At 41.3% G+C, this 116419-nt stretch overlaps 3 protein-coding genes across 5 annotated transcripts; all 3 read right to left on the bottom strand.

Annotated features, from left to right (window-relative positions):
* Positions 1-15206: 15206 nt before the first annotated feature.
* ccdc142 (coiled-coil domain containing 142) lies at positions 15207-63657 on the bottom strand. 3 transcript variants are annotated; one of them, XM_007897946.2, is made up of 13 exons: positions 63632-63657; positions 59492-59659; positions 56455-56519; positions 56058-56199; positions 53624-55333; positions 50146-50232; positions 49532-49696; positions 40849-41024; positions 24221-24370; positions 22875-22989; positions 21370-21550; positions 19543-19754; positions 15207-15783 (listed from the first exon to the last, which is right to left on the bottom strand). In XM_007897946.2, the coding sequence occupies exons 2-13, from the start codon at positions 59601-59603 to the stop codon at positions 15518-15520; spliced, it is 3381 nt and encodes a 1126-aa protein (XP_007896137.1). In that variant the 5' UTR covers positions 59604-59659; positions 63632-63657; the 3' UTR covers positions 15207-15517. The 3 variants fall into 3 exon arrangements, with proteins under 3 accessions (XP_007896137.1, XP_042199210.1, XP_007896138.1); XM_042343276.1 differs by lacking the exon at positions 63632-63657 and adding an exon at positions 62968-62980; XM_007897947.2 differs by lacking the exon at positions 63632-63657 and adding an exon at positions 62236-62445.
* A 3340-nt stretch (positions 63658-66997) lies between these two features.
* LOC103181464 (stem-loop binding protein) lies at positions 66998-76634 on the bottom strand. The gene is made up of 8 exons (XM_007897944.2): positions 76319-76634; positions 75114-75266; positions 73459-73569; positions 73187-73249; positions 72052-72186; positions 71341-71487; positions 68926-69043; positions 66998-67698 (listed from the first exon to the last, which is right to left on the bottom strand). Exons 1-8 carry the CDS (start codon positions 76369-76371, stop codon positions 67579-67581), a joined length of 900 nt encoding a protein of 299 aa, XP_007896135.2. The 5' UTR covers positions 76372-76634; the 3' UTR covers positions 66998-67578.
* Positions 76635-104858: 28224 nt separating this feature from the next.
* tmem129 (transmembrane protein 129, E3 ubiquitin protein ligase) lies at positions 104859-115204 on the bottom strand. The gene is made up of 4 exons (XM_007897943.2): positions 114865-115204; positions 112394-112865; positions 109604-109763; positions 104859-108856 (listed from the first exon to the last, which is right to left on the bottom strand). The coding sequence occupies exons 1-4, from the start codon at positions 115067-115069 to the stop codon at positions 108608-108610; spliced, it is 1086 nt and encodes a 361-aa protein (XP_007896134.1). The 5' UTR covers positions 115070-115204; the 3' UTR covers positions 104859-108607.
* Between the last annotated feature and the right edge of the window lie 1215 nt (positions 115205-116419).

Genomic DNA, 116419 nt, shown 5'->3' with positions numbered 1-116419 from the left:
TTGTAGGTGTGAAGGGATTTTTGAACACTGTTCTCCACCGAGTGCTTTTAATCTTTACTCGCAACATTTCTCGTGCTAATCACAGGGTGTTTGTTTCTGGACCAGGGTAAAAGGTCTAACAGCAGATTATAGGTATTTTAAGGTCTTTAGAGACTCAGCTAATTGAGAATGCCTACGGTCTCACAGGACTGACTATGGTTGATCCCCTTGCATTGTGGAGGCCCTAGTTTTTTTGGTCGGCTTAGCATCCAATATACACAGAATATAACAATAATCCTTGTATTTGATATATCGCTTTATCACGTTGTCGAGACATCCCAAAGCGTTTCACAGGGTATACTATCAAGTGGATTGACTGTGTATTTTGTGGGCAAAATGCAGAAACGCATCACAAGTGTCTCCAAGCTACTGAGAGTTCAATATATGTACAGTTTCTATTTACTTCAGGCGCTATTCAGGCGCTGACACCATCAGCATCCAAGGCTGCACTCTCCACCTCTCAAAGCCAGTCAGGAACCTCGGCGTTTTGTTCGACCCTGAGCTGTCCTTTCTCCCTCACATCCGCACCACAACTGGCACCGCCTTCCATCACCTCCGGAATATCGCCAGATTACGGCACTACCTCACCCCTCACGCTGCTGAAACCCTGGTTCACGCCTTTGTCACCTCAAGGCTGGACTATGGGAACTCTCTCCTCGCCGGCCTTCCCGGCACCTCCCTCCACAAGCTGCAGGTCATTCAGAACTCTGCAGCTCGTGTACTGTCCCGCACCAGGCTTCGGGACCACATCACTCCTACCCTCGCTCGCCTCCACTGGCTCCCCATCCCCCAGAGGATTGATTTCAAGATCCTCATCCTCACCTACAAGGCCATTCACGGCCTTGCTCCCTCCTACCTCTCCAACCTACTATCCCCCTACCTACCTGCCCGTAACCTCCGTTCCTCTGGCTCCGGTCTGCTCCACGTCCCCCGCCCCAACCGCCCTACTATCGGTGGTCGGGCCTTCAGCCTCTCAGCCCCGAGGCTCTGGAACTCCATCCCCCAGTGCCTTCGCCTTGCTTCCTCCCTTTCCTCCTTCAAGGCCGGTCTCAAAACCTTTCTCTTTGACCGTGCCTTCAGCTCCCCTCTCGACTCTCTTCCTCCTCCTCGCTCCCTCCCTTCCCTCCCCTCACCCTGACCATTTCCCCCCTCCTCTCTCCCTCCCTTCCCTCCCCTCACCCTGACCATTTCCCCCCTGCTCGGGTCATGACCCAACTGTGCAGCGCCTTGGGACGTCCTCCTGACGTGAAAGGCGCTCTATAAATGGAATCTTGTTGTTGTTGTTGTTGTTGTTGTTACTTTGAATCGAGTGTGCAATTTCTCCCAGGAGGGATAATAATAATAATAATATTTATCATAATATTTATATTTTTAAAGTATTTAAAGTATTAAAAGATAATAATCTTTACATGTTAGTCGATTGGTGGATCAGAGCCGCCAATAATGTATACAGTATATTCATCATAATGTATGCAATATATTCTGTGAAGCGTTTTGAGACATCTCAAAGACGTGATAAGGCTCTGTAACAAATGCAAGGATTATTATAAGTTATTATATTTGCCTTTCATGTTGGGAGGACGTTTCAAAACTTGTTTTTGTAGGTGAAGGACCAAAACCAGTTCGAAGATTGCTATCTTTGTTCCCACTAGAGGCCTGCCCTGGAGCCCACATAGTGCAGTGCTGCTTTACATAATACAATCTTGAATGCGATCAGGGACAAAAGTGCCAGTGCTGAATATGTTCAGTGTGGCTTCACACCTGTGATCAATCTTTAGTGATGGGTGTCAGCTTGGCTCAGTCGATAGCCCTCTTGCTTCTGAGTCAGAAGGCTGTTGGTTCAAGGCCTGTATCAGGACTTTAAATTTACATATTCTAGGCTGATGCTCCGATGCAGTGCTGTAATTTTGCAGAAGCCGTTCTTTGGATGAGACGTTAAGCCAAGATCTTGTCTGCCTGTTCAGGTGGATGTTAAAGATCCCATGGCACTATTCAAAAAGAGGAAGGAGTTTCTCCCAATGTCCTGGACAACAATCCCCAGGATAAAATCGGTCATTCACTTGAAGGCTGTTTGTGGGACATTGGTGCAAATCGGTTGCTGTATTCGCCTACAAAAATACACAGTTATTACACTTTACAGTATATTCTGTGAAGCACTTTGGGACATCCTCCTGATTTGAAAGATGCTGTAAAAAGTGCAAGGATTTTTATAAGGATTATTATAAGAGTCAGAAAATTGTGATGTTTCTTGATTCTTAACTTCTATACCTGACAAACATTGGGATCTAAGGTGTGATAATATTTGCCTCAAAGATTGGGAATCAATAAAAGCCACCATTAAAACAAGACCGAGAGGGAAAGCCATCTCCCCATGCTTGGACACTTTGGATCTTCGTCCCCTGGAAATTTAAACATCCCCCCACACCCCCATTTCTCATTGTCTCTCTAGCCACATCCATACATTCGGACTACAGAGAACAGCAACAACAACTTACAATTACACAGCACCTTTCACTTCAGGAGGATACCGCATAGCTGACTTAGCACCCGAGACGGTGCAAGATAGTGGGGTGGGGGTTGAGAAAAGGTGACTGGGAGCTCGGTGGGTAAGATAGAACTGCTGGGTAAACACAAGTCTGTGGACTAAGGAAACTTGCTTAAGATTTCGCCCTGTCCGGGAATCAAACCCGGGTCCTCTTGCTTGCCAGGCGAGTGCACTAACCACTACACTGTGGGACTCCACGATTATAATAACAATTTAAAGACAATCAAAGGCTTATCTGAATTTGAAACATTTGTCCCTGGCTCTTGATTTCAGGCCTCAGCATTCCTGTCCTGCAGGACTAGCTGTTTGGCCTGGGAGGGTCAGATTCTGCTGTCTGGTGGACCTCTGACCTTTAAAAACAATTGCATTTGAGCCACTGCAGATGATACATGGCAAGCCTTGCCCGCAAACACCCCAGGTGGCAATTCACTCACTACGTGCAGCTGGCTTGTAAACTGTGAGTGTTTGCTCAATCCCCATCCTCCAGCAGTGTGAAGGGATGTGGAGAGTCCCATAACTCGGCCTGTCCCTGGGCCAAGAAGTGGAAATGTCATGAAGATTGATGATGCTTTAATGATGTTTTGCTTTCTGTTACCAGCGGTGAAATTAACTTTGACTCATACCCAAAGATCGAATGGTTAACCTGCCGTTAAGCGGATTAATTTGCACGGTTAAATCCGACCTGACTGTGGGAAGTTATTGAGAGCAGTAAATCAGCAAAATAGACGTGCAGGTATTTCGGCCAGGAATTCGCATTAATATACCAACTTCTCTATTAACAGCTTCACATAGAACAAACCTTCCCCCACGTCTTTAACAAGAATTTTGTTCAAAGCTTAGAATCCCAATAATAACGCCTTTTGTGTGGAGCCCCATAGCCTAGTGGTTAGCATGCTCACCTCCTTGTTGGCCAGGATACTGGGAGAACCTCTCTTCTCTTTCTGAACAGTGGTGTGGGATCTTTAACGTCCACCTGAACAGGCACACAGGGGGGACCTTGATCTAACGTCTCATCTGAAGGGCAGCATTTTGAATTGGAGGGTTGAATAAAAGGGGATGGATGGATATTTGGGAAAGTCGAGATATTAAGAGATGTGGGGACAGAATGAAGAAAATCAAACCAGCTCCTATGATATAATGAAATAACAGAGTAGACTTCAATGGGGCCAATTTATAATGGATGAACTGTGAGTTAGGGCTTGGCACCTGAGCTGGGGTGGGGGGCTGGGTGGTGGGAGTTGAAGGAGATGGGGTGGGATGGAGGGCAGATGATGGAAGGTGCCTTGAAAGAGGAAAATCTTGAGACAGACCTTAGTGAGGGAGGGGAAACTTGGAGGGACTGAGATAAAGTACTAGAAAGTGGGGCAGATATGCTGAAAGCCCGACTACCACTGATGGGGCCGCTAGGCCTGGGGACATGGAGAAGCTGGTGCCCACTGAATGCAGAGTGCAGCCAGGTTGGTAGAGTTTGAGAGGGTCACAGAAGTAGCGTGGGAAAAGATCATGGAGGGTTTTGAAGGTGAGAATCATCACCAGGCTCAAGAGTCTCCAACCCAAACTATTGAGAGTTCCACTTAAGTATGGTTTCTATTTACCAGATGTAGAGTATGCACTCCCTTCTCCCGGATGGCCGTTCCTTGTTTATCCTAATACCAGAGATTTAGGCAAGAGAGGTTTGGAGACCCAAGAGTTTGCATTGGGGTTCTGCTAGGGTTTAAACAGCTAAAACCACATGGCTTGGCATTGTGTTTACGATCGTTGTATTTGATATAATAATAATAATCCTTGCATTTGATATAGCGCCTTATCACATCGTTGAGGCATCTCAAAGTGCTTAACAGAATATATTGTAAAGTGGATTGAGACATCCTCCCATCGTGAAAGGTGCTGTATACGTCTTGTATTACAAACCCCATCAACCCTATCCATCAGAGCTTTGGCTTGCGGGGTTAACGGGACTGTGTGGGAAGAATCACAACTCCCACAAGCTCAGAGCATCAGTAATTCAACAACAACTTGCATGTATATAGAGCGCTTAATGTCGGACGGCATCTCAGAAATGTATTGGTTTGTGAAATGCATTGGTCAGAGTAAATAAACAGAGGCTACCACAGAGTGATAAGAGGTGGAGCTGGCCAGGAGCCCTGCTGTTTGGAGGAGTAGAGCACTGTTATTAGCTGTTCTACCTCTCTCTGACAAGGCTTGAAATCCAGATATTTGTCCAAAATCATTAAAAGAAAGCACATGACGACAATAGCTTGCAATTAAGTAAAATCAAAATTACATTTGTATAGCGCCCTTCACATGGGGTAGCGTCTTACGTGTTGTTTTATGCCAAGCCAGGAAGAAAGTGGAAGTGACCTTAGGCACGGTCAAAGAGGAAAGTCTTCAGGTGGGATCCTCAAGATAACACTGATCATCCAATTCACATTGTTGCACATCAAGGCTTCCATAAATTGGCTGCCACATTTATCTGTAGATGCACAATCACCACACTTATAATAATAAACCCTATCTTTGATATTGTGTCTTTCACATCTCAAAGAGCTTCATAGAATTTATTGTAAAGTGTGGGGATTGTATGTTGTGTAGGCAATTAACTGTGACATGCATTGACCTATCCACTCCCACCGCTCCCTGCTCCACATCCCCTGCCTGGCCCGGCCCACCTCACCATCGGCGGTTGGGCCTTCAGCCTCTCTGCCCTCCCTCCCCTCCTGGAACTCCACCCCAGTCCCTTCACATTGCTCCCTCGTTTCCTCCTTCAAGGCACATCTCAAGACTCTCCTCTTCAACTGTGTGTTCGGTCACTATCCTACCCCAACCCTCCCCACCCCTCCTGATCCCAACCACCAGTTCGGGTCCAAATCCCTGCCTGTCCAACATCTTGGGCATCTTCCCGACATGAAAAGCGCTGTACAAATGTAATTTGTTATAGGCACTACATCAAACCATCTGGCATAATTACTATTATTATTATTACCCGCTCCAGTCACACAGCATATCTGGTTTTACGGATTTCCCAGTTAACATCTCTAATTATCTCTCTTCACTTTAACTCCGCTTTCAGTTATCTTTAATCTCCCCACCCGATCCCAGCTCAGCTTCTACCCCCAGCTCAGGTGCCAAGCTATTACTGTTAAGTGCCTTGGGACATCCTCCCAACATGAAATGAATTTATACAGATGTGAATTTGGATTCTATTGTAAGAAAATAATTCTTCCAATCTGTAGTCTTGCTAGAGGCTTGTCATATTTCACATTTGCATTGTGTGCTCGTAGTTCAGGTTAGGAGGACTATAAAAGGAAATGTAATATGGTCCATGTAATATCTGCAGCCCAGTTCTACCAATGGGCCTATGCAGTTTTCACTGCCTTCCAGTGTTAATGCAAGGACCATGTGAAAATCAGTCACACCTTCCAAGACTTAGCTTGGACGGAGTCCTGTAGCTCAGTGGTTAGAGCACTCGCTTTGCAAGTGAGAGACCTGAGTTCAATTCCAGGCAGAGGGCGAAACCTTGGGCAAGTTTCCTTACTCCACACAGAGCCTAATAATAATCCCTCCAAAAAACAAAAACAATAATAAATTGGTCATTTTCAATCTAGACTGTTTGTGGGACATTGCTGTGCGCAATTGGCTGCCGCGTTCGCCCACAAATATACAGTCAATTCACTTTACAGTGTGTTCTGTGAAGCGCTTTGGGACGTCCTCCCGACGTGAAAAGCGCTACATCAAATGCAAGGATTATTATTATTATTACTTAGGGAACATAGGAATTGCTAAACAAAAAAAAACAAGGTCCATTTAGTCCGTCTTCTACCATCCTGGTAGTCGCATGTACAATAATGGAGATGTTGGCAGCAATTAATTCTATATGGATTATTCTACAACAGAGTGGAAAGCTTTGGGTACCTTAGATCTTGCCTAGTTCTTCCAAGCATACGAGACATGTCATGTCTCAAATTATTCGATTCCACAGGCTTTTTTTTCCCAGCCTCCCAAAGGTAATTGAGTGAAAACTGCAGGGTATCAGCCGATTGCTGGCTGCCCATTATTGAACCGTGACCCAACTGCATTCCACACTGACATTCCCATGGATCCAAAGAGGACTGGAGCCCTGGTGTTTGTACTTAGTTATCTGTTCTACGACAGCAATTTATGTTGATATAGCACCTTTCACATACAAGAAAGGCCTGCAACACTGGCGCCTTAGTCAGAAACCTTCCAATACTGTTCACACTCTACGGTGTTCACCATGTGTGTGGCTTGGTGGCCTTCAGCAGCTTTGATAAACTTAATGACAGTACCGTGGGTTTGGGGGAGGAGGAATTTAAGCATCTTGGGACATTCCCCCCAATGTGAAAGGTGCTTTATAAATGAAAATTTGTATTATGTTGTAGCAGTAATAACAATAATAATCCATGCATTTGATATAGCGCTTTTCACGTCTTCGAGACGTCTCAAAGCGCTTCACAGAATATACTGTAAAAGTGAATTCACTGTATATTTGTGGGCGAAACGCAGCAACCAATTGCGCACAGCGGTGTCCCACAAACAGTCGTGGATTGAAATGACCAATTTTTTTTGAGGGATCATTATCAGGCGTGGAGTAAAGAAACTTGCCCAAGGTTTCACCCTGGCGGGAATCGAACCCAGGTCTCTCGCTTGCGAGGTGAGTGCTCTAACCACTGAGCTACAGGACTCCAAAGTAAGTAGGAACTCTGTTATTAGTCGATTGTGGATCGCTTTTCCAGGGGTAATAATCCCTTCTAAAATTATTTTAAAAATAATAATTTGGTTACTCAATCCACCACTGTTTGTGGGACACTGTTGTGTGCAATTGACTGTCATGTTTCACCCATAAATTATACAGTATATTCTATGAAGAGCTTTGACATGTCTCGAAGACTTGATAAGGCACTATATCAAATGCAAGGATGATTATTATCCACGCGTGGAAATTTCCCCATGTATTGAAATGGAATGCGCACTCTTTCCCTGGAGGGACACATCCTGCTTACCTAATTTTGGAGAGTATTAGGCGCAAGTTGGCAAGAGCCAAGGCTTGGGGGCCCCAGAGTGTGCGCTGGAGTCCTGCTGGAAGTTAACCAGCTAAAACCGCATAGCTTGCCATTGAGACCATTGCCTGGCAAGTTTTCCCACTGCTTGTCTAGCTAGGACGAACCTACCCATTAGGGCTTTGGCTTGCAGGGTTATTAAGAGCTGAGTGGGAGGATTCCTTGCCTTCAGTGACTGGTCTGACATTCCAAGTCCTACCGATGAGCCAGGCTAGCTGGACTGTCATCAGCAGTGCCCAAAAATACTGCAAATCCTTCCTGCTAATGTGATAATTAATGCATCAAATGTGTTATGCGACATCATATTTTACACCGTCATTTATCGATATAATGAGACACCCAGAACTGCAGACTGAGCCCAGAAATTGAGGCTAAGAAATTATGTGTAATTAGTGAATGTATCTGCCATTTCTTGATCACATGTTTGGCCTTTAAGACACAAATCCATTGCAGGCTGAGGAAAGTTCTTACGATTCCAGTTCCGGGCTGTCATTCCTGGATATTGGCAGTGCTGAGCAACACCAGCTGCACATTCCCACCCATCTGCAGCCTGACTCCATTTCCCAGTTTGCCCTCAGGGCAGTGACATGCGAAGTCGGCTCCACTGTTGTGTCTGGCTGGTCTGGAGGGAGATGGGACCAGCTGGGTTAGGGGTTTCCTGTAGCAAACTCTCCATAAATATAGAATCACAAGAGTGAGAAATGAAATTGTATCATCTCAAGAGATTCGATAACAATAGAAACATAGGAAACGCTAGATGAAAAAAAAACAAGGTCCATACAGTTTGCATTCAACCATTCTGGCATTCGTACACTTGTGTCATGTCCTGAACCATTCAAATACTGTATCCTAAAATTTACTAAAGGAAATCGAATTTGCATTTGAAAGAATCAACATTTTCTGCTTCCACCGTCACCATAAATAATCCTTGGGTTTGATACAACACCTTGCACATTGGGAGTACATCTCAAAACGCTTCACACTGTAACACTAGAAAGTGTGTATTTTGTAGGCAAACTCAGTAGCCAATTTGTTCCCCCCCACCCCACCACCTCAATCCAAGTTCTCGGGATTATAAATTGGATGAAAAAGGCCTTTCGGCCTTCTTCATCCGATCTTATGATCCCAATCTCACCCCTCCAGAACACCCACCTCACTGTCCCCCCCATCACAGCATTAAGCTGTTGTTTTAATGAGTCCAGTGTCCTGGTCTCAACCACCCTTTCCTGACAACCTGTTGCAGTTGTTAATCATCCTCTGAGTAAAGAAAAACTTGTGACTGTCCTGCAACTGCCCTTTGCAACTCTAAATCTATGTCTTCTTGTCATACCGTCTTGATGCATCCTAAAATATTGATCTAGGTTTATTTGAAATGCAAGTTATTTTTGTACATACTGTAGAAGCCACCTAAGACTGATAGATCGGGACCAGTCATTTGGTCCGGCTTAAACTGCGTGCGAGGTTAACCAAAGTGCCATTACCTCTTCCCGCCCAGTAGAGCAGTGGCAGAGTCTCCTCCCTGAGAAGGGAAGGGGACCATTTAGCGGTGGCTCCGAGGTGATTGAAAGCCCTGCAGTCACTTATGAATGTCTGGGCTGCAGCCATTCACAAGTGGCTCCAGCTGTCAAGCAATTGCAATTTGACTCCTCCCATTCCCTCCCTTGTATCTGCTCCGATCCTGCGCCCCCTCAGTGATTGACAGCCCAACTCCAGCCGCTTGTGAATGGCTGGAGTCTGCTGTCAATCAATCACAATTTGATTCCTCCCATTTCCATCCCAGAGCCACTCGTGATGAGTGAGTGAGACGCAGTGGTGGCAAGTTAACCGGCATATTTAAAATAGGTAGGAATACAAATGAATCAGGGCTAGGTGTTCTAGCCGATTTACCCGGCATCCGGGGTTAACTGGCATCCGCCTTAAGCGCCTTCCACTTATTTGATCCCACTTAAAATGCTATCTACTTCTATGAAGTCCTGAGTTTTTGGGGGGCAGCCGGGTGTCTGACACATGCGGAAACCCATCCCTATGCTTAAGAGTATCCAAACCAAACTGAGTTTCCATGCTTCCCATGGAAATCCCAGAGATAGATTGTTGGTATGGAATAGCTGTCTCTCTCTCTCTCTGGAGAGATGTATCCTGTTTACCTAATTCCGGAAAGTATTAGGTGCAAGTTGGCGAGAGCCAAGGCTTGGGGACCCCAGAGTGTGCGTTGGGGTAACTGCTAGAGTCTAATCAGCTAAAACCTGGTTTATAATCTCTGAGTCATATTCTCTCAAGCTTGAAAAGAGTTTGTTATTATATTATATTACTATCTTATTTTTGATTGAAAAATAAAGAGAGTACCAAGTTGAAAATGACCTGAATCAGTAGGTTCCAGCTACCAAGCTACAGATCCAGACCCAGTTGACCCTTGATAAATACATAACTAATTTGCTGAGGAATGTTTTGCTTGGATCATGTGTGAGCTTGAACAAGGGCTTCTGTATGAGGTGGATAAATGGAAATGATATATTGGAATTTCTCTTTGGATCAGGCATTCAGTGACCCAGAGCACACTATAACAGCACACACTGTGTCTCTCCACTGTAAAAGCACTAATCTCATGGATCGTGTCTCTCCATTGTACAACACTCCTCACCAAGGGACTCACAGTGTCTCTCTGCTATAACAGCACTCTCTCCTCACCAGTGTCTGCCTGGCTGTGTGTCTCCACACTGAATTATAGTGAACCACATCCCTTCACAACTCTATGAATAAACCACTTCTGACAAGTAATAATAATAATCCTTGCATTTGATATAGCATCCAATCACGTCTTCGAGACGTCGCAAAGTGCTTCAAAGAATATACTATAAAGTAAATTGACTGTATAGTTTGTGGGCGAAACACAGCAGCCAATTGCACACAGTCGTGGTTTAAGTGACCAAATTATTATTATTACCCCCGGAAAAGCAATCCCCCAATTGACTAACTACCGGCTTTCTACTTACTGCTAGGTAAACAGCGGCATGTGAAGTAAAGAGACTTGTGTAACGTTTCACCCCACTCGGGAATCGAACCCAGGTCCTCTCGCTTGCAAAGCAAGGGCACTAACCACTGCGCTTCTTTGCTTGGGCAACTTGTGGAGTCTGGATTTTGCTGCCTCAAAATACAAATCTAGTGCTGTAGAGGTGGCACCATCATTGCTGTTCTCTGAACCTTATTACATGGTGGCAGCAATCTTAGGGGTACCTTAGGGATCAATAAATAGATAAAACATCGCTGATAAGAAGCTTAATTTCAAAAAGAATGTTGGGGCAAATCTACTCTAACCCTTTTTAACTTTTTTTTAATACACAGTATATAATGACTGTGTGTATTCAGAGGACACCAAACAAATTAGATATGAATTGAATGTTAACTGAATCAATATTTTTGTCATTAGAGAGTCTAATTGCTTTCTGACTCCCATTCATTTTGAGGAAAAACTAACAATGGAGCAAAGAGTTTTTGAGGGGATTTGCAGGGGTATTTATTTATTATTGATAATTTAAACCGTGACAAGTTTAATCTTCCAGGATTATTAGCCTTGTATTAGTAACACTGAATTACTCTAAAGATGGAATAATTGCAGAGTCGGCAAACATGCTGTCAGTTAAGCAAACATTATGAATCCAGTCACAGAATTGCACAGGTCTGGTCTGATAGTGTCTGATTTAGGTAGTGGTTGAGGTCTATTTTGTGGGCGAACCCGGGTCCTCTTGCTTGTGAGCCAAGCGTGCTACAGGACTCTACAGTCCGTTTCACCCACAAAATACACAGTCAATCCACTTTACAGTATATTCTGTAAAGAGCTTTGAGACGTCTCAACGATATAAGGCCCTGTATCAAATGCAAGGATTATTATTATTATAGCCAGTCTGCTCCTTGTCCCTCTGGGGAGAGAATGTACATTTCCTTCCAGACGTAGGAATTTTCAGGTATAGGTGCCACATGTAGAACTCCATCTGGTTTGGATACACTTACACATGGTGATGGGTTTCCATATGCAGCCGGTGACCAAAATAATAATAATAATAATCCTTGCATTTGATATATAGCGTCTTATCAATTCTTCGAGACGTCTCAAAGCGTATCATAGAATATACTGTTAGGTGAATTAACTATTTTGTGGGCAAAACGGGGCAGCCAACTGTGCACAGCAGTGTCCCAAAGTCGAGGATTGAATGACCAAATTATAATTTTTTTAAGGGATTATTACCCCCGGAAAAGCAATCCACTAATCAACTGGCAACTGGGTTCCAACTACTGCTAGGTAAACAGAAGCGTGTGGAGTAAGGAAACTTACCCAACCGTTCGCCCTGCCCAGGAATCAAACCCAAGTCTCTCACTTGCGAGGCAAGTGCTTTAACCGCTGAGCTACAGGACTCCACAAAATACACTGCCACTTCACTCTAGTGTAGCTTGTGACATATTTGAGATATACAGTATTTCAGATATATTTGAGATGTCCTCCCATGTGGAAGGCACTACAACAAATGTAAGGATTATTTTTATTTATTTACAACTGCTGAGTGGACATTGCCCTTAAAATCCCAGTCAGCCTGGCCAAAGGCAGGTATCCACTTCACAGGATCGTTAGCTGAGGTTGACTCTTAGGAGCTATCGCGGGGAGTGAATACCAAGAGAAGCTGTAGCAGCGAGTCTGCAGAAACTTGCACATTGGCTAGAGAGATGCTGGCGTCATTACCTGAATGCTTAAAATAGCTTCAACCTTCCCAGCGTGGTGACTTCTGTACTGCGATCACGCTCTTACTTAGCCATTTCTGAGCTTTAATGGAGCTCACTGAGAACGAACAGCACTCCCACAGCAGGGATTAATATCCACGGTGGTAACAGCTAGGGACTTAAATGTCCAAATTAGCAAGTCCACTTTCATTGTCCTAAACCTAATTTAACATGCTTAAACGCTTATCTCAAAGTGTTCCAGAGGTAGCTGGTGGTCTAATTGCATCATTTTTTAAAGTTTATAAATCAGTTAATGAAGGTACAAAGTCCAGCAGATTGTCCTGAGATTGCCTGCTCGAGACTAAATAGGTAATAGCAGGTAAGTTTTAAATACAAACCTTTTCCACAGAATACAAAGAAAGGTTATTCATTCATTGCACAAGTTATCTGATAGTTAAATGCAGCAAACTTAATACAACAAAAAATTCCATTTGTTTAGTGCCTTTCATGTCAGGAGGATGTCCCAAAGTGATGGACAGTCAAGGATGTGTGCCCATCAATACAGACCACCTGTGATGGTCATGATATAAGACCACAAGAAATCCCACCTAGTCTGTATGGTTTTTTCCTTTGGTCAGCCAGATGTCTGACACGTGCAGAAACCCATCATCATGCTTAAGAGTATCCAAACTGGACATAGTTCTACATATACATGCCACCCACATGTGGAAATTCACCTTGTGTCTTGGAAATGTAGTGAGCACTACCTGGAGCAACGCACAGCTTAACTAATGATAATTAACGACTCCAACCATAAGCAAAAGTTGGATTAAATAGTTGTCAAGTTGTATAATCATGTAAATTCATCTATTACTCTGAGCAATTCATCATTTGAGATTTCAGTTAGTCACTCAAAATACAACATTGGGAGGACAGCCTACCAAAGGGTCAAGGTCAATTTTCCCAAGTTGAAGTATGAAGCAAATTACTTTAGGTGGCAAGGCTGATCCTTTATGAAGGGAGCTATATTGATATTGAGGATTTTATCATTTCTCCTCAATTTCACCCAATTGCCACAATATTCCTTATCCAGGCGAGAGCAGGGAAGTCTAAGCTATAGATAGCTTCAAGATTACTGTCAATGCTGCTATGTGATTAACAAGTGTGGCACAAGGATCAAGTGATGCAAGTCTTTGTACTCAGCAGCTCAACTGACACCTGGCATCCGTTCAGAATCAGGCAAGTTTTAAATGAAAGCAACACCAACACTCAAACTAATGTCCTTCTCATTATAAATCCTCACTCAGCCACTTTCTGCTGTCACAATTGTCTCCCGAGTCTTTTAAAATACGAACAATTCTGAGCGTTTTACCTGGTAGCTATAAATAAATGAACTTGAGAATTGCAGTAATCAACAATTGGATTATTAAGAACCATCATAAAAGGAAGGTTGCTAATAAGTTTAAAATAAAAATTAATGGCAGTTTGGCTCCTTGTCAATAATTTAGTTTTGCATTAGAGCTACTGTTATGAATTCAGAATACCGATAATAGTATCCCTTTGTTTATTATTATCATATACACATCCATAAACCTATAATCTAGTGAATCTACCCCCACAAAATGTAGTCACTATACTTTACAATATATCCTGTGAAGTGCTTTGAGACGTCCTCCTGACGTGAAAGGTGATATACCAAATTCAAGGATTATTACAATACACACACACACACATAGGTACCTATTGATTACTTCCACTGTCACCCAGTGCATTAGGACATCCTCCTGACATAAGATGCTATATAAATGTAAATGTGTGTTGTATATCCAGGGCTTGGAATCTACCTTTATTGGTCACTGGCGCAGGCTTTCTTCTCAAGTTAACCCAAGTCAAGCCAAGATAAAGGTGGTGCTAGTTGGACAAGAAGTGTGAAGCTTGCCAGATAGTTCTCCCAATGGCATTCTACGGAGTCTTAGGTGGTTGAACTCCAGCAGTACCCAAACACACACTTCATTGGAGGTTTCCAAGCCCTGTCTTTGCCAAACTGCACCTAATATTCTCTGGAATTAGGTAAGCAGGATGTGTCCCTCCGGGGAAGAGTGCACATTCCATTCCAAATATGGAAATTTCCATGTGGAGAAGGAAATGTGGAACTCTGTTTGGTTTGGATACTCTTAAGCATGGCGAAAGGTTTCTGCAGGTGTCAGACACCCGGTTGAGCAAAAAAATCTGTCAATAAAGATTTATCTATTATTGCTTTTGGAAATCTTGCCAGCCTTGAATCATTAGACATGCCTCCACTGCGCATCTTACATCGCATCCAACTGGGAAAGCGCACCAATGAAATTGTGTAATCCTTTAAATTACTTTAAAAACTGATATTCTGTACTTAAAAATTGCAAATTTAAACAAAGAGAACGGTAATGCCACTTTTAATATGATTTGAATACAAACTCCTTCATGGGAAAGAAAACCAGACAAAACATATGTATTATGTTTTGTTTTTCTTGCCTGATCCCCAAAAATACAAAGTCTCTTCTAAACACAATCCAATTGAAAAATTTTAACTTTTTTTTAAAAGACTATGTAAACCACCAGAGATGACTCCTTTGGTAATGAGGTTTCATTCGAGTTCGGTTTACTTTATATGTAAGAAGATGACAGTCAAATTCTTACATAACTCACTTTCAGGTTAAAAAAAAGTGCATATAGAATCTTTGTGAAATGCAATACAACAAAATTAGCACCTTATGCACGTAGAAAAAGGTAAAAGTAAGTAAACTAAGAATGTCTAGTTTGCTTCTGTAAAACAACATAGAGACATTCACCAAAGAAAGTTTTAGGTCTATCATCATTTTTTTAATATTTAACTTTATGTTCATTTTTCACAAGAGTTACAAAACAGCTCAAGATTTTCCCTTGAATCAAGGTCAATTATTGACCATAAAGGAAGCTTAACCCTTTCCCAGTTCAGATAAGTCAAGGCTGAATGCTTCCAAACTAGCACAGTATTTCAAATGAAAGGAAAAAGCATGCATTAAAGTGCTTTGGTGTAATACTTTTCTATGGCTCAGACTTTAAATGGATATTATAATTTAGAAATCAAAATGAAACACTTGGGGAGCACAGTGCTAAGAATATTAACAAATCATTGTTCAGGGCTCTTCTTCATACAAGGCAAACGGAGTGCTTTCCACCGTCTATCACTACCCACTCTCAGTGCAAGCCACTCCTGCTGATTTACAGCCAAATAGGACTCTGGGTGCCCAGTTGCCCTAATTTTGCTGAGAAGGTCAGAGGCTGTGGGAGCTTCAGGCTGTAAGATTGCTCTGGTCCTTCCAGTCTGCAAATCCAGGCTGTCAAGGCTATTCAAGCTCCCATGACTGAAGTCAACTGTCCTGGTGGAAGAGGAGCCTACAGCAAAGAAAAGATACATTAGGAAGGTCACAGAATTGAAAGCCTAACATAGGCGCTTCTATTTAGCCTACACTGGATTAAGAAACAGATTCAAGAGTTTCACCACAAAAGCATTATAGAGTTTATATTAATTATAAATATCCTCAAGTGATGAGGCATTTGAAAACCTTGTTTGAGCACCCTTATTTATTCAGTTATAAAAGCTGCAACAAAGCACAGCAATGAATTTAGTTACTCAGCTATTTTGAAAAAGGATGCAATGAAAATGCAGCTTTCAAAAGCTGAATGAGGTACATCATTATATAAATAACTGGTTCCCAAAGCTTCAAAAACAAAGCAAACTTTAAACATTTACATCTGGTCACCCTCCCCTCCCCAGCTTATTCCATAGAAATAATGCAATATAATTTTTTTTGATGGGGGGGGAATTCAGCATTCTTCATTATGATGAAGAAAGTAGATTTATCACACATTTATTTTCCATGAGGTTTCCAAACAGCAGGAATTATGGAAAAATAAATACGGGATAAATCTGCTCTCCTCATCAGGGAGAAGAATGCTGATGAAATGACTTTTTTTCATAGAATCATAGAATATTACAGCACAGAAGGAGGTCATTTGGCCCATTGTGCCTGTATTGGCGCTTTGGAAGAGCTACCCAATCAATCCCATTCACCCACTCTTGTCCCATATCCTTGCAAATTTTTCCTCTTGAAGTACCCATCCAATTCCCTGGTGAAACTTGTAATAACTCTCTGATTCTTTTGCCAATTAACTTAAATCGGTGTCCTCTGTTTATCCACCCACCTGCCAGTTTAAACAGTTTCTCCCTATCTACTCTATCAAAACTCCTCATAATTTTGAACACTTCTATTAAATCTCCCCTTAACCTTCTCTGCTCTACGGAGAACAATCCCAGCTTCTCTAGTCTCTCCACATAATTAAAGTCCCTCATCCCTGGTACCATTCTGGTAAATCTCCTCTGCACTACCTCCAAGGGCTTGATATCCTTCTTAAAGTGTTGTGCCAAGATTTGAAAACAATACTCTAGCTGAGGCCTAACCAGTGACTTATAAAGGTTTAGCAGAACTTCCTTGCTTTTGTATTTTATGCCTCTATTTATAAAGGCCAAGGATCCCAAATGTTTTTTTAATGGCTCTATCAACCTGTCCTACCATCTTCAAAGACTTCTGTATGTGAACCCCCAGACCTCTCTGCTCCTGTACCCCCTTTAAAGCTATTGTATTGTATATTGCCTCTATATTGTGTTGTATATTGCCTCTCCTCATTCTTCCTCCCAAAATGCATCACCTCACACTTCTCTGCATTAAACTTCATCTGCCATGTGTCTGCCCATTTCACCAGTCTATGTCCTCTTGCAGTCTGTTACCATCCTCTTCACTGTTTACTTCGGTTCCAAGTTTTGTGTCATCTGCAAACTTTAAAATGTTGCTCTCTATACCCAAGTCCAAGTCATTCACATGTATCAAAAAGAACAGTGGACCTAATAACGACTCCTGGAGACACCACTGTACACTTCCCTCCAGTTTGAAAAATAATAATTTACCACTATCCTCTGCTTTCTGTCTCCCAGCCAATTTCTTATCCAAGCTACTACTATAGTAATAATATCTCAAGAGTGTATAAAGTACTAATCCTTTATGGGCTCTTATTTGCTAAGTAGGTTTTGTATTTTCAGAGCGATCTACACTCAGAAGGGCTCCTTTTATAAAGGTCAGATGAAATCAATTTCAACATAGAGGATGTGCTCCTATGACATCTGCCAAGGGACGCCATAGAATGCGTCCAGTGTTGAGACAATTATAAGCTGGGTTAGGAAATCAGTGAGATAATTTTGCTCGCTTTAAGGTTAACAAAGGCATTGCTGAGGTTAAAGTGGTGAGAATTTTTTCCTTGCACTTGGTACAACATCTTTCACATCATGAGGATGTTTCAAAGTACGATCACAGGATATACTATACTGTAAAGTGGAGTAACCGTGTTTTGTGGATGAACCCTCACAGCAAATATTACAGCAAAGCAATGGTAAAGTGGTAAGAACAAAATAGAATGTTGTGGTCTTTACAGAAGTGTAACAGATATGTGTCCTTGCTGCTTGTTAATACCTATAATTGATGATTAATGGGCTTGTCTGAGCAGCTACTGAAGAAATGTCCTAGTTATCAGCAACAGTGATCCATGTGAAGTTGGTCGGACAAGTTGAAGGCTACTGTTGGCAATTGGCTGATTGAAAATATTTCTCTCCAAGAATGATGAGATTTGTTTGGGTGAAGCATGTTGTCCAGTTACTTATTGGAGGAATTTAAATAGAAAAAAAGTTGCATTGGTGTTCTTAAACTTTAATATTCTGTACACCAGTGTGAAAATGGCAGAAATCCATGACTATGACAAGCTGTTGTAGTGAGCCAGAAATTGGACGTTCAAGAACTAACTATCGGGGAGCTGGATACCACTTCATCTCTAATAGTGGGAACATTTCTGTACCTTATGAATGAAGATGAAACTATTGTAGACATTGTCCTTATAAGTTGAAATAAGGTTGAATGGGTAGCATTAGGACACTGATTAAAATGATCAGAAATTCTTGTAATTTTTCTGAGTCTTGTTCGACTCTCAACTGTTCTTTAAACCCCACATCCTTGCTCTGACACATTCAGCTTTCCGCCACCTCCAGAACATTGCCCATCTCCCCATCCCTTAGAGGACTGAATTTGGGATCCTTGTCCTCACTTTTAAATTCCTCCACTGTCTTTCCCCATCCTATCTCTGCAACTTTCTTAAACCCTACCAACCCGTCCTTCACCGAGCCTCTTCCCTCATCCCCTTCAAGATCAGTCTCAGGCTCTTCCTCTTTGACAATGCCTTTGGTCATCTTTCACTCTCCATCCTCCTTGGCCCCCATCCTTCCAGAATCCATGCTCTAGCTTGGATACAAACCCGACTGTCCTGGCCTGCGATATCCTTCCAACATGAAAGGAACCATATAAATGCAAGTTGTTGTTGTAAGAAATAATACCCTTGTTTTATTCAAATTTTGCACACTATCAGCCCATCTCAAACTTGGCCTTCCTCTCCAAGGTCCTGGAACATAACAACAACAATAACTTGGATTTATATAACGCCCTCCATGCCGGACAGCATCTCATATTGTTGCCAACCAATTTCACTCACACTTTTCCCTTAATTCCTTACTCGAGCCTCTCCAGTTTGGTTTCCGCCCAGCCCACAGCACCGAGACAGTGCTTGACAAAATCACAAATGACTTCCTGTCTTTGTTTGAACTGAAGTTTGAAATATGTATATTCCCTAAAGCATAGAGAAATGTATACAACATTTATATCTGATTTTAGTTCCTTTATGTACAGCTATATGAATCCTGCTTCGTTACTGCACCTTTCTAATAATTATTATGAATAATTAATCACTATTGTTCTTTCCCCTCCCACGCCATTCAGCTCCCAGACCCAGCTCGGATGTCAAGCTTAGATTGCTGAGTACCTTGGGATGTCCTCCCGACAAGAAAGGTGCTATATATGTATTGTATTGCATTTGCTATCCTGTAGCTTGAGGCAATATGTCACTTTCCAGCAAGAAGAAACTGCACATTTCTTCCTTTAACTATACTTATGAATAATAGTATAAAATAGGTGTTAAGTGTCTGCAGATTGATGAGTAATAGAATCGTAGACAAAATTTTACATAAAAGTATGTAACAGAAAAACACTAAACACATACAGCATCTCCGGAATGGCTCCCAGGTATTTGATGGGGCATAGATCTTCCTGGTAGGTTGCTGCAAGAGGCAGATAATGGCATTGTCCATTTGTTGGAAGACACGGAGAGACAGGAGAGTCTGCCTGACCTCAAAAGACAATCCATGTTTCTCTGAACGGATTAAATCTCTGATCATATCAAAATCCTGCTTCAGCTGCAAGGCACCCTGGACACTAAAAGAATAAAATCCAAATTTAATAATGCAATTTCAACGTGTATTTGAATCAAGTCGATGGGATGAAAGACTCTTTTGTTAGTCTTTTCGATCCAGTTCCTACAGAGTGTGGGCTCACAGCAGAAAATTGCCTTTAATTCAGCACTAACTGACGATAACAGTTAGGAAGACCACTGGGTGACAGATGTGGAAAATCAATGTCTCATTTATGCATTAAGAAGAAAAGGAGTTGAATAGGATCTTCTGAGGTTGGATTGAGGCACATTAGGCGTTCAAAAAAAGTGTTCAAAAAGGTACTGGAACAGCAAAACTACCAGTTTTCAGAAACAAAATGTCTGTACATCACTCCAATGTGCAAGACTTTATTGGAACTGATATCTCTTAAATTGTCAATTTTCCAGAGAAAGCAGTTTAGGTTACAGGAGACATTTGAAGCATTATGCTAAGTGTTCCTTTCAGTCCCATTACTGAACAACAACAATAACAAGATTACATTTGTATAGCGCCTTTCACGTCAGGAGGACGTCCCAAGGTGCTGGATAGTGTACATGAAGTAAAGTAGATGGAGGTTTACTTTGCATCTAATGATCTAGAGTTAACTATGCTAATTTTGAAGCTGTTTTTCTGTAAGTTCTTTTAAGACACAGAAGGATAAGGGACGTTAGTTATGTAGAGAGACTCGATAGGCTGGGATTATTCTCCTTAGAGCAGAGGAGGTTGAGGGGAAATTTAACAGAGCAGTTCAAAATTATGATGGGTTTCGATAAAGTTGATAGGGAGAAACTGTTTCGTCTGGCAGGTGGGGCCAGTAACCAGAGGACACAGATTTACGATAATTGGCAAAAGAATCAGAGGGGAGACGAGGAGAAATTTTTTTTTACCCAGAAAGTAGTTATGGTCTGGAATCCACTGCCTGAAAGGGTGGTGGAAGCAGATTCGATAATAGCTTTCTAAAGGGAATTCGATAGGTACTTAAAAAGGAATCATTTGCAGGGCTATGGGGTAAGAGAGTGGGACTAGTTGGTAGCTCTTTCAAAGAGCCATTACAGACACAATGGGCTGAATGGCCTCCTTTTGTGCTGTAAGATTCGGTGATTCTAAGAACTATAGAGAAGCAACTTCAAAGTTAAGACTGAATTGAACAATTTGGCAAATTCTGGATGCTCTCAAATGCTACATTAACAGTCACAGTGCAATTTCCCTCCACTCATCTTGAAAAACTGTATCAGGTCACCCCATAACCTTCTCAGCACTTGCGAAAAAAGCTCCAAGTTCTCAAATATCTCTTCAAAATTGAAATTCCTCATCCTAGTAAAACCCTACTATTATTATAGGTTGATGCACAAAACTTAGAAAGGAAGCAATAGATACCAATTTCTATGACAAACTGTGAAGACTGAATCATCATCTGAAACACTAATTACAAGTTTATAACACTTCCACTCATTGCTATTTTGATCAGTGTGGAAAACAACATAATTTTCAACTAATTAAAGTAATGCTTTGCAGATATTTGTAATGTTTGCCTTGGGTATATGAAATATAACATGCACACATTAGCGTTTATTTGATAGGGGATCTAAAATGTTTGATAACCTTCTTTAAAAGATTACCTGAATTTGATCTTTTGCTTAAGAATATGATCCATCCAGCCCTCCATAAAAGCAGTCAAGGCCATGGTTAAAGGAATGATTTGAGCATCTTCTGGAAGTGGCTGGATTCCCTCCAGAACCTGGCCAATCACAGCCTGTACAGCAGCAGTTGCATATTCACTGGGGTTGCTTGGGAGCTCAACTGAAGTGAACAAAAAATGATTCAATTTCATTCATCAATTTGAAAAGTGCTCGCTGAATTAAATGAAGCAAATCCTCAAATATCTGTACAAAGATAGTTGGAAGATTCATTCATGTTACAATAATGAAGTCAAACTTCACTCAACCAGTAATTTATTAGGACGTCTTTCGACAACGTGATAAGGCATTATATAAATGCAAGGATTATTATAAGTGAACAAACCAAATAATAAAGCTCGGTTTCAATCTACCTTCAATTCAAAACGAAACCACATACAGGCAACATTATTTAAAAACAGATAATGTTAGTCAAATCTTTATTCTTCGTTCCCCCTGCCCAAATTTCTTCCAAACCCATTGACTGCACATGCATGGGGCCAGCCCTAAAATGGCCGACTTTGGGATTATTAGGTCACTGTTACTTCCTGCTTTGTTGCACATGCTCAGGAAGTGATGTCAGCAGCGACCTGATGTCTTGAAAATCAGACATTTTACCTATCTGTGCTTAAAAAATGGCTAACTTCTTCGTCATCACTGACAATCTCACTTCTTACTTTGTGCATCTATCAGGTATCGTTGAAGGACCACAGAAAGCTTACAGCACAGAAGGTTATTCGACCTATTGTGTCAGTGACATTGGAGTTGACCTGATGACCTGGAAGCCTGGAGTGTTTCTTTTAGTACAAGAACTGGTCTGTGTACAGCGAAAAAGTCGGCCGGATATCATGTGCCTAGTGAAACTCGCTATTGCCACTTGTTATAATGAGGATTAGGATTTTAAGGATTCCCAACCTTCCTGTTGTAACAACAGGAATCCTGTAGCTCAGTTAGAGCACTCGCCTCACTCGCAAGAGACCTGGGTTTGATTCCCGGCAAGGTGAAATTTTGGGCAAGTTTCCTTATTCCACACACCTCTGTTTACCTAGCAGTAAATAGGTTGTTCTTCGATTGGCAAATTGCTTTTCCGGGGGTAATAATTCCTTCAAAAAAATATATAAATAATGATAAAAAATTGGTCACTTCAATCTACAACTGTTTGTGGGACACTGCTGTGCACAATTGGCTGCTGTGTTACGTCCACAAAATATACAGTCAATTCACTTTACAGTATATTCTGTGAAGCGCTGTGAGATGTCTCAAAGATGTGATAAGGCCCTATATCAAATGCAAGGATTATTATTAACAATAACAATTTGTATTTATTTAGAGCGCTTCTCGCAGGGTAGCATCTCAGAACTACAGGACTGTACAAATTGACAGATTTTAAGGAACAATGGACAAATATTATGAATAGAGTATGTTTGAAAGTTCTACAGTCTAATTACCTGATCGGTAATTTATTCTCCAGTGTCTTCCCACAGGCATGGTTTGCTCAAATATTTCAATTGTCATCTTTTTGCAGTCGGCTGAAAATATCTTCAATACTTTCTCTGAGAATGCCTAAAAAATAACATAAATCATATTTCAATCTGCTGTTGCTGCCAGAGAAGTAAATATCAATTTACTGTGTAAAATATATTCAGTGGAAGTTGGTTAAGACGGACACGTCGGGACCTGCCGTTTTGTCTGGTTTAAGCGGTGCCCGATGTGGACTAAAATACCATTACCTCTTCTTTCCCAGTAGAGGAGCGACAGCGCTGCCGCCATCCCATTGCCCTTCCCTTTGGACCGTACGTTGACCAATTAGTGGCTGCTCCGAGCTGACTGACAGCCTGCAGCCACTTATGAATGTTTGGGCTCCACCCAATCAGAAGTGGCTCCAGCTGTCAAACAATCACAATTTCACTCCTCAAATTCCTTCCCCGTTCCTCCGCCCTCTCACTGATTGACAGCCCAACTCCAGCCACTTGTGAATGGCTGTAGTCCGCTGTTAATCACAATTAGACTCCTCCCATCTCCATCCTGGAGCCCCCTCTTGGCTGACTGGAGCCACTCAAGTCACAGAATGCCCGAGTGAGTATGTTCGACGGCAACCAGCACAGCATTTTGTCCGGATTATTGTATGAATTAACCGGTATATTTAAAACAGGAAATACAAATGAATTGGGGCCAGGTGTTTTGTCCAAGATTAACGCAACTTCCACTGTACTTTTTTGTTAATCCATCAATGCATTAAAATAATTTTCCCTGGTCTATTTTTCACACAAATCCCCAAGGATAAGGCCGGCCATACTTTAGTGCTTACAAGGGCAATAATAACTCCCTAAGCATTGTGTAAAGTCCTTGTGAAGATAATTGAACAGGGATGGCCCAAAGAACAAATGGGATGTACCAGACAAAATTAAAGGGTTCTTCCGATATTCAATTTTCCCTATCAATATAAAAGAACTCCAGTCTTTAGAAGGGAGCGAGAAGATCAAATAGTGTAGGATCTAAAAAGCAGTGTATTGGTGTATTCTGTGAAGTAAAAAAGGTACTTTGACTATTTTTAGAGAAAACATCAGACTTACATTAGATACTGCTCTAACACATACCAGCCTTACATCAGTCATTATCTAACACTATACTATTAAGACATTAAAGACCTTCTCAATGTCACACAGGGGATATTTGAGCACACAAATACTAAATATCGATTAATTCAAGTCAATTCATGTACCAAAATCAATTAATTTATGCATTTTACAACTGGAAAGAAGCTTCAGGAAATTAAAAGCCTGCAATTCCTTACATTGATAATAGCTGCACTTTGCCTGAGATCTTTTGCTAGTGCGGTCACTTTTGCCGACATTAAAACCTCCTGGATGCCTTGGCTGCCCATCTCCTCGATGCAAAAGATTTCTGCAAGGTGTGAGATCTTCTCCGCTACCACCCTGAGAAACTAGAGAAGAAAGAAACATGAGGAAATCAATGCAATAAAATGTTATATCAAATATAAGGATCATTATTGATTATAGAATGACTGACTGTTGGTGGGGAGGATCCATTGGGGGACATGAAATGTTTGCTGAGCGGAGGGAGCAGCTGCAGAAGTAGGGTTGTAGATCAGAGATAAGGTGGGGTGAGGCTATCGAGGTGTCTAAAACCGAGAACAAGGATCCAATGCCGTATGGGGAGCTAATGGAGCCAAGCGAGGATGGGGTTGATAGGCTCACAGAGTCCAGGAACACATCACCATGTGTTAAGTGTTTCAAAATGTTTAGTATGGAATATGCACTCTTTCCTCAGGGACACACACTCCGCTCACCTAACTCCGGGAAATATCAGATATAAGTTGACAAATACTGTAGTGTTTAACCAACTAACACCTTACAGCTTATCATTATGAACATTGGCAAGCTTCTCATTGCATGGACTACCCTACCCATTAGGGCTTAGGCTTGCATGGTTAACAGGCATCAAATGGAAAAAATGTGCTTCTTCAGGAGTATAGTCTCTGACTGGTCATTATATAACTGACAAACGTAGGTTTGAGCTCTCGCTAGAATGCTAAGATATGGTAGTAGAGAGATGAGCTTCATAGGTCAATCTTTTCTCATCTTCCTAACAAGAAATGCTGGTGCTTAAACCATGTTTATATCAAACAGAGATGTTGCACTACATCTCAGCAATCTATCAATGCAAAAGATTGACAGGGAATACTAGCAGAAAAGCTTCATGCACTAATTGCCCTGTCTGTGGAACTCTCTCATGGATAATGCTGTCAATGGAATTCTGACCTTTGTACACTGAAGTTCAAATAGAGGATTAATCATCATTTGCTGAACCAGCCTTTGTTGAAGTACGCTCAACCATCCTTCTTGATCCCAGTTCGACCTGTTCAAACTTACCAGGTCTTCCTAGTCTATTAGAAATGACCACTTTAAATGTAATAAGGTGGCATATCATGAATTCCATTTTCATTAGCCCCTATGCACCATCATTTGGTGGCTACTGAGGGACAGACTCACCACACTTGCCTCTTATTTAGATCAACAATGTATACACTGACAGATGTATCAGTGAGTGTTACATTAAATTTATAGCTCAGTGCTGCTTCAGAAAGTGTTCCTGAGCAACTCCATTTATAGTGTGGACAGTCTCACTAACAGGAAAGAGAAAGCAGTGGCCAAAGATATCTGTTACAAACCTGAATGCCACAAGCCCTATTAGTCTACACTAATTCAGTATCTTAAGAGTATGAGAGTAATTACAGTCTTCTTTCTTAGTTCAACAATGTTTTTGGTTGAAGTAACTATTATATAAGAAAATTACTCGGAGTTATCTTTTATAAAAAAAGTTATTCCTACACCATAATTACAGAGATACTGAAGAGGCACTTTACAAGCAGAGTGTCAGGCTGGTGGAAGCCATAATTTCTTAGGCCCTGCTAGTGACACTTTTATCACCACCACCACTGGTTATAACGGTGGGATGGAAATTATGAAGCTGTGTCTGATGCCCCTGACGTTTTGGAATTCATGCTATTTGTATTGAGCAGGAACTGAATAAAGCTAATCTACAGAGTCTATTTGTTAAGGGCTATATCTTAATACTACAGCAGTTCACTGAAAATTAGACAGAGATTGAACTTTCCAGAGAGCAAACTGAATTTTATGCCGAGGCAATTTCAAAATGCTTCACAGAATACACTGCAAAGTGAATTGACTATATTTTGGGGTGAAATGATAAAAAATGAAAAGATAAGATCAAATGAGCCAAAGGCCTTCTTCGTCCCAACCTCTCTTAAGAGTTTTAGGCTCTAGTTAAACCACATCAAACAATACCACCAGTAAATAAAGTTAAAGAGCACTATGAGCAAACAGAAGAGCATGCACTCTGCTCATTGGCTTCCAAATGATGGTCACATTATAAATAAAATAACTGAAACTGCTATTTTTCATTATTAGGTTGTTGTTCAGCCTTAACGTTGCAACTTCAACAGCATGACAATAGATGATCTCAACCCTGATGTGAAACTGCCAAATTCTATGATATTGTCAATTATCTTGCACAATTGGCAGTGATGCAATGCAACATTTTGTCTCACTGACACCAAGTCACAGAGCAACCAAGGCTTCAACGATGCAAGTGGAAGGTTAAACCAGCAATATTGTGATGTGTAATTTTTCATTACAGGTGACAATGCTGAATTCATAAGGACATGACACAGATCTAAATACTGCTAAATATATGCAAATAAAAATTAACATGATATACCTCAGATGTTTTTTGTCCTCAGTTGTAGTCCTGCAGGATCTATAAAGACACTCTCTTTAATCTTTATCAGCTGTTGCAGAATGTAAATGCCAGGGTGAAAAGTAATTCCATTGTTTCCCATTAGTTGGATTCCTTTTGGTTGTTTGTGAAAAGATCCCCAGAGGCTGATGTATTAATTGGGCTGCTGGATGCTTGTGTGTTGGAAACACATGGAATTGTGAAACTTCGACCAATTGTATTATTAATTGTTTAGGAACAGTAATGGTAATTATTAGGCTGATAAAACTCAATTGCAGAAGAAACAAAGAACTTCAACTTCTGTAAATCAGCAAACCTGTTCAACAATCAAGATATCAGTGTGCTATAGTACAACCCCATTTTGTTATAACACAGACTTGCTTATAGCACAAATGGCAGGAGGACCTAATTTACTACGTAATGTAGGCAGCTGGCTGCCTTGCTTCATGTGCACTGACTGTGTTTATGCTAAACTTCCATGTCATCAGGACGTCACTTTCTGTGTACTGTGCATGCAGGCTCACAAGCAGTGACGTTGGCAGTACCATGATGACTCGAAATTCAGGTTGCTTTTCAGTGTGGAAGCTGACCGGCACGTGGGAAACGGCTAGCTGGCTGCACACATGTGCAATGAAACCAGCCACTGCAGCCCCACCCACCCATTATAACTCAGATTTTATGGACCCTCTCTTCCCAAACACCATTTTATAACAAGCACTGTCAAATTTCACTACTTTAATATTCAGTCTCACTCCACTTTTATTGACATTTTCAGGCTACTTTCTTTGTGTTCCAACATTAACTTTCTCTCCAGCTTTCTATGAAATAAAACTCCTGCAATGAAATATCTAAGAGAAGGTTTTAAAATCTGGAAACAGTCTTGAAATTTCTATAAATTTGCAAATGCTGAACATGTGAGTTGTGTGAACAAACAGCGAACATGACTGCACGAAAACCAGTAAAACTGGTTTATGATGATACACTTATACAGAACTGCAGACAGAATTCACTATGAAAGCAAACCAAGATACAAAATCAGCACTCATTCTCTGGGAGTTCATTAGTCACAGCCATTATAGAATAGGTCTACAAAAGAGAAAAGAAAACCACCAGTAGTGGGTTTAGCAGAGGTTATAGTTTGTACAATTTAAAATTTTGGCTTAATTTCTTGTAATCTTCTTAAATACAGTTTGTTTTCCCACGTTTCTTCTTTCCTCCTCAGTTAGGAGTGTGAGACTGTCTACACACACCTTCACCAATGATATCAAAGTTCCTTCTTCTCAAGTTGCTAAGTGCAATACTTGAATAATAATGGGAGACATCTCTTTGTTCAAAGATATGTTTTGAAATCAACAAGCTTTCCTCCAGAGATAAGGGCAAGTTCATGTACATTGACAGTCTTAACGCTTGAGTACTGTTGCTACCAGTTTGTGCATTGACATACACAAGGATTTTATCTCAGTGGTCCATCTTATAATATACAAATGCATTTCTGGTCATTTTCAAAACACACATTATGTATAGTAGAACAAGTTTCCTCTACAAAAGCAAAACTATTCTAACAATTAATCCTTACGTCAAACCTCAAAATTTTACTGTGAAGCATTACCGCCTTCCACTCACCATGAATTCCCCGATAAGGAATACTACTGCCAGAGGTAAACTGCCCTCTATTCTGCCCAAAACAATGCGATTTATCCCAATCCTATAATAGGTCCTCCATGGCATTACTCCACAAATTATTTCTGAGTGAGATTGACAATTTTAAATCAAAGGCAGTTTTATACTGTGGACCCACATCCACTGGGAACTGTGTAAAACTGTTCAAGCTAATTTCAAGAATGCTTACTCTTAGAGAAGGAACATTGAAAATGCTAAGAAACGATGGTTATACAGATTTTGATGCTGAAAGAATGGATGTAAATTTAAGTGCACATGTTCAGACACAGAGTGACTACTTCTAAGTCATTGGATCTGCTGTCCAACCAATGATATATGATCTAATGGACAGTCCCCGCCCTCTCTCATGAGTACAGTCCAAAAAATAGAATTGGAGCTATGACTCCATTAAGCACAACTGTTGGTATCGCAAACACAACATTACCCGTTCCATACAATCATTTCTGAGATAGTCCGACCTCCCGTAACTCTTCACCTTTGGTCTCACAAGGCTCCTCCCCTCTTGCCTTATCTCTTTTTCCTGTTAGGTTTGTTTTCTTGCTTTTCATTATCAATAGTCTTGCTCCTCAGACCTACTGAAGTCTCTTTTCTGAGCATGAAATATCACAAGTCTAGCCAACATCCCAAACAGCCTTGAGCTGATTCCAAAATCAGTCATTCGCAATCTTTCCTCCATATACTCACTGCATTACCAACTTTATGCAGGTTTCTTGTGTCCTTGCATTATGCAGACATCTTGTGAGATGCAGTAACAGGCTAATAATACTTGCATTTGATATAACGCCTTATCATGTCTTCGAGACGTCTCAAAACACTTCACAGATACTGTAAAGTGAATTGACTATATATTATGTGGGCGAAACACGGCAGCCAATTGCGCACAGCAGTGTCCCACAAGCAGTCGTGGATTGAGTGATCAACTTATTTTTTTAAGGAATTATTACTTCTGGAAAAGCAGTGGGTAGATAATTTGTACACATTAGTTAGGCCCCATTTAAACTATTGGATGCAGTTGCAAGCACTCCATTTTTCATTGCAGCAAATACATCATAGCCACAGAGACGGTTCAACAGAAATCCACTATTATCATCCCAGAGGAAAAAGCCTATACCATATTTTATTATTTAGTTAAATGAAAACATTTGAAAAGATGGGATTGTTTGCTGGAGCAGAGGTTAAAAAGGAAATTTAACAGAGGGTTTCAAAATTACAAATGATTCTAATAGCGTAAAGAGGTTATTTCCACTGGTCAGTGAGTCAGTAAATTAATGGTTATCACGCAAGAAAAAAAGGGAGAGATTAGACAATTGTTTTTAAACGCAGAATGCTGTTAAAATATGGAATGCCTTACTAGAAATATATGTTGAAACAGAGTCCATAACAGCACTTAATAGGGAATTGGATAAATACTAGCAGAAAATATTTATAAGTACAGAGAAAGAGCATAAGAATGGGATTAGAAGAGATTACCCATTGGGCCTCATCATCTCTTTCTGTGCTGTAAAAGTTCTATGATTCCAGGGCTACAGTATTCTGTCCCTCTGTTAATTTGCTGGAATCAGTTTTTCGGGAGTGTCACAAAAGAAGAGCCAGAATATGCAAAAACAGTGCAGTGAGATGTCACCAACAATGTTCTTGTTTGAAAGTCACAGAAAATTCTCACCCTTCTGCTACACAATATGGACGAGTGGAATACTGGTGACAAACTTGGGAAAAAATGCATCAAGTATTAAATCTTTTCTTTAAAAAGCACAAATCAGCACTTTTTGTTTTCATTACAGGGATGAAACAGTCTAATCATTTATACTGCAGCATTCAAGACTATCTCCTTCATAGTTTCACATGGAGATTTCTGCCATATCAATTTAACAGTGTGCCAGAAACAGATGTAATCAAAACAGTGCCTCAAGGCATTTCAAAGTACACTGTGGTGTGCACAATGATGCATGGCTCAACAGAATTCAGTTGAATGCATTCATATTGGACACATTTTTCAATAAAACTTATTTCCTCAATGTTGTAACATACAAACCTAGAGAAACAAAGCCAATGCAATATTATAAAGATTGAGTTGTTCCTTGAATATCGCCAAAGTTAACTACTGGTCGAGAGGTAGCAGCACACGCCGCTAGGTAAGCGGTTTCCTCCTTATCAGAAGCAGAGATCTTGAGCCTAATTAAAGTCTTCATCTCAACGGGGGAGAGGAAACATTTCTGGACTGAGGAGAGTGCAAGTTTCACCCCTCATCAAATCCAGCCCAGAAAACAACTTTTAAACAACAGAAAAGCTATGTTACACCAGCTTTAATTGAAGATATCCTCTTACAATGCAGCATCATGGGTCAATAAAATTAGAACCGCAAGTTATAACGGGTCCGCAAAATATAATGGCCACTGGTCTTGCTCCGCATCGTCCGGTTGCCACTGACATCACTTCCAACTTCCAGAAAGTTGGCCAGCCTGTGCCAAAAACACATGTCTGTAACTGCAGGTCCACAGGACACCCATGTTGCAAGTTTTTTTTAATGGATTCGCTCTGTATCAAACATCACAAATTTTGTCCTAATATGTACTGCTGTCAAAAAGATACTGTAGTCATAAAGAGGGTTCAGAGAAAATTGATGAATCCGGAAATGATTATGTTCTAAGTTATAAAAGAGCATCAAAGACCAAAACTCATTTTAATTAAATGAAATAAATATTGAAATGGGACATGATGAAAGGCACAGATGAAGCAGATGCATCTTAGACAGGGGGATCATACCTCCCCGATTGCAGGAACAGTCCCTGGTGTCCTTGGCCAAATTTGCTCTCTCTTGAGTTCAGCAACAAACTGAGCAAGAACAATTACATTCTAAAACAGATACACTCATAAGAGAACTACAGCCATTAATCCAACAAGCTTCTCCAGTACAGCTGAGTTCAATTTTTTAAATATTATTATTAAATGTGTTCCTGGATTACAAAATATGGTTACCCTACCTTAGACAGCGAGCACAGAATAAGACACAGGTGTAAAATGTTCAACGTCTTCACCAAGACTAGAAATCAGAAGGATTTGTGTTCTCTGCATAGTAGTTAAGATGACTAGCAGACTCCAAACAAAATAAATTGAGGCTGAGTCAGTTAGTTCCTTAAAAAATAACCTGGATAAATATCTGGTTGGGAATGGGATCACGGATTTTAAGTTATAAAAGTTATACCCATTACACATGTCCATGACCAATCGCAGAGTAATTTTTAAGAACAAGAATTATATAAGAATTAGAATGAGTGCAGTTCTGTTATATTGTGCTTTTTTATAGTGCAAATCTGGTTATAACGGTGGCTGGAATATGAACTCCATTCACTCTGCATGTGCACCGCTGGCCTGCTCTCTCCCAAACTGGCTGTCTTTTGAACTAAAATGGCCAACATTGAATTCATTAGGTCACCATCGATGTCACTTCCAACTTTGTTGCACACGTGTAAGTAATACAAAAACAGTGTGCAGCTAGATAAGTAGCAGTCCATTTCTACATACAATATTCAGACCTTGTTGAATAGCTGATATCCATGTTTACACATGGATTTTTTTATTGACTTGTTATTTAATTTAAATTAAAGGGTTCCACAAAGTTAATTGCTCTATGTTCAAAATATTATAACATGAAAGGGCGAAATGTACTGATGCCTTGGACTTATTGCTGAAGATTAAAAAACGCTTGTATGTGATCTGTGGTACTAGGTTAATAAAAGCCCCTAGCATTAATCTCTATCCAGAACTTTAAGTGCTTTAGTGGTTGTTTTAGAATAGTTGCATGATGTTTAATTCTATCCTTATGCCTCTATTCAAAAGCCTTTGGTAGGAAGCTGAATTGAATCCTATCAGGATTGATTTCCTGTCAAACTGACGTATTAATAAGGCCATCAGGGATAGTGGGACAGTGCGAACAACTAGATTAAACTGTCGCTCAATTTACATTTATGAACTCGACTGGCATTCCCTGGTGAAAAATCAATTATTATTGGCATACATGGCATAAATTTTAAAACCTACTTTGATCTGCTTGAAACTGTGCTTTGCTGCCTACTATTAAACAGTCAATAATAATTAGGCATTCAGTGACCTTTTCACCTTTATACTCAGTTTCAGCTTTAATTATTAACTGTGGTTCCTAGGGTGACCTTCAAACCACACAAATGAAATAGATCAGAGATTTCCAATGAGCTGCATAAAATGTTAATTTGTAGAACTGAAAAATATTATCAAAAACCATTCACATTTACCGGTGCAGTTATAGCCTAAATATAGCCATCAACAGCAATGTTTATATCAAATTGCCACTCCATGATATTATTAATAGTACCAGAATTACACTGTAGTGGTCATTTTTTCTGGAAGGTTAACTGTAATGTTTCTTCCAAAATAAGATTACGCATCTCATGCCTATTTCTCCTTGCAGTAATCTGTCCTCAAGTGACTTTCACACAAAGTCTTTCACTAAAGTGTAAATAATATATTTTTTTAAAAGTTAGCATATTTAACAACGGTAGTTTGACAGCCAATTCTTTTAATAATCTGTTGATATAAAGTAGCTATTAATTGAAAGCCTGGATAAATTAGTGTTCACTTACTCCAGTTTCCTAGATCTAAATTAAGCAAAAGCCTCAAAGTTTTGCACATCTATGGTTTTTGAAACTAAATGAATGCTAAAAATAGCCACTCGGAACCTCGGCAAAATACTGAATCTTGCGCATTTCTCTGAGTATTCTGGTGCCATTTTGAAGCACTTTAGAGACATTAGAGACAATAATGAAAGTAGAAAAAAAGCATAAGCAAGCCAATTGAAAGCAAAGAGTCAACGAATAATAAAAAAGAGAAGGAAAGGGCACAGGAACAAAGACCAATGAACACTAAATTATGATATGTTATAACTAATTTTGCAAGTTTTGCTGTATACATACGTTTACTGATTCTCATAATATAGATTCTGTCATATCTGATTAAGATATGAGTTACAATACACCTTTGATATTGGCGTCAGTACATACAAAAAAAACTGAACTTTTCTACTAGAGATACAGTATTTAATTTATTCTAAGGATAAGCAATTTCATGTAGATCATCTTTAAAGCAATTCACAGTCCACTGTTGTCAATCCACAATAGTTTCCATCTTCCTCCTGCTTTGTTTTCCAATTCATTTTCACTCATTGTGGTCCATGCATCCTAACTCCATGCAACAGATGAGAGTGGAAATTCAAAAATCTGGGAAATTGTGCATGAAAATGTATATTATACATTCCACGCATTTAATGCAAATTGCCACCAGATGTTTTATTAAACATTTTAAGTTTAATATTTCATTCTATGTGTATGATAACAATCAAGTGAGTAGTGACAAAATATTGCATAAATGTGTATCCTGACTTGTTGCCATTGTACTGAATAAAGCTCAGTTTCACCATGTAATAAATTTCATCCAGTGCTCGCCATTGTAAACCTAATAAAATGAAAACCATTTGAGCATGCATATTTTATTAGATTGACATAAGCAGCCTTTTGTGTAACAAAAATGTGCTCATACGACTGACAGGGACGTTAAATTTTTTTTTAAATGCAGTCACCTAAAACGCAAGTAATCTGTTAAATATCACGGCCCTACTTAATACTCACCAGCATTTGATGTTGAAAGATTTGTAAGGGTTAATCATCCGGGGAAATATGATTCATAGAAGAAAGTTCAGGAATTCCCCCCTATGTTATTGCTAAATAAAAGTGTATGCATGGTAAACAAATTCATGGCACATTTCAGAGCCTATCTTATGATTCAAAGAATCTTATGATTTAAATACTTTAAATTCAGTCATTCAGTGAAGCAGAAATAGCATCAGTTTGAATGATATGGCCATCCATCGGAATCACAGGAGGTGATCACAATTACATTATCAATCAAGCAAAATTTTGAAAATGTGTTCTAAAACTCTGCTTGACTGTAGGTGCCAGACAGCTTTGGCAAATTCAGATAGATACTGTGCACACTTAACTAGATTATTATTTTGTGCCACCTACATAAACTTGGTTTATCCTGAATGTTGGACAGATGTTTTCTGAACAAATTTCCTCCATCTTTGGTGACAGCTGCATCCAGAGTAGCTAAAGCCAACTTTTTATTCTTCACTGCAAATAGACCTAAATTGAACTCTGGGTAACAACAACATAACCTTGTTGGTGAAACCATTTTCGATATCACTCAAAACTGACTACATCTTTCAAGGTACTGATTGATTGAAAAACTCGAGTTGATAAGCAGCTGATTAGATTTCACATAAAATCTTTAGTTCATCGTATTCTTCAATGAGATTTTTAAAAAATGGTGGCAGAGCTGGATTCAAAATCACTGTAAATCATGACGTAATGATTATATGAAAGATACCTGTGTTTTTAGGCTACATTTCATTCGAAACACATTTAAGAAGCTCCTCATAGATTTATTGAGACATAGCCTTCTGTTTTACTTGATGAAACTGAACACCAACTTCAAACTTGTAAGAACTTTCTTGATTTCTGGAATTGACTGCCCAACATGAATCAAACTCCATATGTGACATAGGTAAACAATAATTTACTGCAATTCATTATTCATGGACAGCCAAACTATCAGTCTACCAGTCATCATATGAGCTTAAGAGCATCATCAACCAAACAAGAATGGAGATGTCAAAGAATGTATATTGCACAAAGCATGCCTTTTGTCCCATCAAGTCTGCAGTCATGGTTTTCACCACATAAAACACCTAATCCAATTCCCCTCTCCTGCACTATTGCCAGACAACAATATTTTTCTGTTGCTATGGAAAAATCTGAAGCTGGAATTTTTAATTTTATATTACCACATTTTGGGAACCATTGGAAAACCAACAACCTACCCACTTGGATTGATTTTCTGGCAAGTTCAGAGTCATGTGAACGAGCTAATTTGAGGGAAAAAAAGCAAGACGATTGTATCAAATCTTTCAGGCAAGCTTGATTTTCAGCTTTAATCCTGTGCTTGCCAACAGACCTTTGCTTTCAGGGAAAGTTCTCACTTGCCTGAGTATGAAACTGAGATGTGTTGTCTTTTTCTTCAACCGTCTTCTAAGTAATGAGTGTTTTTATCCTAGATATTTTGGGTTAGGTTCTTAGACAATTGCACCTTCATTCCAATTATTGCTTCCTTCATCTTTATCAATTCTCAGCCAGAGAAATTGCAAGCTACGTGAATAAGCAATTTGAAGGTTTTTCACCTCACTGATAAAGGTGCAACAACAACTTGTGTTTATATATTACCCTTCACTTTCACCCTGAACAATGGTGTAGTTTTACGCCAGGCTGGAGAGTAAAGGCAGGTGACTGTAGATTTGCAGCTGCAGTCTTCTCACCTTCAAACTGACCATTATCATCTTTTTTTAGATACCGTATTTCTTCAGCTACTGGTTCAAATGGATCCTTAGATAATGACAGACTTTCTTTTGCTTGCTCTGAGAATTTTCACTGGCAGCGGAATCCAGTTTTATTTCACAAATCCCAAACTTAGCCATTATGATAATCAACAATTATTATTATTAAGTCCTAACCAATGTTTTACACTAGTGATATGCGTGTATATTTGCCTAAGATAAAATATAGCTTCAAATGTGTTCTGATAAAAAGTGAAGCTACACAGTATGTGCAAAGAATAATTGGTACATTAAATGTCACATGAGGTAGAATAAGACCAGATGTGACAGTTTGGATTGTTTTGTCTCCTTGAAATATAATGCTGAAATAGTCACAATGATTTATTCAGTAAGGGCTTCCTGTGATCTAAAGAACTGTGATATTGAGCCAAGTTACTAACATGCCTGCTTGATCTGTACATGTAAATTGTTTTGGCTTTCACTGCAACAACATGTCCAACTATTTCTGGAAAATATATGTGGGTGATCATTGGATGAGAAGGCTATGATGAGTGAATAGCTTCAATAGCTTGACAATATTCATTGTCTTGCCTTAACCATGAAAAATAAATAATATCGGCATTTGATATAGAACTGTTATGTTGTGATAGCTTAAAGTGGTTCACATGTGTTACTTGAAAGCATAGTAACTGTTACTACATAGCCAAATGTCGTAGCTAATCCACGCTAACAAAAACAGCCTAAATACAGCAATGAGATGAATAGCCAATTAATCTGTTTTCCAGTAAAAATTAGATGCAGAATTTGGGCAAGGTTCCAAAGAGCAACCAGCAACAACAAACCCATAAGCAAAGATAGAAAAACACACTTTAAGACATCTTAGTCATCTTAATAATAATTAGAATCCTTGCATTTCACCCCCAGAAAGCAATCTGCCAATTGATTAATCTGTCTGAATGAACAAAATTAATAAAAAATATAAATAATTGTTACACTGGCTCTACTGGGTTTTACAATTTTCTACTGGGCTTTTATTTTATCACTGAACTTTAGTGCTTGCTATTTGAATGCCTGTGCTGTTTTTAAATCTTACAACATGTAATCCTTTTTTAAATTTAGCAAAACAGGATTGTGGAAGTGCTGAAATTAAGTCTAGGTCACAATCACCCCTGTTATAATGATCAAAAGAGGAGCTAAAGGATTACAGTATATAAACACCCATGGAATAGCAATTAACTCAGGACTCATTGATCTCTGACACAAATTACTACTGCAAGATCAACAAAACAGTACCCAGGGGATTTTAGGCATGAAACGCATTCCATAAAATAGGATCTCAAGGACTCGAGGATTGAGTCACCCTGGAATATCACTGAAAAGGGGCCATCATGGATTTGCATATGCTAATGACAATACAGTCACACAAGTACAAAGTCATGTTCAGGCTATTAATTTTTATGCTTAAAGGATAATTTTGGCCAACAAAATAACCTGTATTATGCAGCATAATTATATTTTATTCTGATTGGACTCAGTATCAAGTGATGGTGCCAATTGATCTGGAAGAAAATCAGAATGAACCACATTATCCTCTGGAGAAAATAGACTACATCAGCAGCTCCATTTTCAGCCACAATGCACACAAGCAATGCCACAGAGAGAAGCACACATTCACATTTCTTCACGCTACAGCGCACTGCCACATAATGTGATATCCATCTGGATTGTAATCTCTCTTGTCAGATGCCTCAACAAAGGGGAATAACAGAAGTAGTTTATACAAAATCCTCATTTAGTCTACATTTTTGCTATATAAACCAAGTTTGAGCTGTTAATTCCCAACTGATTCAGGACTCATCACTATTATTTGCATGTAATCTCACTTCTTTAAATCCATAGAAATACAATTGTTAATACCCATGTATGGTATTTAAGCATCTTTTAAAATTTATCTTGGATAATCATGGCTTCATAAATGAAAGGCAGATGAAGATTGATAAGCCTGGGTGGGGGGTAGCAAAATGGAGTATTTAATAAATCTGAGTGGCATTTTTTCTCAGATAAGATAGTTTATTCAACTATTTAAGAGTTGAGTGTCACCGCTTCATCCACAATGGTCAGGGAGCAATGCCTATTTCACAATCCAGATCTGCAGGATTAGGTTAAATGTGACTGAAGTCTAAATGTATCCTCTGTGGTACCAGGGTTTCTTCCAAACCCAGATGCCTATTAATTCTTATTAATAAATTGTTTTTGTAATAATATTATTGCATTTCTTTTCCATGATGCATAATAAATACATCCCAGGCATGCTTTGTAAGGTGAATGTGGGCAACATTATTGTTAATATAACATAAAATGTTTGTAGTGTGTACTCCCTTGCAGGGAATTGGGTGAAATTTGATCAGACATTATCTTTCCTCTTGGCTTAAAAAAAATAGTTCTTTCATGTCAGAGAATGTCTCAAAGTGTTACACAGGATATTTTGTGACGATGTATTTTGTAGGAAAATGCTGCAACTAATTTGCAGGTAGTCAGTTTCCACAAACACGTTAAGTCCTGTAGCTCAGTGGTTAGAGCACTCGCTTTGCAAGTGAGAGACCTGAGTTCAATTCCAAGCAGGGCGAAACCTTGGGCAAGTTTCCTTACTCCACACAGAGCCTAATAATAATCCCTCCAAAACCAAAACCAATAATAAATTGGTCATTTTCAGTCTACGACTGTTTGTGGAACATTGCTGTGCGCAATTGGCTGCCGCGTTCGCCCACAAATATACAGTCAATTCACTTTACAGTGTGTTCTGTGAAGCGCTTTGGGACGTCCTCCCGACGTGAAAAGCGCTATATTAAATGCAAGGATTATTATTATTAAGTCAATTATCAATTTTATTGGGGGTGGGGATTATCAGCAAGGACACTGAGGCTCCTTTCTTTTTTCCAATAGTGTCATGAGACCTTTAACGTGCGAAGTCGAGAAGACTATGGAAATTTATAGTAAAGAAGAATGCAGCTCTTTTTCCTTTCAGTCACATTTACCTGCGCTTTCCCCGTACCCTTGTAGCTTATTCATAGTTTAACGTCTCATCCAAAGAATGGCACCTCTGACAACATAGCACACATATACAGCAAAAATACTACACACTGGGCCTGGGTGACACAATAGCTCACAACCGTTAATGACATTTTTGATGGTAACTGTTTTTTCAGGGAAACATCAACTGGAGCCAGTAAAAAGTAATGGGATCGTGAGAAACGGTTTCCTAACAATCCTCACACACTACAGAGTTAATCTTCATTTCCTCCATCAGACTGATCACAACTATGCCCACTGATGTTTAGCAGTTTATTTATGCTCCATCTCCTGCAATAGCAAAGTGCAACAATCTATTATTTCCACCTCCTCTCCTAAAGGGAGAATCGTTTAACGTGATACCACTGGCTATCATGCTGCACATCAAGTGAGAGAGCACATTCTAACCTACTCATTATTACAATAAGCAACCTAATCTGTTTGTGCTGGTAGCTTTTGTTATGCATTGTACTAATACATAACCTAACCTATTTGTGCTAGTAAGTTAGATTATATTTTGCAAGGCTTTTTGTGTGCATGTATAGCCCAGAGGAATTGAAACCAGTGGCAACCCAATGCCCTGGACGTGGCCAATTTGGCTTCACCAAATGCCTTATCGTCTTTCTGCACATGTGCAGTTATTGTGGAAACCAGACCAGTGACCGTGTCCCATTACAGCCCTGGTTAGGATTTTATGGATCTGAACAACTACATTATAACAGGGCTCCACTGTATAATTCAACAGTGTTCACCCTGAGAGCTCACACCATTATTCATATGTGAGTCTTGACACTAAATTTTCACAGACTAATCCTTTGTAGGAAGCATCACAGTCAAACCTGATTCTATCCTCACTGAACATCTAACAGAGAGCATTGTTGTCACACTGGACAGTGATCAGGACCTGAAAACCTAGATGATGTTTTTTCTCCCTAACTTGGTTGCTGAAGCAAACTGCAGTGCATCAAATATTCGAGATGAGAGAGATAAGCTGACTTCACACAAACCAGGAATGAGACCTGGGGCCTACCTGTTTCATATGTCTCAGCTAGTCACTATGGTCTGAAATGCTGTACACTATCCAGCGCCTTGGGATGTCTTCCCGACGCGAAAGGCACTATACAAATGTAATCTTGTTGTTTTAGATAAACTTGCTGATCTATTGGATAAACTTGCTCACATTTCTAAGTCCTGAGCAATTCAGGTAGACAAGGCTATAAGAAGGCCAACTGGATCTTGAGCTTTATATCCAGAGGGATAGAGTTAAAAAAAAATGAGAATGCAATGTTGAACTTGCATTCAACCTTGATTAGACTACAACAACGATAAAACAGCATTGAAAAGAGTACTGCGAAAGTTTACTGAGATGATACCAGGACTGGCAGGTTACTACTATCAGGATAGACTGGAGAGGTTTCACCTTTTTTCACTAGAAAACAGACATTTGAGGGGACTTAATACAGGTATTTAAAATTATAAACGAGTTTGATAAGGTTAACAACAAATAGGCTATTACCAGTTGTTGGAGCTCCAGGGGACACAGGTATAAAATAGTTACTAGGATTTAAAAGTGAATTTACCCAGGGGTCATGAGAATGTGGAACTCGCTGCCCAAAGTGCTGGTTGAAGCAGATAGTATAAATGCATTTAAGAGAAAGCTAGATATACAGGTGAGGGAGAAGGAAATAGAAGGGCATGGAAGGGAATAAGGAGCACGTGGAAACTCATGTGGAGTATAAATACTGGCACGGATTAGCTGAGCTGAATGGCCTGTTTCGTCTTGTAGTCTATGTAAATCTATGCAATTCTTAGATTTCAATGTAACAACCTCAAAAATTTAAGCTAGTATTTCCATGTGAGATTATTGTTATGTCGACTGATCAAACAGAACAACTCAGAATAGTGCATGTAAAAACAATGACTTACAGAGACTCAAAGCAATGGAAATTGAATATGAAAAGCGTAGCACTCACTTTTAAATCTCCTTGTGTTACCAGTAGAAACTGGTTCAAAGACCAAAAAGAAAGAAATTGGAAGGCTTTCGTCATCAGCCAATATGACGAAGCCTGGACTGTAACGAGGCAATGAGTCATTGTTGGCAATAAAATGTGTGGCACTGCAAGCTTACAGACCACTCCAGTGCTCGAACCTACAACACAGAATACAGATTTCACTGTTAAGAATACAAGATGGTATGGAATAAACAAACATTCAGAAATGTCATACAGCACATTCCATAGACCCTGTACAATTTACACGACTACTGAATCTACCACACTTATTTAATATTCTTAAAGAAAACTTGCCTAAACACTGCCTGATTTCCAAAAATGATCAAGTGAACGTCCAGAAAATCCCCCAACAACAACTTGTATTTATATAGCGCCCCTCACAACAGAGTAGCATCCCAGAGTGCTTGACAATGGGGGAGCACAATGCTGAGCCGAGAGGAGGTGACAGTAGGGACAGTCAAAGTAGAAGGTCTTCAGGCACAATCTGAAGATGGAGAAGGAAGGGGCAAGGCAGAGGGCCACTTTTCAACTCTGCTAGCTCCTTCTTTTGGAACCTGCCTTTTAACGACAGGTTCCTAAGTAACTCCCAAGTTTCACCCAATTTATTGTATGTGTGTGTGTGTGTGTGTGGGGGGGGGGGGGGGGATGTTGTCTCATGTTTTCCTTTGATGTTCTCCCATTTTTTGAAAGAAAATGATTAGCACCCCCACCAAAAAAATATTTATTTTGTGACTATCAATTAATTTACCTATAAATTTTAATTCTGTTCTTAGTAGGATACTCATTTAGTTTTTTTAAAAAAGAGAAATAATATTTAACCAGTCAACTGTTCTGCAGTTCCACATGATATCTAATTGAGATTTTGAAGTTTTGAAATGATAATACAATTTTACTGAACTAGGGCCCAAAAGATTGATATTTCCTAAACTCATTTACTATTCAATGTCATACATTGAATTGGCTGAGAGGAGGCTTTTAATAATAATAATCCTTGCATTTGCTACAGCACCTTATCACTAGGCTCTGTGAGTCCAGCAGCCCTATCTTTGCCTGGCTCCACTGGCTCCCCATCTCCCAGTGGATCGAGTTCAAAATCCTTGTCCATGTTTACCTAGCACCAAGTAGGAACCCGGTTGTTAGTCGATTGGCCTACATTACCTCTGTGACTTCCTCAATCCCTACAAACAAACCTGGCTTGCTTACAACATTAACGATCGGGCTTTCAGCGAATCTGCCTGCCCCCGCTCTCTGGAACTCCATCCTGGAATCCCCTCAACTAACCCCTTCAATGTCTGCTTCAAGACCTTCCTCTTTCACTATGCTTTTAGCCAGCTTTCAGTCGGTGGAGTCCTGCAGCTTAGTGGTTAGAGCGCTCGCCTCGCAAGCGAGAGACCTAGGTTAGAATCCCGGCAGGAAGAAACGTTGGGCAAGTTTCCTTACTCCACACGCCTCTGTTTACCTAGCATCAAGTAGGAACCCGGTTGTCAGTCGATTGGCGGATCGCTTTTCCGGGGGTAATAATTCTTTTCTTAAAAAAGAATAATAAATTGGTCACTCAATCCACGACTGTTTGTGGGACACTGCTGTGTTCAATTGGCTGTCACGTTTCGCCTACAAAATATACAGTCAATTCACTTTACAATATATTCTGTGAAGCGCTTTGAGACAAATTGAAGATGTGATAAGGCACTATATCAAATGCAAGGATTATTATTATCTTTTCCCTCTTCACCCCCACCCATGGATGACTGAAGACATGATCAAAGAGGAACACCTTGAAGCAGAAGAAAGTCTTGAGACGAGTAGCAAAGTTCCATAGTGTATGAGGGAATTGTGAAGGTTTTATGGGGACCTGGGTTAAACTCAGTGTTCCACCCATAGATAATTTATCATTATAAAATGTCTAAAAATATATAAGATTAATATAGAACTATAGTGTTGCAATTCATCTCTATATTCTTAATATGCCTGGTTTGTTACATTTATATTTTTTGTGCAATCGCCAGCTGTTTAGTTACTACATGCCCTTTAATGCATGCTAGAAATCACAAAAGCGGGTTTTGCAACACTGATAAATGGATCTGAAGTATAATTTTATTGCAAGCAGTTTACCTGGAATTTACCTACTTGACATATTATACCACATTACATGCTTAATAACTGATCGAGCGGTCCAAGTAATTCAGTAAAAAGTACTGAATCCAGATTGTCATGATGTACAATCATGTCTCATTTTAAATAACATGACATTCAGTCTGTGTTACTATATAATCTGGTGCAGAAAACCAAAGGCAGAAGGTGTTACAACAATCAAAGATTTCGGAAATTAACCCTGAGCATTGCAGATGAGTTCACTTATCCCAGTCCTGTTGACTAACTACGGCCAGGTTGGCGACTCCAGACACATTAGTAATTGGCCCGGTTGTATCTATAATGCGATTTTGTTAATCAAAAGGCCTGGACCTTTGATTAGTGTGAAATTGGCCGTCAACCAAAACAAAATTTAAAAAGAAACTTGTTCCTACCTCCATTTGAGGGTGGGAACTCGAAGAAATCTAAAAGATTACAGGGGAGAAAATCCACGAGGTATAGATGTACTGTATTTATAGAACATTTGAGAGTGTCCAGAAATGGCAAATTATTGAATTCAGTCTTAACTTTGAAGCTGGGTTTCTGGCGTTCTTAGAAGATCTTACAGAAAATGAACTTCAAAGTAGAAGCTGTATTTAAGAATTTGTCAAATTCTGCATGATTGAAATACTACATAATTTGGAGTAAATCTAGATCAAGGTGGAATTTCTCACTCTACACTTAAAACGATTAAACTACATTGTGTACGATTAAACTAAATTGTGGAGTCCTGTAGCTCAGTGGTTAGAGCACTCGCTTTGCAAGTGAGAGACCTGAGTTCAATTCCAGGCAGAGGGCGAAACCTTGGGCAAGTTTCCTTACTCCACACAGAGCCTAATAATAATCTCTCCAAAACCCAAAACAATAATAAATTGGTCATTTTCAATCGACGACTGTTTGTGGGACATTGCTGTGCGCAATTGGCTGCCGCGTTCACCCACAAAATATACAGTCAATTCACTTTACAGTGTGTTCTGTGAAGCGCTTTGGTTCGTCCTCCTGACGTGAAAAGCGCTATATCAAATGCAAGGATTATTATTATTATTATTTTTGTGAAAAAAAAGTTACAAGAGATATTATGAAACAGATCAGGTAGGGAAAGGCTAATATATAAAAAAAAGTTGAAACAGGAGCCAAAAACAAAAGGGAAGCAAAAATAGTTGAAAAAAACAAAAGGAACACAAGAATTTTTTTTATATTTATATTTTAAAATATGCTTTGTACATTTATTTTAGTGGATTAGACTTATCACAGTAATGGAAGTTACTTCTGATGTTTGAGTGGCACAGTGGTATATTGTAATACTATGATTTTTTTTCTGAATTGCAAAGTGCTAACAAAAATGATACAGAACTGCTTTGTTTTGGAGAAAAATTTCTCCTTACCTGTTAACAGTCAAGGGTTTAAATCATATTTATAATTGATATAAATACGACCTATTAGTGCCTCTTCCTTCTGCATGTCCCTTGTCCCCTCCACCATCAGTTGCTGTGCTTTCAGCCACTATGTCCATAAACTCTGGAACTCTCTACCTCAATCCCTCCTCCTGTCCCATGCTTACCCGTTTTCAGATCGCACCTGAAGACCTTCCTCTTCGACTGTGCCTACTGTCACCTCCCCTCTCTCTCCCTGGCTTTGCATCAAGCTCTGCCTTTGTTTAGTGCTCTGAGTCACTAGCCCGCATGAAGGATGCTAAATAAATGCAAGTTGTTGTTTGTTTCTTCTCCTCTGCCCTCCTCAAGAATATTCTGAACAGGCAGCATTAACTTGCTTGGCTGCAGTAATTTAAGGCATGGAAAATAATTGTTTTGTAAACCTCTGTAAAATAATATACTCATTACTTCTTCTGGAAAAAATATTCAAAGTCATTTTAATTAGACCTGCAAATAGGAGAAAAAAAATCTGATGTGCAAATGGAAACTTTAAATCTATTTTTTCTTCTGACATACAGTGCATCACCATCTGGTTCATGTGCAAATAAGTATACCTCAGTTGGCAGCACTCTCACCTCTGAGTTATAAGGTTATGGGCTCAAGCCTCACTTGGCACTTGGAACTCATGGTCTACGCTGACCCTCCAGTGAAGTGATGGGAATGGGCTACTATGGGCCAAGGAACGTTCTCCCGATGTGAAAGGCACTATACAAATGTAATTTTGTATTATACTTTCTCTGAAGTGCTGTCCTTTGAATGAGACGTTATATTGAGGTTCCATCTGTCTGTTCAGGTAATGTTAAAGATCTCATGGCACTTTTCAAAATTAGAAGGGAATATCTTCCGGTGTCCTGACCAACAATCCCCAAATAAAATTGGTTATTCACTTCATATGGTTGTTTGTGGGACACTGATGTGTGCTAAATGGCCGTCATGTTCGCTTACAAAATACACAATTACTACACTTTGCAGTAAAACCCTGTGAAAATATTTGAGATAGTTCCATGATGTGATAAGGTATCATATCAAATGCAATTAACGAATTAATCAATTAATTAGCTGGCTTTCATTACATCCAGGTTTGACTACACTAACCCCCTGCTCGCCAGGCTTCCCAACCCTTCCCTCCACATACATCAGGTTATTCAGAACTCTGCAGCTCGTGTCTTCTCACGCACTAAGTTTGTGCGCCGATCAACAACAACAACTTGGATTTATATAGTGCCCTCCACGCCACGACCTCCACTCAGAGCGCTTCACAATAACGGGGCCAAGCCAGGGGGAGAGGGAAGAAGATGACCAAAGGCGTGGTCAAAAAGAAAGATCTTTAGCCGAAACCTGAAAGTAGGAAGAGAGGGGACGAGGTGAAGGAAGTGAGGAAGGGAGTTCCAGAGCATCAGGGCGTAGTGGCTGAAGGCACGGCCACCGATGGTGGATCAGAGGATTCGGGGGGACAATGATGAGGCCAGACCTGGTGGAGCAAAGGCAACGGGCACTGTTGTGAGGAGAGAGGTCAGAGAGGTAGAGCGGGTGTAGAGGAGTGGAAGAATTTGAAGACAAGAGTGAGAGTCTTGAAATCGATCCTCTCTGGGACAGGCAGCCAGTGCAGTCTGGCAAGGACTGGGATAATTGAGGAGCAGAGTTTGGTGCGGGTAAGAATGCGGCCAGCAGAATTCTGGATGACCTGGATTTTACGAATAATATAATAATAATAATAATCCTTGCATTTGTTATAGCGCTTTTCACGTCGGGAGGACGTCCCAAAGCGCTTCACAGAACACACTGTAAAGTGAATTGACTGTATATTTGTGGGTGAACGCGGCAGCCAATTGTGCACAGCAATGTCCCACAAACAGCCGTAGATTGAAAATGACCAATTTTTATTATTGGTTTTGGTTTTGGAGGGTGGTGGAGGGGAGACCGGCGAGGAGAGCATTTGAATAGTCCAGCCAAGAGGTGACAAAGGCATGGATCAGGGTTTCAGCGGCTTTTGGGGTGAGATATTGGCAAAGACGGGCGATGCGTCGGAGGTGGAAGAAAGCAGTGCTGGTGAGGGACCGGATATGGGGAGGAAGGATAATTGGGGGTCAAACCTGATCACCCCCAATCCTTGCCCAGTTTCACTGGCTCCCCACCACCAAGAGGATTGAGTTCAAGATCCTTGTTCTCATCTTTAAAGCCTTCCATGGACTTGCTCTGCAACCCATTAAAACTTCACCAACCTGTTCGCTCCTTCCACTTTGCAGGCACTGGCCTGCTCCATGTCACTAGCACTGCCTGTTCCACCATCGGTGGTCGGGTCTTCAGCCTTACCTACTCCCTCAAAAATGCAGGGGCCTGAAGCAAGCCAGAGCCTGCTGAGCGGAGAGAGTAGACAGGTTGATAAGGGGTAGCAGGTTGGAGAGGTAGGTGGGGGCAAGACCATGGAGGACCTTGAAGGTGAAGACGAGAATTTGAACTCGATCATCTAAGAGATGGGGAGCCAGTGAAGCCGGGCAAGAGTGGGCATAATCGGGTCACAGAGCCTGAAGCGGGAAAGCACACAAGCTGCAGAGTTCTGAATGATCTGCAGCTTGTGGAGGGAAAAGTTGAGAAGGCCAACAAGGAGGGAGTTTCCGTAGTTGAGTCTTTAGGTGCCGAATGCTTGTATGAGGTTTCGCTGGCCTGAGTGGTATGGCAGTGGTGGAGTCCAGCCATGTTGAGGAGGTGGGTAAGGCAGAGCAGGTCATGGAATGGATGTGGGGGAGAAAGGACAGTTGAGGATCCAACAAGACGCCCAGGTTCCTGACTGGCTTGGCGAGGTGGAGTGTGCAGCCATGGATGCTGATGCTGCCAGTGCCTGAGGTGCAGAGGCACTGGTGTGAGCCTATCAGGAGAGCCTCGGTTTTGTTGACGTTCAATGGTAGAAAGTTGGCTCTCATCCAGAACGTTATGTCTGTCAGGACAGCAATGGTCGTGGATTCGAGGGTGGAGGCAGAGAGATAGAGTTGGGCGTCATCCGTGTACACGTGGAGGTTGACTCATGTCTGCGGATGATGTTGCCAAGAGGGAGCATGTAGAGGGTGAAGAGAAAAGCACCGGTGACAGAGCCCTGAGGAACACCGCCCGAGACAGTGCAGGGCTGGAGGAGAAGCCATTGGTGGAGACAAATTTGAGCCGGTGTGAGAGATAGGATTGGAACTATTCAAAGACAGAAGCTATATGGATTTACACTACGGAAACAGGCCGTTCGCCCAACTAGTCCTTGCTGGTGTTAATGTCCATTATTCCCCATTACACCCCTCTATTACCTACTCCCTCAAAAATGCATAAGTATCCTCTAATACACTGAATTTTTTATATGTTAATATAAATAATTAATTTATATATTTTTGTTGTATCAATGTTTTAACATGGATAGATTTAAATAATATGTAACTGCTCATGCAGGTAGCTGTAACTTTGCCTGATTACCAAGAGGTTAGAAAAGAAGTATAGGATTCTTGAAGATAGGGCACTGAGGGGGAGGGGAGCAATAACCAGGGAAAGGGAAATGAATGGCTGTCGGAGGAGAGGATTTCATGAACCAAAGGGTCTTTTCTCATATTTTCTTATGACAGTATTATAGGTGTATCCCCGATATCCTGCAGATTTCATGATAACAAGGTTTGCATTTGCACATTGTTACATTGACAAAATGTCAGTACGTTTCACAGGGTTTACTATTGAGTGCAGTGACTGTATTGTGTAGGCAAATGCAGCAGCCAATTTGCGTACAGCAATGTCCCACTAACATCCATGAAGTGAATGACCAATTTTATCTTGGGAACTCTTGGCAGGATACCAAGAGAAACTAACTCCCTTTTCTTTTTAAGTAGTGCCACAGGATCTCTATTGTTCACAGGAACAGGCAGATGGAATCTAATGTCTCATCCGAAGGACAGTAGCTCTGACGATCTAGCGGCACCCCCAGCATTGCACTAGAGTGTCAGCTGAAACTATCAGCTCAAAGACTCAATATGAGGTTAAATCATAAAGTGCTACTAACTGAGCCAGGCTGGTCCCTCCCACCCCCATGAGAGTACAAAGGTTCCATCTCACACATGATTGCTTCTTGTGATTTCTCATGCCTATACTAATTATAAGAACACACAAAATAGGAGGAGGAGTAGGCCATTTGGCCCCTCGAGCCTGCCCCGCCATTTAATAAGATCATGGCTGATCTTCTAACCTAATTCCATTTACCCACCCTTTCCCCATATCCCTTAATCCCTTTAGTTTTTAAAAATCTATCGATCTCAGTCTTGAATATGTTCAATCCACAGCCTTCTGGATATATATAATTATAGTATTATAAATATAAATATAATTAAAGTATCTGACACTTAATTGCATGGAATTGAAATATCTCAATGCATATTTTAACAATACAATCTTTTCCAATCGTTTTGAAGCCCCTATTGATAAACATGTGCCCCTATGTTTTTACATTCTTGCTGAAAGAGCAACCAGTTTAGTTATCTGAAAGATGGCGATAGATATTCGAGAAATTCTCAGAAAGCAGAGCTTAACATGATCTCGAGTATTATCTTCAAGATGTTCCTCCTTCCATTGCAAGGATAAGTTACACAAGGTTAAAAATAAAACTAATTTCAAGCATATTTCATTGTGTAAAACTCATGAAGCACAGATACACTGATTCAAGGGCTCATGCTCGCATGCAGTGAAAGTAACTTAACAGGAATGTCTTACTTGCAGGAAAGAAATTCCTTATATAAAATGTTATATCCTTCAGCTTCTACTTTTTTTGGTGCACCTTCCTAGGAAAATGTTACTGGCAACAGTAAAGGATTTCTTAACTGAAGAAGCCTTGAGTTTGAAGTTTTGAAATACATTTAGCTGAAAAAAACACTTACAATACATATTCTATATTTTAAGACAATGGATGCTAAAGCATACATTCATTGCTAAAATTACAATCCACTATGTCTTGATAATGAGATCCGCAGCTGAAAAAAANCACTATTTTTAGAATTAAATTGCCACAAAAATACTTTTGGTGTCCCAAGACCTCATCATCTATCCCAAATTTATTTACTGACCTTCACGCTGATTTTGTTCCAAGTTCAACCAGGTCAGTATCGCACAAAGAGGGCGAAAAAGCTCCAGGAAAAGGCCAGCTGTCTTGCTTCTCACTCCGTCTCCAATGCTCTCAGGATCACAAAAACATCTGTCCTTCAACCCTGATCCCAAGGCATGGCAGAAAACTAAAACAAATGTTCAAATCATTAAACTATCATGCAATGGCAGCTTGCGTTTTATCTTCCTTTTTGGTACTTTTTATAGTTTTAGCTTTTTCTTTTAATATTTACTATAATTACTTATAATACATTTCGCAACAATTTCTTTTAATTACTTACAAATGATCCAAATTAAAAATGAAATTAAAGAAAATGTTGAAGTCTTACGTGGAATGGACAATACAATGGAGTTCAGTTCATGGGAAAAAAGTTTCTATTTTGAATTAGTCGGCTCAAACAAACTCTTTTATAGAGCTAGAGTAAAAAACAACAGCCATTAAAATATCGTGTTATATATAGCTCTATAGGCTGGAGTATTACAAGAGTTTGCTGAACTCATATCAGACTTCCAAATGATTGGATGATGTATTGCTGCCCTCTACTGACCAAATCCTTTTATGTTTTTGTTTACATACCTTGATCCCAATGAATGAGGGCAACCCTTGAGAGCATGTGGAGACAAAGATCCTTTATGACTGGCTCGCAATCCCCTGGTAGTAATCCTGAAAGAATGAATAGACAGCAATGAAATATTTTAAAAGTAGAATAATTCTCAAAATATATCACATGAATTGCTTGCCTCGAACTGTGAGAAAATCGCGCAAACAATGCCGAGCAATTTTGCTTATTTGACTGTTATTAATTTCATCTTTCGCTAAGATTATGTTTCACTTCTTCCTGCTCCCCCATGCTAAACATGATTACCATCTCCTCAGATGGTAAATGGGCCTCTGCGATTCTTGAGCCAGCCGCTAGATTATATGAAAACTGGCTCAACCTCTTGATTTTCCCTTCCTCTTTGAAAAACGTCTTAGTCTTATGGAAGTTATGTCCGAGCTGCCTACCAAGAATAGAAATCTAGGACTTTGATAATAACTGTAATAACTGTAACTGTAGTTTCCATGCAAATATCAAATATCATGGCAATTTATTAAAGTTCAGAAATAATAATAATAATAATCCTTGCATTTGATATAGCGCTTTTCACGTCGGGAGGACGTCCCAAAGCGCTTCACAGAACACACTGTAAAGTGAATTGACTGTATATTTGTGGGCGAACGCGGCAGCCAATTGCGCACAGCAATGTCCCACAAACAGTCGTAGATTGAAAATGACCAATTTATTATTGTTTTTGGTTTTGGAGGGATTATTATTAGGTGTGTGGAGTAAGGAAACTTGCCCAAGGTCTCGCCCTCTGCCTGGAATTGAACTCAGGTCTCTCGCTTGCAAAGCGAGTGCTCTAACCACTGAGCTACAGGACTCCACTAGTACATTGATTGAATATTTAAACCTGACACAACACAGGCAACCAATATATATGTGAGCAATATATTAAGATTTTGTGGCTCTTAACATAATAATAAATAATATTTGCATTTGATATATGGCACTTTTCACGTTTTCCAGATGTCTCAAAGCGCTTCACAGAATATACTATAAAGTGAATTGATTGTAAATAGTACATTGATTGAATATTTAAACCTGACACAACACAGGCAACCAATATATATGTGAGCAATATATTAAGATTTTGTGGCTCTTAACATAATAATAAATAATATTTGCATTTGATATATGGCACTTTTCACGTTTTCCAGACGTCTCAAAGCGCTTCACAGAATATACTATAAAGTGAATTGATTGTATATATGTGGGCGAAACGCGGCAGCCAAAGATCTTCCTCCTTTGAGAAAAGAATCTTCCATGTATCACTGGATTTGAGCTAAATCCGTGGATCAATCTGGGGGTCAGGTGTTCAGCATTGTACTCATGACCCATGCCACGTTGATACTCGTACTATAATAATATAATAATCCTTGCATTTGATTGAGGGCCTTAACAGGTCTCAAAATGCTTCATGAGGATATACGGTAAAGTGGCATGACTGTATGTATTTTGTGGGTGAACGTATAGATGGGATGCATGGATCACTTAGTTTAGCTTCAATACTCTTAAATAGCTGACCAAAACAAAAGCCTAGAATATATTTGTTTCTGAGCATCACTTGATGTAACATATTTAGACCACGCGGTGGTGCTACAGCATCAAACTGCAGCCATTAAATTATTAACTTTTCGTGTACTGTGTTCTCCTAAATGGAAATCTAGAGGTTATTTTGTTAATGTTATAATTCAGTATTTTTGATTACCTCCAAAATATAACACCCAAGATACAGAATATTTTGCAGAAACAAAATCAATTTCAATAGTTATTTTACAGAACACAAAAGCAAGCAGTATGAATTTAATTATTTTAGTTAATGGAGAATATCTGGCATAGACTACCAAGAGTGTCAATGGAGGTAAAATGAGACAGGGAAGTAGATAGCTATTTGGCAAATAAATCAATTAAAGGATATGAGAAGTACAGTATAGGGTTATATATTTTTTCAAAACTTTTGAGGCCCACTCGACATACCCATAGGTCTTTTCCAGTTTTGTACATTCCTACATTTCTATGATACATCACTGGAATTGATTTTCCTACTCTATTCTTTTGCAATCCACATATCAATGAGTTAACTAAAACAACAAAAATAATCACCAGCTAAGCCTACTAGATCAACTTGTTGTGTGTGTGTGTGTGTAGGGGGGAGGGGGTAGGAAGGGTTAGCCAGGTGTCTGACACATGCACAAACCTATCACCATGCTTAAGAGCACCCAAACCAAACTGAGAATTTCATGCAAAAAAAATACGAAATACTGCAGATGCTGCAAATCTGAAAACAAAAACAGAAGTGTTCCCAGCGACTTCTGTTTTTGTTTTGAGAATTCCATGCATCCCACCTACACATGGAAATTCCAGATAGATTGTAGGAGTGGAATGTGCATTCTCTCCCTGGAGGGATGCATCCTGCTTACCTAATTCCAGTAAGTATTACTCAGGTTGGCAAGAGTCAGGGCTTGGGGGCCCAAGTGTGCATTGGGGTTCTGCTGCAGTCTAACTAACTAGAATCACACAACCTCAACTGCAGTATTCTTACTTGTCTAAGAGTTTGTATGCAGGATGTAATCCTGGCACAACACTCATATCAGAAGTATGCTAAATCAAAGCTCTACCCTGGACATTAGATAATGATAATAATAATAATCCTTGCATTTAATATGGTGCCTCAGATAAAATTGGTCATTCACTTCATGGCTATTTGTGGGACATTGCTGTGCACAAATTGGCTGTCACATTCACCTACAAATACACAGTCATTACAGTAATTCCTGTAAATCGCTTTGAGACACCTTAACAACATGACAAGGCACTCTATCAAATACAAGGATTATTATGATCATGTCGACAAACATCTCAAAGCACTTCACAGGATTTGAACAGAATGACCAATTTTTCTGGGAGGATTGTTTTGCAGGACATCAGAAAAAACCTCATTCTCTTTTCAAATAGTGCTATGGGATCTTCAAATATCACCTGAGCAGGCAGACAAAACCAATGTTCAATGTCTCATCCAAACAGGTGGCACCTCTGGCAATGCAGCACATCCCTGGTACTGCACTGGTTTTGCAACATGGACTATGACAATCTTCTGACTCAGAAGTGAGAGTGGTACTAACTGAGCCAAGCTGATATCTGGCAATTTAATATAGAATATTGTACTTTATGAAGATGAGGTAAGGATTGCCTCAAATACAAATGTGAGGATTATTTTATTATTTTATAAACACTTCATTTCCATTTTATGAATATAATGAATATTTACCATTCAGTTCATGTCTGTTTGTGGGATGCTGCTGTGTGCAAATTGACCTTTTGCCCTCAAAATACAGTCACTACACTTCAAAGTATATCATGTAAAGCACTTTTGAGATGTCTTCCCAAAAAATATTATTCTATAAAAACTATCACACTAGACATATTGTGAAAATACATGGCCTACTCACATACCTTTATAACATGCTTCATGCAATACTTGAGTAAGTAGTACAGTGATCTGAGCTTTGCACTGGTCTATATTTCCAATGGCATTGTTACAAGGGTCATAAGAAAGCCATGGCTGTAAGTAGAACTGATCTCTCAAATGGGTTCCAAATGCTTTCCACATCATATTCCTATAGTTTGAAAGCAGCAGAGCTTTTCCTTCAGAATTTGAGGAGTCCTGCCAGTGGACAGATTTTCTCCTGATTGGGGATAAATGAGGGTTTGGATTTATTTCGTCATTTTGCTTTGTTTCTGAGCCTCGTTGAGGGTAGTTTTCTGCTAAAGGCATTACGTTGCCCTGTATCTGCAGGCCACCAGATTTACTTTCCTGCAGTTGATCAGGTTTGGGTCGGTTTAGAACAAGCTGCCAAAGCATGTTAGAGGTAATAAGACCCTCAAAAATATAGTTCATGAGTTCCTTGTCCTCCAAGCAGAATTCCTGGATGGAGTTTATTGAGCTACAAGGTCCCAATGCCAGTTGACCAGCCCCCAGTTTTGGTCGACATAGACTTATTTTTATTTCTTTACCACAAAAAAAATTAAGGTCGTCACCCATATCTGTCTGAAGAAAAGGCACATTTATATTTTCCCATTCTAGGCTGTTCAAACCATTTTGGTTTGCGGTTGAAAGAAATGTATTATTTGTACTGATAACTTCATAAAAATGTTGGGCTGCTATTCTTCCTCGTTCATCAGCCAAAATCCTCAACACTCTATCTATAAGAAATGGTTCAATATGCCAGTTCCCATTCCGCCTACACATGTTTACTTTCAGGCTTTGGGAGAGTAAATCCGATTCATTTACATTCATTTCTTCAACATGGTTTTGCAGTTTAAGATATGAGTGGTCTATTTTGAACTCTGATACAATGTTGTTGAATATTTCCAGACCATGAAAAAATTCCCAGAGGGATTTTGAGGACATACTAGATGGCTGGGAGCAAGCTAAAGTACAAATTATTGTGCAAATATATTGTTCCATAAGAAAAACAGCATACAAGCTTAATAATGTCAAAGTCTTGTTCATATATTGAAGGTTTTCTTTCATATACAAAAGTTGAGGACTTAGCCAGGGGTCGTTTCTAATTTTTTCACCAAGGCATTTCCAGTGGTTTGTATGGCATTTTAGCTCCTCGCAAAGACCTCCAAGTCCCTTAACAGATGTGACACTTATATCATCCAGTTCTATTTTTGACATTTCATGCTCTTGGTGCATCAGCAAACCAGTCAGTCTTCGTACAAATTCAGATGCATCCATTAAACGGCTGGCATACACTTTATTGAGAACGAGACGAGATCTGGTCTCCATTAGTAAATGAAGCTTGGCGTAATGCTTTCCCAAATTAGAAATGGATGGATGGTAATGAAACTCAGAGATAAAAGGAACATCTGAGGATAATGATTTCACATGACCCTGAAGCAAAGCACCTTTTAAACCTCGTTGTAGTTGACAACATTTATTCAGGCCTAAGATAAACTGCTCCACATTAGCCAGTTTTCCTGAGATGGAGATGCCATCTGGATCTGAAGATAACAATGAATCATCACTATCCACTTCTGAAAAACCACCTTCTGCTCGTTGCTTCATTAGCCATTTCCATCCAGGTTGAAGTCTATTCCACAGTAGAGCTTCAGCCTTCTGCAACGACTTTGTAAAACTGTATGGTGGCCCTGAACCTGGAAATAAAGAGTATAATACACACATTAACACAGGTAACATTCAGACATTTGTGATAGAATTGTATTGTGTATACTGGATACGGAAAGAAATTCTATGAAGCGAAGCACCTTTAACAATGTGAGTTAACAGGTTGAATGTCCAGTGATGCACTCTGTCTAGGGCGCAAAATTTAAAGGCATGAGGAACAGTTATCTTATGGTCATTTTAGAGCCCTACGATAATGTAATACATTAATTATAAAAGATTACAGATTTGTATTCAAATAAATATTTCTCCTAATAAGTCAGCTTATGTATATATTTGGATGATGTAACATCAGTTTGGCTCAATTGCTGCCATTCTTGCCACCAAGTCACAAAGTTGTGGGTTCAAGTTTAATCTTTCATCTCGTGTTGTAAAAGTTCAAGGTCCAGCTAGATCTTAATTTTTCAATCAAGAAAATCTTAAATTCTGGTTAATTGATGCCTGAATTGGAAAGTTGGTGGAAATTAACCTGATGCATCTGTGGAACTGACACGAGAATCAGGAACATATAGTTATAACGGTCAAAATAAAACTGAAGGCTCATTTACAAATGCAGGTCATTTTAATATGTTGATGATGTATTTAGGAATAATTTAGCACTTTTTAAAGTTTGTTAAGTTAAAGATTTACCTTCAAGAAATCATCCACATATCTCACTGCTCTGTGCTTCATAACAATTAAAAGTAACAAACCCACCTGGCCCATTTAAATGATCAGGTTTTTCTTTTTGCACAGTTTCATCTGGTGATATGCTTGTCAATGACAAGGGGCTTAATGATCTCATCTGGGGTTTGATGTCTTCTGTATCATCTGGTGGTGTGATAACTGCTACATCATCCTGAAATAAATAAAGCTAAGATCAAAGACGTGATAAGGTACTATAGCAAATGCAAGAATTATTATTATTAAGTAACCAAAAAAAAGGACCCAATACTTCTTTTTTATTAGTACTTTTCCTCCTTGTCAAAAAGGTAAACTGGGTTTCTTTAGTTCTGCACTGGCCCCAAGGTGACATGCTTGGCAATAAAATATTGTAAACATCGTATCTGTAACTAAAATGGGTCAAATAAAATATTTTTAAAAATAGACTTACGTTATCTTCAGTTGATGGGATCATTTGCAATTCAAGAGCCTTTGGAGAAGATGACTCTCGCTTATCTGAAAAATAAAATTATATCAACTACAGCCATATGCATACTACACATGTTCCAAGTTCCCCACCATTGGAGATCATAATAGGATTCCTGTTAACCAACTGATAGAGAGTCCCTGTGAGGGACTCACTGTATGAGATATGGAGAAATGTTCTTATGCTGCACAGAAATTGGCTGCTAAATTCACCCACAAAATACACACTTTACAGAAAATCCTGTGAAGCACTTTGAGATATCCTTCCAACATGAAAGATGCTGTATCAAATGGAAGCGTTATCACTATTCGGATTATGCAATCTGGTGTAGGAAACGATAAAGGTAACTACTTCCAGGAAGCCTGACATATGCAGATTTTATTTCTGCTGTGATCAAAAACTGCATCATTAATGCTAGATTTAGTGGGCCAGTCATTATAGATATTAGCTTGCTGCAATAGACCTAATTTCTCTGAGGCAGTATTATGATTCTGAATTTTTCTTCTTTTGAGAAAATGGACATAGATCCAAAATGAAATATCAATCACTGGAATTTCTGGGTATCAGAAAGTAACTTATGATCTTTTCCAATACTATTTGTGACAAATGAGGTCTGAGTTGACGAAGCAACTACAATTGGAGTAAGAGTCCTTCATTCTGGAAGTTCTAATAGTTCTATGAAAGGATTGCTAATGTAATTCTCTTGTGTAGTATCCTTTATAAATAAGGCTGCTCCCTGAGGAGAAAATTTCTCTCAGGCCCAAACCAAACACAGTATAACTTTCAGGCACTGTTGAAGCCTTCAATAACAAAATTATTTTTTTTCACGTCGGGAGCTCTTCAAGCAATTTATTGTTTCAGAGACTGTTAAAGCCTTCAAGCAATTTATTTTTTAATCCACCTGATCTCCAAATGAACCTTTCCCTGAAAGGATAGTTTAAGACGTTTAAACTGTGATTCCGATTGACCTACTCTGTGTAAGCCATGTCCAGGGCCATCTGTATAGGAGGATGGCTTGAGGTCATGTCTCTCTCTAGAACATAAAGAATAGCAGAATATGCCATTTGACTCAGTGATCTTTTTCAAAATTTTATTAAGATTAAGGTGAATATTTTATTCCCTGCATTTTCTCCATAACTAGATGTCAACCTGGCTCAGTTGGTTGTACTCTCTCTCGCCTCTGGGTTACAAGATTGTGGATTTCAAACCCCACATTTGACACTTTGACTTAATAATCCAGGCTGACACTCCTTTGCGGTTCCGGGGGAGGTACAATTAGTCATTCCCTTGTCTGTGGAAATTGCTGTCCACAAATTTGCTGTCACATCTTCTTAAAACTAGTCACTACACTTTATCGAAACTTTGCAGAGCACTCAATGTTATAGGCGCTATACTGAATGCAAGAATATTTATTATTATAAATACTCTCACTTCCTATCACATTTTACATTCTGGGGTTTACATTTCTTACTCTACTTTAGGTTAAAAGATGAAGGGTTAACAGAGCTTTGTAGCCCTAGGCCTCACAAAATGTTAAAAGGGCAATATCTAAACAAGCTGCAAACTGCTTTCTGCCAAACAAACAAACAAGATCAAGATGGAAAGCGACATTTGACTGGTAAAATTGAACAGCTGCCATTTTCCATCATTAGAAAATTGTAATGTACTAATTTTATTTGAGGGAGAGATGGAGGGAAAAGAAGGGTGTAACAGGCCAACTGTGAAAACATTAGTGATAATGGTATTTACTGGTATTAATGATAATGATAATCCTTGCATTTGATACAGCGCTTTTCACGTCGGGAGGACGTCCCAAAGCGCTTCACAGAACACACTGTAAAGTGAATTGACTGTATATTTGTGGGCGAACGCGGCAGCCAATTGCGCACAGCAATGTCCCACAAACAGTCGTAGATTGAAAATTTTTATTATTGTTTTTGGTTTTGGAGGTATTATTATTAGGCTCTGTGTGGAGTAAGGAAACTTGCCCAAGGTTTCGCCCTCTGCCTGGAATTGAACTCAGTCTCTCTCTTGCAAAGCGAGTGCTCTAACCACTGAGCTACAGGACTCCGATTGTCGGATTCTAAATATTTATACGAATTCTGGTTGGGCTGAATGGCTGGTACCAATGCCGAATCAGAGCAGGGGGAGGAAGAGCGCGAGCCCTGTCCATGTAAAATTACAGTGAGATCAGGGCCTGGAGAAAAAACTGTACAATGTCACAGCTCTTGGGTTCAAAAAAAATTCTCTTTTCAGTTTTATTTTTAGTTTTGCACCCTTCTTCTCACTGTCTTATTTATAATTATTGGTGACAGCATTGAGAGAGGATAACATATATTCTCACACCCCATTCATAAATCTGACGCACTTCTTCAGTATCTATCATCTTCATTTTAAACATGGAGCTGCAGTAATCAATACTGACTTTGTATTGTAACCTTTATTTTTGCTTCAACCCAAATGGATTTTTGCCTATTGGAGAAATGTTCTGATTAATTTCTGTCCTTATGATTTACAACCACAAGACATCTGAGACAAGGATCATTTGTTTATTGGCTGTGGTGAAGGACTAGCTACACTGAATGTTGTGCTTGAAGGCTACTGTATTCAATTTCTGTAGGATAGCTGAGCTCCAAAGTGCTCCACATAGAGTGGTAGGACACTTGCTTTTGCCCAATACTATCTGCAAGCAAGCTCTAATATGTCATTATCAGAATACAGTTAGTGCATGCCAAACATTTCTCCACAGGGAAAAGGTAGTTCTTTTTCCCTCTTTGAGACTGCCTAATATTTTGTTCCCTGTTTTGTAAGGAGACTCAACCCAGCTGATTCCAATGAAAATTTTCAATCTCACAGCGCTCCAGTCTTTCTACACCAAATTAATTAAAACAACTTCTATTTGTGTTTATTTATAAAAAACAGCATTCCTATTTACTTCAATTAAGGTGTTTTAACCACAGAATGTCGGTCAATAAAGAAAACTTTGTATTCAGCTCCTTACCTGATTCTAGGAGATCCTCCACTTCTCTGTCCTCCATTTCAGCTGGAGATACCCTTTTCTGTCCCACTAGCGTGCTCAAAGGAAACAACATCCCACCAGACGCCTGCGACATCTGCCAATTGTGAAGTTGAAGCCAAAATGCAGCCCTGAACTTTCTTTGTCAGCTTCCTGCAACATAAAAACATACTCAGTCAATAATTATTTCTCAATAAACCTACAGTACTGGCTAATTTGTAATACACTTGTATCAATGTCATTACATATTAAAGACAAGCATGTAATAAAATCATTTTGTGCCCATAAAAAAATGAAGAAAATTACTTTTTTTTAAAAAGTGTGGTAACAAATATTGAGGCAGGAAACTGAATGATAAAGTAAATTAGCACACTCTTCTTACCTCTGGCAAATGGACTAGTTCAGAATAAAATGAAAGAAAAGCATCCACTGGGCAGAACTGGATACTTCAACTAGATATCAAAAATACAAATGTTTTACATTGCAACAACAATTTGCATTTAATAGTGCCTTCACGTAGAGGAACATCTTGGATTACTGTGGCTCAGTGGTTAGAGCACTCGCTTTGCAAGTGAGAGACCTGGGCTTGAGTCCCGGCAGGTGAAACCTTGAGCAAATTTCCTTACTCCACACCCCTGATAATAATCCCTCAAGAAAAAAAACAATAGTCACTTCAATCCATGACTGTTTGTGGGACACTGCTGTGCGCAAATGGCTGCCGTATTTCACCCACACATATACAGTCAATTCACTTTACAGTCTTTTCTGTGAAGCGCTTTGAGACGTCTAGAAGACGTGAAAAGCCTTATATCAAATGCAAGGATTATTATTATTATTTAGTGCTCAAGAACATGTTTAGACATCGATGGGGGCAGAGGAAGATGGGGGAAGCAATAGAAGACATGTTTAAAGAGGTTGGATTTAAGGCAGGACAGAAAAGTGGCAAGGCAGCATAGGGAGGGAGTTCCAAATGTTTGGGTCATAGGAATTGAAGGCTTGGCCAACAATAATAGTGCGGAGATGGAGGACCCACAGCAAGCCCACGTTACCTGAGTGGAGAGAAGTAGGGTAGAAGGAGATCAAAGCAATAAGGAGCAAATAAGCAGGGAGTGAAACAGATTTGTAGGTGAAGGTGAGGACCTTGAAATTGAGAATCACTTGCCTTTAAGTACAAACATTAACAAAAAAATTCTAACATGCAACAAATTTAATCCAATAGGATATCCATATAAATTTCAGCAGACTGTAGAATATTCATCATTGTCTTGCCACTGCTAATGTGTAAATTGAAAAATCTTTGCTCTGGGAGAAAATGATGAATCTTATGAATAGTCTCTTATTTGGCAATGCAACAAAGATTGAGAACATAAAAATAAAATAATAATCCTTGCATTTGATATAGTGCTTTTCACGTCTTCTAGTCCTCTCAAAGCGCTTCACAGTATATACTGTAAAGTGAATTGACTGTATATTTGTTGGCGAAACACTTGAGTAACCAAATTATTATTGTTATTTTTGAGGGATTATTAGCAGGCATGTGAAGCAAGGAAACTTGCCCGAGGTTTCACCCTGGATGAAAGAGTTTATTGCTCTTTAAGATCAAATTATTAGATAAATAGGGGATATAATAACCCACAGATATCCATAAAACTTTAATCAGAATCTATATAGGGTATCTTGATTACATGTAAATTGAATGCTTTCAGGTAATTTAGTCAAACAATTATAATTTCAAGGATATGTTTGTGTAATTCTAATATGCTTTGGAAGAAGAAATAAGTGTAAATTAATATTTTTTTAATAATGAGTCAGACTGCCAGAATATCCAAATACAATCTCTTAAATTGTTTAAATTATTTAAGATCTCCAAGATGCTATCTGCAGGAAGGGCAACTATTGTTGTTGTTATTGTGAAATTGCATTGTCATTCAATGTATGCAACCAAGAAGTCTCCTGCATCATGTTGCCAAGAACAAACAATAGTACTTGAGTCATCAAGTCACCAAAGTTGCTTGCAGTTTCATTGTTGTGCTTATACTGCTTCCTCCTGCTCGCTGTTACGCTGCAGTACTAAATGCATGTTTGGAGGTAGAAGGCTGACAAAGTTGAGGAGATGGATACATTTTGAACCAAAACACTTGAACCCCAAAGTTCACTCTCCTCTCTGTGTAGCACGATTAATCTGGAATATCTCACCTTCCAGGAAATACTGAGGAGACGACAGATAGATTACCCAGAGCTGCATAGTCATATCATCAGTCTAGATATGTGTCTAAATTTCAGATAAGGTAAATAGTAAATTGCATATCATAATACTGGCAATTAATTATTTTCACTAACTGAAATTTTACCTTTTTGTTATTGAGCGTTGTTTCCTCTCAGACTATTTATTCCTGCCATGATGCATCACTAACCTGTAAATCAGTAGTATACTTAAGACTGCCTATTAATAGACTTAATCGGATTCTTCATCCTACAGTTTGACCAGAATTTGCATGGCATTACCTACTTAAAATTGTTTACAACTGTAACCTACAGTTAATTACAGTGGAAACTAATAAGATCACATAAGATGCAAGTCGAAACTGTGATCTAAAAAGTAAAAAGTTATCAGACATCCTCAAATATGCTCCATCAAATCGTGTGCGGATAAAATTCAACATTTTAAGAGAAAATAAAAGTAAGAGAATTCCAAGTACAAAGCACTCCATTATATTTAATGTACTTACATAAACATACTTCACTTTCTACAGTAGTGCATTTCCCCTCCCATGGAGACCTGTAATTTCAGGTTTCTTTTCATCTGTGATTGATACAAGTTGTGATGATTGTACACAATTTTTATTAATTCATAAAGCACCAGGTGCCCAATCTGAAGGTATCTAAAATGGTCATATTAGATACCTATCACCAAATACAGCATGTAGCTGCACGCAGTAAAAGCAAAGTGAATGAAGCAAGACCGCTTTGAGTAAATAAGAGCAGAAAATGTAATGTAGAATTCCAACTTTGAACTGCATTAGCTGGGTCTGAAAAGTGTCTGTGCCATATGCAGTCCTCCAATAACTTAAAGATTTGCAATTCCAGTCCAGGCCGTGGGTGGAGTCCTGTAGCGTATTGGTTAGAGCGCTCGGCTCGCGAGTGAGAGGACCCAGGTTCGATCCCTGGGCAGGGCGAAACCTTAGGCAAGTCTCCTTACTCGACAGTAAGGCTGTTAGTTGATTGGCGGATCTCTTTCATGGGGCTAACAATCCCTCCAAAAAATAAATAAATAAAATAAGAAGAATTTGGTCACTCAATCCGCGACTGTTTGTGGGACACCGCTGAGCGCAATTAGCTGCCGCGTTTTGCCCACAAAGTACACAGTCACCGCACTTTACAATATATTCTGAGAAGCGTTTTGAGATGCCTCGACAGCGTGATAAAGTGGCGTCGCCACACGCAAGGATTATTGTTGTTACCAAAAATCCGGCAAACCAACAAGCGTTGGGGCATCCTCCCGACGTGAAAGGCGCTGTATCAAATGCAAGGGTTATTATTATTATTATTATTATAAGCTGTTTAACATCAATGTGGCTCAGGGCTATAGGGGAAACGTGGGGGGGGGGGGGGGATATGATCAGTGTGGCTCAGTCGGGGTGGGTGGGTGGGGGGCAGCTTCATCGGTGTGTAGGTGCAAATCAGTCCCATTTGGACTGGTGAAGGTCCCAGGCGGTTGCATTTACTCAGTTGAACTTATTTCGATAAACCGTGGCCAGATACCCAAAATGTCGACTGTTTGTAACCAGGGTAAGGAAGGACGCAGCCGCGCCCCCCCCCCTCCCTCCCTCCCTCCCACTGTCGGTGGCACACGGCGGATCTGGAGAGCGAGAGGGGGAGAGGAGGAAATGGGAGGGAGAGTTATAAAGAGCCAATAATATAATAGTAAAACAGCAAAGGGTCTTTATGTTTCACACACACACACACACACGCGCGCGCGCGCGGAGGGAGACGGCAGGAGGCAGGGCTGGTGGTGGTTGCTAAGCGCCGCTGTACAAGGCCCAGAGCCGGGAAACAGGGGCTTATCATTACTTCAAACGCACCCTCCCCTTCCTCCCACATTTATTCACTCACTCACTCACTCACCTCCTCCTCCTCCTCTCCCCCCCCCTCCCGGGTCGGTCGGTCGGTATCGCTGTGTCGGTGGCCGCTCGGCTTCTCGGAAACAACGGCCGACGGACTCCAACCGCCGGCCTCGCGCCGCGACCGTTGGCGACGGCAGGAAGCGCGCGCGCCGCGCGCGCGCGCCGAGACCAGCAACGCGTCCTCCCATTGGTCGCCGGCCCCATAGCAACCGGGCGCCCGCGTCGCTAAGAGCGGCCGCCATTGAGCTCTTGGGCGGCCCACAGCCTCCTGAGGGGGGGGGGAGGCGCTTGTACCAACATGTTAAGGATTAATCAACAACAACAAAACAAAACAAATGACACAACGGCAAAATACTGCTGCTGCTGGAACTCTGACCTAAAAACAGGAGTCTCGCTGGGAACACGCAGCAGGTCAGGCAGCATCTATGGAGAGGCCAAACGAGAACGTGTCAGGTCGATGATGATAATAATAATCCTTGCATTTGTGATTGATGAGCTGAAAATGCTGACGAACGATCATAGACCTGAAACATTAACTCACTTTCCTCCGCACGGATGCCGCCAGACCTGCTGAGTGTTCCCGGCCACTTGCGTTTCTACAACAAATTACATTGCACATCGGGCGGAGGCACTGGACAGTCAGGGACTTGGACCCGAGCGGGGAGTTGGGATCAGGAGGGGTGGAAGATAGGGGAAAGAGGGTGACCGAAGGCACCTACAATTCAATAACAATGATCCTTGAATTTGATATAGCATCTTAAATCTTTGAAACATCTCAAAGCACTTCACAGAATATACTGTAAAGTGAATTGACTGTATTGGGGGTGAAACGCGGCAGCCAATTGTGTACAATAGTGTCCCACAAACAGTCGTGGATTGAGCGACCAATTATTTTTTGAGGGGTTATTATCCCGAAAAAGTGATCCGCCAGTCTATTAACAACCGAGTTCCTACTTACTGCTAGGTAAACAGGCGTGTGGAGTAATAAAACTTGCCCAACGTTTCACCTGCCCAGGAATCAAATCCAGGTCTTATCGCTTGCAAGGAGAGTGCTCTAGTCACTGAGCTACAGGACTCCAGGGATGAGGGTTTTGAAGTCTGTAATGCTGCAGAACTGTGAATCTGGCCACATAGTGAGTCAATATCATCCTTACAATATTTAGACCTCACATGTATAAAATCCATTACCACCATCACAAGTAATCATGATTTGCTGTATCACATACAGAAGCAGAATATTGCTCAACACACCACTTAAGCATTTAAAAAATACATGGGCAAAATGTATATGAGCAGTTGATTCTAGAACCAACAATCTTCTAATGACATTGTAGGACAATGTACAAAATTTGTAAGGTTGTAGCTTGAGGGATCAAGGGTATGGTTCAAAATGACCTTAACCCTGAGGTATATTTTTACTTCAGAACACTTAGCCTGGATTTTCATTCTGTGTGTAAGTACATAAATTTCTGGGCTTTCCTTTTTGACTTGTTTCACCCACAATATTATTATAAAATGTAGTAAATTCACTTTACCACATTTTGGGAAGCAAGGATTATTATTATTACTCATCTTTCATGAGCAGTGTGGCTCTCACTTTCAACACCATCCATGGCCTTGCCCCCTCCTACCTCTCTGACCTGCTGACTCCCTACCAACCTGCCCACTCCCTCCGTTCAGCGGGCTCTGGCCTGCTCCATGTCTCCCGCCCAACCCATCCTACCATCGGTGGCCGGGCTTTCAGCCTCTCTGCCCCCACACTCTGGAACTCCATCCCACGGTCCTTTCGCCTCGCTTCCTTTCTTGCCTCCTTCAAGGCCGGTCTCAAGACCCTTCTCTTCGATCGTGCCTTTGGTCGCCCTCCCACCTCTGCCTTCCCTCGCCCCGACACCACCACACCCCCATGCTCAGGCCCTAACACCTGACTGTTCAGCGCCTCGGGACGTCTTCCCGACATGAAAAGCGCTCTATAAATTTGAAAGAGAATCAAAAGGTTGTTGGTTCATATCCCACGTCAGGACTCAAACTCATCTCGTCTATGCTGACACTATTGCAGTGCTACAGTTGTGTTGCATTGTTGGAGGGTCTTCTTTCAGATGAGATTCTAAGCCAAGGTCCCATCTCCTGGCCAACAAACCCTCAAATAAAATTGGTCACACTTCAATGGTTGTTTGTAGGACATTGCTGCATGTAACTTGGCTGCCTCGTTCACCCACAAATATTTACTTACATTAAATCCTGTGAAGCACTTTGAGACATCCTCCCGACATGAAAGAAGCTATACCAAAAGCAAAGATTTAATAGTATCCGCCATTCTACTATTCCCAGAAATATCATCAGGATCAAAATTTATTGGCTAATACTCTTAACTGCACTTGGAATACAGTGCACATTTCTGGTCACCACAAAATATAAAAGGATATCGCAGGAATTGAGAGGATACAGAGGAGGGCAACCAAATTGATTTGAGAGGATGGAGGACTGGACTACAAGGAGTGATTAGATAAACTGGGCTTTAGGATTCTGAAGGGAATAGACAATGTCCAACAATTTGCATTTATATAAGCACACTTCACACGGGGGAAGTGTCTCATGTGAATGGGGACTGAGCTGTTTTATCTTGTACTAAACGATAGAACCAGAGGACGCAGCCTACGATTGAAGTGGGGGGTAAATTCACCAAATCTGCGGAAACATTGCTTCAGTGAGCGAGTAGTAAACTTACGGAACAGGCTCCCCAAGGAGATGGTGGAAGCAGAAAATGTTGTTTGTTTCAAGAACAAATTAAGAGATTTCTGCTAGAAAATATTTCAGGATACAGTACTGTATAGTTTGGGACACAACCTGTCAAGCAACTGCCAGGATGGTGGAAGCTTTGTTTGCCTAACAAATTTTTATGGTGGTGAGACGGTCTCTGCATATCAAAATATCCATCTGACCAAAAATAAGCACTCTGGCAAATGGTATCTGCTGGAGTAACCACCACAGAATAAATCTGTCTGTCAAACACAATAATCAACACCTTCTGCTGCACACACTGGTAAATCAGAAACTTGAGGTAGTTGAAAGCCAATGTTGAACATCCCAATGCCTTGTTCACTGGACTCGAGCTTTTCCCCGTTGAATCAAGAGCCCATGTCCTTTCTCCTCACACCCAACCTCACTCAGCTCCAATGGCTCTCCTCTATGTCCCACAGCCAAATTGCCCCACGATTGGTGGACAATCAAAGCTTCATCTCACCCCTTTTAAAGGCTTGCTCAAGACCTATCTCTTCACAAATGCTTTCAGTCATGTACAGAATTATTCATTCTAAACTGATATGGTCAAATCTAAAATCATTTATGGAACAGAATAATCAAAGACAAGTTCAGCTGTAATCCACTTTATTGCACAGCTTCAGCAACCTTTACAAAAACCAAAGGATGGATACCTTTTGAATAAAGAATTCAACAATTTATTTCAACAATGAAAAATTTTGAATACCTGTGATAACTAGAGGATGACTAAGTGTAGGGACTAAAGTCACATTACATCCAAAATTAAAAAATCTTGAATTCCATAAGGAGAACTTTTCTATTTGCTTCGACCTTTATTCTCACATTACATTTATGTAATGTCATTTATTTTGAAAAAAATAAGCTCATTGCATCCATGAGTCAAATGACTAAAACTAAGACACTTTATGCAATCTTGTTGCTGGAAGTCACCCCTTAACAAGGATTTGTTCACCTTGCAATTGTTGTAAACAGAAAACCAGCAGTTCTGAACATACAGGGGAGTCCATCTGAAGTCTAATAATGCCAAAGATTTGACCCCACATGGGAGTTTAAAAAAAGCAGAATTCAATCTTAGAAAATCACAAGCTCCTTTTATATGAAGATAACACAAAGAGTAATTATTTAACAATATCAAAATATTCATAAAAAACAGCAAGCTTTTTTTAGTGACTAGCTCAACAAAGAATCAACTTCATCTGTGTCAGCCAAACAGTCCTGCAAATTAAATTCATTCCTTTCATCAAAAGATGTAAACTCTTTGGGCTTCATTGGAGTAGTTGAGGAAGAGACCTATATATTAAAAAAAGAAATGTTCTATAAGTACATATCTGGAGAACTCAGGATATACACATGAAATCACAAATCTGTCAATTACAATATGGAAAGTTCCGGCATGTTGCACTGTGGCTTCCTGTGGTAAAAAAAGGCCAATTCCAGGTGGTCACCAATATCACTTCCTGCACATGCACAGAAAGCGCAATGCACATCAATCACTTCCTTCACAAAGTGACATTAATGGCACTTCCTTAAGAGTGCAGTACACAGTAAGTAACAGCTTCCTATGCATAAAATGACAGCAGCAACCAGACAACTTGGATGTCCGTCATTTTTAAGGGGAAATCAAAAGTAAGCTGCTCTGATGCAACAAGTGATAAATTAAGACCTATGTCCAGTAGAATCTCATTAGTTAACTAACTGGAATTTCCACTGCGTTATAGTGTTGAAAAATGAAGATTCCAAAAAGTAGCCATATGAGCAAGTTCACCATATTTAGTGGCGTGCTCTTGGCGAGTTTCCACTTTACCGCTAATTATATCCAGTGATACAAAATTGAAATTAGTAATATATTTCCTTGCTTATTGTGAGACTACTGTGTGTAAATTGGCTACTTTATTCACCTACAAGTTCAGAGTCACTACACTTTACACTGAATCCTGTGAAATGCTCAAGGGATCCTCCTAGGAAGGAACTACAGTGAACTCTAGGCAACTTATCATTCCAAGGGAAAAGGGCCCAGTGATGAATTATCCAATGTGATGATGAATTGGCCATATTTCGTCACCTTATGCTACCAGGCGCCATTCTTCTACTCGGGCAGCATGCCTCTGCTGAGGGCCCACTACAGTCACATGACCAGGCAGGTGGCCTCTGTGATACAAAACACTGTCTTATAGGACAAGTTGTCCAATCAATTTTGCATTTTAAGCAGTTACAAGAATATCTACAACGTGACAAGTTGCATGTTAAGTGGAGTGACGAGTAAAGTTACGTCCTTTATTAAAATTTTGCATGGGCAGCAGCCTGGATATTGACGGCATGACTAGCTAAACCATAGTGACAAGTTAAGCCAGGGTCGAGTTAGTTAGTTTACTGTACATCAAGGATCATTTATCTTTGGACAATATTTTCTTTCATTAAATAAGAGTATTCATCTCACTTCCCCAAAGGTACCAAAAATAACAAATGAGATAAAAACGACTCACTCAGTGCACTTGGGGTTAATTATAAGAAGCATACCTGAGAGGATGGCATGTTGTTTGGAGTGCATCCTCTCCCACCAAGGGAACTTATTCCACTTTCACCGGAGCCATTTACAGACTCAGTTTCCATTACATCATCGAGATCAAGCGTTGTGCTAGAGTACAGATAAATCAAGATCAAAGTTTTACTTAAAACAGCATTTGTTGTAAAACAGAAGGATATAAAACACTACTGAAACACAAGTAGAGAGATGAGCTTCATAGGTCAAATAATCTTTTCTCATCTTCCTAATTTTTTTGGTCACCTGGGTGTCTTGACACATATGGAAATCCATCACCGTGCTTAAGAGTATCCAAACCAAGCTGAGATTTCCATGCATCCCACCTACACACAGAAATCCGAGACAAATAGTTGGAACGGTATGCACTCTCTCTCAGGACGGACGTATCCAGTTCCCTTAATTACAGTAAATATTAGGCACAGGTTGGAAACATCCAAGGCTTTGGGACCCATTGTTGTTCTCACCCAAAATGCTTACTACAGTCAATCTCACATAAATATAACAGCTGGGACAATACATGTAATACGACTCATGCAAGATAAGAGTTATGTCAAATTTGCATAGAATATAAACTCTTGAGAACATGACTTGGGTAGATGTACAATTTAGGCAACTACACAATTTAAACAAATCAGACTTATGCAAGTTTTACTGTACATTAAACTCCTGATAACGCATCACTCCAAAGGAAAAGGGCTCAGTGATGAGTTACCAAGAATGGCAAATCAGGCAGATGTACAAACGCATAAATAAATGCTGGTGGGATATTGACAACACAATGATTTTGTGTGTGTTGGTTTAATTGATTGTTTTTAATCTGTTTAAGATATAGAAGGCTGTTGCTAAATGACTTCAATGACCAGAAAAAGGATTGCTCTTCTGAAAGGTATTTGCTTATATGCCTGTTGCTTGGCAGCGACAAGTTAAGCTACGAAGTGCATACTGTAGATCACAGCTGCGGGTCCCCCACCCTCTCTACACCAGCAATGGTATATATGCATTCAAATAGATACTATGAACCCAACACCTGGAACTCCCCACCTCTGCCTCTACCTAACTCGTAGCTAGAAAAAGAAACGTCTAAGAGAAGATCAAGCCATCGCCAACCTAGGAACCTTTCTTAATACCTACACACTGCTTTATTGTTAACTATCGATACACCAGGAGTCCCCAAACTTTCTGGGCTCAGGGCCCCTACAATCATTACGTATCCTGACGAAGACCCCCACTAAGGCTGTGCCGCTGCATGGGTTTCCTGCAGGGGCAGTGAGACATGGTCGTTGAGAGGGCAAGAAAAACAACTTGCATGTTCATGCACCTTACGCAGAGTAGCACCCCAGAGCGTTTGACAATGGCAGAGCACAACGCAGAGCCAGGGAGTGGTGATTGTAGAGTTGGCATAGAGGAAGGTCTTCGGGTGTGATCTGAATATGGGGAAGAATGGGCAAGACTGAGGGATGCTGAGTTTCGGGGCGTAGTGGCTGAAAAAGGCACTAGTCCTCATGGCCCCAGTACAGACTGGTGCTGTTTCCCAGGGATTCGATGATATTGTACAGCCTGAGAACATGCATGGAGCACAACTTCTCACTGCACAAACTGCACTGCTAGTTACTGTGAGCCTGGCTTTGGGCTGAGAAATGACTGTAAGGATCTCCTGGTAGATCAGAGCTCAACAAGGCAGCATGAGAAACAACAGGATGAGAGAGGCAGAGCAGGTCTGAAGCAGCGCAGAAGGTCGCAACAAGTCCTATGCGGACCCCCCAAAACCATCTCATGGATCCCAGTTAGGGAACCAATGGCATACAGAACCATGCAGTATAACAATGGCAGAAACAACAAGTGCAGCATTTTAAATAATAATCCTTGCATTTGATATAGCGCTTTTCACGTCGGGAGGACGCCCCAAAGTGCTTCACAGAACACACTGTAAAGTGAATTGACTGTATATTTGTGGGCGAACGCGGCAGCCAATTGCGCACAGCAATGTCCCACAAACAGTCGTAGATTGAAAATGACCAATTTATTATTGTTTTTGGTTTTGGAGGGATTATTATTAGGCTCTGTGTGGAGTAAGGAAACTTGCCCAAGGTTTCGCCCTCTGCCTGGAATTGAACTCAGGTCTCTCACTTGCAAAGCGAGTGCTCTAACCACTGAGCTACAGGACTCCACAATTAAATATAATCTAATAGATTAATAGATCAATTAATAGATTAATAGATCTATTATTACAGATTAATAGATTAAATATAATCTAAGTGATACTAGCAGCTCAATGGAACAACTCAATCCACATTCTCAAATTCCATCCTTATGCAGACATCAATACCACAAACTACAACCTGCAAGCTAGATCATTTTAGTATCAGCAAATACTTAAACAATACACATACATTGCCTGTAAATCACTTCCTTCTGCTGGTGGATCCCAGTCATGCAGTGAAATCCTCCACAACCTAATCTGCTGGTCCCAGGACCTACGACTGAACTTCTTAAACTTGTTGGGAGTTCTTGGATGAACACCTGGCTTCCGAAGGTGCCTGTAAGAAAATTGCACAAATACGTCTAACTCATTTTCATTTGTAGTATCAGTGACGAGTTGAAGCTGGAAATCCATGATTAAAGAATAACATTTAATTAATTAACAAGACGGTAATCTAATTCACTTAATCCATTAGTAACAGATGACACTTGGACTGTTGTTTAACAGCCAGATTTGATGATGGTTTAACAGGAAGCAAATGCCAACAAACTAATTTATATGGCTCAATTTTGCAACTTTACCGTATATGGAATATAGTTCCTGACCAAGAACACCTTTGTTGAAACAGATTTCACCCATGTTCACTAAGTTTGATTAGTCACTTCATGAAGGTGAAGGAACAGGTTAACAAGAACTTCTCAGATGTGTATATAGTCTACCAAGAATCCCTTTCCTTCATGTTATCATATTATATAAGTGAATAGAGACCCAACAATTAACAATCGGTACTGAACTAACCAAACAGCCATAGGTTAAGATCCCCTCCAATGACAAAAGCTTAGGCACACATTGTGGATTCAAACCAGAACTCAGCAAGAACTTATTATAATTGCAGCCTTACTTTGGAACTTCTCGTGTGAATCGATCATATGCAATTGTATTCTTCCCATAGTTGATCTGCTTCTGTCTTCTCATTAGCACTACTTCATCAGTTTCAAGTTCTGAAGATACCAATGATTCCCTGGAGCAACTGGAACTGAAAGAAGTCAATTATTACACATTCAGTAGTTACTGCTCCCCAAACTCTTGTAATTGGCTGGGATTTGGGAAATAGGAAAAAACTCCAAAAGGAATAACCAGTTTGTTTATTAATTACGCAATATGCTCTCACTACAGTTACCAATAAAAGCTATTCGAAACGCCACTTCACTGGGGTATAATTGAAATAAAATTGAGTTAGAGTTAAACTAGAAAATATGTTTTCACATAAGATATGAAAACACTGCCCCAGAGCATGGGAAAGAAGAGTATTAAGAGATGGAGACAAGTATTAGAACAGGCTCAACGGGCCTATTCAGCCCCTTGGGACATCCTCCCGTTGTGAAAGGCGCTATACAAATGTAATCTTGTGGTTGTTGTATTCCACAATACCATCTCATTGCACTGCTTGAATTTGCAGCAGCTTTATTTATTCTACTTGGAGAAGTGGAGGGCAACTAAAAACCCATCTAACAGAGCAGATTCTTAAAGAGTTCTGTTTTAGACAAAGAAAAAATCATCCCTAATGAAGCATTTATATCCAGGAACTCATTCTCTAGGATCCTATCACTGCAAAGGCTGCACAGCCACCCTGTTTAAACTAGTACAAGAGTCTTTCCACAACTGGTTCTTTTATGTTAGGGGTAAGTCACAGGGCTCTTTGCATTTCTAGGGAGAAAAATGGGACAGACATGCAATAATAATAATCCTTACATTTGATATAGTGTCTTATCACGTCTTCAAGAGATCTTAAAGCACTTCACAGAATATACTGTAAAGTGAATTGACTGTATATTTTGTAGGCAAAACATACCCCAAGAGCCAAAAAACATTGTTTTAAATACTATCATGACGTTGGTCTGGCAACAAGCAACCTACAGCCCATTAAACGGTCTCCACTCAATGCCTTACAATGATTTAAGATTACTCTGTCTAACAGAGTGCTATTTTAGGACTAACAATCACAACACTGGAGCAACAGGCACATAAGTAAATACCTTTCAGAAGAGCAATCCTTTTCCTGTTCATTGAAGTCATTTAGCAACAGCCTTCTTCTATATCTTAAACAGATTAAAAACAGTCCATTAATCCAACACATAGAAAATTATACTAATGCAGTCATGATAAAATCAGGGGCCAAGACAGATTTAAAAAAGCATATAGCACCCCAATACAGAATCTTAACCACCCCCTCAATTATTCTTTTGATATACCTGAGTTCACTTTATTTAAAAATATACTTTCTTCCAAAAGTAGTAAGTATACAAACCTTTTTAAATCCTGATAAATGGTCTGTCGCGTTTCCTCTTCTTCAACTGCAGATCCCCAGTCACCAGAGGAACATCTGGAGACTGGACCCTCACTCTCTGGTGTTGTGAAACTGGAAAAAATAAACCTAACATTAAAACCACCAAATTTTTTAAAAAAGTGCAGTGATTTTGCATATACTAACATTAAAGTTATGCAGATTAGTGAGGTCCCGCACCTATAAACATTTCTCCTGCAACAAGGAGGGGTGATAGTGGGCTTGTGTGGAGTATAAACAGTCAAAGTAGTTGGGTAAACCAGAATCAAAAGGCAAACAGTGAGGGAGGGGGGAGATAAGTTAACAAGGTGGGATCAACGGTTGAATTGGCAACAGCAGTTTGGTGCCAATCATCCCACAACAAAAAGGGGAAGAAACCAAGCATACTATTCAGCAACACTTCTCAAATCAGATAGTCTGTTGTTTAGACTTGTCAGCAAAGCACAGCCCCTTGTGGAATAAAAACAGAACATTTATATAGCGCCTTTCACATTGGGAGGTCATCCCAAGGCACTGGACAGTCAGAGTTTCAGGGTGGGGTGATTGAAAGCACTGTCAGAGGGTCTTGAAGGAAGCAGGGGAGGGGGAAAGGCGGAGGGTCTGCGGGATGGAGTTTCAGAGGGTGGGGGCAGAGTGGCAGAACGCCTGCCTGCCTATAGTGGAGCGAGTAAGGCGGGGACATGAAGCAGGCCGGAGCCCGCTGAGCTGAGGGAGCAAGCAGGATGGTAGAGGGTTAGGATGTCACAGAGGTAGGGGGGAAGCAAGACCATGGAGGGCTTTGCAGATGAGGACCAGGATCTTGAACTGTATCCTCTGTGTGATGGGAAGCCAGTGGAGTCGGGTGAGGATGGGGTTGAGAGGGAATACGCAGTAGGTCAGGCAGCATCTATGGAGATGAAAACGAGTTAACGTTTCAGTTTGATAACCTTTCATCAGTACTAAGGGATATTGGAAGGGAGCAGATTATAAGGATGAGCGGAGAAGAGGGCAGGGAAAGAAATACAAAAGAAAAATTCAGGTGGGGGACAGAAGATGATAAAATCAGAGGTGTTGCAGATGCAAGACAAAAGGCTCCCACTATTACCTTCTTTTGTCTTGCACCATCAACGCCTCTGATCTCATCATCTTCTGCCCCCACCTAAACTTTACCTTTGTCTTTCTTTCCCTGCCACTTCTCCTTATAATCTGCTCCCTTCCAACATCTCCCAATTCTGACAAAAGGTCTGAAACGTTAACTCGGTTTCCTCTCTCCGTAGAGGCCTGACCTGCTGCGTGTTCCCAGCGACTTCTGTTTTTTTTTAAGATAAAAGCTAAGAATCTGCAGTATTTTGCCTTTTATTCACAGTTCCTTGTGGAGCAGGTCACCGGGCAGCTGTGTCAATATACTCAGGTCACCATTTGTATGAGGGGGGATTTAAAACAATTGAAGTTACAGATAGCGAAACAAATAATCCCACACCCCAAACCCAGCGACTGCTCCGAGTTTTTGAGTATTGTGGTTGTAATGAGATGCGCCATATTCCAGAAACGCGCTGCAACCGGACAGCCGTCTGCGGGGGAAGGGGTGTTCGGTGCTCCCTCTTCTCTCCCCCTCCCTCGGATCAGAAGGCCCTCCTCACCTGGTGACCCTGATATCCGCCTGGGAAGAGTCCGCGGACCAGTCCTTGCTCTCGTCGAAGACGGTGGCGTCCGAGTCGTCCTGTCGCCTGAGTTTGCCGTCGGCCCCGCGCTTCCTGCCGCAGGACCAGCGACATGGCGGCGGCCTCCTCCTGCTGCCGGGATGCAGGCAAAAAGATCTCAATGCGGGAGCTGCACAGTCCGTCCTCCCCCCGGGGGGAGTGGGGGGGGGAGAGATAAAACCGTATCGGCCCAGCAATAAGCGCTTCCTTCACCCGACGTTAACAGTTACTTTGCGCGCCAAGCGAACCGAAAGAGCCGTCCCCAGCTCCCGCCCTCCTCAACACCAACTGTGGACGTTCACTCCGGTTTTACTGAAGCAAAGGCGCATCGCAGATACCACAGGAACAGCGAGAACTGCAACACACAAAGTCTATTTGAGGTTCCATCCACCCAAATAAACGCACATTGAATACACACACTACGCGCGATCCGAAGACGAAGCGTCAACGCACAGTAAAACCTTTTTACACGTAATTAATGCAAAAGCGCTGCCACAGATAGACGGCCGCAAAATTCGTGCAAACTCGCCCTTCCTTTCCGACAACACGGGATGGAAGATTTAATTCCCAGTTTGAAATAAAATACTCCCCAGATTGCTCTCCTTTTACATATATATATATATATATATATAAAACACAAACTAACACAAACCAAGCTCGGGCCCAAAGCCAACCGACATGTTAAATACAAACGAGAGATGGGTTGCACACAAAGGGCGCCCAACGTCCCACTTCACACCAGTGCTGTGTGTGTGTGTGTGTGTGCGGCGGTATTAACCGCGTGTATCCCGAGTCTGCCGCGCCCTTACCGGGAGAGAATTGTAAACGATGGAGGAGGGAGAGGGGAGGGTTGTGCTCGGCCCGGTGTGTGCGCGGGGGGGAGGGGGGGGGAGGCTGTGTGGCGGTGGTCGCCAGTTTCCCGCCAGCTCCGCCGCGCGCCCTTTTCAAACCCCGCGCTCCGAATAACCGCCGCCGCGCGAGCCCCGGCTCCAACAGCAGCGCACAGCGCCCGCCCTCCCGCCCGCCCGCGGGGCGCTCCACACCGGCGGAGCCCGACGCCGAGAGGGGGAGAGGTTTAAATAAATGACCCCCTCCAAAAACACACACACACACACAACAGCCTCCGCGGGGTCGGGGACTCTTACCTGAAGCGCTCGTTTCTCGGACAGGCCTGGTGTTCGGGCTGCGACGCCGACATCCTCCGAAGTCGCCGTCACTCGAAAGAGTCTCGAGCCGCTCCTGGTTTTTTCCCCCTTCACTCACTCACACACCCACCGCCGTCCAGAAAATAGCAACTCGATATTATCGCGGTCGCCCGGTGAAGCGACACTGAGTTCAGTGACGGTGAAACTCGTTGAAAGAAAAAGTCTCCGAAAGGGGAGACAAATGCGGGGGAGAAAGAGAGAGACACCGACCGCTCGGCTCTGACCTTAAAGCCTCTCTCTCTCTCTCTCGCGCGCGCGCGCGCTCTCTCTTTCACAGCCCCGCCAAGCAGCCGGACCGTACCACCCGTCCAGGGGTCCAGCACACACACACACACACACAGAGGGGAAGGGGGGGAACTTGTGAGATTACACACAGTAAAGTCACACTACAATCCAACTATGTGTTATTCTCAGCTACAAAAGCTATAATACGATGCGCGTTATGATGTTGGGCACTTGTTAACAGGTTTGTTGTCACTCTGCCCCCCCCCGCGCGGTATTATTACTGAACTCGCCCCCCTCCCCCCACCACCGCCTTCGCCTCCTTTTATTTTTTTCACACCGCTCCTCTCTGATTGGTTCACAGCCGCCACTCGGCTCCTGAATGGGGCCGGGGGTCGCCGCCCGCCTTGTTTTCTTCCCGTCAATCAATCAAACAAAAAAAAAGTAAATCGATCTTTTGTGTTGCGGTCCGGGCGGACGCTTCGCTTTCATCGCGCGGTCGGGCAGTTTATTTCCCTCCCCCCCAACCCAAGCAAACTTTCGTCGTGCAACTTACATTTGTCCTTTACCGTTGTTAAGCGTTCTGGGACGCCGCCCCTATGTAAATAAACATATAAATAAATTAATATAAAAATATATTGCCCTATATAAATAAATGCAAGTTGTTGTTGTTGTTCTAAGTGTCTTAGGTGACTTTGCAGCAAAATAAAATAGTTGTGCGATCTTTTCCCAGAGAAAGCATTGAATTATGCCCCTACTCTCTTTACCTTTGGTATTGCACCTTTTACAACAAAAAATCGTGTTTATGTATAGCACCTTTTACATTGGGAGGACGTCTCAAAATGTTTCACAGGATATAAGAATACACTGTAAAGTGCAGTTGTGTGTTTTGTAGTCCTTATTATGATAATAATAAATAATCCTTGCATTTGATCTGGCACCGTATCGCAACATTGAGACGACTCAAAGAATTTACTGTCTATTTTGTGGGTGAAACGCAGCAGCCCACTACACACAGCAGTGTCCCACAAACAGTCGTGCATTGAGGGATCAATTTTTTTTATTTATGGGAATTATACCAGTGATGAGTGGTTTGACCTGTGAACAGAGACTACAGGAAGTGGCCTTATTTTCACTAGAACAGAGGTGGTTGATTACCTGATAGAGGTCTTTAAAAGGATGAGGGGTTTTAATAGAGTCAAATCGGAAGAAATTATTTCCACCTGCTGGGAACTAAGTGAATAGAGGAGTCAATTTAATTCCTCCAAAGAGCGATAAGGCAGAAGTTTGTTTGGAGTGTTTTACGGAGCGATGAGCCAAAAATCAGCTACACATTGAATGACCAATTAATCTGGAAGATTGTTGGCCAGGACACCAGAAGAAACCCCCTTCTAAATAGTGTTGTGGGATCTTTAACTTCCAACTGGACAGATAGACGAGACCTCGGTTTAATGTCTCATGTGAAAGACAGCACTTTAAAATGCAACACTCCTCACAATGCCCATCAGCCCGGACTTTGAGCTGAGGTCCCAACTTGAAGCTTAAACCCACAATCTTTTGAACTGGATGTGAGAGTGCTGCTAACTAAACCAGCCTGCCATAGTTTCTGAATCTGAGTGACAGAAAGAAAACATTGCAGGTGTTTAACATTAATTTCTTTATTGTTAAAGTCAAGATAAAGAACCAATACATGTCGTCAGTACAGTGGTACATTGGAATAAGATGATCTCAGCAGATAATAAAAGTAACACTCCTTACATTCAATTTCACGTTACAAGAATGTCCCAGAGCTCACCAGAGTATTTTACTGTGAAGTATAGTAACTATATATCTCGCAGGCAAATCAGATGTCAATTTGTGCACAGCAAAGCCCCAGAAACAGCCGTGAAGTGAAAGACCAATTTTATCTGGGGCATTGTTGGCCAGGACACTGGGCCAAACTTCCTCCTCTTTCGAATAGTGCCACGGGATCTTTAACATCCACCTTAAAAGGCAGCTAGGATCTTGTGTCATCCAAAGCACAGAAGCACGATACTGCCTTATGACACAAAAGTTGAAACTGTAGAGAAAACTGAAGATTTGATACCATTTGCATTTTACACACAAACTCAATCATGCACCAGCTCAGTCGAATCACTTCTGTTTTGTTCACCAAAAGGATTAAAATCACACATCACATTTTCACCAAGCAACGCATTGAAAGGATAAATCGTAAAAGTATCAGATCTGCACAAGTAAGGAATGGGCTCCGGAGCTCCCCTTAAGCTGAAATGAACCCGATGGAAAGAATGAAACTGGTCAATAAAATCCATCCTTGTATGTATGAGTATATTTCGTTCATGAAAGATGGTGTGGGAATTAGCTTTTAGGTTCCCCCGCTGGTTAAGCCCTGCTCGTAATAGCGACTGCTCAATGTGTGCATTGTGCCAATCAATTATTGTAATTCTTAAACATTGGTGCCATGGAATAGTGAACTCCCTCCAATTGGGCCACCTGATTCAACAACAACTTGCATTAATATAGCGCCCCTCACACAGGGTAGAGTCCCAGAGCGCAAGTGATTCATTCACTTAGACATTCAAAGGCCTGAAATACTTCATTGTCTTAAAAAGTAAAACTGTCCAGAATGCTGGACAATTCTTAAATGCTGTCTCAAGTTACTAACATTTTTTGCTGTCCGTTCAGTTTTTTCTTTGTGATTAGACATCTTTTAACAACACAGGAAGTGACAGTTCCTAACGTTGCTGTTGCATTGTATGCTACATTGCTGCTGGGGCCTCCTTGGGTGGTGGAGCAACAACACAGAGCAAAAACTTACTTGACTGAGGCTATGAGAGACACAAAGCAGGTTAACCTGAAGTTAGCTTTGATTGTCCCTGGCTCAGAGAATAAAAGATTCAAACCAAGGGACAAATTATTTGAACCATTTTTCTTACCTCAGCTCCTTGCGATGGTTGTTATGAGACAAAACAACATGATTTACATGCTTAGAAACAAAAAAAAATTTTCAACTCCAATGGTGTTGAGATCTAGGTTTGGTTCCTTGTGTGAGGGAGCAATCATATTCCTCCCCTACACCCACCCTGTCAATGGGAGTGGAAGATCTCATTGAACCTTCACATTATTGAACACTGATGTGAGGTGCCCAGCTTAATAACGTAATGCAAATAATCAAGGAGATGACAGGTCATTGTACCACTGACAGAAGGTACGTGGACATACCTCCTCTATGATAGCTCAGCCATAATGGGAAGAAACTGAGATAAAAATCCAACATAATTCCCTTTAAAATAACTTATATCAATTTGTGGGAATTCAGCGACAATGATCATTAAATTAAAAAAGTAACCTTACATTTGATATACTGTAGCATTTTTCGCATTAGGGGCATGTCCCAAAGTGATTTGCAAGATTTTTTGTAAAACTTACTGACTGAGTATTTTGTGGGGGAGCATGGCAGCCAATTTGTGCACAGCAATGTCCCGCAAATAGCCATAAAGTGAATGACCAATTTTATCTGGAAGATTATTAGTCATTGTAAGGAAGCTGTGAACCCAGACACCTGACCAGCGTGATAAAAAAAATGATGCATTTCAACAAGACCATAAAGATGGTCTCGACTAGAGGATAAATCACTGTGGTGAGCCATATAGGGAATATAAGTTCGAATCACGGTCTGTGCTGAACAAGCTGATTTCTCTCAGATGGGGCAGAAGCCCAGATGCTACAATTGGCCTCAGTGCCCCTGGGTTAGGGAGTGGGATAATCAGGCTGGGTTCTTGCTCCCAATCACAATCCACAGACTCACTGCCTGAACTGCACTGCACAAATGGGATTGCCAGGGAAGGACAAGATCAGGCTCATCTGTGTTGCTCCTAATCCCTCTCCACCTCCCTGGTGAAATAGCCTGTCACTGTCGATGCTCAGATACAAATAATGGCTGCTCAGTTAGGAGGGCTCCCTGACCATGAAACAAGGAGTCCAAAGCCCTGTGGAGAGGACAAAGTGGGGAGGGGAACAACTGTAATGTGCATTTGATAGATTGAAGAAAACCCACATCAACATAGTGAGATAACAGTAGAAAGTGAGGTTGTAAGATGCCACAGACATGGATCTTTATAGCAATGACAGTAAAAGAGACAGTAATAAATGGATATATAGGGTGTGTAAGTTTAACACCCAGTATTTACACATAGAAATCAGCACTTTCATCAGTGTGCATCATTCCACTTATATCACATATGCAATGCTGTTTAATCAGACTAGAATGTATATACTACAGAATACTGAAGCCTAGCTTTATACAGTTACTCAAAGGGTCCCAATGTGAAACCTTTACGTATTCTGATATACGTCCCCGTCTTTTGTCCTGTTTGCTGACGACTGCCGTTTCTCCCATTCTATGTCTGCCGTGTTTCTGTAGACATGATCTGGAAAATAAAAGGTAAGAAACATTTGGAAAATTCTGCACGATCTTAGATTTTCTGGCATTAGTCTCAAGGCCATAAGAATTTTCAGATTTCTATCTCTGAGCAAATTGATCTGTAAGCATTTATCCCATGGAAAGTGATGATAATAATATTAATCCTTGCATTTGATATTACACCTTATGTCGTTGAAACGTCTCAAAGCGTTTCACAGGATATACTGTAAAGTGAATTGACTCTATATTTTGTGGGTGAAAGGTAGCAGCCAATTGTGCACAGCAGTATAAACAGCAGAATAAATAGTTCTGATGAAGGGTCGTGGACCCGAAATGTTGACTCACTTTCCTTTCTCCATTGATGCTGCCTGACCTGCTGAGTTTTCCCAGCTCTCTCTGTTTTTGTTCCCATAAACAGTCGTGGATTGAGTGATCAAATTTCTTGTTTTTTAGGGGATTATTACCCCCGAAAGTGATGATGAAAAGCCCATTAATATTACAATAATAAAGCTATTTCATATTTCACCGCATTTACGTTTCACTTACTTTTGTTACCTAAACTTTATTTTCTAACTTTAAAACTTATCGCTTCCCTTTTTTTGATTCCATGCTCAACACTGTTTATCGAGGACCAAACTGTATTGTTACAAATGAATTTCATTAACTGTAAACTTTGGAACTCTCTCCCTCAATCCCTCCGCCTTGCTCCCTTCTTCCCCCCATTTCAGGCATGCTTGCATACCTTCCTTTTACAGTCACCTCCCCCTTCCACCCAGCTTGGTGTCAGACTCCACCACTGTTAAGTGCTCCGAGATGCCTCTCTGCGTGGAGGGCGTTATATAAATGCAAGTTGTTGTTGCTGCTGGCTTGATGGGCAGGTGTCACAACCAGTGAAACGCTAAAAATCTCAACACAGGTCCTCTGAACCTGAACTTTGAAGTATAGTCTCTAACATTCACGAATAGTTACTAACTTTCAAGAGCCAAAATTTGAAAAATAGTCACAGACAACAACAAATTACATTTGTATCGCGTTTTTCATGGCAGAAGGACATCCCAAGGCACTGGACAATCAAGGGTTTGTACCTGAGTTGGAGGTTATTAAACAATGAAGAACATTCACAAACATTGAAGAACAGCCATTAACTTTTGAAGAACAGTTACTAACTTTGAAGATAGTAATAACAATCGTAGCAATAATAATCATGATGTGTGACAGTATTATCATATGGCCTGAAGTGTCACATTGGTGCGGCAGGGGGTGTTGTTCCAAGACCTAGTATTACTTTGTATGCAGCTTTAACTGGACTTGGGGGTGTTTGTTGCTGATATTAAAAGCTGATGGAGATTCCCTCACTGTGAAGAGCGGAAATTTACTAAACATTACAATTTAAACAGTTAACAGAAGGTTGTGGGTTCCACTACCACGTCGACACTTGGAACTCAAATAGTGGATGCTGGCACTGCAATATGGTGCTAGGAGTGCGCTGTACTTTTGGAAGCACTGCCCTTAGGATGAAATCTTAGCCTCCTTCAAGTCCCGTCTCAAAACCCTCCTCTTCGACCATGCCATCAGTCACCTCTCTTCCCTTCCCTTCTCCCCCCCTGACCCCAGCTCGGGTCTGAAATGCTGTACACTGTCCAGCGCCTTGGGACGTCCTCCCGATGTAAAAGGCGCTATACAAATGTAACCTTGTTGTTGTGTTGTTAAACCGAGGTCCCATCTGCCTGTTCAGGTGGACTTTAAAAATCCCATGGCACTACTTGAAATGAGAAGATGGTTTCTCCCAGTGTCCTGGCCAACAAACCCCCAAATAAAATCGGTCACTCACTCCATGGCTGTTTGTGGGACATTGCTATGCAAACAAATTGGCTGCCCATTTCACCCAGAAAATACACAGGTACTCCACTTTAAGTATATATTCTAAATTGCTGTCAGCCATCCTCTGACGTGTAAGGTACTGTACCAAAATTAAGGATTAATATCTTTATTTTTTATTATTAACAAAATGTCCTTAAATAGTTGCCACCCAGAGAAAAGGAATGAAAGATTTTTCATCCCACTAGGGATACGTTATTTGCAATGATTTTGGGGGTAAATGAAGAACAAAATAATGTAATATTCAAGAGGTGGGTAGGACTGCAGATTGTGGACCTGGAGCTCCCTGGTTCAAATCGTGAATTTGCTGGTGGTCTCATCTGGGCTTCTGAGGAAAGCTAAATGGCCCCATCCTTCCTGGAGCTGGAGAGGGGAAAAACAGCCAGGTTTCCTGCTCCGAGCCCCTCTTTAGCCCCCTCTGCTGGTGGTTTGAGTGTGTGAGACCTGGATGAGGCAATGTCAGTCTTGATGTGACGCCATCTCTGATAGCCACTATCAGCTAGTCACATAGCTACTTGGGGAGGGTATCTGAGTTGCAACCAGTTCCTGTGGAATTGCAACCCAGCCTTTGTGATGTGGCTGAGGAGCCATATGTCAATAGGGAGATAATTATAAGCACTATTAGACAAGTTAAATTAAGGTGAAGCCGGTCTCAATCCATCCCCAAGAGACAAAGTTGTAACAACTACGTGTATCTCATAAGCAATATATTCAATTCAATTAACTAGAAGGCAGTGTTTACAGTTTGTTAGACGGTATAGCTTGCTCTTACCTGTTTTGTCCTCAATTTGCCCACAGGCCTGGCTTAGTTCTTTGCTGTTTACATAAAATTGAGAGCTGCAACAGACATTTTAACAGCACAGGTTCAAAGCACAGAATTAATCAAGCTTTTGCCAATTGTTACTGAGGCCGTGAATTGCTATGTTTGCGTTAGTTTAAATGATATTAAAAGAGAAGACGATATGTTGGATATTAATAATAATAATAATCCTTGCATTTGATATAGCACTTTTCACGTCGTCACAGAATATACTGTAAAGTGAATTGACTATATATTTTGTGGTTGAAATGTGGCAGCCAATTGTGCACAGCAATGTCGCATTTGTATAGCCCCTTTCATGTCGGGAGGACGTCCCAAGGTGCTGGACAGACAGAGTTACGGACTCAAGCTGAGGGTTTGGGTGGGAGAGGGTGCAGCGAAGGGGGGGAAGCAGGGAGTTCGAAAGCACAGTCGAAGAGGAGGGTCTTGAAGTGGGTCTTGAAGGTGGCGAGGGGGGGGCGAGATGGAGGGACTGTGGGATGGAGTTCCAGAGGGTGGGCGCAGAGTGGCGGAAGGCCCGCACGCCGATAGTGGGACGAGCAAGGCGGGGGACATGAAGCAGGCTGGAACCCGCTGAGTGGAGGGAGCAAACAGGGTGGTAGGGGGTTAGGAGATCGGAGAGGTAGGGGGAGCAAGACCGTGGAGGGTTTTGAATATGAGGACCAGGATCTCGAATTGTATCCTCTGTGTGATGGGAAGCCAGTGGAGTTGGGCAAGAAGAGCGTCTTTGAGGGAAAGAGGACAAGTCCAGCTCTCGCCAGAGTGGACAACAACAACAACAAAATTACATTTATAGAGCGCCTTTCACGTCGGGAAGATGGTCCAAAGCACTGAACAGTCAGGTGTCGGGGCCCGAGCATAGGGGATGGGTGGTGTAGGGGTGAGGGAAAGCGGAGAGGTGGGAGGGAGACCTGGACCACCAAGAGACATTTGCAGCTGGAAGCAAGCCAGAGACATTTGCAGCCAGCAGCACACCAGAGACAGTGTTTAACTTATGTGCCAGCCTTAGAACTTCATCACGACTTCCTGCCTGCTTGGTAGTATCTTTCCTACTTACTAAAACACGCAACCAACATACATACAAAACAGTTAGTGATGATTTAGCCACATTTCATATATCACTTAATTTTTTTATATCAATAGAATTTTAGAATTAACTATCTTGTTAGGATAGTGCTTTAGTAGTCATTTAAGTGCGACGAGTAATGATTATGCGCTGGGTGTAATGTGATGCTTATGTGGTTTTATAATTGCTAATAAAATGTTTTAACAATATCCTTGGTGTGGTTTCTGACAAACACTTGAGCCCAATTTCACACATGTGGAGTAAGGAAACTTGCCCAAGTTTTCGCCCTGCCGGGGGAATTGAACCCAGGTCTCTCGCTTGCCAGGCGAGTGCTTTAAGTATCTAGGAGGATGAGATCAAATGGCCCAAAGGGCCTTCTTTGTCCAGATCAATATTGTGATCTTGTGAAATCAGAGTCAAAGGATGTAAACTGGATAGAGATGGATTTGCTCAGTCCCTGTGGGTGTCCCCTTGTGTGTCCTTTGGATCCAGAGAGAACAATATAGAGGGATAGTTTCTGAACAGGCAGGCCATAGCAGAAAGACCCATCTATATGAAGTTGGAAGAACTGGTGAGAGGTACTAAGCAGATTGAAGGCCTTAATGATCCAGTCTGCTGGGAGTAAATGACTCGGGGCGCTATGGCCGTTTGAAAGTAATAATCTTGCATGTGATATTGCGTATTTCATATCAGGAGGATGTCTCAAAGGGGTTCACAGAATTTACGATAAATTGTAGTTACTGTGTATTTTGTAGGCAATCAAGCATTTGGCAAGCATTATTTTTTTCTTTTGTGACCCTATAGAGCTCCACTTATGTGGTGCTGGAACTTTTTCTTCAATACACAGCAGGGAATTTCTATATCTAGTTTGGGGCACAACATGTCATGCGACTGCCAGGATGGTGAAAGGCGAACTGGATGGACTTTGGTCTTCTTTTGCCTAACAATTCTTATTTTCTTATGAATTTCTTACCTTTTCCTATTGTTGCATTGAACAGTATCAATTATTACAGACTTGGGTTCAAATGTAGAATTGGCTGTTCAAAAAATATGAAATGAACTTAATATTAGTAACCACTCAATAGGCACTGAAATCTGTAACATATCGCAAATTTATCCACAGAGCTTTATACCTGCTGTAACTCAATACCCGCTGTAACTCATTGCAATTGTAAAGATCAATTCAACATTGATAAACGTGACTTATTATCATCCTGATATTATTCAGGTGTCAGCCTGGCTCAATTGATGGCACTCTGACCGATGAGGCAGAAGGCTGCGGGTTCAAGCCCCACTTCGGGGCTTTGAACTCACATAGCCTAGGCTGACATCCCAATACAGTGCTGGTGGAACACTGTATTGTTGGGGGTGCTGTCCTTCAGATGAGATGTTAAACCGAGGTACTGTCTGTCAGTTCTAGTGGATGTTAATGGGTATATTCAATTTCCTGAAAGTGTGCATGCCTATCAAAGCCCCCTAATTTTTTTTAAAATTCTCCTGCACTTTCTATTAACTTTTGTCATTCTTATTTTGAGTTAGGATCAGGTTGGTGTTGACAGAAATGAACTGGAGAGTCTTCCTGCCAGCAGGTGGAAATAGTTTCTGGCAGTCACTTCATTGACATGTACAGAAACCTGACACCACCTAGAATCATAGAATTATATTTGGTGCTTTTATGTGCTAGTGTGCAGTATCCCCAGATGGAGGCCAGTGGCATGGGCACAACCACCCTTCCTGGTAACTCATTAACTGTTAACTACCCGCTATGCAAACAAATACTTCCTGGTGTCTGCCCTAATGACTATTCTTCACAGTCTGTGTATTTTGGTCCCTTTGCCTTGTCATATCTGAAAACATTGTTCTAGGTTTATTTTCTCAATCCCATCACTAAAGTCCTATCAGAGGCTGAAAAAGCTCCTGTTTACCCCTCCCTCCACCCGCCTAGTGAAAGTCCTAAAATAAATGTCTGTATTCCACTCCTGTAAATTTCTATCTAACCATACTTACCTTTCTTGGTATAACATTTCCATTAGAAATGTCTCTTTTACCTTTTGTTTGTGGCAGTTTCCCATGTGATGCAGCGAGTTCCGCAGCATTTGAATGCAATCTAAAGATACAAAAAAAAGTTGTTCTTCCTTTTTAAAAAAAAATCATAATTTTTCAGATGTGCAGGCAGACCCTCCCAACAACTCCTCCTCATCTTCACTCCATTCTCAAAGGTTTCAGCAGTGGATAAACTTACTGAAAAACGTGCTGGATAAACCTACTGAGGATCTCACGGGATATTATTGCCATTAACCTTGTTTGAACAAGCTGCCCCCAAACTGCCTGTCATGAGTATTGACCCAGTTAATCCCAAACTGCTTTGATGTAGTTCACCTCTTCTCTCTGTTCTCAGATGGACCTCCCTTTTTTTTTGATCTTCCTCCCTTTTTTTTTGATCTTCCCTCTGTAAAGTGCTGAAGTTACCCTAAGAAAAATTTACAAGATGACACAGATTTGCATAAATTGTACAGCACAGAAACTTGCCATTCGGCCCAACCACAGTCAATTCACTTTACAGTATATTCTGTGAAGCGCTTTGACACGTCTCAAAGATGTGATAAGGAGCTATATCAAATGCAAGGATTATTATTAATATTATATTATTAACTGCGCCATTCATGAAGCTGTTTATACTCCCTGAGTCTTCACCTTCTCTTTACCCTCTTTGATTCTCTTCTTCCCCATGTGTATGTCTAGTGTCCTCTTAAATCCATCTATACTATCTGCTATCAAAGAAGAGGTTTTGGATGAAGAAGCCTCAGCCATCCATTCAGAACACAGACCCTGCCATCTTCCCATTAAAGCATCAAGCTGTTTTATGTTCTGGCCTCGACCACTTTTCCTAGCAACCTGTCCCAGTCGTCAATTACCATCTGGGTAAAGAAATACTTTCTAGTTTTTGTCCTGAAATTTTCCTTTGCAAACCCCAGACCTGTTCCTTCTTGTTCTGCTGCTTTGGCGTATTGGAAAGCAATTCATTTCACTGTCCATTTATAATTACCTTCTTCTTAAGTTTGGTGCCAATCCTAAAAGAAATCATAACAAAAACTTGCTTGATGAAGTATGATTACATTTTCTCCAAAAATAACAATTTGAACTTATATCGACCACTCCACTCCCTCTACTTAGCAGGCTATGTCCCCCGTCTCACCATCGGTGGTCAGACCTTCAGCCTTTCCATCCACACCCTTTAGAACTCCATCCCACAGTCCCTTCACCTCTCCCCCTCCCTTGCCCGTTTCAAGGCCCATCTCAAGACCCTCCTCTTTGTCCATGCCTTCAGTCACCCTTCTACCCACCCTGCCCTCCACCCCTCCTGATCCCAACCCCAGCTCAGGTGCAAATCCTTGAGTATCCAGCACCATGGGACCTCCTCTCAATGTGAAAGGTGCTATACAATTGGAATTTGTTATTGTAGTTGTTTATATACAGGCTTTTGTGGAAGATGAGCTTCTCAAAATGAGGATGATGGAGATCACTGAGCAGGGAGGACAGGAGGAGGGTTTTAAAAGTGTTGACTTAATTCACATTCAAAGAAATTTGAGGGTTTAGAAGAAAAGGAGCAAGCTAAAGGGATTTGCGGAGAGTGTTCAGGAGGGCATGTGGGGCATAGTGACTGAAGGCTTGGCCACATATGGTTGGTCAGAGAGAGTAAGGGATGAGCTGAAGACCAGAGTTAAAAGAGTAGAGGGAACAGGTGGGAGACTGGAGGAGATTGAGGAGAGAGATAATGAAGGGATTTGAACAATGATAATAACAATCATAATAATAATCCTTACATTTGGGTTAGCACTTTTCATATCAGGAGGACGTCTCAAAGCCCTTCACAGGATATATTGTAAATTGAGGTGACTGTGTGTTTTTATTTTGTGGGAAAAACATGGCAGCTAATTGTGCATGTGGCAATGCCCCACAAACTGCCAGGAAGTAAATAATCAATTTTGTTTGAGGGATTTTTAGCTAGGTCACTGTGAGAAATTCCTTTCTATTTTCAAATAGTATCATGGGATTGTTTAATGTCCACCTGGACAGGCAGACAGGATCTCGGTTTAACATCTGAACAATAACAACTTACATTTATGTAGCCCCCTTCATGTGGGGTAGCGTCCCAGATCTCATCCAAAGGATGGTACCTCAGACAATGCAACGCTTCCCCAGAAATGTTTTTGAGTGCCAGCCTGGTCTATATGAGCTCCAATTCCCAACATGCGGCTTGAACCCACAACCTTCTGACTCAGAAGCAAGAATGGTACCAACTGATCCAGGCTGAAACAGTACGAGGATCTTAAAGTTGAACCCCAGGGTACTGGGCGCTAGTGGAGCCTGGCAAGGTCGGGGTAATGGACATGTACAGCTGAATGTTTGAAGGAATGTAATACAAAGATCTGCCCAGCAGCATCAAGAGACTCACCATTCTGTTGTCGCTTTTGCTCTTGCCTGAAGCAGTAGCATAAAGATATGATGATGACCAGCATTATTGGACAGAGGGCTGCCAGCAACCAGATAATAATCTTTGACTCGGGGTGGATATCTGTATTCAGTGAAAAGAAAAGTTGTTGAAATTATTTTATTTTCCATTAAGATTCGCCCACAACATATACAGTCAATGAGCCTCAATGGGCCATAATGTCTCAAGCTGACTTGGACCAGTTAATTTGTTTTTAATGGTGAATAAGGTATGCACCAATTTAGCTAATGCTCAACACCAGACTACGTCAGAGGAAGTCACTTCTCGCTCACCCTTTGGCTTCTGTGACCACAGAGAGTTCATTCCAGAAACCCACAGAAATTTTCAAATTAAAAAAAAAGCCCAGAACTAAAGTTAATACAGAACTAAACTTGGTTTGTAACTAGCACAAGTGAGCTCTTTTGGGAAGTATTTATATGCAGTGGAGGTAGAACTGGGGGCAGAGAGTCTAGTGCCCTCACCAATAAAAACGTTGGGTGGAGGAGTATGTTTATGCCCTCCTTCCCATTTCCAAATTGTCTATATTTCAGTTTGGCCATTAAACAAACGATTACACCGATTCTTTGTATATTTCATTGGGGGAGAAGGGGGTCACTTGATATTCTCACTCCCGCACACCCATAGTAAAAAGCTTCTGTCGTCACTGTTTATATGTTACTAACTTATAAGTCTTCCTCTGCTTTAATGGATCTGTACTGTAAATACCACTTTAATATCCCTGAACTCACCTTCATATGCCTCCACTGCCTTACACCAATCTTCCTCAATCTGCTGTGACACTACTCCCCTAGCCACTCCATGGGGTCTAACTCTGGCCTGCTTCGTAACCCTCAGTTTGCTTTGTACTACCATCGGCAGGTGAGCTTTCAGTCACTTTCACCCACCCTCTTCGTGCCCGCCTTCTCTGCTTTCAAAACCTGTTTAAGGACTTGTCTTCAACTGTGCCTATGGCCACCTCCCCCTAATATTTTGGATGAGACGTTAAACGAAGGTCCTCTTCTCTTCAACCGTGCCTTCAGCTCCCCTCTCGACTCTCTAACCCCTCCTCGCTCCCTCCCTTCCCTCCCCTCACCCTGACCATTTGCCCCCTGCTCGGGTCCTGACCCAACTGTCCAGTGCCTTGGGACGTCCTCTCGACGTGAAAGGCGCTCTATAAATTAAATCTTGTTGTTGTTGTTGTCCTGTTGCATGGCATTGCTCGAAAAGCAAAGGGAATTACTCTTGGTGTCCTGGCTAACAATCTTAAATAATATTGGTCATTCATTTCATGCATGCTGGTGGGACATTGATGTGAGCAAATCAGCTGTTGGGTACACCTATACAATACAATTACACTTTCCAGTAAATTCTGTGAAACGTCTTAAGACGTCCCCCTGACGTGAAACGTGCTATATCAAAATGCAAGGTTTATTATTTTATTATTATCAATCTCCCTCCTAGCTCAGGCTCCCATTCCACCTTTGCAAAATGTTTTGAGGTGATTTGCAGTCACAGGATCCGTTTTACAGCAACATTGCAATATTTTTTCAACAATATACAATTGAACCTCACTATAACAAATCCACTAGAGACCATCAGAAAAGATGTTATATGAAGGGGTTCACTGTAGCAGGATTTCGCTATCAAAGAGGTGCAAATATCGGGTCTTGACATTGGGATTATTAAAACTGGGGGTTTGTTACAAGCAAAAGGTTTGTTATATTGAGGTTCGACTGTAGTTACTTCAGGGGCTATAACAAATGCTCGGCAGGCTAACCTCGCTGCCAGAGTCACTATTCCAACATTGCCGGGAACATTAATAGTATTTTACCATAGGAACATAGGAATATACAGACCCGATAAAGGCCAATGCAGTACATCTGGATGGTCGCAAAGTGACACAAATTAATAATCCTGCAATACTTTATCTATCGTACCCTCAATCAATTTCTTCCCCAAATATCCAATTCCCTCTTGAATTTGCTGATAGAATCTGTCTCCACTGACACCACCGCCCCCACCCCCCCCGCCCTCCCTCACCCCCCCCCCCCCCCCACACACACACACATCTCTGTAGGAAGTAATTCTAGGGTGAGTGTGGTCTTTCCTCCCCCAGCCCCCTCGACTTCACCAACCAGTAAAAGTGCAGCTACCTCCCTTGATACATTTTAGGATTCGGTGGTAATTATGAGACATGCACTTCCCCTTTAACTACAGCACATTGCTAATTAAAGTTGCAGTTCCTCTTTTTTTGTTATGAGTGTGCGTATCTTGTTAAATGTATTCATTTGCTTGGGAAATAAGAGGACGGGGATGGTTGGCCGTTGCGGTTGGTAACAAGAGTATTTGCAAAATTTCTTTTTTCTGATATGGATGGAGTTATTCTTAAAGTGGAAATATGTTTTTTACATATCAATAAATATATTTGTTTACAAAAAATTAAAGTGTCCTGCAGTGTATTGGTTAAAACAGTCGCCTCGCAAGCGAGAGACCTGGGTTCGATTCCCGGCAGGGCGAAATATTGGGCAAGTTTCCTTACTCCACACATTTGTTTACCTAGCTGTAAGTAGGAACCCGGTTGTTAGTTGATTGGCAGATCTCTTTCTGGGGGTAATAATCCTCTAAAATATAATAATTAGATCACTAAATTCTCGACTGTTTGTGGGACACTGCTGTGCGCAATTGGCCACCGTGTTTTGCCCACAAAATATAGTCAATTCACTTTACAGGATATTCTATGAAGCGCTTTGATACGTCTCAACGACATGATAGGGAGCTATATCAAATTCAAGGATTACGATGAGCCAGTCAAAGAATGAACTCTAAAATGCACTGCTCATCTGTTGAAGTTCTCGAGCCTTCAGATTGTCATGAGAAGGTGGCTTCTGCTCATAGTGCACATCAGAGCAGCATTTTAGTGACCTGAATCAAAGGTTTCCTGTGGAAAATTTTGTTCATCATCTGTTCCAGTTCACAGCCCCTGCTCATACGGTCTATGCAGGCATGTGGTATTACTTTACCAAACACACAGATTCTCAGAACAAGCTTACTAACTAATTGTAACTATACCTTTCATCATACTTTTATTTCCAAATATACCTGCAAATGAAGAAACATGTAAGCAACATCATATACCAACTTTTATTGTTGTTTGCAAGCTAAAAAATGACATTAGATGGAAAATGTAATCACGAGTTAGGTATGGTACATCAATTAAAAACTCCACAAGTCAGACAGAGTGCACAAGCAAATGGTAAAGTGGAAACTGAGCTGTGGTTGTCTATGCCAGATAGCAATATCAATGGCCAGCTATGTGGTTTTAGCTGGTTAGACTCCAGCAGTTACCCCAACACCCACTCTGGGGTACCCAAACCTTGGTTCTTACCATTCTGCGCCTAATACTTTCCAGAATTAGGTAAACAGGATGCGTCCCTCTGGGGAGTGTGCGCATTCCATTCCAACAATATATTTCTGGGATTACCACGTGGAGGTGGGATGCATGAAAAGCTAGATATGAATACTCTTAAACATGGTGATGGATTCTGCATGTGTCAGGCACCCAGCTGACCAAAAACAATTGTCTATGTTACTGATTCGTCATAAGTAGGCCATCTGGAGATTGAGCTGTCCCCTCAGCCTGTCTCACTATGCATCTCTGGCTGGCACATCCACTTGCTCCACTACGGCTACAAAGACTTTCTCACCCTCTTTCCAAAATCCCCTTTTGCTTTATCCTCCCAGAGATTTAACTTCAAGATCCTCGACCTAATCTTTAACGACCTTTTAAGCTTGCTGCATGTTCTTCCCTCTCTCCGCGCACCACTATCAGTGACCTAGTTTTCCGTTATACCCCCCTAACGCTGGAATTTCCTCCCCTTTTTATCTCTCTTCAAGGCTCGCCTTAAAGCCCTCTTCAATTGCACCTATACTCACCTGCGCCTTCCCTTGCTCAATATCCGATCCTGACCTGCTTATGACCAATCAATAACATTAAAGCGATCCAAGGCATTATCCTCCATGAAGGTGTTGTTCCTCTGGCTCCGGTCTGCTCCACATCCCCCGCCTCAACCCCCGACCATCGGTGGCCAGGCCTTCAGCCTCTCAGCCCCGAGGCTCTGGAACTCTATCTCCCAGTGCCTTCGCCGCTTCCTCCCTTTCGTCCTTCAAGGCCGGTCTCAAGACCTTTCTCTTTGACCGTGCCTTCAGCTCCCCTCTCGACTCTCTACCCCCTCCTCGCTCCCTCCCTTCCCTCCCCTCACCCTGACCATTTCCCCCCAATGCTCGGGTCCTGACCCAACTATACAGCGCCTTGGGACGTCCTCCCGACGTGAAAGGCACTCTATAAATGGAATCTTGTTGTTGTTGTTGTTATTTGTGTATGCTCATGCTTCACCCTACATCCTCCCTGCTTGCCTCCTTCCCACCATCAGTCAGTAGTTTTCAGCCCCACTCTCTGAAGGTGCTATATCAAATGCAAGGATTATTACCATATTATGAATAGTGCCACGGAATCTCTAACGTCTATTTGAAAAAAGGCAGATAGGACCTTGGTATAGCACTATGGGCAGTACATCAGCCAATGCAGTACTTCCCCACCCCTCGTGCTGCGATGGAGTATCAGCCTAGACCGTGAGATTGAGTCCTAATGTGGGGCTTGAACTCCCAATAACCTACACTTCACAATGAATCAAATGAGCCATTTTCAGACGTTTCGCTCACAAAATACAGTCAATCCACTTTACAATATATTCCATGAAGCGCTTTGAGACGTTCCAACGACGTGATAATGTGCCATATCAAATGCAAAGATTATTATTATTATGTCCTCCTGACATCCTCAAATGCAAGGATTCTTCTTTTTATTTTCTTATAGAGATACACACTGGAATTAGTCACACGTAATACTGAACACTCTTTATTTAAAGGTATACAAAGAAGGTCCTTACCAGAAACTAGTAGGAATGTTCCATCTCCTTTAGCTTGATGGTGTATTGGTATTTCCACATCCACAATGCAACAATACCATCCAGAGTCATTCAGATCAGCATTATTGATAATAAGATTGAAGGAGGAGTTGTGCATATCCCAGTTCATTCTGGAATGTGAAATGGGACTATCTTTGTTTGTCTTTGTAATAATCAGCTCGCCGTCCTTTTTCCAGGTAACTCTAACATGGTCAATCTGCATGCCAGTCCATGAGCAGGTCATTGTGGCAGAGTCGCCCACAGACACATTTACTGTCACAGGGTGTTGGGTTATTTTTAACTCTTCGTGCGTCTCTGTTACAAAAAAAACATGATATCAACAGACACCCAGGACTACTAAAAGTAGAAGAATCATTTGAAGCGTTTAAGACAGAAAAGCACAACAACAACTTGAATTTGTATAATGCCCTTCATGTAGGATAGTGTTCTGGAGCATTTCACAATGGCGGGGTTGGACACTGAGCAAGGGTGAAGGGAGAGGGCGATGACATTACACATAGTTGACAAACTAGACTATTAAGGTCTTTGGAGGAAAAGCAGAGAAAGATTACAACAACATTTGTACAGCGCCTTTCACTTTAGGATGACATCCCAAGGAGCTGGACAGTCAAGGATTTGGACTCCAGCTCGGGGTTGATATCAGGAGGGGTGGAGGGCAGGGTGGGTAGTGGTAGGAGGGTGGCTGAAGGCTCGATCAAAGAGGAGAGTTTAGAATGGGCCTTGAAGAAGGCAAGGGAGAGAGGGAGGCAAAGGGACTGTGTGATGGAGTTCTAAAAGTGGGAGCAGAAAGGCTGAAGGCCCGAGTGCTGATGGTGGAGCGGAGGGAGCAGTATGAAGTTAGCAGATCACAAATATAGGGAGGAGCTTTCAAAGCCCTACACAGCCTTGCTCCTCAAGGAGTCCTCAAGGAGTGTCTCATCTGAAGGATGGCTTCCCAGCACTGCAATGGTGGGTCAGCACAGATCAAAATCCTGAGGTCAAAATTTAACCCACAACCTTCTGAATCGAGGCGAGGGTATTACTGAATGAGTGAGGCTGAAATACATAGCGCTGTTTGATCTTTAGTAGCCACCAGCACAGGAAATCATGGTTTAACGTCTTAGATGAAGGAGCCACGTCCAACAATGCAGTGCTCCCTCAGTGTCATGCTCAAGCATATGAGATTAAAATTTAGTGTGGAGGCTGAAGCCGCAACTGTCTGTTTCAGAGATATAGCTGTTACCCACTGAGACAGAAAATACACTGAACCTCCTAACATGTTGTTTCAACCACATTTGGGTAAGGTTGCAAGTGGCTTTGTAACCTGTAATAGATCAGTATATATTATGTGAAGTATCTGCAGAGTTTGACTAACAAAATATCTCAGAATGATTTCAGTGGCCTCACAGGGAGCAGAAGGTGGATAATAATAGTAAGAATAATCCTTGCATTTGACATAGGGCCTCATCACATCTTCGAGACGTCTCAAAGTATTTCACAGAATATACTGTAAAGTGTATATTTTTGGGCGAAATGCAGCAGCCAATTGGACACAGCAGTGTCCCAAAAACAGTCGTGGATTGAACGAACAAATTATTATTATTATTTTTTGAAGGGATTATTACCCCTGAAAAAACGATCCGACAATCGTCTAACAACCGGGTTCCTACTTACTGCTAGGTAAACAGAGTGGTATGGAGTAAGGAAACTTGTCCAACAAAAAACAATAATAAATTGGTCATTTTCAATCCATGACTGTTTGTGGGACACTACTGTGTCCGATTGGCTGCCGCGTTTGCCCACAAATATACGGTCAATTTGCTTTACAGCATATTCTGTGAAGGGCTTTGCGATATCTAGAAGATGTGAAAAGCCCTACACCAAATGCAAGGATTATTATTATTATTATTATTATTATTATTATTAACGTTTCGCTCTGCCCAGGAATCAAACTCAGGTCCTCTTGCTTGCGAGGCAAGCGCTCTAACCGCTAAGCTACAGGACTCCACGAGGACTCTATGCTGGAGTTTTTTTCTCCACATGATACTCAATATTTTAGTTACTTGATTTAGCAGATTTGCCGAAATAAAATAATCTTGATGATTAAATAAACCTGCCTCTCCAGGTATATCGTGACATTTGCGCATTATAAAATTGGATTGGAAAATGTAACCCAGAACAATACTGTCATATACACAGACTGTACAACAACAACAAAATTACATTTATATAGTGCATTTCAAGTTGGAAGGACGTCCTAAGGCGCTGGACAGTGTAGGGTTTGCACCAAGGTGGGTGGGTGGGAAGATGACTGAAGGCACATGTGAAGAGGAAGATCTTAAAATAATAATAATAACCCTTGCATTTGATCCAGTGCTTCATTACATGTTTGAGATGTCTCAAAGCGCTTCATAGAATATATTGTCAAGTGGATTAACTGTATTTTGTGGGCGAGACACGGCAGCCAATTGTGCACAGTCGTGGATTGAGTGATTCAATTATTTATTTATTTTTGAAGGGATTATTACCCCCGGAAAGTGATCTGTCAATAGACTGACACCCGGGTTCCTACTTTCTACTACGTAAATAGAAGGGTGGGTATTAAGGAAACATGCCTTAAAACGATTCTAACTGTTACATGAATGAGCCAGTATTTTACTCAGCAGGGGGAATTGCCCTCACACCAGCAGACCCAGATTACCTAGAAAAGTACCAGGAGATGATTGACAGGGAGGAGGTTCTCCAACGTTACTCAGATGATGACGGAGTCGCACATCTGGTCCTGTCAGATGATCAGATGGACCCAGAGATGGTAGAAGCCTTTTGAGAAACTTTGTGCCGAGACAGAGAAAACAAGGAAATAGTGCAAAGCGAGAAAGAGAGCAAAAGAGCATGAATAATAATAATAATAATAATCCTTACATTTGATATAGCGTTTTTCACGTCGGGAGGACGTCCCAAAGCGCTTCACAGAACACACTGTAAAGTGAATTGACTGTATATTTGTGGGCGAACGCGGCAGCCAATTGCGCACAGCAATGTCCCACAAACAGTCGTAGATTGAAAATGACCAATTTATTATTGTTTTGGTTTTTGGAGAGATTATTATTAGGCTCTATGTGGAGTAAGGAAACTTGCCCAAGGTTTCGCGCTGCCTGGAATTGAACTCAGGTCTCTCGCTTGCAAAGCGAGTGCTCTAACCACTGAGCTACAGGACTCCACAATCCTGGATTGAATATGGATTGAAGGAAAGATTTGTCAAAAATCAAAAACAAAAAAATAAACAAAAATAGTGTTCCTTCAGAGTCAGAGTTCTGGAAGCTTTTATTTAAAAAGGAGAAAAAAGATGTTTGGAATTTCTAATGGAGATACCAGTAATTTTTAACAGAAAGGAGACTGAAGGCACCATTTTAACTTTCTCATACTGTTGAGAGTATTGCAGGTCTAAGGCCCAATGCAGAGCTTTTGTTCAGAGTGACAGCAACATAAGCACCCAAGGCTTGGCTGAATCTGCTCAGCATAAAGAGCGTTTGTTATTGTTTATTTTTGATGTACAAGTTGCAAGTTTGAACTGAGAATAAAAAATGAACGGGCTGCGTCGCTTCCTGAAGCACGCAGAGGGTTTCTGTACTTTTTGGAGTCCTGTAGCTCAGTGGTTAGAGCACTTGCCTCGCAAACGAGAGGACCTGGGTTCAATTCCCAGACAAGGCGAAACGTTTGGCAAATTTTCTTACTCCACACGCCTCTGTTCACCCAGCAGTACGTAGGAAGCAGGTTGTGGGTCAATTGGTGGATTGTTTTCCATTCAAAAAATTGTTTTAAAAATAATAATTTGGTCACTCAATCCACGACTGTTTGTGGGGCACTGATGTGCGCAATTGTCTGCTGCATTTCGCACACAAAATATACACTTTACAGCACTTTGAGACGTCTCAAAGACATGGTAAGGTGCTATATCAAATGCAAGGATTATTATTATTATTGCCTAAGGTTTCATCCCGCTCTGGAAATGAACCCGGGTCCTCATGCTTGAGAGGTGAATGCACTAACTAACCACTACGTTGCAGGACTCCACCAAAGATGGGGAACCAAAGAGTAATCGATTGGAGGAGGTTACTAGGAAGGATAGTTGAGCCAAGACACTAGCAGCTTGATGCTGTGATGGGAGGAAGGAAGGGCCGGTGTTCTGAAAGGATCAGATCAGACAAAGGGCCTCCTTCATCCAAACTTATTTTGTGATCCTGCGATTAGGTGTTCCTGAAATCATTTGATAAAATAAGTTTTTTGGCCTGCTTCTGTGCAGTAACATTCTATGTTTTTATCTGAAGCAAATGGGGCATGAGCTATGAATGTAGCTTTATCCCAAACTTTCAGCTATCATTCCCAACCCGCTCCTGAAAAAAATAAACAGAATGGAGGATTCAATACATAGAGGTGCCCATCACAATGGAATACATCAGTGATTTTAATTCCCACTGTTCTTCATTTTTTATGGTATTACGTTATAATATACTGTATACTCTTTATATGTTCTCTACATAGTATATCTTTACACTATATTCCTTACAATATATCCTGTCAAACACTTTGAGATATCCTCCTGACATGAAAGGCGCTGTACCAAACTATTATCATACTTACAAGAGATCAACAGCAACAACAACTTGGATTTATATAGCGCCCTTCACGTCTCAGAGTGTTTTACAGTAACGGATCCCGGGACCGAGCCAGGGAGAGGGGGAGGAAAGTGACCAAAGTCGCAGTCGAAAAGAAAGGTCTTCAGCAGAGACCTGAAAATGGGAAGGGAGAGAACGAGATAAAGGGAGTGAGGAAGGCAGTTCCAGAGCCTTGGGGCATAGTGACTGAAGGCATGGCCACCGAGGGTGGAGCGGAGGACTCGGGGGATGAGGAGGAGGCCAGAACCGGAGGAACGAAGGCAACTGGTTCTGTTTTGGGGAGAAAGGAGGTCAGAGAGGTAGGGGGGTGCAGAGGAGTGCAGGGACTTGAATACAAGGGTGAGGATCTTGAAATTGATCCTCTCTGGAATAGGCAGCCAGTGCAGTCTGGCAAGGACTGGGGTGATCGGGGAGTGGAGTTTTGTGCGGCTGAGAATGCAGGTGGCAGAGTTTTGAATTATTTGAATTTTATGGATGGTAGTGGATGGCAGACTGGCGAGGAGGGCGTTAGAGTAGTCCAGCCGAGAAATTAAATTAAATCACAGGTTAATTCAGATGCAAAAGGCCTTACACCCTCTTTTTCTCCTGTTTTGTTGCATCGCAAAGTATTGTTCTAGGTTTACTTTTTCAATCATTTAAAACTTTATACACCACTATATAAGATTCTTTCTCTCAAGACTGAAGAACCGTAGCTTGTCTGATCATTGCTCGTAGCTCATTCCTCTAACACTGGAGATCATCTGTATCACTTTCCCCTGCACTGTCTCAAGCCCCCTTATGACGCGATGACCAGAACTGTAACTATGAATGTTAACATTGGAGATTAATTTATCTTCAACCCACATAATATGCTAAATTCATACAATGAATTTAAATATGTTAAAAGTACTATGCAAGCCCTTTGCTTTATCCTCCCCAAAAAACTGTGAATTAATTCTAAATTCTTAATGCTAAATAATTTGTGAAGGTAGTTTCAGTCCTTCTCGGGTCAATATGATCACTTTGTTCCCTGTTTAAATGTCATTTGTAATTTTAATATTGAGGCAAAATATATATTGTGTCAGCCAGGCGCAGTTAATAGCATTCTTGCCTCTGGGTCAGAAGATTGGGGGTTTTACAGTAAATCCTGTGAAGCAGTTTCAGACATTCTCTTGACAAGAAAGATGTTACATCATATACAAGGATTATGATATTAAGTATTTTAGCTCTTATTATTTGAAATGGTTTCAAACAAAGAAAAGACAAAGGGACATATAAAGTATTAATAATAATAATTCTTGCATTTGATATCGTGCCTTATCACATCTTCGAGATTTCTCAAAGCACTTCAAAGAATATACTGTAAAGCGAATCGACTGTATATTTTGTGGGTGAAATGCAGCAGACACGACTATTTGTGGACCCAGCAGTGTCCACAAGTAGTCGTGGATTGACCGATCAAATTATTAAGTGCAGCGAGTCAGCAAGATTTTTCAATTTTTTTTATATATTAAAAAAAAGCCCTTATTGGAAGAGTTTGTATCTTACCAGTGTGAAGTAATCGGGTCAGAAGAAATATCAGCTGAAAGACGAGAACGAGTCTTGGGAAACGACGGACACATCTCCTCCTCTCCATGGCTGGCAGACTGAGACCTTTTTCCACAAAGTAAAACTAGCAGCTACTACTTCAGGAGTAGAGTGTAGCTACACCGTACATCATCCGTACAGCAGTGTCCACATCATCATCCTGTCTGACATTGGCTGCTGCGGGCGTTTCATACGCCTCCTACACAGAACCCACAAAGTAGAGAGTGGAGGGGGTGGAGGAAAGTGGTTCACGTAGCAAGTCAAAGTGGGTTCTCAGAAGCGGAGAGGGTAAGCACAAGTTATCTGCCTGATTATATTAAGTAACAAAGCTTAGATACATACAACAGCGATGTCAGGTTGTTCTAAGAGATAAGAAAGGAATGTGTGTTGTATGCACACAGAACTGCACAGAATTTGTAAACAAGTGAGGCAGAGAGAAACAATTGTATTCTGCGCTACAATAAAAAAGCTCACAACAGGTTGAGCGGCTGATTCAATCCAATCAGTCTTCTTCCTTTATGGCACAAAAATAGCTCCCACTTAGCCCAACAGTACACCAATGCACACTCTGGGGTCCCCAAGCCTTGGCTCTTGCCAACCTGTGCCTAATACTTTCTGGAATTAGGTAAGAGGATGTGTCCCTCCAGGAAGAGAGTGCACATTTCATTCCCACAATCTATCTCTGGGATTTCCATGTGTAAGTGGGATGTTTAGAATTCTCAGCTTGGTTTGGATACTCTTAAGCATGGTGATGGGTTTCAGCGTGTGTCAGACCCAGGTGGCGAAAACAAAAATTAGCCAGTAAGCCTTGCTAAAAAGTGGATGTGTGTGGATGTGGGTTACGCATATGTGTAAGTGTGTATGTATATGAATGTTAGCTTATTCAGGTCCCCTCGATTCAAATGGACTTTGGCCGCTGGACTCAAGTATGTCACTGATAGGAAGCAAGCCTAGCCTGTCGAGTTGCAGCTCAATTTAACTCACAGCCTGGTGGATGGGGTGTGGGGGGGGGAGATGGTACTTTGGTATGGAACTTTCAATGTTCGGTAAACTTTTGAGTCAGGAATAAGAATTGGACCCACTAAGCAGGAAGCTAAGAAGATGCCACAAAATGCAAACAAGTCAGAAGGAGCTCAAAAAAACAATCACTAATTATTGAGTGAAATTCCATTTTTTTTAACAGTTACATTTTGCAAAGCAAAATCTTTAACACATTTATATGGGAGTTTTCGGTACTTTGCTTTTTATTTTATTTCATGTTGAGTGGGGTGTGGGGTGGAGAAATGAACATTTTTGCTCTGCAGCAGGGATAGACAGTTTCATTTCTTACATCAAATAGCTATTGCCTCTGTAGCTGATTCTGTTTAAAGTAATGCTGCCAGCCATTTGCCACAGAGTTCTGTGAAAATAGCACAATATTTGTACTTATTGGCAGTGACGTAATGCTAAATTTTATAGTGCTGGAGTCCTGTAGAACAACAATAACAAATTACATTTTTACAGCACTTTTACATCAGCAGGATGTCCCAAGGCGCTGGACAGTCAGGGATCCGCACTCGAGCTGGTGGTTGGCATCAGGAGGCTGGGCAGGGTAGGGGTAGGAGGGTGATCAAAGGCACGATCTAAGAGGAGAATCTTGAGATGGGCCTTGAAGGAGGCAAGGGAGGGGATGAATAACCTTTTCCTGCAAAAATGTAACTGTAGTTAAAAAATGGAATTTCACTCAATAATTATTGACTGCTTTTTGGGCTCCCTCTGACTTGGGAACAATGATTGGTTTGCATTTTGTGGCATCTTCTTTGATTTCCACTTTTCTCTTCCCCCCCACCCCTACAACCTGTCCCACATCTGCCTGTCCATCATCTAATTCCACATTCTCATTCAACCATCCATCTATCTCTTTGTTTCTCTTCAGATGCATTATGCATGGTTCACATATTGTCACAATAGCTGACTCCTCAGAGAGATAAGTGATGTCTTCTGCATATCAGTCATGATGATAACCATAGCAGAATCATGATGAAAAACGCATCTCATTCATCAACACAGATTTTTATTTCTGAAGTGCTGGAGCACAGCTCTGTTCTGGATTTCAGGTGCCAGAGCGATACTCCAGACCACTCCAGCACGATACCCCTGCTTGTTCATGCCTTCATCACCTCCAGGCTCGACTACGCAAATGCCCTGCTTGTCGGCCTTCCCAACTCCTCCCTCCACAGGCTGCAGATAATCCAGAACTCTGCAGCCCGTGTCCTTTCCCGCACCAAACTCCGTGACCCCATTACCCCCACTCTCGCCCGACTCCATTGGCTCCCTATCCTTCAGAGGATCCAGTTCAAGAACCTGGTCCTCATCTGCAAAGCCCTCCATGGCCTCGCCTCACCCTACTTCTGCGACCTCCTAACCCCCTACCAAACTGCCTGTTCCCTCCACTCAGCCGGCTCTGACCTGCTCCACATCCCCCGACCCACCCGCCCCACCATTAGCGGGAGAGCCTTCAGCCACTCTGCCCCCAACCTCTGGAATTCCATCCCCCAATCACTCCGCCTCGCCCCCTCCTTAGCCTCCTTCAAGTCCCACCTCAAGACCTTCCTCTTTGACCATGCCATCGGCCACTCCCCTTTCCCTCCCTTCTCCCCCCCCCCCGACCCCAGCTCGGATCTGAAATGCTGTACTCTGTCCAGTGCCTTGAGACGTCCTCCGGACATGAAAGGCTCTATATAGATGTCCCAAGGCGCTGGACAGTGTAATCTTGTTGTTGTTGGTAACAAAACAGTTAGTTCTTCTACGTACTGATGTCTACCTAAAGACTTTTGTGTTAAAGGACTGTAGTTTTACAGTCCACAGAATCATAACAGAGGATAACATCTCAGAGTACATCACAAAGGCAGAGCCTGGCACTGAGCAAGAAAGAAGGGAGGGGGAATGTTGGAGTGGGGGGGTGGTAACTGTAGGTGAAGTCACAGAGGTAGTTTTTTAAGATGGGACTTAAAGACAGATAGAAGAGATAAAATGACAGAGAAGAGAAAGGTTGAAAGGGAAAGAGGGAGGGAGTTCCAGAGTTCAACAACATAGTATCTGAAAGCTTGGCTACCAATGATGGTGTGGAGAGGGCAGGGAACACGCAGCTATGATCTACAGTAAACTCCTGATTACTCAACCGTGGCTTAACTTGTCACTACCATTTAAGTCATCACTCTGTCAATATTCTGGGTGCATTTATTTATGTAATTTATATCCCTAACTTGTCACTCTGGATAACTGATCACTGAGCCCTTTTCCCTTGGGAGTGCTGAGAAATTAGGAGTTTACTGTATTTCACAAGATTATGAAAGAAGTTTGAATGTGGAAGGCATTTTGGTTCATTTGGTATCATCTTTCCAGAATATCCTAGTCTTTCCATTATAGCACAAATCTGTTTCACAAACACATCCAGCATCCTGGCCTCAGCCATCCTTCCCTGTTATCTGTTCCAGCTGTTAGTTAAATTCGGCAAAGAAATACTTCCTGATTTCTGCCATACACTTCCTTTACAATGCTGAACCAGTGACCGCTTGTCCCATTAGCTTGGCACATCTGGGAATTCTGCAGTTACTTCATCCTGTAAAGCATCATTTATACCTCCAAACATTCTCCTCCAAGACATGTCTCCTTTTGAGGCTGAAGATCTCTTATCTTAATTGGTTAATCTTCATAGCTTGTCCCTGTAATATTTACTACCACTAAGAGGTAGATCTGGCAGGGTGCAGACCACATTGTTGTAGAGTACAGGTAGCTTGTGAAATGCTATCCTACACTCATCAGTACAAGCAGACGCAGACAAGCACAATTATCATTGCTATAAAGCCAGATTTTATACCACATGAGATCATTTAATTTGGAGATCTGTGTCTTAGTGGTTAGGGTACTCACTTCACAAGCGAGAGGACCTGGGTTTGATTCCCGGGCAGGGCGAAATGTTATGTAAATTACCTACTCCACACGCCGCTGTTTACCTAGCAGTAAATAGGAACACAGTTGTTAGTTGATTGGCAGTTCACTTTTCTGGGTGTAATAAGCCCTAAAAAAAAATGTTAGAATTTGGTCACTCAACAACTGGGTTCCTACTTACTGCTAGGTAAACAGAAGCATATGGAGTAAGGAAACTTGCCTAAGGTTTCACCCCATCTGGGAATCGAACGTGGATCCTCTTGTTTGTGAGGCGAGGTCTCTAACCACTATACTATAGGATTCTGTATATGTATTTATTTGGCAAAGAAATTGATTTTTCCTTGTCTTGCAAATTCGTATGTTCTTATGTAACCTTTGTATGCTGTTTTTGTCCTGTACATGAGTTGTAGTTACAAATAAACTGCGAGTTATGTTTATCATGATAAAAATATATTTATTGAAACACACAGTTACAAAATAAATCTTTCAGCGATGCTTGTGGTGCAATCTTTCATTCGTATTCAAGGACACACTAATCTTTTAAGCTGCAATTCCTGCAGAGTTGTCAACTTTTACTCATGGGTAAATGCTGAAGAAAGGCTTACACACCTGTCAATATCTATGTTACAGTTAAGGTTTTTGCTGTAGATTTCAAATCAAGCGTTTTGTGCACTCATATTGCTGACTCAGCAAGGACATGGGGCCAGGAGCCAGAATATACCAACTGATGACACTGATCTTAATTTACGTTGCAAAATAAACTGAAACTCAGAAAGGAAAGCAGAATAGTTTCTCCATAGTTAAGTAGATTTAGCTCTACATTCCACGTGACCAATTAATCTAGGAGATTGCTGGCTTGAGCACTTGGGAGAAACTCCCTTTTCCTTTTGAATACTGTAGTAGAAAATAAATTGCCACTTATCCACTTGAGCAGGCAAACAGGACCTTGGTTTAATTTCAACTTCAAAATAGGCTGAAGTGTGAAGCAAAAGAGGACAAGGACGCAAACTCAGAAGAGGGAAGTTCAGAGTTCATTTATTTTCAAGAGATTGATGAATGAGTAGAATGGAGTCAGCAAATTTAAGAGGCAATTAAATAGTTATTTAGTTGTCCCTTCCTGTGACCTCACCAATGCCAAATAATTCCTTATTGGAATAAGGTGATCAGAATCGTAAAAATGGATTAAATCCCGTCCTGTTATTATACAAGGACACAACAGCAAATACCACAATGAACTGTTACAAAAGAGACACATTAAAGTTTACATGGAGGTTTTGGCCAGGATTGCTTCCTGCAAGTTTTTAATAAAAATCCCATGTTAGCGCCACGTTTTAGCAACTATTTATTATTTAAAACTATTTTCTACTACGCTATTCGGAAAAAAGAGCGAGTTTCTCCAAGTGCTCAAGCCAGCAATCTCCCAGATTAATTGGTCACAGGGCACATAGAATTATAAATTTGATGAGTGTTCATTTTTTCAAAATACAGTATTTTTAAACAATTCACAGAGGCACGATCGGTGATACCAACAGGATGGTAGAAATAATGAAAAGCTTTGTTGGGAATCTTATGCAAATAAGCATTGCACAGATTTGTGGGATCTTAGAAACCATACTGTGGCACATCTTTCACTGTAGGACAGACAGAGAAGGGGCACATCATCAAATCGCCATTTCATGCAAACTAGACTCTTTTCCGTATGCAAACTTTTAACCAAATGCATTTTAAAAACTCCAAAACGGTCAGACAGCAATTTTCTGTAATATTTTTTTAATCACCTACACATCACAAACTGGCTTCTAAGTTAGTATTGAGTAACAGTTTCAGACATCAGTCCATCTAGTCTCATCTATTTTCTCGAAAGGTCCTGTTGATATATCTATTTCTTAATCTAATATCTCTAAATGTGTGAACGTGAATATATCCAAACTCATCAATGTATCTTGGTCTACCATCTGCACCTGCACTCTGCTCCATATGCCTATCACTTATACTGAAAATAATTTGCTCTTGTGTTTCCTATTCTCTTTTGTTGCTTTTTTTTTAACTTATTTTGAAAGTTCTCTGTTGAAAGATATCACATTGGTACTGGTTTACTCCGGTTTGCTTTTAAGATTTAAGACCATTGGACCCCTCGTGTACTTGATAATGTAAACTTGTTATAATCTGGCTTGCACCCATGACAGCAAATCTCATCACCTCCAACTTGTTTGTGCAGAACATACAATGTTATAGGAAATGAAGTGTACGAAAAACATCTGTGCTGTATTTTACTGATTCAACACATCAGATTAAAAAACTGCATCTCAGTTTCTTACAGAAATAAAAAAAAAGGGAACATTAGTCAGATTTCATTAACAAAAAANTGGTCACTTGTAACAGGTGGCTCAGCAGTACTGCTGATCAAAAAACAGCCACCCTGGTTCATTGACAGGATTTGTAGGGACAGATGAGTCACTTGGGCAGAGATTTTTCCCACTCGGCTCCTGTTAATCCCACCAGCCAAAATCCTATTGGGTAGGGCAGACAAGCAGTGGAAAGCTTGCCAGGCAGTGCTCACAATAGAAACTTATGCAGTTGAAGTTGGTTAAACTCAAACACTCATCATACACTCTGGGGTCCCTAAGCCTTTGCCCACAGGCTATTTCTTGTAGTAATGTGAGCAACGAGATCCCCATATTTCTAAATATGGGGGAAATTGTCAATTTGGAGATTTTCTGACTGTTAATAGTTGTTGACAGGAAAAAGATGTGTTTGACATGAATGGGAAACTGGGATTCTTGGAGGTAACTTTAGCAATGCAGGTGTACCGTGATGATGAGGCCAAGAATGTCAACAGATGAGAAATTCAGAATGGAGTTAGAAATAGAAGTCTCAGGAACTCACGACTTTCTATGAGAGGCAAGGTTATGTGCTCTGATGGCGCGCAATTTGAAAATAAAGGGAACAGTGACACTGTCCTCTAACCAGACACCTGCAGCCTAGATTTATTCTGCAATGCAGCTATGTGCCCCAAATCACTCCCTTTGAGTTCGATTGACAGCTCAGCAGCAATTCTGTTGCTGACTGTAAAGTGATTAGTTGTAAAATCCTGCTGAATAGCTTGGTTTTTAAGAGGGCAACACAATACCTTTTCTCAGAATGGCACCATTTCATAAGAATATGCTTCACACCAATTTCGACCTATGGAATAGTTAACTCTGGAAGATCTTTATTAAATCTTTGGGGGGGAGGGGGGGAATTGCGCAGGGCACAATGCAGAAACTTCATTGCTGAAGACAAAATAATCACAGAAGATTAGAAACGTGCTGGCAATGCAATTGCTCTCCTGTTTGTGGAGAAAGTGCGGCTGTGAGAAAAGTGCAAACTCTCAATGTCAAGTGTATGCTTATAAGTCTCAGATGAGTTAGATGCAACTTGTAAAAGCAGCGGATTTGCTCAAATGAAAAACAAAGCTGGAAACACAGATAATGCTCAGAAATTCCCCTGCTTCACCTCAGGAAAGTTGCCTGGGTTAATAAAAAGCAATCAAAATAGCATAAATATTCAATTTGGATTGCGCAAATTAAAGTAAAAATGGTCTAGTTCTTTGTAGTACTGATCAAGTAGAAATCCTAACAATAGCCTGTTATAAAATATTAAACACTTTGTGCATTTGCTGAATGCAGTTGGAAATGGTGGAGAATTGCAAAAGATACCAATGACTTATTACATAAAGGAACTATATGGGATTCAGAATTCCTGGCATAAATCTGACTCGATACAAATCCACTTGGGTGCCATTCAATTTGAATTTGGTGGTTTAGTAATGCAAGTGCTGCAGCAGTCTGGAGGATTGAGCCCTTGAGTCCACCTAATGGTTAGCTTTTGGTAACACAGGACTCCCATTTTGCAAGAGGTGGGGGGAAGTGGGGAGAATAGTCATAGCACTTGTTTTGAAGAATTCCACTTGCTAATTTCTCCTTTCAGAAGAAACCTTGGTGAAGAATGCCACAAATGTCAAAAGGCAGCAATTAAAGAGAAAGAAAAGGAAAATGAGGGATATTTGAGGTGGTGCAAAATCAGCCTAATCACCAGAATCAGAAACCAATCAACCAGAGTCGTCCATAAGATAGATGAGGGAACGGTTAAATAGTCTCACCAATTGAAGACATTCTTTTGTACAGAGAAAGTACTATTACCCCTCGGACGTTCAGCGCACAATACAAATATCTAGAATGCAGAACTTGGACCGGCAGGTGGGACAGGGCACACGATTTGAAAGCCAAGTTTCTGGGTGTTGCTGGTCCTGGCGGCTGGCAAACCACTTTCCCAGGCAGGTCAGGCACCACATGGGGCGGCAGTAACACTGCTGGCATTCACCTCCGTTCGGCTCCTGGCAGACTTTGACCAGCTTGATGTTAGCAGCGGTTTGCATGCAGCCAATGCAAGCCTCCAGTTCCTGTTCCAGAGGCAAATGTATCTCAGTTAGAGAAGATTGTGTACTATTTCATGCTATAAATACATCCTTTCACACAAAATTTAGCCACCCTTATTTTTGATGGCTTCTGGAAACGCCTGACCTCCGTCCGCTCTGTATCTATCCTGATAATAATAATCCTTGCATTTGATATAGCGCCTTATCACGTCGTTGACACATCTCAAAGTGCTTCACAAACTTATTGTAAAGTGTGTTACCTGTGTATTTATGGGTGAAACGCAGCAGCCAATTGCTCACACCAGTGTCCCACAAATAGTCGTGGACCAATTTTTTTGGGGGGGAGGGATTATTACCCCTGGAAAGCGATCCCCCTATAATAAATAATAATCCTTGCATTTGATATAACGCTTTTCATGTCTTCTAGACGTCCCAAAGCGTTTCACAGAATATACTGTAAAGTGAATTGACTGTATATTTGTGGGCAGCCAATTGCGCACAGCAGTGTCCCACAAACAGTCGTAAATTGAAAATGAACAATTTATTATTTTTTTTTGGAGGGATTATTATTAGGAGTGTGGAGTAAGGAAACTTGCCCATGGTTTCGCCCTCTGCCTGGAATTGAACTCAGGTCTCTTGCTTGCAAAGCGAGTGCTCTAACCACTGAGTTACAGGACTCCATGACTATTGACTAACAACCGGGTTCTTACTTACTACTAGGTAAACAGAAACATATGGAGTGTATTGCATTGTCAATCAGGTGACATATACCTGGTTACCAGTGAGGGGATAAGGCTGGTTCAGTTCCACCTGGACTTTGAATGTGTCAAGAAACATATCGCTCAGAGACTGGTGGATCACCACATTATGGGCATTTCGAACTGGCATGTGGAGTTTCTCACGTAGTTCTCCGTACTCAGTTGAATTCAGCCTGTGGATAAACATAGATACATGGACTTGGACAAGCAGCAGATTAAAGTTCTCATCCTACTTCCCACCCACTCCCAACATGTCAAAACAACACAAGTTACATTTATATCGTGCCTTTCACTTCAGAAAGACATCCCAAAATGCTCAAAATAATGGTTGAGCACCAGAGCTGAGGGTGGAAGCAGGGGGGCAGGGGTGGGATGAGGACAGGAAAGACGACCAAAAGCGCGGTTAAAGGAGTATATTTTGAGATGTGCTTTGAAAGAGTCGGAGGGACCAGGGATTGGAGTTCAAGGGACCTGGCAAAAATTAACTGATAGCTCGCCTGCTAACGGTGGAGTGGATAGAGCTGGAGATGCGGATTAGGCCAGTGTCGACCGAGTAAAGGGAACGGCTGAATTGGTATGGGTGAAGGAGGTTTCAGAGATGGGGTGCTGCGAGACACTTGTGCACTGCTTAACATCAGACTAAATGTGCAATGATGCTGTGCTTGTAACCCAGAAATAGACTTTTATTGCCCTTCAGTTTTTAAAAAAATATTTTTTGCATTTTGATTGATTGGTTGGTGGATTGATATTTTATTCTTTTTGCCGGTAAGGATTAAGAGCATCCAAACCAAACTGAGATTTCTATGCATCCCATCCACACATGGAAATCCCAGAGATAGAATGTTTGGAATGGAATGTGCGCTTTCTCCCTGAGGGATGCATCCTGCTTACCTAATTCCGGGAAGGATTATGCACAGGTTGGCAAGAGCCAAGGCTTGGAGTTTAACCAGATAAGAATTTGGCTAGGCCTCAGCAGCATAGCAAAATTTATTCAACCTGGAAAATTATCAAATTCAATCTTAATTTGAAAGCTGATTTTCCTCTGTTCTCTTTAAATACTAACTTCTAGAGTTAATTTAGCTCAAACAGTGCTCTCAATGATAAACTAGATTAGCTGGTTAAACTCCAGCAGTACTCAAACACATGCTCTGGGGACCTCAAGCCTTGGCTCTCACCAAATTTGTGCTACAACAATAATAATCAATGCATTTGATAATGTTTTCCATATCATCGTCTCAAAGTGATTCACAAGATTTATTGTAAAGTGCAGTGACTGTACTTTATATTACAACACAGCAGCCAATCTGTGAATATTTGTATAAAGTTTTTCACTTTGGGAGGGCATCGCAAAATGCTTTAAACAGCTGGCTGGACTCCTGAACTGTGGTGGTGAGGCGGGGGGAGGTGAAGAGGAAGATGACTGAACATACAGAGTTAAGTGAGTAGGATGTGTCCCTCCAGAAAGAGAGTGTGCATTCTATTCTACACTCAGGGAAATTTCCGTGTGGAGGAAGCAAACATGTGTGGTCTGGTTTCGATACTATTAAGCATGCAGATGGGCTTCTGTATGTGTCAAAAACCTGTGTGACCATAAGCAAGTCAGCTTATCTCTGTTGGTAGCACACTTGCCTCTGGGTCAGAAGGTTGCCTTGTATGTTCAATGTTTAGGTGTTTAAAGACCACATGACAGTATTTGAAAAGAGAATAGAGTTTCTCCCAGTGTTCTGGCCAATAATCCTTCAAATAAATTGGGCATTTTGAGACGTTTCAACATTATTGGTGCTGTATTAAATGCAAGAATTATTTTATCTCCATTTTAAAAAATTACACAGTGTAACTAGATTCTTATCTCATCAGTGATAGGAGTCTGATCATTTCCTGTTGTTTGGTCAATACTTTTAAAGAATGCCAGTGTGCATACAAAAAATGTAGCTACTTCATGAATTGACACAGAATTAGGAGATGGGGGCATCTGGTAGAGATCAGACACAAACCTGACGAGCAACAATCATAATAATGTCCCACACAAAGGATGACTGTCTCAAAGGTAATCCATCAACAAGCAGGGAGAAGGATGAATTTGAAATGCTGACCAAAAGAAGTCACAAAAATTATGTTTTTAGAAGGATTTTGAGGCATGGAGAGGGGAAGCGAGATAAGACGGTTTGGGGGAAGAGTTCCATAGAGCATGGCATAGAAGCTGAAGATCTGCTCATAAACAGTGGGATGGAAAGAGTGAGAAACAATCAAATGACCAGAATCAGAAGTGAGGGGTACAGGCAACAACAATAATAACAACAAATTGCATTTATATAGCGAGTTTCGTGTCAGGAGGATGTTCCAAGACAGTTGAGGGTTTGCACCCGAGCTGGGGTTTGGATTCAGAAGGATTGGGGACCAAGGTGTGTAGGAGTGTGTGGGGGGNACATGACCAACGAGGAAAGTCTTGAGATGGATCTTGAAAAAGGTAAAGGAAGGGGCAAGTCAAAGGGACTCTGGGATGGAGTTCTAGAGATTGGGGGTAATGGAAGGATTTAAAATTGAGGAGGATCTTGAACTCAATCCTCTTGAGAGATGGGAAACCAATGGAGCCGGGAGGGGATGTGGGTGATAGGCTGGTGTAGCTTACTGTGGGAAGCATGGGAGGCAGGTAGTAAGCTTGATGGTGATTGTATAGGTAAGGAAGTTGGGAGATGCTCGTGTGCAGGGAAAATAATCAGGCCCACATAACACTCATTTCTACAACCAGACATTTACAGAAATTAATGTTGCATTTTCAAGTCTTAATTACACCATTATTTACCTGATGTCGAAAGGTTTGACATTAGGATTGATGCTGGACACTCTGATAGTGAGGAACTGTACAGGTGCATTCACATCAGGGCACAACTCATGCTGCCTAGATTCTGTTAGAGTGAGGTGAATATCCTGTTGCTGTGCTATGTAAACACAGTACGTAGTTACCTTCATCACCCAGGTATCAGTGACAATAACTCTCGCTCCCAGTGCACCAGATGCAAACTTATCAATCCTTCGAAACTCAGTGTTAACAGATGATGCCACAGCTCTCCAACCCGACTGTGGAAGGGCATGGTATGCAAGACTTCTGGCTATCGGATGGTTGCCCCACTTATTTAAGGACCAGTACAATGCCACAAGGCTAACAAATGTGGGGATGAGCACAGCAATCACCAAGTACACAATCCAGCCTTCGCTGAGCAGAAAGTAAAAAGGTTTCTCGTCGGAAGATGCAATACACATTCCTGCATAGTACCCTGAAACAAAGAAATAATCTAGTTACAGTATGGAATGCCCCAATAAAGGCACACAAAATTCCTATTCGTGAGCTTTGTCAATTCATTATTTTTTGGGTGAGAAAAGGAGGTCCTGAGCTTTATTCAGTTATTTGACTTTGCAATCCACAAATGCCAACAAGTTGCACACAGTAAAAGTTGCCTTTTACATAGGACAAATGTCTCAAAGCATTTTACAAAAATAATAACCCTTGCATTTGATATAGTGCCTTATCACATTTTTGTCTCAAGAATTGACTGTACATTTTGTAGGCAAAAACGTCTACAAAAAGCCAATTGTTCCACAGTTGTGGATTGTGTGACAAAGCTTTGTTTTTTACAAAATGTTTTGAAGGGATTATTACCCTCGGAAAAAAGAACACCAACAACCAGATTCCTACTCACTGCTAGGTAAACAATAAGAACTTGCATTTAGTGCCTCTCATGCAGGGTAGCGTCCCTGAGCGTTTGGCGTAAACAGGCATGTTGAGTAAGGAAACTGCCCGGGAACTGAACCCATGTCCTCTCGCTTGCGAGGCTCCAACCACCAAACTACAGGGCTCCACAAAGATGATGGATATCAGCACTCTATGTAAGGCAGAAGACCAGACTCAGAAAAGAGGGGAGTGTAGAAGACATCATTTGAGAATGTTGACCAATAATAGTCAAAGAGATAAGTTTTTAAGAAGCAGGATGAAAAAACACAAGGTGAAGGGATTTTATTCTAGGGTTCCAAAGAGTGGAGGCATGGTGGCTGAAGGTTAGCCCTTTACTCTCTGGAAATGACTGTTGACAGGGTGTTTTAAAATTATGAAAGGATCAATACAGATGTTAGTTAAGAGACTGTTTTCACTTGTTGCCAAGTCCAAATTGAAGGGGCATAAAATAGCCACAGCTGATCTACACAGGAATCTAAGAGGAAACGTTTTAAGCAGAGGGTGATGAGAAAGTGACACTCTCTGCTGGAAGCTGTGGTTGAAGCAGAAAGCAACATCAATGTATTTAAAGGAAATTTGATGCATACATGAGCAAGATGCAATAGTGGGATATGGAAGAGAGATGGAGGTTCAAATAGAATATAAACATCAGCACTGATCAGTTGGGTTGAATATCCTGTGACATAATGTTCTCGGCAAAACAGTTGACCAGACTCAGGAAAGTAGAAGCTATGGGAAGGAGCAGCACCGTAAAGAATAGCGTTAAAGGCAGTAGGATGGGGGCAAAATCATACGAGGATTTGAAGATCAAGATCAGGATTTTGATGTCAATTGACTGGGTAACTGGAAGCAGGTGAGGATGGGGATAAAAGGGGCCGGATAGGATGCAGGCTCTCCTTTATTATTACTACACTTCAGTGTATTAAACACAGAAGGCTGACCACTTTGCAATATGGTTCATCGGGAAGTATGGACTACATTACACATATAATCAGCAACACATTCTTAAGAGGTTTGAATTACTGAAGAGGGTTTAAATATAGGTGTTGGATTTTTGAGCAAAAGCAGCAGCCATTCTGCAAGCAGCAAGGAGCCAGGCATCCACGAGGTGAATGATCCTCAGGACCTTTGATCAGGACACCGGGGAGACTCATATCAACTTCTGAAGCCCTCTTTCACAGTTACTGAACAGACAAAAGGAACTTCAGTTTTAATGTCTTCCTTGAAAGGACGGCGCGGGTGAGAGTGCAGCCCTCCCCCTCTTGATTCAGTGACAAAAAATACCAGCGAGTTGTCTGGGGAGTGTCGCTCAGTGCACTCAGTGCCTGTCAGGGAGTATCACTCAGGTCGCACTGCCTACCGAGTGCTGCTCGTCACAGTCCTGGGGCTGCCTGGCCGCGGGGGCGGCTCCTCAGGCCCCACCGACTGCACCGCAGTGCTCGGCACTGACTGGGGAGGGCTGCTCAGGCCCGGCCGCCGGTATCACTGCCCCCCCCCCCCGGGGTGTGTGTGTGTGGGGGGGGGGGGGGGGCAGAAGGCCTCACCGAGCGGCAGCAGCGAGTGGACGGCCACGGTGGCCGTGGTCCTGCGGATGTGGTAGTAGATGAAGCCCAGGTCCTCGCTGCCCAGCAGGTCGGAGAGCAGGTCCTGCACCGTGACCCCGGCCGAGCGGAACTCGGTGGGAGTGAAGACGAAGCAGAAGGAAAAGACGGCGTAGAAGAGGCTGAAGACGGCCTCGGGGTTGTCCATCCTGGGCCTCGGTCACCTGGCAACGCGGATATCCGGTCTCTGCACATGCGCACAGCCCAGCCACGCTGCGGGTTTTGGGGCGGGTTCGCGCCCAATTGGGCGGGTATTTGTACCTCTGTAATTTTCCACTTTTAAACCTGCAAAACTTGTTTATTTTTCCTTTCGCAGATCTTTTCTTACATAAAGCACTGACCTGAATTGGCCGCTTCGCTGCAACCCCTATAGGAGGCAACGCATAATGTTGGGTAACTTTTGGGCAAGTGTTTTTGGTTGACTTTGGTTTCAAATGTATTTTAATTTCCCGCAACCCTGGTCACTAACAGCCCTGGCTTTTGGTGCAGCCCCTATAACGTGCAAACTGCACTTCACACATTTTGGGTAGGTGTCAGGGATTCTTCTCACTCCTCACATAAGACATAATTGGGCAAATATAACAACTTGTATTTTCACAGTGCCATTCATACAGAACAACCAAGAAGCGCTACACAATGGTGAGGTGCAACAACTTGCATTTAGCATCATGGAGTGCGACACAGTGCAAGGAGATGAAGGGGGTACGGACTTGAAGGGCGCTGAGCAAGGGAGAAAGGGAAACAACGGGAGGGACTAGAGGTACGGTTTCTCCCAATGTCCTGGCCTCAAATAAAATTGGTCACTCACTCCATGGCTGCGGGACATTGCTGTGTGCAATTGGCTGCCATATTTCACACACAAAATACAGTCAATGCACTTCACAGGTTAGCCTGTGAAGCACTTTGAGGCATCTGAACGACATAATAAGACACTATATCAAATGCAAAGATTATTATCACAAGACAAAAACAGAAGTCGCTGGGAACACTCAACAATTCAGACAGCATCTATGGAGAAAGAAAAGTGAGTCAACATTTCAGGTCCACGACCCTTCGTCAGAACTGGGGCATGTTGTGAAGGAGGGGCTTTTAAGGCTTAATGGAGAGGGGGGAGGCAGGGCAAGGAAGACAAAGGAGAAAATGGGGTAGAGGACAGAGGATGATGGGTTAAAGAGGTGTTAATAATGCAAAGGGGGGATTGCAATAAAACAGGGGAATAGAGGTGTTAACAAAAGGGGGCGGGAAATTGCAACAGACAGAGACCAGAGAGAGGAAAAAGGTGTGTCTGGGACCCAGGTGATGTGGTAATGGTCACAGAAGGGGAGGGGGAATGTGAGCTGTTATGGTCTGAAATTGTTGAAATCAATATTGAAGCCAGAGGGCTGTAAGGTTCCTTGCAGATAAATGAGGTGCTGCTCCTCGAACTTGCGCTGTGGCTCATTGGAATAGCGTAGGAGACCATGGATGGAGAAGTCAAAGTGCGAGTGGGAGGGAGAGG

The sequence above is a fragment of the Callorhinchus milii genome, unplaced genomic scaffold, assembly GCF_018977255.1.
Source record: "Callorhinchus milii isolate IMCB2004 unplaced genomic scaffold, IMCB_Cmil_1.0 Scaffold1, whole genome shotgun sequence".
In the NCBI taxonomy this organism is placed as follows: domain Eukaryota; kingdom Metazoa; phylum Chordata; class Chondrichthyes; order Chimaeriformes; family Callorhinchidae; genus Callorhinchus; species Callorhinchus milii.
This window is presented reverse-complemented; position numbering and strand designations above follow the sequence as displayed.

What these genes read in the sequence shown, in the direction of transcription:
- LOC103181464 (XM_007897944.2), bottom strand. Translation starts at nt 76,371, where the DNA reads ATGTCGGCGTCGCAGCCCGAACACCAGGCCTGTCCGAGAAACGAGCGC. An exon ending in CCGAGAAACGAGCGCTTCAG is followed by an intron (nt 75,267 to 76,318) that starts GTAAGAGTCCCC and finishes GCATCCCGGCAG; the next exon opens with CAGGAGGAGGCCGCCGCCAT. An exon ending in TTCACACGAGAAGTTCCAAA is followed by an intron (nt 71,488 to 72,051) that starts GTAAGGCTGCAA and finishes ATTTTCTTACAG; the next exon opens with GCACCTTCGGAAGCCAGGTG.
- ccdc142 (XM_007897946.2), bottom strand. Translation starts at nt 59,603, where the DNA reads ATGTCGCAGGCGTCTGGTGGGATGTTGTTTCCTTTGAGCACGCTAGTG. An exon ending in GGAGGATCTCCTAGAATCAG is followed by an intron (nt 56,520 to 59,491) that starts GTAAGGAGCTGA and finishes TTTATTTTTCAG; the next exon opens with ATAAGCGAGAGTCATCTTCT. An exon ending in AAAGTGCAGCTATTATCAAT is followed by an intron (nt 22,990 to 24,220) that starts GTAAGGAATTGC and finishes GTTATTTTTTAG; the next exon opens with GCATTCTCAGAGAAAGTATT.
- tmem129 (XM_007897943.2), bottom strand. Translation starts at nt 115,069, where the DNA reads ATGGACAACCCCGAGGCCGTCTTCAGCCTCTTCTACGCCGTCTTTTCC. An exon ending in GTCAAACCTTTCGACATCAG is followed by an intron (nt 109,764 to 112,393) that starts GTAAATAATGGT and finishes GTTTATCCACAG; the next exon opens with GCTGAATTCAACTGAGTACG. An exon ending in ATCCCCTCACTGGTAACCAG is followed by an intron (nt 108,857 to 109,603) that starts GTATATGTCACC and finishes CCTCTGGAACAG; the next exon opens with GAACTGGAGGCTTGCATTGG.